Here is a 121,896-nt window from a genome sequence, read left to right on the forward strand (position 1 = left end):
ACATTGCAGAAAAAAGAGCTGCATTTTACAGTATCAGCAAAGTGAATGAGATTTTAGTTAATCTCATCCACACACTACGGAAAAAAAGAGCTGCAGAATAACATAGTATGTTTATTTTAGCTACAGAATCACAAGCATTTTCCCTGTAGATATAGGCTAAGGCGCCAAGTAAAGAATACGTTTTTTCCTTTCCCTATTATACCTATACCGAAAACGCCAGCGTTTCTGTAGGTATAATTGACAACAGATTTGCTGCAGAAATTTTTCTGCAATGTATGGATGGGATTCGCAAGAACCCCATTCACTTGCAGGTACTGTAAAATGCCTTATCAGTGAAGCGCACTCTCTGATGGCTGCAGGGCTATGAAGACTGGAGTGAAGCTAGTAGGACTAGCTTTACATTACTTTTTATAGATGTTCCCCAGTATTTTTGTTAGGCCTGTGGAATTGCTAGACCAAACCACCGACTCCTGTTTTTTTTCTAAATAAAGCTGCATATATTGTGTCCCTGTCGTAATTTTTTGAGTCCGCACCACTGCTTCTCCCAAGCTAGCTTTCCCACAATATGTATAAGAAAAAAAGGTATAGAAAATCCATGAATTGCATGTCCCTCACTCTATCTTAAAGGAATACAAACAAAACCTTTTTTTTTTTTTTTAAACTCGTTTTATTGAAGGTGATGTAACAAAATAAACAGAATAATCCAAAAAAACATGTGCAGAACAGCAAAATATAAAACACAGAAAAAACAATACAAATAAACAAACAAAGAACTGCCACACCACCACCCCACCCCCGCCCAACCTACTCCAAGCAGAGAAAAATACAAAAATGAAAAAAGCACTTCAGCGTCAGCAAATACACAATATACCCACACAAGGGGCAACAGATCCACCCGCCAGACGTCTCTCCTCAGGGTGTATAAGCGCCCAATGCTGTTCGCATGGAGGGAGCAGACTATTGGGTGGCAGGGGAAGCAAACCACGCTGCCCAGACCTTAGTAAATTTCTGAGGGCAACCCCTACCTTTGTATATAATTTGGTTAAAGGGGAGGATCGAATTAACCAATTTTAGCCACTGAGACACCGACGGGGGCCGAGGGGCCATCCAACGTAGGGCAATGGCCTTCCTGGCATAGAATAAACATTCCCGGAGAAATATCTGGACATGATGTTGCCAGACCTCATCCTCCAGAACACCAAATAAGCAAACTTCATGAGAAAATGGGACAGAACGGCCCAGGACTTCTGCCAGGAGATCCAAAACCGTATTTAAATTTGTAGAAAATGAAAAGTTTATTCTTTTTGCAAATTTGAAACAGTGTGTGCAGACCTTCCTAGCTGCATTGTTTAGCTTGCCACTGTTGGCTTTTTCATTTCCTTATATTTTCTGAGCATTTTCCATTTAATTATGTCTTGTCATCCTTTACTGTATAGGTTTGAAAAGAAACCACGTGATTACAGATACGATATTATTCACAGACAGCAATCAGCTTTCCTGACTGTGCTCATAGATTTTTTATTGTTCCTGTGTTTTAGTGGCATGGCTGCATATATTTACCTTGTATTTGCAGTTTACTGTTCCTACATCTCCTGTATCAGGGGTCAGTAAATGCCAGCACCTGTGTTAATTTTTGTAGATTTTCTTGAGAAGCAATACTGGGATCAGTGTTGGACTGAAAGGCCTAGGGTCCACCAGTGGAACTTGTTCTGGGGGCCCAACCAACAGCTTTATGCTAATAGCCTATACAACGGCTCCTTCACTGAAATCTTACATATGTGTTGACTAACCAGAGTTAATCAGTATTTTCCCAGTATAGTCATCCCCTATAGTGCTGTGCAGGTCTCAATAGGTCCATGGCCGGTTCATGCACAGTACTGTATGGGGAATAACATGGCCATGGAGCACTATATGTATGTGCAAGATTGTAGTGAGGGAGCTGTAATGTAGACATAACACACAAGGTTGCTAGCAGGAATATAATATGCCCCCCGCAGTATAAAATGCTCCACAGTGGCCCCACACCATATAAAATACTCCCCAGTGGGCCCCCTAGTATAATACTCCATAGTGGCCCCACACAATATAATATGCTTCCTAGAGCATCTCCCCCTCAGTATAATGCTCCACACAATATAATATTCTCTCTAGAGGGCCCCCAGTATAATTCTCTACAGTGGCTCCACATAGTATAATATACTCTCCAGAGCTTTGAACCACTTCAGGCGAAACCCTCGAAATTCGTTTTTAGTGGTTCATGAGGTTTGCTCGTTTATTCAGTGCTATTATTATGAAGAGACTCCAGACGTTGCTTTGCTGTCTCTGTCGTCTTCTTCTTCAAGCCTGCGGCTGATGTCATGCATTTTGGACGTCACCCTTGAGGCCTGTTATGATGCCAGCACACCCCATGTAACCACTGAGGTCCAATCACAAACTTCAGCGGTGGTGTCTGAAACGTGTGATGTCAGATACAGGCCAGAAGATGACACCGAATGGCCGACCACCCAGGAGAGTTGAGTAAAAATGTTTGTTATTTTTAAAGACCTTCCCAGGGCAGGCTTCTATTGGAAAAGGACCCTAGGAAACATGACACTGGGCCCATTTTCATGATCAATGTAGCTATGCCTGACTCCTGGATCCGGAGTTATCAGGCTCTGGAGTCCAGGGGAGCACCTTTGGAAAAGGGGGCCCTAGGCAATTGTCCAGTCTGCCCCCCCCCCCCCTCCCTCCCCTTCTTCCACAACATTGGACCCTGCTTAAAGGCGTGGGGCCAACCGGGGGATTCACCAGTACCCTGGTGGGTCAGTCTTAGCCTGACTGGGATATGTAGTCCATGTCTGTTTTTTCTAAAATGTTTTGGAAATTTGTTGGAGGGAAGATAAGAAGCATTGTCAGGAAATATTATCTCACTGAAGGGTATATGAGGTTTTGAACAAATTTCCAATAGATATGGCTGGGAAATTTGCAGTAATTGAATTTAAGTATGCCTGGGATAAACACATCCATCCTAAGTTAAAAGGAAATAATATAAGGGCATACTAGAATGGACCATGTGGTCTTTTTCTGCTTTCAGGCTGGAAAGGGACTCCTAGTTTTATAGTTATCTATGATGCTATGAGTCCTTGCCTCCCAGCATCATAAATAACTATAATGCTAGGAGTCCCTCTACCGGCATGATGTTCAAGCTGGTAAATCCACAAACAGAAGGACCGAGTTTCACGGGTGAGACTCTGTTATGTGAATTTCACCTTAGAGCTTAAACACATGACAGTGACTTTTTGACAGATCTAATATGAGTTAAAAAAAAGAAACATTAATGTCCGTATTGACATACATTTGCATAAATTTTTCACTGACGGTTTTCTAAAAGGAATGGATGAATGAAATTGTTTTTTTTTAAAGTTATAAACCAATAAAAACACCCAGAGGAGGAACAGAATATCCAACTATGTGATTTTTATTATCCTATATTATATTGCACTTGTTGCTGCCGTTCATCTGCTTTTGGATATATAACAATGACGAACATTTGTAATGCACATTTCTCACACAAGAGAAGGAGGTAGGGTTGTGGTGTACGGCTGAGTTCAGACGGAGTATTTTGGGCCAGAATTTAAGGTGGAGACCGCCTCAGATTCCGGACCAAAAAACCAGAATCCACAACTGGATCCAGTCACGGCTCTCCGCTCCAGATTAGGCCCAAACGAATGGAAGTCCGGCCGCAGCATCCACCTGAAGAATGAGCATGTCGCTTCTTTTTTCTGGGAGCCGGAACAAACCGGTTTGATCCGGCTCCCGGAAAAAGAAGCGAGATGCTCATTCTTCAGGCCACTCTTGCAGTTCCATACAGGAGCGTACTGCGGCCGGGCGGCAGCCATTTTTGCGAGGCCGCAGTGCGCTGCTGCATTGAACTACAAGAGCGGCCTCCCAAAAATGGGACGGAAACCTGGCAGTCAGTTTTCAAACCCATTCACCTTTTTTTTTTTAACCAGACACAAAGTCCTGCATGTCCGCCTTTGTGTTTGGCTAAAACAAACTTTCGCCGCGAACAGGCACAAAACGCTCACGGGCGGTCACTTTGCAAACCCATTCAAGTGAATGGTTTTGAAAACTGACTGCCGGGTTTCCGTCCCCTGTCCAGTTTCTCGGGGCAGAAGACGGAAACCAGCAGGATTGCCTAGAGCGGACAAGGGTGCAGGTGTGAACCCATCCTAAGTGTCAGATAGCATCAGTTAGTGTCTGTTTTTGTTTTTTTTTACACTGTCCTTTTTTGTTTTGTTTTGTTTCTGCTTTCTGAGCATGTGCAGAAAACAACGGACACAAAATAACAGACAGTAACTAATGGCTATCAGTTACTGTCCGTTATAAGTCCGTTGCCTATAGACTTCAATGTTAAAAAAATAACAGACACTTGCTGTCCTCAAGAATCAGTTTTTTTCAATCGGACACAAAAGTCCTGCATGTAGGATTTTTTGTCGACTGGAAAAAAACGTACGTGGACTTGTATAGGACTGTATGTTTGTATACAGGTATGTGTATGTATACACAATATGCTATAATAATGTGTGAGTGTATGTATATAGGTGAGTATATATAGTATTCATATATGTATATATATGGCTTATATATGAATGTATATAAATGTATATGTGCTATAATAATGTATATGAGTGAGTGTATGGCTATATATAGTATTCATATAAGTATATATTTGACTTATATATGGTATACTAGCATGTGCCCGCGACTTCGTCTGTGGGTTGGTTGCGGCGCTGAGCCGCTTATATGTAGCAAACTCATGGTGACTATGATCCGCCTCACTCCTTACGCCAACGGGCCCCCTCCCTATTTACGGCTTGCCCCCCCCCATTCCCCGTGCACCAGGGATCTTCCCCCCCGCACCAGGTCCCTTCCCCCATGCACGCGCTACAGCACCCATGCACCTTCCCCCCCCCCCCCCCGTACGTCTGCCTGCGCCCATGCCCCGCCTTCCCTCGCGGTGCGACTGCAGCTGCCCCTCCCTCTCACAGGTCCCCCACCCACCCGTGCTCCGCTTCCTCCCCCCCAAACATCCAAACCCACAGACTTTCACATTTATAATATTTTTAGTATAAATGTATATATGCTAATATATATATATATATATATATATATATATTTATATATATGAATGAGTGTCTAAGTAACTGTTGCAGTCTTTGGAAATCATAGCATGTCACTTATACCTATAGGGACATCGTCCAGGTAAGCCGCTGCGTAGTCACGATGTGGCCGCAAGATCTTATCCATCAACCTCTGAAAGGTAGCAGGAGCTCCATGCAAACCAAATGGCATAACCCTGTACTGGAACAGCCCTTCGGGAACAACAAAGGCTGTTTTCTCCTTGGCTCCCTTAGACAAAGGTATTTGCCAGTAACCTTTTGTAAGGTCCAGTGTGGTTATGTACCTGGCATTACCCAATTTCTCAATAAGCTCATCAACCTTGGGCATGGGATAAGCATTAGAGATGAGCGAACACTAAAATGTTCGAGGTTCGAAATTCGAATCGAACAGCCGCTCACTGTTCGTGTGTTCGAACGGGTTTCGAACCCCATTATAGTCTATGGGGAACATATACTCGTTAAGGGGGAAACCCAAATCCGTGTCTGGAGGGTCACCAAGTCCACTATGACACCACAGGAAATGATGCCAACACCTCTGGAATGACACTGGGACAGCAGGGGAAGCATGTCTGGGGGCATCTAACACACCAAAGACCCTCTATTACCCCAACATCACAGCCTAACAACTACACACTTTACACACTCAATACCACCTCTCTGACAGTAGGAAAACACCTTGAAACATGTGTATTTGGCACTTGCAGTGAGGAGAGCTTGTCACCAGCAGTGAATTTGGCCCTTGTAGTAAGTTGAGGTTGGCACCAACATTTGTTTTGAAAATCAGGGTGGATTGAGCCTCTAACCAGCAGAGTTTGGGCAAATTCATGGTGGAGGGAGCCTCTAAAAACCCCAATTTGGACCAATTCATGGTGGAGGGAGCCTCTAAACAGCCCAGTTTGGGCAAATTCATGGTGGAGGGAGCCTCTAAAAACCCCAGTTTGGACCAATTCATGGTGGAGGGAGCCTCTAAAAACCCCAGTTTGGACCAATTCATGGTGGAGGGAGCCTCTAAAAAACCCAGTTTGGACCAATTCATGGTGGAGGGAGCCTCTAAACAGCCCAGTTTGGGCAAATTCATGGTGGAGGGAGCCTCTAAAAACCCCAGTTTGGACCAATTCATGGTGGAGGGAGCCTCTAACCAGCCCAGTTTGGACCAATTCATGGTGGAGGGAGCCTCTAAAAACCCCAATTTGGACCAATTCATGGTGGAGGGAGCCTCTAAACAGCCCAGTTTGGGCAAATTCATGGTGGAGGGAGCCTCTAAAAACCCCAGTTTGGACCAATTCATGGTGGAGGGAGCCTCTAAAAACCCCAGTTTGGACCAATTCATGGTGGAGGGAGCCTCTAAAAACCCCAGTTTGGACCAATTCATGGTGGAGGGAGCCTCTAAACAGCCCAGTTTGGGCAAATTCATGGTGGAGGGAGCCTCTAAAAACCCCAGTTTGGACCAATTCATGGTGGAGGGAGCCTCTAAAAACCCCAGTTTGGACCAATTCATGGTGGAGGGAGCCTCTAAAAACCCCAGTTTGGACCAATTCATGGTGGAGGGAGCCTCTAACCAGCCCAGTTTGGGCAAATTCATGGTGGAGGGAGCCTCTAACCAGCAGAGTTGTGGGAAAGCAGGGTGGAGGGAGCCTCTAACCAGCAGAGTTGGTGGAAATCAGGGTGGAGGGAGCCTCTAACTAGCAGAGTTGGGGGAAATCATGTTGGAGGGAGCCTAGTATTAGCAGAATTGTGCAACGCTTATGGTGGATGAGTATGAGGATGCGGAGGAATTGGAGAGGTTGAGTACAGACATGGAGTTTCATGTTGGGGTGCTTTACACAGGTGGGCACAAAAATGAAGGCTCTATCCAGTGGTGGTTCATTTTTATCAAAGTGAGCCGGTCGGCACTCTCAGCTGACAGACGGGTGCGCTTGTCAGTGATGATGCCACCGGCTGCACTGAACACCCTCTCAGATAGGACGCTGGCGGCAGGACAGGACAGCACCTCCAAGGCATATAGGGCAAGTTCAAGCCACAGGTCCAACTTCGACACCCAATACGTGTAGGGCGCAGAGGGGTCGGAGAGGACAGGGCTGTGGTCGGAAAGGTATTCCCGCAACATGCGCCTATACTTCTCACGCCTGGTGACACTAGGACCCTCCGTGGCGGCACTTTGGCGAGGGGGTGCCATCAAGGTGTCCCAGACCTTAGACAGTGTGCCCCTCGTTTGTGTGGACCGGTGAGAACTTGGTTGCCTACTGGAGGAACTGCCCTCCCTGCCGCCAACGTCACATGCTGGAAACATCTCCATCATATTCTGCACCAATTGCCTGTGGCAAGCATTGATGCGATTGGCCCTCCCCTCTACCGGAATAAAAGACGAGATGTTGTTTTTATACCGGGGGTCAAGGATAGCAAAGATCCAGTACTGGTTGTCCTCCATGATTTTGACAATACGCTTGTCGGTTGTAAAGCACCCCAACATGAACTCAGCCATGTCTGCCACAGTGTTAGTTGGCATGACTCCTCTGGCCCCACCGGAAAGTTCAATCTCCATTTCCTCCTCATCCTCCATGTCTACCCATCCGCGCTGCAACAATGGGACGATTCGAAGTTGCCCGGAAGCCTCCTGTATCACCATCACATCATCGGACAACTCTTCTTCCTCCTCCTCCTCCTCCTCCTCCTCCTCCTCCTCCATTAAACGCGATGAAGCGGACAGATGTGTGGACCTACTCTCCAGCTGTGACGGATCGGATGCTATCCCTGACTCCTCTGTGTGATCTGAGTTATCCCTGATGTCAATCAGGGATTCTCTCAGAACACACAAGAGCGGGATTGTAAGGCTCACCATCGCATCCTCAGAGCTCACCCTCCTTGTGGACTCCTCAAACACCCGTAGGATGTCACAAAGGTCTCTCATCCATGGCCACTCATGGATGAGAAACTGAGGCAGCTGACTTTGTGGCACCCTAGGGTTTTGTAGCTGGTATTCCATCAAAGGTCTCTGCTGCTCAACCACTCTATTCAACATCTGAAACGTTGAGTTCCAGCGTGTGGGGACGTCGCACAAAAGCCGGTGTTGTGGCACATGCAGGCGTTGCTGGAGAGATTTTAAGCTAGCAGCGGCTACTGTCGACTTGCGAAAGTGGGCGCACATGCCGCACTTTCACCAGTAGCTCTGGAACATTGGGGTAGCTCTTTAGGAAACGTTGCACCACTAGGTTGAAGACGTGGGCCAGGCATGGAACATGTTGGAGTCCGGCAAGCTCCAGAGCTGCTACCAGGTTCCGGCCGTTATCACAAACGACCATGCCTGGGCCCAGGTGCAGCGGCTCAAACCATATTGCCGTCTCATCGAGGAGGGCATCCCTCACCTCGGAGGCAGTGTGCTGTCTGTCCCCCAAGCTGATCAGCTTCAGCACAGCCTGCTGACGTCTACCAACGCCAGTGCTGCAACATTTCCAACTCGTAGCTGGGGTCAATCTAACAGCGGAGGAGGAGGCGGTGGCGGAGGAGGAGGCGGTGGCGGAGGAGGAGGCGGTAGAGGAGGAGGGGGGTGTTCTTCTCGTGTCCCTGCCAGGAATGTTAGGCGGGGAGACGAGGTACACCGGGCCAGTTTGGGAAGCAGTCCCAGCCTCAACTACATTCACCCAGTGTGCCGTCAGTGAAATGTAGCGTCCCTGTCCGCATGCACTTGTCCACGCGTCGGTGGTCAAGTGGACCTTTGTGCAAAGCGCGGAACTAAGGGCCCGCCTGATGTTGAGTGACACGTGCTGGTGCAAGGCGGGGACGGCACACCGGGAGAAGTAGTGACGGCTAGGGACGGCATAGCGAGGTGCCGCAGTTGCCATCAGGTCCAGGAAGGCGGGAGTTTCAACAAGCCGGAACGCCAACATCTCCTGGGCCAGCAGTTTAGCGATGTTGGCGTTCAAGGCTTGCGCGTGTGGGTGGTTAGCAGTGTATTTCTGCCGCCGCTCCAATGTCTGAGAGATGGTGGGTTGTTGTAAAGAAGCGCCTGATGGTGCCTTTGATGGTGCAGGAGAAGGAGATAAGACAGGAACAGGGGAGGATGAGGGAGAAGTCAACAAAGTGGCGGAGGCAGATGAAGTGGTGTCCTGGCTCGTCCTCTGGAGTGCATCGCCAGCACAGTCAGCAGTGGCAGTGGCAGAGGCAGAGGCAGTGGCAGTGGCGTGAACGGCAGGCGGCCTTTGTCCTGCCGTTGCTGCCTGCCACTGATTCCAGTGCTTGGATTCCAAATGACGGCGCATTGAAGTGGTGGACAGGTTGCTCTTCTCAGAGCCCCTAATCAATTTCGAGAGGCAAATTGTGCAAACAACACTATATCTGTCCTCGGCGCATTCCTTGAAAAAACTCCACACCTTCGAGAAACGTGCCCTCGAGGTGGGAGTTTTTCGGGGCTGGGTACGAACTGGAACATCTTGGGAGATTCCGGGTGTGGCCTGGCTTCGCCTAAGCTGCTGACCTCTGCCTCTGCCTCTAGCTACCCTTTTTGGTGCTGCACTTGCCTCAACATCCACACTACTTTCCCCGCTTGACATCCCCCCTGTCCAGGTCGGGTCAGTGTCCTCATCATCCACCACTTCCTCTTCCAACTCCTGTCTCATCTCCTCCTCCCGCACAATGCGCCGGTCAACTGGATGCCCTGACGGCAACTGCGTCACATCATCGTCGATGAGGGTGGGTTGCTGGTCATCCACCACCAAATCGAACGGAGATGGAGGAGACTCTAGTGTTTGAGCATCTGGACACAGATGCTCCTCTGTTAGGTTCGTGGAATCGTGACGTGGAGAGGCAGGTTGAGGGACAATGAAAGGAGCGGAGAACAGCTCTGGGGAGCAGGAACAGTTGGGGTTATTGTTCTGTGAAGCTTGGGAATTTTGGGAGGAAGGAGGACAGGACTGTTGGGTAATAGGAGGAGAGGAGGCAGAGTCTGACTGGCTGCTGGACAATGTGCTGTAAGCGTTCTCTGACAGCCATTGCAAGACCTGTTCCTGGTTCTCGGGCCTACTAAGGTTTGTACCCTGCAGTTTAGTTAATGTGGCAAGCAACCCTGGCACTGTGGAGTGGCGCAATGCTTGCTGCCCGACAGGAGTAGGCACGGGACGCCCTGTGGCTTCACTGCTACCTTGCTCCCCAGAACCATTCCCCCGACCTCGCCAACGGCCTCGTCCACGTCCCTTTCCGGGAGCCTTGCGCATTTTGAATTCCCAGTTAGAAATTGGCACTATATACCAGTAGCAAAAATTGTGGGTGCACGTAACCCCAGTTACCAGTAGCATACCAGTAGCAAGAAATGAGGGTATTTATAACCCCAATATATTCTTTGAATTACCAGTCAGAAACTGGCACTATATGGCAGTAGCAAGAAATGAGGGTATTTGTAACCCCAATATATTCTTTGAATTCCCAGTCAGAAACTGGCACTGTATACCAGTAGTAAAAATTGTGGGTGCACGTAACCCCAATATATTCTTTGAATTACCAGTCAGAAACTGGCACTATATGGCAGTAGCAAGAAATGAGGGTATTTGTAACCCCAATATATTCTTTGAATTCCCAGTCAGAAACTGGCACTGTATACCAGTAGTAAAAATTGTGGGTGCACGTAACCCCAATATATTCTTTGAATTCCCAGTCAGACAATGGCACTATATACCAGTAGCAAGAAATGAGGGTATTTATAACCCCAATATATTCTTTGAATTCCCAGTCAGACAATGGCACTGTATACCAGTAGTAAAAATTGTGGGTGCACGTAACCCCAATATATTCTTTGAATTACCAGTCAGAAACTGGCACTATATGGCAGTAGCAAGAAATGAGGGTATTTATAACCCCAATATATTCTTTGAATTCCCAGTCAGAAACTGGCACTGTATACCAGTAGTAAAAATTGTGGGTGCACGTAACCCCAATATATTCTTTGAATTCCCAGTCAGACAATGGCACTATATACCAGTAGCAAGAAATGAGGGTATTTATAACCCCAATATATTCTTTGAATTACCAGTCAGAAACTGGCACTATATGGCAGTAGCAAGAAATGAGGGTATTTATAACCCCAATATATTCTTTGAATTCCCAGTCAGACAATGGCACTGTATACCAGTAGTAAAAATTGTGGGTGCACGTAACCCCAATATATTCTTTGAATTCCCAGTCAGACAATGGCACTATATGGCAGTAGCAAGAAATGAGGGTATTTGTAACCCCAATATATTCTTTGAATTCCCAGTCAGAAACTGGCACTGTATACCAGTAGTAAAAATTGTGGGTGCACGTAACCCCAATATATTCTTTGAATTCCCAGTCAGACAATGGCACTATATACCAGTAGCAAGAAATGAGGGTATTTATAACCCCAATATATTCTTTGAATTCCCAGTCAGAAACTGGCACTATATGGCAGTAGCAAGAAATGAGGGTATTTGTAACCCCAATATATTCTTTGAATTCCCAGTCAGAAACTGGCACTGTATACCAGTAGTAAAAATTGTGGGTGCACGTAACCCCAATATATTCTTTGAATTACCAGTCAGAAACTGGCACTATATGGCAGTAGCAAGAAATGAGGGTATTTGTAACCCCAATATATTCTTTGAATTCCCAGTCAGAAACTGGCACTGTATACCAGTAGTAAAAATTGTGGGTGCACGTAACCCCAATATATTCTTTGAATTCCCAGTCAGACAATGGCACTATATACCAGTAGCAAGAAATGAGGGTATTTATAACCCCAATATATTCTTTGAATTCCCAGTCAGACAATGGCACTGTATACCAGTAGTAAAAATTGTGGGTGCACGTAACCCCAATATATTCTTTGAATTCCCAGTCAGAAACTGGCACTATATGGCAGTAGCAAGAAATGAGGGTATTTATAACCCCAATATATTCTTTGAATTCCCAGTCAGACAATGGCACTGTATACCAGTAGTAAAAATTGTGGGTGCACGTAACCCCAATATATTCTTTGAATTACCAGTCAGAAACTGGCACTATATGGCAGTAGCAAGAAATGAGGGTATTTGTAACCCCAATATATTCTTTGAATTCCCAGTCAGAAACTGGCACTGTATACCAGTAGTAAAAATTGTGGGTGCACGTAACCCCAATATATTCTTTGAATTACCAGTCAGAAACTGGCACTATATGGCAGTAGCAAGAAATGAGGGTATTTGTAACCCCAATATATTCTTTGAATTCCCAGTCAGAAACTGGCACTGTATACCAGTAGTAAAAATTGTGGGTGCACGTAACCCCAATATATTCTTTGAATTCCCAGTCAGACAATGGCACTATATGGCAGTAGCAAAAATAGTGGGTGTATATAGCCCCAATTCTATTGCTAGGGGACTTGCAGGGTATTTCTGGGGTGAAGGTGGGGGGGCACACCGTTGGAACGGGTATCGGGGGTATATATCGGGTATACGGGAATACACTGACAGTGTATTCCATTCAGGATCCTGGGAAAGCTGGGTTGCGGCGATTGAGCCCGTCAGTGCCACGTTACACTGACAAGCTTCTCCCTGGAATTTAGCTCTTACAAGAGCTGTTGTGGTTGTCTTCTCCTTCCTATCCTAGCCTGTCCCTGCCTACCCAGAATCTAAGCCCTAGCTAGCTGGACGGAAACCTCCGTCTTCGGTGAATTGCAAGCTCAGAATGACGCGAACCTGGGCGGCGCTGTTCTTTTAAATTAGAGGTCACATGTTTTCGGCAGCCAATGGGTTTTGCCTACTTTTCTCAACGTCACCGGTGTCGTAGTTCCTGTCCCACCTACCCTGCGCTGTTATTGGAGCAAAAAAGGCGCCAGGGAAGGTGGGAGGGGAATCGAGTAATGGCGCACTTTACCACGCGGTGTTCGATTCGATTCGAACATGCCGAACAGCCTAATATCCGATCGAACATGAGTTCGATAGAACACTGTTCGCTCATCTCTAATAAGCATCAAACTTTGAAATCTCATTCAATTTTCTAAAATCATTGCAAAACCTCCAAGTACCATTGGGCTTTGGTATCAAGACAATTGGGTTAGACCACTCACTTTTGGACTCCTCAATCACTCCCAACTCTAGCATGTGTTTAACCTCAGCTGACACTACCTTTTTGAGTGAAAATAAAACTCTACCTTTGTTTTGGACTAAAACAACTGGACTTGTGTGTCTATGTCACCACACTTAGCAACCCCAGACCCTGACATTTGGTGGAGGATGAGGGCATGTACCTGACACGTAGGACAGGACACACAGTAGTCCTTCACTTTCCTGTACACGCCTGGCCAATGAAATCTTTGGTGAATCCTCTCCTGTGTTTTCTCCGCCCCTAGGTGTCCCCCAAGCACATGATTATGGGCCATATCAAGTACCACATGGCGGTATGGCTTTAGTACGAGAAGCTGCTCCACAATTTACCCATTACTTTTTGCAACCCGATACAAGAGGTCATTACTCATAGCAAAATGTGGGAATTAGAGGTCAGCATCAAGTTCCTGAGGCACATTGTTAACAACTGTCACATTATCACGAGCATTAGCAAGAGTGGGATCTCTCAATTGTGCAGTACCAAAATTATCTTCTAATTTACTTCTAATTCAGGTATATCAGGCTCAGGGGCTGGGGAAGAGACATCATCTTCCTCTCCAGCTAGGACCTGTAATGGAAAGGTGTTGCCCTCCTCATGTACTTTGGGTGTAGGCGGGGTTTCCACATTTGGCTGTGTGGTTGTACCTTTTCCCCACAAATCCCAGAACAAAGGGAAATCACGTCCCAAAATCACATTATGCATAAGGTTTTTTACAACACCCACTTCATAATGAACAGATCCTAATATAGTCTCTATTGTGACCTTGGATATGGGATAGTCTTTGACATCCACATGGATGCAACAAACACTCATACGTTTGTCCGGGGTAAAGTCCCCAGCTATCAAGCTGGCATGCACCAGAGTGACCAGGCTACCAGAGTCCAACAATGCCTGGACAGAATGGCCATTCACCACAACTTGGCAGACCTGAGGCCCAGTCTCTCGTCCCAGTGCTGCAGCACAGACAGGTCTGGCAAATCATGATTGACACCTACCAGCGTCACAGTCCATTGGCTCAGAGGTGAATGGACACTGGGCAGCAATATGTCCCCGCTCATGGCATCTCCAACACTGTACCAGCCCTGGTTTCTCCAGCAGAAAGTCCCTTCTTGGGCTGCTGGACTGCCTAGAAAGCCCATCACGAGCTATTATCCCTCTGCTCTCAAATATCGGAACAGTCAGACTGGGAGGTGCCCTCCACTGGTTGTTCCTGGGGGATGGTCGTGCTGTAAGGTCATCACGGAGTTCCTCCTCAGTTGCCAGGTATCTCTCCAGAAGGCTGACGAGCTGGTTGGCATCTTTGGGGTCTCCATGTCCAACCCAGTGCTACAAGGCAGGAGGAAGAGCTCTGGTGAACCGGTCTAGGACCACCTTCTCCACCATCTTTGTAGGGGTACAGATGTCTGGTTCCAGCCACTTTCTCACCAGGTGAATCAGGTCGTACATCTGGGATCTGGCAGGCTTGTCCATATGGTAGCTCCAGTTATGTACCCGCCGAGCACGGACAGCAGTGGTTACCCCCAGCCGAGCAAGAATTTCCGCCTTTAGTTTGTCATAGTCCTGGACATCTTGCTGGCAGAGGTCATAATAGGCTTTCTGGGGTTCGCCGGTCAAATATGGTGCAATGACGTCTGTCCAGTCAGCAGCTGGCAGTTTCTCCTGTTTGGCCACTCTCTCAAACACAGTCAGGAAGGCCTCCACGTCATCATCTGGGGTCATCTTTTGCAAAGCTCTTTGCACAGCCCATTTTTCATCTCTGTGTTCCACAGGTCTCTGCAGGCCAGTGACACCAGTCTCTTTAAGGAGCGCAATTTGCTCCATCAGCAAACGATTCGTTTCTTGTTGCTGCAGATTGGACTGCACGAGATGCTTCAGCAGCTCTTCCATTGTCCGGGTTTGTATAGCAGCAGCAGCCTTTATCCAGGACATGAAAAAAAAATTCTCTTTGCCCCTAACAACCGCTGTATGTCCACGTCCTCCACCAATTGTCAGGGTCTGGGGTTGCTAGGTGGGGTGGCATAGACACACAATTCCAGTTTCTTTAGTCTAAACCAAAGGTATAGTTTTATTTTCACTCAAAAATATAGTGCAGCAACAAAAGGAAGCAATACAAAAATAAATACCTGCCTGGCTAGGCTTTAACTAAACATAGGTTACCTCACCTATAATAGCAGACTCAACAGTAGGTTGCATCAACCAAGACAGCTCCAACAGTCTGACCTTCCTGCTGGCTCTCCAGCCAAGCTCTGTCCAAAGTCTTGCTGCTGGAGCTGACCTTTTAAACCTCACTGATGAGGACAATTCACAGCAGCTGACAGGCTACAGAAACATCCACAATGTGTGGACAGGTCCCACTACCAACCTACCTGCCATTCCTAAAAATCCAGCCAAATAGAGAGAAGTTGAAATAACGCTAAGCAGACAAAAGTTATCTGCTGAGAACCAGTCTTTCTGGAGTTTTTCATCTCACTCACCTGAGTAGTCTGGGTGAGATACCCCCTCCATTACCTGACCAGCCATCGGCTTACATTAGTTTTTCTGTTTTATTTTAATAAACTAGCTGGTACCCGCGACTTTGTCTGCAGTGATTGTAGAAGTGGATAAATACAGGCGTGGGTAAGGTTTTAGTAGTGTGTAAAAGGCATGGGATATGAAATGTACCTTTGTATCTTGTTTTTGCTGTAATTCTGACAATACATGATACGTTTGTTTTGAACGTAATTTCGTGAGGACGAAACAGCAGTGAGGTGAGAGTGCCGTCAGGGAGTGTGGCGGGCTGGAGAGAGTAGTTCGGGTGCTGCGGCCTATGGTGGAGGGGCAAAATGGTGGCGTGCTGGAAACACGTTCTGGAGGTGGCTAACATGCACATGCTCCTGGCAACACAGTGGAGTGGGTGGGCAGTGTCGCGGATCGTCAGAGCGGTGGGGTCGGCAAAGATGGCTGCTCCGGAGCGTTGCAGAGGTAGCCTCCTGGAGTATCGTTAAGGTGAGGGTGAAAGTGTTAAAGTATGTGTAAATGTGATTGTGTGGGGTTAGGGGCTAGGCTGTAGAGGGCAATATGAATTTTGTGGCTTGCTATGGTCCAAAGTGTGTGAGATTGCAGAGATGGTGATGTGAGTTTGGCTTTTGTGGGGGTCCTGGGAAAAACGTATGTGCACTATTGTGACGAAAAGTAGCCTATTGTGCAATCCTGTGTAGTTACTATGTTTGTGGAAAATTTCAGCCTAATCGGTGGAGCGGGTTTTGCGTGAGTGAGGAACAAACATCCAAACACATAAACCCACAAACATCCAAACACACACATTTATAATATTAATAGGATAATGCAATGGGAAGGTGTGGCAAAATTTCAAATGGGGTGAATTTGTTTGAAAAATGCATTTATGGGAGTTTCTTAGGGGCTTGTGTTTGATGCCGTTCACTGTGAAGGCGAAATTACATGTCCCCTGTGTTGTGTTTTTGGTGTGGATTGTGGGGATGGTAACGTCATATGGTTTTATGAACTTTTTCAGCCTTTTGCAAAAAAGCCAAAGTGTGTTGAACTTTTTTTGTGGTTAAAAGTTGTCCTAGTGTGACAGTAGTAAGTTTTACAAACGTGTGTTTTGGGGGATGTCTTTTGTTGCGGGGAGGGGGTTGGTTTGTAGTTGTAGGCTGTTTTGAGAAATGCTATTGGTTTGATCAGTTTGTATTGATATTTATCTGATAATGCAAATAGTGGGCAAACGTTGGTTTGTGGGTTTTGAGTATGTTTGGCACTACGGCGTTAAGCATCCAGGCAAAATATTTGTCTAGCTTTGTACAGCGGGCGATTTCGGACACAGGGATACCTAACATGTATTTTTTTCACAGTATGGAAGTACTTTAATATGTGTTCTGGGGAAAGGGATTTCTTTTTTTTTTTTTTTTTTTTGGTTTTCATGTATTAGATCACTTAGGGGTCTTGAACGCCAGGGGGTCTGATGAGCAATGCAATGCATGACAATACCAATGCATTGCAAAACAATCCTAATTTCTTTTGCAAGCTGCATATAGCAGGTTGCCAAAGAAAAGGGTTGTTGAAGAGCAGGGGGTGTGATGACTAATGCAATGCATAGCAATAGTAATGTATTGCAATGCATTGCATTATTGTGCCAGTGCTATTGCAGGCTACATAGCATAGCCTGCAGAAGCCTGGACAGAGTCAGATGAGTGGGAGGCGTGGGAGACCTGGCGGCTGCCATAGCAACCTGACGCCTGCAGCCTAGCTCAGTGTAGGTGGCGGAGAACAGCAGGAGGATGCCTACGCGCAGCGGGGGACAGATCGGAGGCACGGCACAGGTAAGGGGTAGGCGCCGGAGAAGGTAATGTCGCCGCTTCGTGTGGGCACGAAGCAGGGACTTTACTGTAAAGTGTGTGCAACATTGTGCAAGTGGAGGGCTATAGCGAGTGTCCGGCTCCCGGGCGCCTGCCATAGCGAAACCGCCGGCATGCGCCGTACTGCAACGGCGTATGTCAGCAAGGACTACAGTGACTGAAATGTACCTGAGCTCTAACAGTGAAATAGCCAGCGGCTATGGCGGGCGCTTGCCATAGCCACACCGGCAGCCTAGGCCATAGTCCTACGGCGTATGCAGGGAAGAGGTGCAGTAAGGTTGAAGTCACTGTGAGGTGCTTTTTGGCTAAATAGATGGAGAGGGCAGTAAGGGAGATTGGTCACATTATTATTATGGAGCGTAACGTGTCGGTGTTGTGTGGAAGGGTAGAGCGGAGTATACAGGCCAGAAGTAGAGGCAATGTAAGCATGCTATTGCAACTTACCAGTGTCGTTGGCGTGGAGAGGGAAGTTGGATGGATTGTGAAGACGGGAACAGCAGTGAGGTGAGAGTGCCGTTGGGGAGTGTGGCGGGCTGGAGACAGTATGTCGGGTGCTGCGGCCTACGGTGGAGGGGCAAAATGGTGGCGTGCTGGAAACACGTCCTGGAGGTGGCTAACATGCGCATGCTCCTGCCAGTGAAGTGGCTGGGTGGGCGGGGTCGTGGATCGTCAGAGCGGTGGGGGTCGGCAAACATGGCTGCGCCGGAGTGTTGAAGAGGTAGCCTCCTGGAATATCGTTAAAGTGAGGGTGAAAGTGGTAAAGTATGTGTAAATGTGATTGTGTGGGGTTAGGGGCTAGGCTGTAGAGGGTAATATGAATTTTGGGGCTTGCTATGGTCCAAAGTGTTTGAGATTGCAGAGATGGTGATGTGAGTTTGGGTTTTGTAGGGGTCCTGGGAAAAACGTATGCACACTATTGTGACGAAAAGTAGCATATTGCGCAATCGAGTGTAGTAACTATGTTTGTGGAAAATTTCAGCCAAATCGGTGGAGCGGGTTTTGCGTGATTGAGGAACAAACATCCAAACACACAAACTCACAATATAATATTAATAGGATACCTTTGAAACTAAAAGTTTTAAAAGTAATTGTTTGGTTATTTTATTATTACCTTTAATAAAGGTCATGGCTAAATTATTTTCACCACTAGTAAAGTGTTAAAGGGGCTCTATCAGCAAAATCATGCTGATAGAGCCTCACATATGCGTGAATAGCCTTTAAAAAGGCTATTCAGGCACCGCTAAAGTTATATTAAACTACCCCCCAGTTTTAAAATAAAACCCTAAAACAGAATATGATCAACTTACCCATCGTGCATGGTGGGCGAGCTTTCAGGGTCCGCCGTCTTCTTCAGCCACGCCTCCTCTTCCAGCGATGTCCTCGGGTCCCGTCTAACTAGCTAACTGCCATTGTTAAAAAATGGCGCGGGTGCATGCGCAGTAGCATGCTGCTTCTACTACTGCTACTGCGCATGCACCCGTGCCATTTTTTATTAATGTCAGTTCGTGAGTTAGAAGGGACTCGAGGACATCGCTGGAAGAGGAGGCGTGGCTGAAGAAGACGGCGGACCCTGAATGTCCGCCCACCGTGCACGATGGGTAAGTTGATCATATTCTGTTTTAGGGTTTTATTTTAAAACTGGGGGGTAGTTTAATATAACTTTAGCAGTGCCTAAATAGCCTTTTTAAAGGCTATTCACGCATATATGGGGCTCTATCAGCATGATTTTGCTGATAGAGCCCCTTTAACTCTTTATTTATTAAGTTAGAAACTTAGTTATATAAAAAAAATAACATATTAAGTATGTCATATAAACCCATGTTTGTGGTATGCACAGGGAGCAGCTGGTTGCAGACAGAGTGTTCATGGCAAAGAAGATGCACTCCAGATGCTCTTGTTTTTGGGTTGAATTCCAGATTAAACAATGGTATAACAATAACAAAAATAACATCTTAAAAACGGAATAGGTTGGGATTTGTAATGGCGATATAACTAAATGACAGCAGCCTATAAATATTCATGTTGTATTTGTTCAGATATGTATGTTATATTTGTTTAAAAAGGAGTAATTGACCCTTTTTTGCTTTAAAAAAAAAATAAAAATTGCAGTCTCTCCTTTTCAATACTTTCTAACCTGACAGGCTTTTTTTTTTTTTAACTCTGTCTACTGCACTTTTTTGCCTTTTTTTTTTTTTTAAAGCCATAATACAGAGTGAAATGGATCTCTATTTAGGTTGTACCCCCTTTTGTTGACAAGAAGCCAAAGTGGAAAGGGTAGCACAACGTCTTAAAGAAAAAAAGGTGGAAATACTTCATAAATGAACCACAGTGTAGAAAAAGACCACAAAAGGCCTTACTTATACCAAAAAAAGGAAAGTAGCTTAATAAATGTGTCCCTGTGAGACCCCATGGTGCCCATTTGGAACTTCTTTCTCCTGCTGGGAGTCCTCCGGCAGTCCGCCAGACTCAGCGCCTCTTTCCAGCAACCAAGCACTGCAAGAGTCAGCACTGACATAAACTCACCACAGACGTCCGACTGGCCTCTCCTTGCCTCCTGAAGTGCCAGAGGATCTCAACTCTGCCATGGATCTCCTGGTAAGTTCTCCCTGATCAGACATGCAGTTCTCTCGTTCTCTCCCGCTGCAGGTGGGAAACCGGCTGCCATCTTGTACTGACATATGTGCACCCAGAAATGGAGCTAGCCCTTGAGCCACCTGCTATCCCACCAATGTGAACTGCACCAGACACGGTCACCCTCCAATCCCCAGCTTTCTTGGCCACCCCACTGCACTCCAAGCCCTCTGGGGCCCACAGACCTTGCTATGCAGGACATTCTGAGTGGACATAAGCCCCCTCCCCCCCACACACAAAGAAGTCCCTCTTTCAGTCCCCAACAGTTAGGGAGCGATCTACAAGACATCCACTACCTTCCCCACATGCTGGACTTGTCCTCAGAAGATGCCATCCCCCTCTACCTCCTCCCGCTAACCTGCCACAGGCATAGACAGGGGGTATCCACTAGTGCCCTCCGCCTAACCACACACTCTTCCTCTGCTCCCTCCATGTCGGCCAGCACCAGATGAGGCTGCCCAAAACCCTAGAGGGCCACCCTGAACTTCAAGCTCTCCTTGCCCTCCTTCCCAGTAAACGGAATATGGATGATTTAGCTACTCACTTGAAAAAGCTCTGGCACCAAGAAAGATTTTAAAGGAGTTGTTTTTCCACAGTGCCTCCCAGCGCAGTTCAGTCTTTGTGTTTCATTGCTATCTTCAGGCAGTAGTCTCCACCACACGTGACCGCTAAGGCTAATCAGCAGCTTCAGCAGAAGGGATCCGTCACAGAATGTGAGTAGAGATGAGCGAACACTGTTCGGATCAGCCGATCCGAACAGCACGCACCCATAGAAATGAATGGAAGCACCTGTGACGCTGACTTTGCCGGCGGCCGGCGTCACAGGTGCTTCCATTCATTTCTATGGGTGCGTTCTGTTCGGATCGGCTGATCCAAACAGTGTTCGCTCATCTCTACACGTGAGCAGTTTCACTTTGAGAAGACAGCCTGCCTGAGATGTATTCTGTCAGGTGACCTCCACTTAATGGACTGTCCTTTTTTCTCATTTGCACTGTTTTATTAGTTTGATACTTTATGGCCCTTGGTAACTTTTTTTTTTTTTGCCTCCATCATATTCTCCCACTCACTCTAGATCTCTCACGCCTTCATTCATGGGCTTGGGTGGAAGGGGGTACATACTATTCTCAGTATTTCTCCTACACATCTGTGACCTCTTCTGTGCCTCCCACATCCCCACATAGCTTGGTAGTTAATATCTAAGGCCTACCTCAAGACTTGTGCTCACTAACTGTACCTCCGATTGACAACAGCTCTCCTGCCCCTTCTTTCACTCCTTTCTCTCCCACCTCAATTCTCAACCCTACCCACCCTCCACACTTCTTTCTTCTATGACCTCCCTGCCTTGCCTCTTCTCTCTCCATCTCCTCTAATGGCATATAACTCTGTGTCATCTTTCACTGTAAAAAGCCTAAACACTCCTGAAAAGTGTAAAAGAGTAGCCATCTTTTTCCACAAAAATCTCACTCTTATAATACTCGATTCACCCTCTGATCTGATATATCCTCCTAGTATGTGAGATCTCTGGGATTACCTATACTATCGCTAATATACACTCACCCATCTCTGGCCAGGTTCCTTTTCTTCTCTCTACCCTCACAGCTCTGCAGTTCTTCACCCCTGGACACCTAAGACTTTATGGAGTCCTTAACTTGACCATTAATCCACTCGAAGTTTCAGGTCCCCAACAACACTCTAAACAGATTCCATAAACCCCATGCTGTGACATCTGGCGCATTTTACACCTGGATGTGAAGGACTTTTCTTGTTACTCCCATGTCCATAATTCGTACAGCAGAATGGACTACATTTTTTTTTCATGCCCTCTAATTACAAGTGACCAGAGCTAACATAGGTTAGTCCTTCCTCTCTGATTTTACACCTGTCATTTGCACTTTAAGCATTCACCCCCTCCCCCTACTAAACACCATAACTCCTGGAGACTCAATGAGTCACTCTTGCATGATGCTCAATGTCTAACAGAGCATAAGCAATCCATTACTAATTTTGGGCAAGAACACTTACAGGAAACTACCTCTCCACTTATTCAATGGGAATCCCTAAAGCGTGTCCTGAGAGGGATTCTAATGAAATATGGAGCCAGGCTCAAACGAGAGTCAGGTTTGAAACTCAAATCTCTCCTCCAGACCTTGAAAACTTTGAAGGCACAGCATAAACAAATTCTACAATGTTTCACCCTCACTGCTCTGACAGTGATGTGCCATGAGATCTGGTCAGAGATCCTTTTATGAATGGGGCAACAAGGTTGGGCCGTCTCTTCGGGAATGTCAATCAACCTCACACATTATGTCCATCAAAAAGCTCCCTGGACAAGTCTCCCACCTTACCACAGACATAGCCATGACCCTCTATATATCACTCTATAATTTGCCCCCAACATGCCTCCAACCAGAAACTTGACCCCACCTCCCCATAACCCCTCCCTCACAGGCCTCTTTTCACAATGGCACCCACCAAAGCTGCCCCTCTGCCAATTCTATATGCCCTTGTAATGGAGCATCTCCTAATCACAACCTAGCGTAACCCAAACGTACAGGGACTGCTCTCCAGAAACCTATATTTTAAAATCTCACCATTTGCAGTTGATGACCTGATTTTCATCACCCAACCTTTGACAATGCTCCCCTCCCTCCTCCATGACAGTGCCACTTATAGCTTCAGCAACTAAAAAATTAATCTCTCCAAAAGCATGACGCTCAACATCTTTGTCCAACTGTGTAGTTCATTCTGCTCTGCCTTCCCCTGGACATCCAAGGCCAAATCCCTAGGGGTACACCTCACCAAATACATCGACACCTATGCCCAAAAGACTTTCTCTCCACTATTCAAAACAGAAAACAAACCCAAACAGAGAAGAGGTTTAGCTGTCTTGGATTGCACGTACTACTATTTAGCTGTAGCCACTGCACACATTCTAGGCTTACACCACTCTGTTCACTTCAAACTTTGGGTTGCCCTGAGAAATCTTTGTGCTTTCTCCTTCTTAGGGCCCGTGCACATGATGTAACGTGGCGCTGATTCTGACACGTAAACTCGTGTCAGAGTCAGCACTTCAAAACAGAATCCCATTGACTTCAATGGGTTCCGTCTTACGTGCGCTACACATTGAAATCAATGGGAGGCTTTTTAACCCATTGATTTCAATGTGTTACACTCGTTAAACGGAACCCATTGAAGTCAATGCGATTCTGTTTTGAAGTGCTGACTCTGACATGAGTTTACGTGTCAGAATCAGCTCCGCAATACATCGTGTGCACAGGCCCTAACATGTCTTTCATGTCTCCACAGATGCCATTGGTCAGATAAGGCCACCTCCAACCTCCTATATATTGCACAAGTCCTACAGTGTTGGCCAAAGGTATTGGCACCCCTGCAATTCTGTCAGATAATACTCATTTTCTTCCAAAAAGTGAGTGCAATCACAAATTCTTTGGTATTATTATCTTCATTTAATTTGTCTTCAATGGAAAACCACAAAAAGATTTGTCAAAAAGCCAAATTGCATATAATTCCAAAGCAAACATAAAAAAGGGGGTGGACAAAAGTATTGGCACTGTTTAAAAAATCATGTGATGCTTCTCTAATTTGTGTAATTAACATCACCTGTTACTTACCTGAGGCACCTAACAGGTGGTGGCAATAACTAAATCACACTTGCAGCCAGTTGAAATGGATTAAAGTTGACTCAACTTCTGTCCTGTGTCCTTGTGTGTACCACATTGAGCATGGAGAAAAGAAAGAAGACCAAAGAACTGTCTGTGGACTTGAGAAGCAAAATTGTGAGGAAGCATGAGCAATATCAAGGCTACAAGTCCATTTCCAAAGACCTGAATGTTCCTGTGTCTACCATGTGCAGTGTCATCAAGAAGTTTAAAGCCCATGTCACTGTGGCTAACCTCCCTAGATGTGGACGGAAAAGAAAAATTGAGAGATTTCAACGTAAGATTGTGCGGATGGAGGATAAAGAACCTCGACTAGCATCCAAACAAGTTCAAGCTGCCCTGCAGTCCGAGGGTACAACAGTGTCAACCCGTACTATCCGTCGGCATCTGAATGAAAAGGGACTATATGATAGGATACCCAGGAAGACCCCACTTCTTACCCAGAGACATAAAAAACCAGGCTGGAGTTTGCCAAAACTTACCTGAGAAAGCCAAAACCGTTTTGGAAGAATGTTCTCTGGTCAGATGAGAGAAAAGTAGAGCTTTTTGGGAAAAAGCATGAACATAGAGTTTACAGGGGAAAAAAAGAGTTCTTCAAAGAAAAGAACACGGTCCCTACAGTCAAACATGGAGGAGGTTCCCTGATGTTTTGGAGTTGCACTGGACTGCTTGACCCTGTGCATGGCATTATGAAGTTTGAAGACTACCGTGTTTCCTCGAAAATAAAACAGTGTCCTATATTAAATTGTCATCCTAAATATAGGACCTGTCTTATTTTCGGGGGATGTCTTATTACAACCGGCAGTCATGCCGGCACTTCCTTAGCAGAGCGTCAGCATGACTGCCGGTTGTAGGTAGTGTAGGGGAGGAGGGGAAGGTATCCTACTTCCCTTTCCCATCTTCCTAGCAGTGCTGGTGCTGCTGTTCATCCGGCAGTGTTGGGCGGGGCTTAATGGTGCTTCAGGGGCGGGCTTAGCTGAGCTTTTGTGGGCAGGGCTTAGTGATCCCCACTTCACTGACACAGCAGCCGTGCTGTGCTCCGTGTGCACAGCAAAGCCGGCTGCTGTCTCTTCTGTATGGCGGCTATTAATGAAGATATTAATACCAAAGAGTTTGTGCTTGCAATCCTTTTCTGGAAGAAAATGAGTATTATCTGACAGAATTGCAGGGGTGCCAATACTTCTGGCCAACACTGTAGGTGCGCATGTCTGCACTACAAGCGGGCATGCGCAGTCGGCTCTGCCCAGGCCCGATGCCTGGCAGAGTGAATTCAGAGCCGGAAGACGCCGCGGGGAAGCTGCACGGAGAAGACTTCTAAAGGTAGGAGAAGAACCAGTGTTGATTAGCCGACTGTATAGCATTCGGCCAATCAATGCTGGTTCTGCATAGACCTTTTCCATTCGAATAACGAGTGGTATTCGATCGAGTACGAGTATTTCGAATACCGTAGTATTCAATTGAATACCTACTCGATCGAATACTACTCGCTCATCTCTATGAGGCACCATTTTGGGGATCACCAAATTCATTAAGATAATTTTAGGCTTGTAATAAAAGCATTGATATTTCTTTTTTTTTTTTAACTGTAATTTTTTTTAAAAGGGTTTTTGTAAAATAAAATACAACAAAATAACTGGAAACATAAAACACAGGAACATATGGCTATGCACATACCATCAAATAAACTGGAAATGCATACTCATCATGAAAACAAAAAAAGTGGAAATGAGGGGATGGGGAGGGAAGGAAGGGGAGGGAGTCAGAGACCATTTAGAATATAGTACACGTCCCAAGATGACCATATAGCCTGGAACGCCTCAACAATGTGATTAAGCGAGGCCGTAAGGTTCTCCATACTACGCACATCCTTTACTCGGGCTACAAGGTCTGAGCCAGAAGGAGGAGAGGCTCTCTTCCAATGGAGAGCGATGAGCATCTTGGCAGCGGTACAGAGATAAAGGAACAATCTAGATGACTGCCTAAGTGTGCAGGGGGGAGAATGAGAAGATAGGTGAGAGGGTCTAAAATAAGATAATCCTTTAATAGTCCCATAGTGGGGAAATTTCAGAATGTTACAGCAGCATAGTAATACAGGTACAGGATAATACACAGTAATATATTACAAAAGTAGACACAAATAGGCTGAGAAGAGAAGATATGCTAGGAGTCTAAGGGGACACCTTGGATAAATAGAGCGTCCGTCCGTAAGGGACTTCACTTTCAGCCAGAAAGGACGGATACCTGGACAGTCCCAGAAGGTATGATACAGAGTACCCACCCCTGTCTGGCAACGCCAACACTGGAGAGAAATGCCAGGGAGGGAGTGGAGCAAGGCAGGGTATGGTACCAGTGCATAAGTAGCTTATACTGAGCATTCCTTATATCTTAATATCTCAGCATTCCTTAATATCTTAGCATAGACACCTAATGCATCCCCTTATAAATTTGTGGCTATACTTAGTCAAGGGGTAGGTAACCTTCAGCACGCCAGCTGTTGTAAAACCTGCAACTCTCAGCATGCATACTTGCTGTGCTGTTCTTGGAATTCCCATAGAAGTGAATGGAGCATGCTGGGAGTAGTAGTATCACAGCAGCTGGGGTGTGAAGGTTGCTGACATCTGCTTTATCAGCTCCTGTTTTATATAAATGATGGTTTAGATACACTTGACACGAGAGAGATTTCTTATTTTTTAACTTCGTTGTCATCTCCTCAGTCTCATGCTTTTCACCAAGGCACATGGAGACTTTTGGGCATGAGTTACTGTGATAGGTAGAATCTGTTACCATGCGATTCAGAGTCCTGAAACCCTTTTCTGAAAATTCCTCCTCTGCCTGTCCCATAATCCGCTCTATAGCCCATCTCTTACATATTGGCCATGGTTCTGTCAGGTCCCCACGACTACATTACCTTCCCTAGAGTCAGCAGCTGGACTTTGTGACATCTTCACAGTATAATGTTCAGTCAACAGGAGTTGAATGTGCAAAAATAGAAGACTCTTCACTTCTGTACAAAGACAATATTGAGCAAGACGAGAGGAAACCCACAAGTTACCGTTATGGTAGAAAGTTCTGCAAACCACTTTTTATATCTTTGGATAAATGGTTAAAAAAAAAAAAAAAGTCCCGGATCAGCGGATATCAGTATATTCCAGGCCTATAGTCAAAGCAGCATCCATTTTAGTCTGCAGGCATAGCATAAAACTGCTTATACAACATTGTCATAAATGTAGGCTTCCTAATTGTGAACTACCATATTTTCAGGTGTATAAGATGAGTTTATAACCCATGAAAATCTCAAGTGTCGGGCGTCATTTTATAGGGTGTATAATTAACCCATTCCCAACGCCCACCATACTAGTAGTGATAAGACCCGCTGGGGGTGAATCTAAAATGAAAAAAAAAAAAAAGGATTAAAAGTTCAAATCCCCTTCCCTAGAACACATGAAAGTACTTAAATAGTGTGAAACACATGCACATTAGGTGTCCCTGTGTCCGAAAACACCCAAATTTTAAGTATTTTATATAGGTATATTATTATAAGTATTTTATTAAGGTATATATATATTTATTTATTTTTCTAAAAGTCTCCATATTCTGACACCCATACCTTTTTTCTTTTTCTGTTTTTTAAATATACTTATGTACAGAGATGTATAGGGTGACTTTTCAGTTATACAATTTTGGGGTATTGCTTGTAATCACTTCAGTACCGGACCAATTTGTGGTCCAGGACCAGACACATTTTAGTTTATTTTGTAAGTTCAATAGAGATGAGCGAGTAGTATTCGATCGAATACCTCCCCGCCGGGGCTGGCGTCAGCACACGGCATAGTCGGGCAAGTGCCTGGGCCCACAGAGCCCCTGGGGGCCCCCCGACACTTGCCCGCCCCAGCACTTGCCTGTCCCGAATACATAGGCAATTAAAGCAGGAGCTGTCACAGCTCAGCTCCTTCTTTAATGCTGCGGCCCGGCTTCTGCATTTGTAGGCGCGATGTGATGACGTCACATTGGGCCTACAACTATGTGAGTGGAGTGAGAGCAGAGAGAACGGTGGGGGAGCGTTGGAAGGCGAGTGTGTTTGTTTGTTTTGTGTTAAACATTAAGGTGGAACATAATGAAGGGGGCCCATGAAACTGGGGGCAAATGAAGGGGGGGGGGAGAACGGCATGACACTGGGGCAAATGAAGGGGGGGAGAACGACATGACACTGGGGCAGATGAAGGAGGGGACCACATGACACTGGGGCAGATGAAGGGGGCGAGAACAGCATGACACTGGGGCAGATAAAGGGGGGGGAGAACGGAATGACACTGGGGCAGATGAAGGGGGGGATAACAGCATGACACTGGGGAAGATGAAGGGGGGGGAGAACGGCATGACACTGTGGCAGATGAAGGGAGGAGAACAGCATGAGACTGGGGCAGATGAAGGGGGGAGAACGGCATGAAACGGGACAGAGATGGGGGGGACATGAAACTGGGGGCAGAGGGTGTATATGAAACTGGGGGAGAGATGGAGGGGGGGCATATAATTTACGGGTGACTGTAGGAGGATTATACTGTGTGGGAGCACATGAAAAATGAATGAGAATGGGCGGAGTCAACATAAAGTGGGCGGAGCTAAATTTGTTGCGGTGCCTGCCACACATTTTGTCCCTCTTTCTACTCTTCAAACGTTGGACGGTATGGGGTAGGTGCCGCCGCTCTCCTGTGTGATGTCACTCACTTTGTCCGCCCGCAGTGGCGCGCAGTGTCCGGACTCCCGCCTCCTCCACAAGGGGGCCCACTGAGGCTCTGTCGCCCAAGGGCCCATAAAAACCTGGAGCCGGCCCTGCTCCCCGCCATAGCTATTCGTGTAAGTGGCCGAACACCAAGGGGTTAGGGGCAGCGAATATTCGTTGCATTTAACCCCTTGGTGTTCGGCCGCTTACACGAATACTTATGACGGCGAGGTATTTGATCGAATACTACTTGCTCATCTCTAATGTGCAGTTTTGAGGGCTATAACATTTTTCTCATGTCTCGTTCAACTAATTTTTGCGTCTTTTTTTCTGGGGACACAAAGGGCTTTATTTTTATGTTGTTTTCAGGTTTGAATGTGTTTTAATTTTTTATATATATATCTGGCAAAATAGACAAAAGAGGGAAATTGTGTCTGGTTTTCACCCCTTTTTTTTAAATTTAATAACACGAAGTGCTACTGAAAAACTAATAGTTTTTCCTCTCCGTTACGGTAATTTTTATTTTGTTTGGTGTTCCCGGGGGTGGGGCTATAACCTTTAATAATGGCATTTTATTGGAATATTATTTTTTATTTAAAATATATATATATATATTTTTAACTTTATTTTTTTTTTCAGATTGTGTCCCCCATTATGTCATAATTAAAGGATTTCACCGAGCAAACCACCAAGACTTCGATTTTTGGCTGGAAGGTAGGTTTTTACACGTAGGAGCTTTTGATCAGCAGCAGTAACAGCATCCGACACCTTCGGAAGGTGGAGTAGACACAAACAAACAGACCAATGGATGAGAAAAGAACTGCGCTTGCTCCAGATCCGTTAATTCAACACGCTCTTTTATTATGGTTTCTTAATACACGACGCAGCGGACTGCGTTTCGGGGCTTCCCCTTTATCAAGTGTATTACCACTGTACACACTTATCCTTGCAGATAGATGACTGACCGAATAAGCTGCAAGAGTTAACAGTAGCCAGACGTGAAGAAGATAGTGTGTATCCAATACTACGGGTACTTTAAACTGGCAGGAAGCGCGCGTAGATATTGCACATGCGCACTAGAAGCTATATGATAGCGTGGAAATCACTTATAGTTCACTTGCCCATGATTTCGGCAAAGGACGCCTGGTCACGTGGTCACATTCCCAAACCGGTCTCAGACCGCACTTTCCAGCTTAATATGCTAGTCTCGTATATTCACGGAACAAACACTGCCTACGGACAGAAGTGCTTTAGTCATCTTTCACGCTCTTATTGTGCAGTCACTCGATCCTTGCTGTGTCAGTTTAGTTCACGCAATATTTGCAGCTATTTGAAAAACATTCCTAATTTGGTTGTTCAGCAATGGATCGCTGGTTGAAGACTGGATCCTTCAGAAAAGCAGTTAATACCAATGACACAGACCCCGCCACTAGGAGCAGCAGCTTCAACAGCCAACATACCGTATATACTCGAGTATAAGCCAACCCCCTCTAATTTTCCCACAAAAAAACTGGGAAAACTTATTGACTCGAGTATAAGCCTAGGGGAGAAATGCAGCAGCTACTGGAAAATTTCAAAAATTAAAATGGGGAAGGAGTTGGAATTCAGCCTGGCTGAATATAGGGTATCTGCAGTGCTCCTATTAACCCCTTCCAGACGGAATAGAAGCACTACAAGTACCCTATATTCAGTAGACCGGGCACTTTCAGACACAGGGATATCTAATGTGTATGTATGTCACAGTCATTTTCTACTTTGAGGGCAGGTTCACACTAGCGCCCAATCTCCGTTATGCATAACAGTTTCGCCATGGGCAGCAGAAGACGCTCACTGACAGACACTGAATGTCTGTTTCTGTCCTCTGCCGACAGAAAACGGAAACCTGCATAACGGAGATCAGGTGCTGTGAACCCGCCTTAATATGTATTCTAGGGAAAGGAGTGATTTAGAACTTATTTGTTTTTTTTTTTAAACTTTTTTTTTTACAATTTTTTTTAGCCCCCCCCCCCCTGGGGGACTTGAGGTCATTTGTTTGCAAGTCCCATAGATGGCAATACAAGTGTATTGCCGTCTATGGGAGATTCTCTACATTACTATTACAGCTGGTCATAGACCAGCCGTAATAGTAATATAGCGATGACAGGCCTGGTAGCCTTCATTAGGCTCCCGGCTGTCGTCAGAACAGGTCTGCTCCTGCGAGCTCGCTGAGCAGGAGCCGGCCTGCAACTTTAAAGGTATGGGGCAGGCCGGAGGGGGGAGAACATCTCCGGAGGGGGGGGGGAGGACATCTCCGGAGGGGGGGGGGGAGGACATCTCCGGAGGGGGGGGGGGAGGACATCTCCGGAGGGGGGGGGGAGGACATCTCCGGAGGGGGGGGGGAGGACATCTCCGGAGGGGGGGGGAGGAGGACATCTCCGGAGGGCACCTCCGCTGTAATGCTTATAGCGGAGATGCCAAAGCTTATGCCTACAATCAGAGATCGCAGGCATAAGCTTCAGCATCTCTGCTGTAAGCAATACAGTGGAGGTGCCGGTTTCTATGGCGACCGCTCTGCAGAGCGGCGCCATTACATTTACAGACCCGGCATCCAGACACCGGGGCGGGTGCCGGGGCCCACAGCATCACCATGCTCCTGCCAGGAGCGCAGCGATGCTGTACATTAAAATCTGCATAAGTACTTACAGTACTTCTGCTATCAGGCCAGGAAGCAGCCACACGCCGGGTGCGGGGGCCTGAGCTTACGCGGCCACGTTACCCGACGTGTGATGGAGCGGTGTGTGTGTGTGTGTGTGGGGGGGGGGGGGGCGCGGGGTCTGCTAGCAGAAAATTACCATAATGACCCAAGGAGCACATTTTCAGCACAAAAACTGTGCTGAAAAACTCAGCTTATACTCGAGTATATACGGTATGTTCAAAAGTTAAAATATGGATGTTATGGCTATCCAGAACCAGATTTGGGTCATACAACTTTACAATTGCAGTGTTGGAGAGATTACTGATGCTGAAATAATTTCATTTAAAAAAAATAGGATGTGTTCTCGGGATTTTTGTTATATGTAGTCAAGTTCCTTATCCTTTGACTGAAAAAGAAAAAATTTGAATAAAGTTAATAGAAAATGTAATATCTAATATCAATTTGTTAGAAATCCCCCCCCCATCATTAATATCACTCGTTATCTTTGGCACCTACACAGGCTTTAGGTAAAATATGTTAAGTGCTCCCTACAGAATTTCTGTCCTGAATAGTGCTCCTCCACTCGAAGTTCAGGACATACTGATCTAGCAGACTCCAATCTTATTGTTACTTCTACACGAAAAAAAAAAAATTTCAAAAGGAAAACAAGCAAAAACTAGGATTTTGGAATGCAGTAACTTTAATGAAAGTGCAACACAAGCATGATTCAGTATGCTGGGAAAGACAACACTTCAGTCATGCATCAGATACCACCCCTCAAACGCAAGACAAGGTGCAGAGTAGATTCCTTCTGAATATTGTAGTCTGATAATGTGCGACCATCTTCCAGCTGCTTGCCAGCAAAGATCAATCTCTGCTGATCTGGAGGAATTCCTTCTTTGTCTTGAATTTTAGCTTTAACATTTTCAATGGTGTCACTAGGTTCTACTTCTAGAGTAATTGTTTTGCCAGTCAGGGTCTTCACAAAGATTTGCATTCCACCTCTAAGGCGGAGGACTAAGTGCAAGGTGGACTCTTTTTGAATATTGTAGTCTGATAATGTGCGACCATCTTCCAGCTGCTTGCCAGCAAAGATCAATCTCTGCTGATCTGGAGGGATTCCTTCTTTGTCTTGGATTTTGGCCTTCACATTCTCAATGGTGTCACTAGGTTCTACTTCCAGGGTAATTGTTTTGCCAGTCAGGGTCTTCACAAAGATTTGCATTCCACCTCTCAGACGCAAAACCAAGTGGAGAGTAGATTCTTTTTGGATATTATAGTCTGAGAGAGTGCGGCCATCTTCAAGCTGTTTACCAGCAAAAATCAGCCTTTGTTGGTCTGGAGGGATACCTTCTTTGTCTTGGATTTTGGCCTTCACGTTCTCGATTGTGTCACTAGGTTCTACTTCCAGGGTAATTGTTTTGCCAGTCAGGGTCTTCACAAAGATTTGCATGCCTCCTCTAAGGCGAAGAACCAAGTGCAAGGTGGATTCTTTTTGAATATTGTAGTCTGATAATGTACGACCATCTTCCAGCTGTTTTCCAGCAAAGATCAACCTCTGCTGATCTGGAGGGATTCCTTCTTTGTCTTGAATTTTAGCTTTAACATTTTCAATGGTGTCACTAGGTTCTACTTCCAGGGTAATTGTTTTGCCAGTCAGGGTCTTCACAAAGATTTGCATGCCACCTCTTAAACGGAGGACCAGATGCAAGGTAGATTCCTTTTGGATGTTATAGTCTGAGAGAGTACGACCATCTTCAAGCTGTTTACCAGCAAAAATCAACCTTTGTTGGTCTGGAGGAATCCCTTCTTTGTCTTGGATTTTGGCCTTCACATTTTCAATGGTGTCACTAGGTTCTACTTCTAGAGTAATTGTTTTGCCAGTCAGGGTCTTCACAAAGATTTGCATGCCTCCTCTAAGGCGCAGAACAAGATGGAGAGTAGACTCTTTTTGGATATTATAGTCTGAGAGCGTGCGGCCATCTTCAAGCTGTTTACCAGCAAAAATCAACCTTTGTTGATCTGGAGGGATTCCTTCTTTGTCTTGAATTTTAGCTTTAACATTTTCAATGGTGTCACTAGGTTCCACTTCCAAGGTAATTGTTTTGCCAGTCAGGGTCTTCACAAAGATTTGCATGCCACCTCTAAGGCGCAGAACCAAATGCAGAGTGGACTCTTTCTGAATGTTGTAATCTGAGAGTGTGCGGCCATCTTCCAGCTGTTTGCCAGCAAAGATCAATCTCTGCTGGTCAGGTGGTATGCCTTCTTTATCCTGAATTTTTGCTTTGACATTTTCAATGGTGTCACTTGGCTCAACTTCTAGTGTAATAGTCTTCCCAGTAAGAGTCTTCACAAAAATCTGCATGTTCTGAAACAAAAGTTTAGAAGTCATTAGACCAAGTCATTGTTTAAAGTGGAGGGTGGGAGATTTTAAATCGGTACTACACTAAGCCTACAAAAATTCTACATAATTGTAGCATTTCCTAAGCATATATAACAGTCACTGCCATTTTAGGCTAGAGCAACAAAGATACCTGTTATGTATACCACCCAAGTTATTTTTCTCGATTTTTAAGTCTTATGCAAATGAGGCAATTTGTGCACTAGGCAAAGGCCTTCTGGGGCAGTTTGTAGACTCCATTTCAAAGACCTTTCACCACCTCTGCCAAGCCCACCTTTTGTATCATTTAATAGCTGCATCTCCAAGAGACCAGCATATTTAGTATTCTCTTGCCACAACCAGAGCAATCAGTGCTGTTAGTACATAGCCCAATAAGCATACAAGGCACCACAACTAACTACTGATTGCTTGGGCATGGTGAAGTCCAGAGGAAAACACCAGCTGCGCTGGCATCAGAGCAATAAGTGCTAAAGTGGCAAATGGTCCTCTAAAACTAAGGATTTAATTAACTCATTTTGTTAGAGCACAATAATAGAACTATATGGTTATAATCTTTAGGCAGCAATCTGTTAAAAAATAACACTATTCTGCATATCCCTTATTCCCATTACTACACATTTTATACTCAATGCAAGGTGTATTCTTATACTAAGGTCACAATAGATTTCAGGTGTTCCTCCTTCATGAATGCTTAAAAAGTAGTTACATAGGGAAACCATAGACTATACTGGTCTGCTAGGTTATCGCCATTTTTACTGAAACTGGCAGAGAAGAGTCCTCCTTCCATAAGCCCAAGCATGCTAGTGTATACATGAGTCCCCCTTTGACAACAACAACAAAGGATTATGTCCCGCCCTTCCTATTTCCGGTCGAAGATCTCTTTCCGGTTTTGAGAGTTTGCCATGTCTAGCAGGGGTATAGGCATACTGTTTCGTGGTTACGACGAGCCTGCTGCAGAACCTCATTTGCTGAATGCTATACAGTATATATATTCATTTGCCGAATGCTATATATATGTATAGCATTCGGCAAATGAACACTGATTCTGCAGCAGGCACGTCCTTGCTACGGGCAGGCAAGAGTTTTTCTCATTGGAATGAATAGTCCGATGTTAGACTCCGCCTCCTCAGACGAGCCTCTGGCAGAACCAGCGTTGATTGGCCAAATCACTGGCCAATCAACGCTGGTCTATTCATTTCAATGAAAAAAAGTCAACTGGTAACAGTATACTTACCTGCTCGTAGCAAGGACGAGCCTGCTACACAATCAGCCTTCATTTGCCGAATGCTATACACTGTATAGCATTCAGAAAATGAGGTTCTGCAGCAGGCTCGTCGTAACCCGAGGACCATACCCTGAAGTACATACCCAGCCCTGGTTAATTCACTAAGGAACCGGAAGTTTTCTTGCCGCCCTTCCATTGAGCATGCGTCAACTGGAAGCTCGCAGGGGGACTCATGTATTACATGGATCCATGTGCAGACCAAGAGTCCATGCCACAAAACTCAGGGCAGGTGCTATTCTGTAGAATGGACTATCCTACAGAAGAGTGAAAAGCAAAGATTGATTGAATGATACTTGCAGAACACTTTACCACAGGGGGTTTCTTGGTTCCAGTGTCATCTGGAGGACACTGATACAATACCAAACTGTATCTGGCAGAGTACAATAGACACTGTTGTCTGAAAGACCTTGGCTTGAGAGTTGGGAGACTTTAGGCAGGTTCACAGACTATACCCTACAGGCTCATACAGAATGAGTCAGCGCTAAAGACACAGAAGAGCTGAGGAACATTTACTTGGGGGGGGGGGGGGGGGAATATATAACAAAAGGCCATTACTTTACACAAGAGAGCTCTAGCAGCCTGCCTTTACCTGAACAGGCCGGTATCAAGGTCACACGTCACTGCCAATATTACCCGCTCTCCACCGACTCCCGCCCCAGTCTAACGGCTGACTGTACAAGGCGCCAATCCTCCCCCCGGCCGCACGGCTCCTCTCCTAATGTCTACCCGCCTAACCGACTGCGTCACAGGTAACAGCAATGGCGGACGTTAGGACACGAGGCCTACATCACACAACGGCCATTCAGTAAAAAGCAAGTCACCCCATTACAAATGAGCGACGCTACACTCCTGACATGAAAAACTTCCTCATGAACTGCTTCAGTAGGCTAGCTAACACCATAGCGAAGTGACCGGCACCCCTCCAAACTACCCGAAAGAGACCAGCGCATACTTACTGCAATGTCTTGTAAAGTCCGAACACAAGAACCTTGGTCTTCCACAGGGTGCAAGCAATGAGGAGGGCACACAAAGAGCCTCGATTATATAGATGACTTTGGTAACCTTCCGCAGAAACCGCTAGAACGGAACTACTTACTGTAGTGTGTCGTTCCTCACAGTCTCACCCATAGGGCTATATAAGATGACTTCAGTCCACTGTATTATTATATAGGGTTCAATATAATGTACATGTATACGATTCTGAGGTCCTACTCGACGAAATGTAATAAAGAGAATGGTATTGGCGGAAGAACACACTGATAGCTGGATGTAGGAGAACAAAAGGCTTTCTGCCGGAACTTTATTGTAACTCCACCTCTCCTGATCCCCCTCAGAACTTGCTGGGCTGGCCGTGCGCACTAGTCACACACAGGCTGTATTGTGTGGTGAATAGGGAGCGGGCATGTCATTACAGATTAGAAAAAACATAGAAGGTTTTCTCAAAATAAATTGTGTAAAATCAACTTTATGAATAGTAAAAGACACATGGCAGTGTTTGTGGGTGGAAATAAATACATTTTTTTGTGGGTTAATATTATTATTTATTGTCATTCATATATACAGTTCATTCATTATTTATCAGTAATTCCATGGTGCTGCACATCTGAGGGTTTAGGGGGCGTTCACACTACCGTCAGTGTCCGACAGGTAGTGTCCGCTCCTAGTGTCCGTTCAAAATCTCGCACGGACATTAGGAGCTGACACTAGCTGTGTCCGTGACACTTGTCATTCACTTAAATGGGCATCGGGTGCGTTCTTTTGCACTCCGTGCCCTTCCTTCCCTGTCCGCATGTAAACCCTGACATGTTGGGTTTTTCTGTCCGCTTGAAAAATCGGACATCTTTAGTGAAGGAAGGGCACGGAGTGCAAAAGAACGCACCCGATGCCCATTTAAGTGAATGACAAGTGTCACGGACACAGCTAGTGTCCGCTCCTAATGTCCGTGCGAGATTTTGAACGGATACTAGGAGCGGACACTACCTGTCGGACACTGACGGTAGTGTGAACGCCCCCTTACATACAATACACAACATACATAAAATGGAACAGAATACCGAACACATTGACAAGCGATGAACAATGAAACCACACGGACCCCATAGACTATAATAGGAATCATGGGGAGAGAAAAGTAGTTCATGAAGTACTTTTCACTCCGTATGTTCCGTGGGGACACAGTGCGCACTGACCCTATTATAGTCTATGGGGTCCGTGTGCTTTCATAAGCTCACGACTTGTCAATGCGTTCAGTATTCTGTTTGAGCGTTCCCCTTGTGGACTCCCCAAATGGAATACAGACGCAGATGAGAACCAGGCCAAAGCTTATTTACTGTAGGGACTGACTAAAAGGGCATTCACACTTGCGCCGCTGTCCACCCACTGTGATTCTGTTGAAATTCCAGGAAAAACAGCTTGGGGACGGCTTGCCGGTGGTCAGTTTAAAATCCCATTCATTTCAATGGGTTTTTAAAGCAAACCGCCAGTGTCCATAAGCAGCCTCTCCATTGCAAAACCGTTTTTTTTTCCCATGCACACAAAGTCCTGCATGTTTAACTTTGTGTCCGTACAAAAAAACGGTTTCACGGAAGAGACACTGCATAAGAAAAAAGCATTAAAAACCCATTTAAATGACTGAGTTTTTAAACTAACCCAAGCTGTACCCAAGCTGTATTTCCTGGAATTTCAATGGAATCACAGTGGGCAGACAGGTGCGCCAGTGTGAACACCCCCTTATGTGTTGTGGTAGTGGGTTCCAGAGTATCGGGGATGCCTGGGAGACATCTTGGAGACGGTTGTATGAATAGTGGATAAAAGCAGGGTAGTAGGAGGTCTTGAGAGGATTGGAGGTTGTGTGTGGGTAAGTAGCCTCCCGCTACTAATCTCCCTAATCTAATCTCCCATTAGGTCAGAGAATTATGGAGGGGACAGGTTGTGAAAGGCCTTGTATGTCAGCGTTAGCATTTTAACTGTATTCACAGGTTAATGGCTAGTGGTGATTGGATTGGCAGAGGTGAGAGGCTGATGAAAAACGTGGGAGAGTGCCAGAGTGATATATCTGAGTGCTGTTGGCATAACAGTGATATTGTTGAAAACCATGAGATTCTATAAGTTGGTCAATGGTGTAGATGGAAAGCAAGAGAGATTCCAGAACAGAGCCTTGAGGGACACTTATAAAAAGTGGGCATGGTGGCATGTGAACTATATACAGTATATATATATATATATATATATATATATATATATATATATATATATATATATCCTTCAAGTCTGGAGTCAGTGACTCATCTCCAGCCGTAAATTCATGCCTAGCTGAACTACACGAATGGATGGAAGTCAGCTGGCTAATGCTGAACCTGGACAAAACTACAGTTCTCATGGTCAAAACTGCAGTTCTCAGAGGTCATCACTTAGTGGCAAAATGGCAAATTACATATCCACCATCTCTATCCCTAGTAAACACGACCCTTCAAAGCTCAGATTGTGTGTGTAACATGGGTGTAGTTATTGATGAGGAACTGTCTCTCAGGAATCAGGTATGCAAAAATTAAACACCTTAATCCAACAGAAGATCTCTCCACACAGTCCATATGTTCATAACTTTATGTCTAGTCTACTGTAATCCCCTATACATATGTTTTCCAGGTAAGGAAATACATCACCTTCAGCTAGTCCAAAATACTGCAGTAGGGTCAATAACCAACCACCCTGCCATTCCCCCTTAACTCCCATCCTCTATTAACTGCATTGGCTGTGTATAAAATGGAAAATAACTTTTAAAGTCTGCATGATGACTTCAAATCTATTAACAACTTAGGCCCCAACTACTTAAAAGAACTTTTGCAGCCCCTTGATCCTTGCCGACCCCTCAGCAGGTACAAATAAACTGTCCATTCCCAGGATCCACCTTAAATGATTTGGAGGCAGAGCCTTATTGCCATGCAGCCCCCTCTCTGGAACGTATTACCCGGACCGATTAGATAGGTCTCATCCTTGGACAATTTAAACCAAGATTCAAAACACATCTATTCAGTCTGGTATTTAGGGCAAATAATACGCTCACTATATATAGAATACTGCAAAATTGCATGTAGGTAGCCACTGGACTTTGCTTCGAGTCCACTTTGAGAAAAGTGTATTATAAATGGTTGCTGTTGTTGTTGTATGTGTGGTTGGTGAGGTATGAAGATATCCAGGAGAGGGCCAAGTCTGTGATGCCAAGGGATGAGAGTTTGAGGGAGTGGTCAAATGTTTCAAAGGCAGAGGAAAGTTCGAGAAGGAGGACAGAGTAGTGCCGGTTGGCTTTGGTAGTTTGTAGGTCATTTGTAACTTTGGTTAGGGCAGTGCCTGTACTTTGTCAAAGAATAAGTTGGATGAGAGATAGCAGGACATATCTAATTTTATGGCAATATCTGTATAGAAATGTATACTGCAACCCTTCCACTGGCTTTTGTGAAATAATCAAATGCAAAATGAATAACCTTTTTGGTATATGTTAGGAAAGTTTGTGTCTAGATGGCATTCTGTGTGGTACTGATACTGAATAGTATAGTCTAGGAGAGTATTTGATATTTGAACAAATGTATATGCTACTGTACTTGTTCTTGTTTAGACAGGTCCAAACGTATGTGAACACATTTATTTATACCATCAAAATTTTCACTGTCTTAAAGGGATCCTATCATTGTATACCTTTTTTTCTGACTAACACGTAGGAATAGCCTTAAGAAAAGCTATTCTTCTCCTACCTTTAGAGGTCTTCTCCGCACAGCCGTTCGGTAGAAATCCCGGTTTTCGTCTGTATGCAGATGAGTTATCTTGCAGCACTGAGGGCGGTCCCCAGCGCTTAAACAGCACTGGGGGCGTCCCCAATGCTGCAAGAGAAATCTCTACTGCCACCTCCATCTTCTTCTGGAACAGCCTCTCTCCGTGTCTGTGAATGCCCGCGGCCACATGAAAAATGGCCGCTTACTCAGTAAGCTGTGTAAGCAGCCACAAGAAAATGTTGCAATGTGACATTCACAGAAAATTGAACTTGTTGGATTTTAGTCGCAAGTCGCGTATAACTTCTTTAACATAGACTTTAATGGAAGTTAATATGCTGCCAATAATCAGTGCACCTGAATGGGGAAGGAACAATTGCAGTAGAACAAGTGGTCAGGGTGTGGGTGTGGCTGGGTGAGGAGGGGCAAATCATTTTTTATTAACGACAGAAATACCTTAAAGGGATATTCCCATGTACATAGTTTTTTTTTATAAATTTGTAGATAATTAAAAGTTAAACATTTTTGCAAATATAAGTAATTAAACATTTTGCAGAGTTTTAAAGATTTTCTCTAAATATCTTGTGGTGACAGTCTGTTGTCTTGATCGGTTGCCATGGATACGACCATGAATGCAGGAACTTTCTAGGGTCAGAAAATCAGTCATGATTTCTTTATTGTGGCCGGGATATCTTCAGATACATGTAGTATCCCTGCCTGATAACCTGGCTACAATAAGAAAATCATAGCTGGGTTCCTGGCAAGTCCCAGACCATAGAAAGTTTCTGCATTAGTGGTCGTATCCATGGCAACCGATCAAGATAACAGACTGTCACCACTAAGAAAGTTAGAGAAAGTCTTTAAAATTCTGCAGAATTTTTAATTACTTATATTTGCAAAAATGTTTAACTTTTAATTATCTACAAATATAGATATGATTATGTACATGGGAATACCTCTTTAAGGCTGGGGCCCCACAGGACAGAAACGCCATGGGAAAAATCGTGGCGTGTTACAGTACAGGCAAAGAGGATGGATTCTAGTGAATTCCATGCCCACAGTGTGGTAAAAACCGCCGCGTGGACACGGCACGGTTTTGGAAATCACAGCATGTCAATGATACCTATAGTATAATTGACATAAATATAATTGCAACAGAAAGTCCACGGAGCAAACCCCACAAACTTTCTGTTTAAAGCATCACAGGAATAACCATGATGCGTTACCAGCGCATATTTTCCCACAGCGCTTTATTCCCTAAATCTGTTTCAGTTTATTGCTAGCATTTCTTTTAAAAATGCAAAATGTCACTTTAAAGGGGTTTTCCCATCACAAGGATCCTATCTATAATGCTTGTTAATGTGGATGTAAGACTTTTCCTAAATACATTGCTTCAGCAAAACTGCTTTGTTTGTCCACTATCTTACTTTATTCAATTCTTTGTGGCCACAGCCCTGACTTATCTGCTCAAAAGTCAAGTGATGTGGGGGGCGTGGCTAGCCGGCTAGGAGAGCAGACGTGTTCGTCGGAGCTCCCGGCAATCCTGGCTGAATCTCTTCGGCATCCTCGTTTAGCTTACCTGCTTTGGGTCGGTGACGCTCTGCGGTCTCCCCTGGACCCCTGGAGACTGCTCTACTGAACTTTTTTCCTCCCTGCAAGACCCGGCGGACTCCCTGCTTATTGCGGCCTACTCACCGTTCCGTGGCGCGCCGCCATCTTGGTGTCCGGGCCTTCTCCATCCCTGCGCTGTGCAGCGGTCGGGTCCCGTCTTGCCTCCTCCGGATCCTCGCTGGTGGTGAGCGGAGTCCATCCAGCTTCTGGGCGCCGATATTGAAGTGCTCCTCCGGTCCTCCTGCTTCGGTGGAAGCCGACAAGAAGCCTGCGGCCTACCACCGGATGTGAGGCGGCAGCCATCTTAGACAGGCCCTGTGGTGCTGTTTCTTCCCTGGTCTGGCTTGGCTGTTATTCTGTCTGCTGAAACCTGCTGTGGATTTCCTGCTGCCTGTGTCAAGGTCTTATTGAGATCTCCTTCTGCTGCTCCCACCTCAGGCTGTTACTGCTTTTTCTGGTCCTGGAGGTGCATAAAAGTGACTGTTTACTGTTTTGGCTTGTGGAATTCCAGTGAGTGCTGAGCCCCTACACCACCATCAAGGGGGGCTCCTCACCTTTCTCCCGGTCTGGACTTTGCATATTACCTGGCTTGCACCCTGCCTTTTTGGTTGAGCCCTTTGTGGGTGCCGAGCCCCTACTCCAACACCAGGGGGGGGCTCCTCACACTGGGCTCCCATGGACTTGTAATTGCCTGTATGTCTCCATTGCAGGCCACTTCTTTCGTTATGCTTGATTAAATCGCCAACAGTGTCACCTCTGGCGGCTCTCAGCTGACTGTTAGGCTTCCTGCCGGATGGCCCCCATGGCCCTGACTGAATTTGCTGCTGTTTGACCTGCTGCGCTGCTCCGCAAATTTTGTACCTGTCGCATTGATCTGCTGTCCTGCCCTGTCCTCCTAAGTTGCGTCCCTGACCTTTCCTACCATTGCTATTATGCCTCGAAAGAAACCATCTTCCTCCAAAACCCCCTGGAAGCTTTCTGACTTTTTCTCGAGCAACATGTCGCATTCTCTACCTTCCTCACCGTCAGGTCCCCGCTCCCCAGCAAAGTCGCCTCCACGGTCTGAATTGGTGGATTCTTTGCCTGAAGAGGGCTCTCTCTCAGTTGATCGTCCTCCCCTGCTGGTCGATGGTGGTAAGAGAAGTTTTGTTGTGTCTCCTCAGGGTTCTCCATCTGGCAAGGAGCCGTTGTGTAAACGGGTCGCTGATGTCCTACCTGCCTCTGATACTCCCTCTGATTTTGTTCATTCGGACATTTCTGATTTCCCAGCCTCCTCAGACCCTGTAACGTGTGATACATTGAAAGGGATGCTTGTTCTTCTATAGGCGGGGATTAACAAGACTGTCTCCTCTGCGGTGGGCAAATTGCGACAGGATATCGATGCTTTGGGAGAGCGGACTGACCATCTTGAAAATAAAATGGAAGAATTTTCATCTGCTCATAATGACTTGGTTGACGCTCATAATACCCTGGAAGCGGAGGTCAGATGGCTCAAAATTAAAGCGGCTGACGCTGAGGATCGGTCTAGATGCAATAATATTAAGATCCGTGGTGTCCCCGAGGATGTGGCATCGGAGGACTTGGTGGCCTATGTTCAACGTCTCTTTAAGAAAATTCTCCCGCAACTTACTGAACTGGAGCTCACCCTGGATCGGACCCATCGTATTCCAAAAGCGAACTCTGCTCCTGTAGATGTCCCGAGAGATGTGTTAACGAGGGTCCATTTCTATCAAGTTAAGGACTCGATTCTTGCAGAAGCCAGGAAATGTGGCACCTTGCCAGCTCCGTTTGCATCCATTTCCCTGTTCCCCGATTTGTCCGCGGCTACTATGCAGGCTAGGCGTGAACTGGCTCCCATCACCAAGATCCTCAGAGACCGGGGCGTACGGTATCGCTGGGGCTTTCCTACCAAGCTGCTGATTCCCCGCAATGGGGTTTTCCATTCCGTTCCTGATGTGGAGGCGGGCATGTCCCTCCTCCGTAAATGGAAGCTTGCCCCTGCTGACTCTCACTCATCTGTTCCTGAATCCTCAGTGCGGCCTTCTCATCTTACTAAGGAATGGACTGTGGTGGGCGGTCGTAAGTGAATCCGTTAACCGCTTCGGCGGACTGACTTGCCTTGCCTAATGTTATGACTTTATTCTTTGTTTTAGGTGACCTGTGTGCCTTTCTAATACTCACTCTCGCTGAGTGTTACTGACCTGTTCCCCCCCCCAGCTGATTACTTTTGGTTATTCGGTGTTTTTTGACACTATGCTATTTTGTTTGCATTCTTTGCTTTTGTTTCATGCCTGGAATGTTGTATGGTTATTATGCCTGTTCATACATACTTTATGCATCCTTGTTTTTTTGTGTAGCCACCTGGGTCTTCCGCCATTTCTCTTTAGTTTGTTATTATGGTACTCCGTATATCTTCACTTAATGTTAGAGGTTTGAATAGTCCCTGTAAACGGAGTTCTGTCTGGAGGGAGGCCCGTCGCCTTCACTGTGATGTGCTCTTTCTCCAGGAGACTCATTTTTGTGCTGGCAAAAGTCCTAAGTTCTCTAATCCCTCTTTCCCTCATATATATCAGGCTTCTTGCAATGCTAAGCGTAAGGGTGTTCTTATTGCTGTGCGGGACTCCGTAGCCTTTTCTCTTGAATCCACTTTAGTTGATCCCGGGGGTCGGTTTTTGGGGCTTAATTGCCTTATTAACAATGTTAAATATACTTTGGTAACTGTTTATCTCCCGAATCGTTCCCAGGCGCAATATTGGAAATCTGTGCTTTCCAAGATTCGGACTTTTGCTACTGGTATGTTGATCATTGGGGGGGGATTTTAATTGCTTAGTAGATAATTCTCTAGACTCTTCCAACCCCAAGAGACGCTCCCCTATATTGTCTTCCTCGTTGATTGACCAGGGCCTTTATGACGTCTGGCGTTGTCAACATGGCGGGGAACGAGATTATAGTTATTTCTCCTCTTCGTCCTCCTCTTATTCCCGTATTGACTTTTTTCTCACTGATAAAATTGGGCTGATGCAGACAGAATCTACGGATATTGGGCTGATCACCTGGACTGATCATGCTCCGGTGTCCCTCTCTCTGCATGAGAAGTTCTCCACTGCTATGCCCACCCAGTGGCGCTTGAATGAGTATATCCTAGATCACCCCTCCTACGGTGAGCACCTCCGTGAGGCCTTGAGGGAATATTTTTCCCTCAACTCCCCCTCTGTGTCAGATCCCCATGTGCTCTGGAATGCTCATAAGGCATATATGCGAGGGATGCTTATTCAGGCGTGCGCGAGGGCTAAAAAGGAACGATCTAAAGATATAGATGCTGCACTTCGCTCCCTATCCTCCCTCTCCGCAATTAATAAGCTTAACCCCACCCCCACTGTCTCTGCGGAGATTAGGCAATGTCAACTCAGATTGCAGGGCCTTCTGGCTTGCCAACAAGACTTAGCTTTTAAGCGTTTTCAATGTCAGGCCTATGTGCATAATAGTAGGGCTAGTGCCTTTTTAGCCAAAAAAATCAAACAGTCGCGCCCCAAAACCCGTATTGCTCACCTTGTGGATGATTCGGGTACTAAAGTAATTGACCCCCGCCTTATTGCAGAGCAGTTTCGCTTATACTATAAGTCATTATACAATCTTAGGGATGATCCCCAGACATACCAACCGTCTAAGGAAGAAATTGATAGATTCTTAGATTCTGTGGCCCTGCCTCGCCTTTCCCCTGCGCAGTCTGCCTCCCTAGCTTCGCCTATCACCTTGTTGGAAGTTACGGAAGCTATAGCCTCACTGAAACCACTAAAATCCCCTGGCCCTGACGGCTTTTCAGGGATCTATTATAAGAAATACGCAGATATTTTATCCCCTCATCTTTTAGCTGTGTTCAGGAAGGCGGCGGAAGAGCAATGCTTCCCAGAAGAAATGTTGTCAGCCACTATAGTGACCATCCCTAAACCCGGCAAATCTCCCACTGTCCCGGCTAATTTTAGACCTATTTCCCTCCTGAACACGGATATTAAACTGTACGCTAAAATCCTTGCTGAGCGGTTGCTCCTCCTACTCCCCCAGTTAGTTAGTCCCGACCAGGTAGGTTTTGTATTCGGTAGGCAGGCGCCAGATGGCACACGGAGGTTCATAGACCTTGTTCAGAAAGCCGAAAGAGATGGTGCGCCTTCTTTGCTTCTGGCTTTGGATGCTGAGAAGGCTTTTGATAGGGTCCACTGGGATTACTTAGACAGCCTTTTGGATAAGTTTGGTATGGGGTCAGTCTTTAAATCTGCTATTCTGGCTCTGTACTCCCACCCGTCGGCTCAGGTGCTCTCATCGGGCTTCTTGTCTGAGCCCTTTCGGATCTCGAATGGTACCCGCCAGGGTTGTCCTCTTTCCCCTATTATCTTTGCGCTGGTGATGGAACCCCTGGCGGAGTCCATTCGGACGGCGGATAATATTGAGGGTATTACTGTGGGCCGCCAGCAACATAAAATTGGTTTATATGCTGATGATGTTATACTTGCCCTGACTTCCCCTGGTTCTTCCTTGAGTGCTGCTACGGAGGTTCTAAAGAGATTTGGTGAAGTTTCTTATTATAAGGTAAATTCCTCCAAATCACAGATATTGCCTGTTATCATCTCTCCCTCGTTGAGACGGGATCTCAGTTCTCAATTCCCTTACCAATGGAATGACTCCCGTATAGCTTATCTTGGTATCTCCCTGACGGCCCCTAGTTCTGATCTGTTCTCTGCTAATTATATCCCCCCTTCTGTCCAAAATCACTTCTCTCCTTGCCTCCTTCTCACAACCGATGTTGTCTTGGGCTAGCAGAATTGCCATTGTCAAAATGATGGTGTTACCCTTAATTTTGTATATGTTTCGTACAGTCGCCATCCCCCTCCCTGACTCATATTTTACTAAGCTTCAGTCTATTCTTTCTAACTACATTTGGGAGGGTAAGAGATCCAGGGTCCGACTTAAGGTGATGACGCGCCCTTGGTCCCATGGGGGTGCGGGTGTCCCGGATGTTAGAAAATATTATATGGCGTCTATCCTTGATCAACTTAAGGTTGGGTGGGATGAGACTTCTAAATGGCGTTGGGCCGAAATTGAGGAAAGCCTTCTAGATGCCCCGCTTATGAGTATTTTACGCCCTAAGGATTTGAGCCCACCCATCACTTCCCCCCCCTTACTGAGTATTAGGGCCTCAGTGTCTGCTTGGCGTTACTTTTTGTCATACACCTCCAGGGAAGATCTGGTCCCTTTGTCAAAGCTACCCATATTATATTTGACCTCTTTTCTCCCCCAGCTGCGACTCCGTGGATGGGTCTCTAGGGGCCTCTATAAAGTGGCTCATCTGTATACTGATGACGGGTTTAAGTCGTTCTCCATGTTATAGGAAGAGTTCCAGCTCCCTAAAACGGACTTCTTTAAATATTTGCAGTTGTGTCATTTCTTTCAATCCTGCGAGCCCTCTAGATTGACCTTTCCTAGGCTAGCCTTAAAACTGTGGAATAGGCCCTCGCCTGTTAGAGGTGGGTTATCTGTGTTTTATGGCTTTTTCTCTGTCCCCCCGGAGCGGGTCAAGCCTCTTCACCTGCTCCGTTGGGAAGCGGATCTTGCCAGAACCATCCCTCTGTCGGACTGGTATACGGCAGCTGGGTTTGTTAAGCGCGTATCTAAAGGGGCGGCACATTGGGAAACGGCTTTGAAAATTATGCTGAGGTGGTATAGGACTCCGACCCAAATGGCGCATATTGATTCTTCTTGTTCCAGACTCTGCTGGAGGGGGTGCGGCCAAGTAGGTTCATTCTTGCATTTGTGGTGGGACTGCCCACCGGTTCGAGCCTTCTGGATAGCGGTATTTCATTTCATGTCCACCATAGCTGGTTTTGATATTAGTCCTTCTCCTGGTCTCGCCCTTTGTTTCTTAGATGTTGGTAGTTTTCCCCCAGAGATGCAGGTCGTTCTGGGTCAGATCGTGCTCGCAGCTCGGGCCATGATTGCTCGTCAGTGGAAGTCCGCTCTTTGTTTGACCTTAGCTGAATTATTTCACCATGTGAACTTGGCATGCACTTTGGAACGTCTGTTGTCCAACAAAAACCATACTTACGCCAAGTTTCGATCCCAGTGGTCTCTTTGGATTTCGTATGTTGAGTCTAATAAGGGTGTTCTTTCTCCTCGGCCTCAGGCTGCTCCCATGGGGACCCCTTGATCACTATCTGCCTACTATGTTGTTATCCCAGGTGGCTTTATTTTATTTTATTTTATTATTTTATTTTTTGGATGTATTTTGTGTTTCTTTGGTATTGTATTCAGGTATGTGGCTATGTTGTTTATGTCATTGTTTGGTTTTCTCGTTCTTTTCTTTTCCTATTCCGTCTCCCCTATTTTTCTTTTTCCTTTTCTGTTCCTCTCTGGTTGTGTTCCCCTTTTCATTCCTTTCCTGCCTTCTCGTAGAATTGGTGTCTTTGTAGCGTTTGTATATCTGGTCCTTTGGTCTTTGTTTGTTTGGTCACGTTTGTGTCATCCATGTATTTGGGTTGCAGCCCGAAGTTCCAGTTTGCAATTCCTATTCTACTGATTGGACTTATGCCGATTCTTCTTATGTTTGTAATTGCTTTTTTATTGTATTGTAAAAGTTTTCTTCTTTTCAATAAAAATCATATTTAAAATAAAATAAAAGTCAAGTGATGTGTCTGCTGCTCTCAGGGGGGCGGAGGAGGGGCTAAATGCACGGGAGCCAGCCTGTGTATCTAGCTATTCCTGTGTCTACACCACGTGACCTAGGTCCTGCACTCAGATAGAGGAGCTGCTTTCATTTCTTCTGTTCTCCCAGTTATCAGGCTAGCTAATTCAATTGTGTTCATTATGGCAGAGACAGGCAGTCTCTGTATGTAACACAGAATGGAGTTGCTCCTGCCTGTACTTCATAGTCCAATGTGGGTGGGCGGAGCTACACGCGAATTTGGAGACGGAGCTAAACGGCAGGTTGCCTGTGAAACCCCGCCCACCAAATGATGCAAGAAACCAGGAAGAAAGAAGATTTTACAGCAGTAAAGACTGATGAGTATGTGAGGTGGGAATACCCTTTTAAAGCCTTCTACACACAGGCAAATAAGAGTCCACAAAATCCAGACCATATAATGCCTGTATTTCACATATTAAATCTGGTTCAGAGACCAGGACTCCTTGTATCATAGTAATCTGTGATAATAGGAGTCCCTGCTTCCCTGTGGCCAGTGGCATAACTACTGGGATAGCAGGGGGAGCAGCTGCCACAGGGACATTAAGGGGGAGTTCACACGGAGTTACGCGCAGCGTGATGTGGCACGTAGACACCGCGGGACCCTTTGCGGGTCGTACACGCTCCCATTGATTTCAATAATAAATGCACGGCCGCAAACTAGCGTGGCGCATACGATCCCCGCTCCCATTGAAATCAATGGGAGCGTGTATGGCCCGCAAAGAGTCCTGCGGCGTCTACGTGCCACATCACGCGGCACGTAACTCCGTGTGAACTCCCCCTAATACCGCTGCAGTTTTTTTCTTTTCTTAATAGACCGTTACTGGCTGGTGTTACTCCAGCCGGTAACAGGCCCTATTTACTTACTGATCCTGGCGCCACGGGCCCCACAAACATCATTATTAAACTCAGGGGGTCTTTTCAGAAAAGACCCCAGAGTATAATAATTGTTCATAGGTGTCCACAGTGGGACATAATATTGTTTGTAGGGGTCACTATAGGACATAATACTATGTGAAGGGGTCACTATGTAGCATAATACTGTGTATAGGGGTCACTATGGTACATAATACTATGTGAAGGGGACACTATGGGGCATAATACTGTGTGTAGGGGCCACTATGGCGCATAATACTGTTTGTAGGGGTCACTATGTGGCATATTAGTGTGTGCAGGGGCCACCATAGGGCATAATACTGTGTACAGGGGCCACTATGGGGCATATTACTGTGTACAGGGGCCACTATGGGGCATAATATTGTGTGCAGGGGCCACTATGGGGCATAAAAGAGAGTGCAGGAATGTGAGGGGGGGGTTGTTCGGGGTCATCGGCGGGCGTCAGTCGGGGGGGGGGGGTTGACACATGTCAAAAGTTTGCTACAGGGCCCTGCCGTTCCTAGTTACATCACTGCCTGCGGCTCTACTGTATCCTACTGTATGGGACTGTATAGCCATGGGGAGGCAGGGATCCCTACCATCATAGATTACGATGATACAAGAAGTCCTGGTCTCTGAACCAGATTTAATCTGTGAAATGCAGGCATTATATGGTCTGGATTTTGTAGTCTCTACTTGCCTGTGTGCAGGAAGTCAAAGTCTATAGTTAAATGAGTTGTCCAGTTTCAATGTTATTGTTTGTATACAATTTTCCAATATACTTTCTGTATCAGTTCTTCACAGTTTTCTAGATTTCTGCCTGCAGTCAGTCATTGTTTACGTCTAGTGGATAAAGATCAGTCCACAGTCATACAGAATGAATGAAAGCAAGCAAAGAGCTAGAAAAATGTGATAGTTTAGTACAGAAACTATACTAGAAAATCGTCAAACTTTTCATTCTACACACATTTATTTGCTGACAGTGGACAACCCATATTGTAAAGTCTTCATACACAGCATTTTGGTTTGTTTGTTTTTTGGTGTTTTGGTAACATTTGTGTCATCAGTTGTGTTTTTAGTAAAATGCATCATACGCATGTTTTTTTTTTATGCCGCTTTTCACCATTGCCACTTTATAGAATGTAAAAAATGTCATAAGTACAGTCATGGCCAAAAGTTTTGAGAATGACACAAATATTATATTTTCACATGATCTGCTGCTCTCTGGTTTTTATGTGTGTTTGTCAGATGTTTTTATCACATACAGAAATATAATTGCAAACATATTATGAGTAACAAAAGCTTATATTGACAGAATGAGTTAATGCAGCAAGTCATTATTTGCAGTGTTGACCCTTCTTCTTCAGGCAATTCTCCCTGGCATGCTCTCAATCAACTTCTGAACCAAATCCTGACTGATAGCAGTCCATTCTTGCACAATCAATGCTTGCATTTTGTCAGAATTTGTAGGTTTTTGTTTGTCCACCCATCTCTTGATGATTGACCACAAGTTCTCAATGGGATTAAGATCTGGGGAGTTTCCAGGCCATGGACCCAAAATCTCTATGTTTTGTTCCGTGAGCCATTTAGTTATCACCTTTGCTTTATGGCAAGGTGCTCCATCATGCTGGAAAAGGCATTGTTGATCGCCAAACTGCTCTTGGACGGTTGGGAGAAGTTGATCTTGGAGGACATTCTGGTACCATTCTTTATCCATGGCTGTGTTTTTAGGCAAGACTGTGGGAGAGCCGATTCCCTTGGCTGAGACGCAATCCCACACATGAATGGTTTCAGGATGCTTTACAGTTGGCATGAGACAAGACTGGTGGTAGCGCTCACCTCTTCTTCTCTGAATAAGCTGTTTTCCAGATGTCCCAACCAATTGAAACGGGGATTCATCAGAGAAAATGACTACCCCAGTCCTCAGCAGTCCACTCCCTGTACCTTTTGCAGAATATCAGTCTGTCCCTGATGTTTTTTTTCTGGAGAGAAGTGGCTTCTTTGCTGCCCTCCTTGAGACCAGGCCTTGCTCCAAGAGTCTCCGCCTCACAGTGCATGCAGATGCACTCACACCTGCCTGCTGCCATTCCTGAGCAAGCTCTGCACTGCTGGTAGCCTGATCCCGCAGCTGAAACACTTTTAAGAGACGGTCCTGGCGCTTGCTGGTCTTTCTTGGGCACCCTGGAGCCTTTTTGCCAACAATGGAACCTCTCTCCTTGAAGTTCTTGATGATGAGATTGTTGACTGAGGTGCAATCTTTCTAGCTGCGATACTCTTCCCTGTTAGGCCATTTTTGTGCAGTGCAATGATGACTGCATGTGTTTCTTTAGAGATAACCATGGTTAACAGAAGAGAAACAATGATGCCAAGCACCAGCCTCCTTTTAAAGTGTCCAGTGGTGTCGTTCTTACTTAATCATGACAGATTTATTTCTCCAGCCCTGTCTTCATCAACACCCACACCTGTGTTAATGGAGCAATCACTGAAACGATGTTAGCTGGTCCTTTTAAGGCAGGGCTGCAATGATGTTGAAATGTGTTTTGGGGGATAAAGTTCATTTTCTAGGCAAATATTGACTTTGCAAGTAATTGCTGTTAAGCTGATCACTCTTTATAACATTCTGGAGTATATGCAAATTGCCATTAGAAAAACTGAAGCAGTAGACTTTGTAAAAATGAATATTTGTATCATTCTCAAAACTTTTGGCCATGACTGTAATGCTTGTAAAAAGTAATTTATTAAAGGTATTCAAGAAATCAAGCAATAAACACAGATATGTGTGAATGTAGCCTTATAGTTCTCATTTGCATAAATTCCATTGTGTCACAAAGTAACCTCATTTGTGACATCTTTGTACTGATATGTTTGGATTTTCTGAATATACAACATTTTTTTAGTGACATCCGGGTAAATTTTGTGTGCGTCAGAGATACAAAAACTGCCTTCAAGGAACTGCAAGTTACATTTTTAATTAATATTTGACATATTCAGAATGGAAATATATTTTGGTCCTGAGATATGGGTTTAGAGTTCAGAAATCACTGTGCAACCTGGCTGCATTGAAGACTTTTTTTGCCAACTATTTTGCACATTATAGACCAGGGGTTGGCAACTCCCGCACTCATGCCAAAAGTGGCACGCAAGACATATTTCCCTGGCACATCAGCCCGAGTCCCTGAGATGACGGCACTTGGGTGAACTCACTCAGCGGTTTTGTTCGGACCAAACACATACAAAATGAAAATGTTATTATTGTACTCTGGGGTCTCTTAAGACCCTAGAGGAGGCGACTCCATGTTCTCTTCGGCCCTTCTGCCTAATGTAAGAGACTGCCAACAGGGCCTTGGGGTTACGTTGGTGTCATGACACATAATGAAGCCGATGTGACCCCTGAGAGAAAATTAGCGTTCGCTGACATCTGGCAGAAGCGCTGAAGAGAATAGGGAGTCCATGGAATGTGAGTAACATTATAATATTATATTTTTATGTCTGATCACCTCTCCTGGGACTTTACTTATTATACTCTGGAGTCTGAAGAGACTCCAGAGTATAGTAATAATTTGTGAGTGGTGAATCCCAAAAACTTCAGGTTTGGCTAAACAAACCTGCAATTTTTGTAAAGTTATTTGGGGTCACTGTGGGATACTACAGTGTTGGCCAAAAGTATTGGCACCCCTGCAATTCTGTCAGATAATACTCATGTTCTTCCAGAAAATGATTGCAAGCACAAACTCTTTGGTATTTATATCTTCATTTATTTTGCTTGCAATGAAAAAACACAAAAGAGAATGAAAAAAAAAGTCAAATCATTGATCATTTTACACAAACCTCCATAAATGGGCCGGACAAAAGTATTGGCACCCTCAGCCTAATACTTGCTAGCACAACCTTTAGACAAAATAACTGCGAACAACCGCTTCCGGTAACCATCAATGAGTTTCTTACAATGCTCTGCTGGAATTTTAGACCGTTCTTCTTTGGCAAACTGCTCCAGGTCCCTGAGATGTGAAGGGGGCCTTCTCCAACCTGCCATTTTGAGATCTCTCCACAGGTGTTCTATGGAATTCAGGTCTGGGCTCATTGCTGGCCACTTTAGAAGTCTCCAGTGCTTTCTCTCAAACCATTTTCTAGTGCTTTTTGAAGTGTGTTTTGGGTCATTGTCCTGCTGGAAGACCCATGACCTCTGAGGGAGACCCAGCTTTCTCACACTGGGCCCTACATTATGCTGCAAAATTTGTTGGTAGTCCAGACTTCATAATGCCATGCACACGGTCAAGCAGTCCAGTGCCAGAGGCAGCAAAGCAACCCCAAAACATCAGGGAACCTCCGCCATGTTTGACTGTAGGGACCGTGTTCTTTTCTTTGAAGGCCTCTCTTTTTTTTTCCCTGTAAACTCTATGTTGATGCCTTTTCCCAAAAAGCTCTACTTTTGTCTCATCTGACCAGAGAACATTCTTCCAAAACATTTTTGGCTTTCTAAGGTAAGTTTTGGCAAACTCCAGCCTGTTTTTTTTTTATGTCTCTGGGTAAGAAGTGGGGTCTTCCTGGGTATCCTACCATACAGTCCCTTTTCATTCCGACGCTGACGGATAGTACGGGGTGACACTGTTGTACCCTCGGACTGCAGGGCAGCTTGAACTTGTTTGGATGTTAGTCGAGGTTCTTTATCCACCATCCGCACAATCTTGCGTTGAAATCTCTCATCAATTTTTCTTTTCCATCCACATCTAGGGAGGTTAGCCACAGTGACATGGGCTTTAAACTTCTTGATGACACTGCGCATGGTAGACACAGGAACATTCAGGTCTTTGGAGATGGACTTGTAGCCTTGAGATTGCTCATGCTTCCTCACAATTTTGCTTCTCAAGTCCTCAGACAGTTCTTTCGTCTTCTTTCTTTTCTCCATGCTCAATGTGGTACACAAAAGGACACAAGACAGAGGTTGAGTCAACTTTAATCCATTTCAACTGGCTGCAAGTGTGATTTAGTTACTGCCACCACCTGTTAGGTGCCTCAGGTAATAACAGGTGCTGTTAATTACGCAAATTAGAGAACCATCACATGATTTTTCAAACAGTGCCAATACTTTTGTCCACCCCCTTTTTATGTTTGGTATGGAATTATATCCAATTTGGCTTTTTGACAATTCTTATTGTGGTTTTCCATTGAAGACAAATTAAATGAAGATAATAATACCAAGGAATTTGTGACTGCAATCATTTTCTGGAAGAAAATGAGTATTATCTGACAGAATTGCAGGGGTGCCAATACTTTTGGCCAACACCGTATACTCTGTAGAAGGGCCAATATAAGGATATTATACTGTGTGAAGGAGCCATTATGGGATATTATACTGTATGGAGAGGCTGCTATGGGACATTATACTGTGTGGAGGGGCCACTATGGGACATGATCAGGGGCGTAACTACTGCAGAGAGAGCGGAGGCAGCTGCCACAGGGCCCGGACATAATACTGTGTGCAGGGGCCACTAATGCATAATAATGTGTGCAGGGCTACTAAGGGACATAATACTGTGTGCAGGGGTCACTAATGGACATAATACTGTGTTCAGGGCCACTAATGGACATAATACTGTGTGCAGGGGCCACTATGGGGGATAATACTGTGTGCAGGGCCACTAATGGACATAATACTGTGTACAGGGCCACTAAGGGACATAATACTGTGTGCAGGGGCCACTAATGGACATAATACTGTGTGCAGGGGCCACTAATGAACATAATACTGTGTGCAGGGCCACTAATGGACATAATACTGTGTGCAGGGGCCACCAATGGACATAATACTGTGTGCAGGACCACTAAGGGATATAATACTGTGTGCAGGGGCCACTAATGGACATAATACTGTGTGCAGGAGCCACTAATGGACATAATACTGTGTGCAGGGGCCACTAATGGACATAATACTGTGTGCAGGGCCACTAAGGGACATAATACTGTGTGCAGGGGCCACTAATGGACATAATACTGTGTGCAGGGCTACTAAGGGACATAATACTGTGTGCAGGGCCACTAATGGACATAATACTGTGTGCAGGGGCCACTAATGGACATAATACTGTGTGCAGGGCCACTAATGGACATAATACTGTGTGCAGGGCTACTAAGGGACATAATACTGTGTGCAGATGCCACTAATGGACATAATACTGTGTGCAGATGCCACTAATGGACATAATACTGTGTGCAGGGCTACTAAGGGACATAATACTGTGTGCAGATGCCACTAATGGACATAATACTGTGTGCAGGGCCACTAAGGGACATAATACTGTGTGCAGATGCCACTAATGGACATAATACTGTGTGCAGGGCCACTAAGGGACATAATACTGTGTGCAGGGGCCACTAATGGACATAATACTGTGTGCAGGGCCACTAATGGACATAATACTGTGTGCAGGGCTACTAAGGGACATAATACTGTGTGCAGATGCCACTAATGGACATAATACTGTGTGCAGGGCTACTAAGGGACATAATACTGTGTGCAGGGGCCACTAATGGACATAATACTGTGTGCAGGGCCACTAATGGACATAATACTGTGTGCAGGGGCCACTAATGGACATAATACTGTGTGCAGGGCCACTAATGGACATAATGCTGTGTGCAGGGGCCACTAATGGACATAATACTGTGTGCAGGGCTACTAAGGGACATAATACTGTGTGCAGGGGCCACTAATGGACATAATTGTCAGGACACGGAGTCGCCGCGGCCTCCTTGCTGCGCGGCACCTCCCCTGGAGACGTGTTAAGAGTTCTGTTGGTTGCGCTTAGGTGATTAAGGGTTAAATCTTTTCCCTACTCTCAGTACTCTATGCCATTAGCCATCATAGGTTTTGGGTGTGTTTTTCTCTGCTGTTATTTAAACCCCACCCAGGCATGTATCCTTGCCAGCCATTCACTTTGTGTTTCCTGGTCTCCTGCTCGGTCAGATATCCTGTCTGTATCTCTTTCAGTCTGTGTATTAGTTGCTGTGTACCCAGCTCCTATTTGACTATTCTTTTGTCTTCTGATTTGGCACTACATTCTGATATCCTGGTTTAACCCTCTGCTTGTCCGACCTCGCCTTCTCTATTGTGTTCTCGCTGGGACTTGTTGTCCTCCCTGGTTCCATGCTATTTTGTCTTTCGTTTTGCATTGTATTTTACACTGTGCTTTCTGCTTAGGCGTGACTTTCGTTACTCCTGCCCCTAGCACTTTCAGGGCTTCCTCTTCCTTCACCCTAACCGCCTGGACAGTAGCGTAGGCGTCATGGCAGGCGCACTCCAAGTAGGGAGTGCATTGGTCTGCCTCACCTCAGAAATTACAGCATAGTTCTAGCCACATGGCATATGACCCCTTTTGTCATAAGTTGCACAGTTTTGCATCCCAGCTGTGTCATCTCGCACCGCCTGACCCTGACCCCAGGGGCCACTAATGGACATAATACTGTGTGCAGGGGCCACTAATGGACATAATACTGTGTGCAGGGCTTACTAAGGGACATAATAGAGTGCGGAGGAGGGGGTCAGTCGAGGTCTTCGGCGTCGGTGTCGGTTGGCTGGGGGGGGGGGGGGCATGTCAAATGTTCGCCACGGGGCCCCTAGTTACTCCACTGGACATGATATCATGTGGAGGGGCCACTATGGGATATTATACTGTGTGTAGGGGCCACTATGGGACATTTATTCTGTATAACAGTCTGTTTTTCAGGTAGTTTTCCAATAAAAATGCTTGCATTTTTGTACAAAAATGCACCAGTTGAGAGCAACTTTCATACAAATTTTCCATAGTTGATGAAAATGGAGGATTTCAACAAAACAAATGTCCTTTGGGTGAAATGTAACAGGTGTTTCTGGCCCCAAATGCATTTTTGATAATAATGATCTATCCACCAGCTAGTCATCAGTATCTCATCTGTGGAAGTCCAATGCTCAAAGCCCACACAGATCCAATGATCAGAAGCTGTAGCAGTGGACAGGAAGCGGAATCAACTTGGTATTCAAGTAAGGTGGCATTCACACTTGTGTCTGACCTGTGCCATTCTATCGGTTTCCATCTTCAGCTCCAAGAAACTGGACAGAGGACGGAAACCCAGCGGTCAGCTTTAAAACCCATTCATTTGAATAGGTTTTTAAAGGTGACCGCCGGTGATGGCCTGCGGCCTTTCCATGGGGAAACCATTTTTTTCATCTGGACACAAAGTCCTGCATGTTCGACTTTGTGTCCAGCCAAAAAAAAAACGGACATACGGACATCAGCGGTTTGCTTCTAAAATCCATTCAAATGAATGAGTTTTAAAGCTGACCGCCGGGTAGCTGTCCCCTGTCCAGTTTCACTGGCGCTGAGGACGGAAACCTGGCAGAATGACACAGAGTGCACAGGGGCGCAAGTATGAACGCCCCCCCCCAAGTATATGTAATTTAACGGAATGTAGCTGCTAAACCAAGAAACTTTCAGTGCTTTTATGACAGACATTGCACTGCTACATTTACTTGTATGATCTGTCTTCTGATATTAGGCTACGTAAGGATCAGCGGAACTCAGGGGTGAACCTACCCCTTTTGCCGCCCGAGGCGAACTACAGAAAGCCGCCCCCCCCCCCCCCGGGAGGAGGGGGCGGAGCGAAGGGGCGTGGCCGAGGGAAGGGACATGATGACGCAAAGGGGGCGGGGATTAGCGCCATTCGCAGGCAGAGAGCAGGCACGGAGATGACCTGCTGTCTGCCTGAGCGTGAGGGGAGGCTGCTGGAGCAGCGCTGCTTCAGTGGCCTCCCCAATCCAGCACTCGGTGCTAAGCCAGTCCAGAACAGCTTGTCCTGGACTGGCTTAGGTAATCAAAAATGCCGCCCTCCCTGGGGCCCTGGCATAGCGCCGCCTGAAGCGGTCGCTTCAGGTCGCCTCATGGGAGGTGCGGCGCTGGCGGAACTGTTATACTTGTTTCTGAATGTCTTTATTCTTTCTTCTGTATAATGTAAACTCAATAAAAACCGTTTGAATTTTAAAAAAAAGTATGAACACCCCCTAATAGAAGCGGAGCTGCAGCATTTCCCTGGTGTCACTGCTATAAAATGACAGCTGGCAACTACTATATGAGAACCATCCACCACGTAATAGCAGGTCCGCACTCCTTAGGCTTGGTAAAAATTAACTTTTAATCTGCCATTTTAAAACTTACATAACACAAACAAAACGTGAAAAAAGTTCAGAAAAAAGACATAGTGTTTTAAAAACGCTGGCAACTACTATATACCTGTGGCGCTGGGAAACTACAACTCCACTCCTATTGAATAAAAGCAGAGCTGCTTCCCTTCCCGATCCGCTGCTATAGCTTCCAAATGAATTGGTCCACACGTGAGTCCATGAAAATCATGGCGTCCATCTAAGCTCATTTATTAAGCAGGGTGGAGTGCTGGATATCATTTGTTTCATCATCAACCCCCATAAAATGGCCAGTAAAGGGCCCTATCAGCAAAATTATACCGTATGAGCCCCACATATGCCTGAATAGCCTTTAAAAGGGCTATTCATACACCATTAATCTTATTTTAAAAGCTCCCCCCGTTTTTAAATAATACCCTAAAAAAGATTTTTAAAATTATACTTACTGTGCACGGTGGGCGGTTTGTGCACTGGTGGACGTCATTTGCTGGCACGCTGTGTCTTCTTCCAGCGACGTCCTCTTGGGCTCGCTCTTACACGCTTTCATCTTCTTTTCTTCCGGAATGAAGGAGTTTTTGAACTATAATTTCTATACCCACTGTATTGGGCATAGTGGCGCAGATTTATTAAGACTGGTGTTTCATATGCCATTCTTAATAAGGGTCCCAACAGTGTCAAGAGAGGGAAAGCTGTGGCATACCTTTGACTCAAAAAACGTACCTTGTGCCAAAGATATCTACCACCAGGAAAAAAATGGCATATAAGGATTGATAAATTTCCCTCAATAAAAAAAAACAAAAACATCTTGCCTCCCCGTCGGGGAATCGAACCCCGGTCTCCCGCGTGACAGGCGGGGATACTTACCACTATACTAACGAGGATTAACTGTTCGAAAGGTTCACAGTTTGTCTTTTATGACTAATCAGGCGTACCAGTCATCGTTATGATTTATTACTGAGTGTTATAAAATAAGAAAGGTGTTTGTGTATTATTTGTTGCCTTGTTCAATCAAACTATTCTAAAAGTAGGAGACAGAAGTATACATTGACTGTAGTAAGAAATGTATTTTGTTTATAGTAAGAAGTAGTGTTAGTAATCGCTTTGTCAGTTTTCTAGAGTGCAAAAATATAAGAAAAAGGCAGAAAAAAAACTCAGCCTCCCCGTCGGGGAATCGAACCCCGGTCTCCCGCGTGACAGGCGGGGATACTTACCACTATACTAACGAGGACTAGCTGTAACGGATCTGAAAATCTAGCTCTATGGCAGTGTATAAAGAAGCACAGCTACAACAAATAGCTGAAGACTCAATAGATTTTCTTGCTATTTACATGCGTAGTATAGGCTGGAAAATTATAGTGCGGTATTAAAGCTCATTGTTTTACATAGTAGATTATTTATCATGTCACTAGACTGCCTATGTAACAAAACAAGCATATAAATTGTAAGCTCATATCTAACATCACTGGAGGTTGGCAACATTCACTAAAGCTTCCAGGATCATGGAACAAAAGGACTGCCGAAACCCGGGATCGAACCAGGGACCTTTAGATCTTCAGTCTAACGCTCTCCCAACTGAGCTATTTCGGCTGATACCTATAGCTTGGTTTATGCTGTGGTCTTGTGCCTTGGCCTGTATAGGTTTTAAGGTACAATGTATAAGGTACAACATATCTATAATAGACACATTGACCGTTATACTAATAAGGGCAGACCATAAACAATCCACTTCCTCATTGTGCACACACTCTGATTTAGTACAATTCTCAGTTGTAGAGCCCTCACTACAGCTAGGGGATGTAGCTCAGTGGTAGAGCGCATGCTTTGCATGTATGAGGCCCCGGGTTCAATCCCCGGCATCTCCAGGGAATGTTTATTTTCTTTTTTCCCCCACTTTTCCTTAATTTCATCTTTTTATGCAATGTCTAAGCAATGTCACTATACACTGGACTTAACAGTAGACATCACAGCTCCAGAGTTGAAGTTGCAATCTTTATGTAGCCCCATCCGCTACATGGATGAGACTGTGGTGTTGCTTGAATACTTCTATCATAAATCAGTTGTGCAGACGATGATAATATCCTGTATTAAAGTGTTTCTTTTATTTATTTATATACAGTGGCGTAACTAGGAATGGCAGGGCCCTGTGGCGAACTTTTGACATGGAGCCCCCCTCCCCCCGACCAACACCGAAGACCTCGACCAACCCCCTCTTACGCATTCCTGCGTGTTCTATTATTCCCCATAGTGGCCCCTGCACACAGTATTATCCCCCATAGTGGCCCCTGCACACAGTATTTTGTCCCTTACTGGTCCCTGCACACAGTATTATCCCCCATAGTGGCCCCTGCACACAGTATTATCCCCCATAGTGGCCCCTGCACACAGTATTATCCCCCATAGTGGCCCCTGCACACAGTATTATCCCCCATAGTGGCCCCTGCACACAGTATTATGCCCCACTGTGGACATCCATAAACAATTATTATACTCTGGGGTCTTTTCAGACCCCAGAGTATATTAGTCGGAGACCCGGGGGAATAAAAACATAAAAAAACTACTGTTTCTTACCTGTCCCCCGGCTCCTACGCTATCGGCCTCCACTGCCGTCCTTCTGCAATGACGTCGGACGTCACATGACCCGGGACGTAGGCTGGGTTCATGTGACGTCAGAGACATCAGACAACAAGGAAGGAGGCCTGGCAGGATCGTGGAGAGGTAAGTAATAGTGTTTTTTTTTTGTTTCTTACGTCCCGGTCCACCAATTATTATACTCGGGGGTTCGAAAAAACACCCCCCCCCCCCCCCTGCAAGTATAATGATAGCAGCGGTAGTGGCTGTCACCGGGCCCCCAATGTCCCGGGTCCTGTGGCAGCTGCCTCTGGTCCTTTGGCGGTAGTTACGCCACTGTTATATATATATATATATATATATATATATATCAGTTATGACCCTCAGATTGCGGATTCTGGCTATACGCAGACATATTAGTTTATAATGAACTCCATGGAGGGATGACGAGAAGGGAAACTGAGTGCAGACACTTGAGTCTACAGCATCTACTGAGTATTTTATCTCACAGAGCTGGATTATAACCAGCTTTGTTGTAAAGTAAAACGGTTGATGACAATTACAGGAGGAGTCTCTTGTTTATCTGTCTTGGGGAGTGGTACGCCTGTACGCTGTGCATCACCTGCACTACTCATTTACAAAGTCAAAAAAAAAAAGTTTAAAAAGTTTTAATTATATTTCTACTTGTAAAATATATAATGAAAATCATGTCCACGGTTCCTTATCTTAGAAGCACATAAGTTTTTCAGGTTTTAATGTCATTTAGGCCAGGGCCTCCACAGAGCGTCAACGCTGCAAGAAAAATCACGGTATTTTATACTCAGGGCAAAGTAGATGGGATTCTAGCGAATCCCATGCCCATTTTGCTGTAAAAAACACGGTGCAGACAAGCTGTGATTTCCAAAACCGGTGTGGTTTTCAAAATTGCAGTATGTCAATTATACCTATGTAAACACCAACAGTTTCCCCTTAAGTATAATGGAAACAGAAAGTCTGCAGAGGAAACCTCTGCAAACTATCTAAAGTGCTGAGGGAAGAACTGTGATGCGTTACAGCCATGGTTTATCTCACAGCGCTTTTTTGCTATGGTGTCTTAGCCTAACCTAAGGGCTCGTTCATACGGGGCAAGAGGGGGTGGATTCTGACGCTGAATCCACCTCAGAATCCATCCCCTGGAGGTCTATGTAGACCACTAGCTTCCTTTTTTCCCGTGTGCGGTACGTTCCCGCTCACAGAAAAAAGAAGCGAGCTGCCCTTTGTTCAGGTAGATTCCACGGCTGATTCAGCCCCAGCGTCCACCTCGCGGCAGAACCCTCTGGACTAGGCCCATTCATTTGGGCCTACTCCGGAGCGGGAAGCCCTGACAGTCGTGGCAGGCGCATTTTGGTCCTACTCTGACGCAGCTTCCCATGTCACAATCAGGACCAAAATACGCCATACCTTGCCCTGTGTGAACTAAAGGAGTTATGCCATGTAAAGTATCTACTTGTTCATAGGAGAGCAAGGGTGAGCAATCTTTTTGGTCTGGGGTGCCAATTTGAGGAGGGGAAGGGGGGAAGAGAGAAAAAAAATCAAAAGATGAAGTACTCATTGTGTCATGTAATAATTGTAAGGGTGTCAACCTCAGTGATTACAAAAAAAAAAAAAAAAGGGTTGCCCTGAAGACCTGTCAGGGGGCCACAACACTCTGGTTGGGAGGATGACCCCCCCCCCCATGTCTTCATGCAACGTTATCTACTATTTTCCAGTAGTGCCTAGTCTGAAAAGATTAGGAAACACTGTCCTACACAAAAGTCATATGACGCAAACTGCAACAAGTTAGTGGATTAAACTTGTCCCTGACTTTTATAGTCAAATTTTTAGCCATCATAAGCCTGGTCTTTGTAGAGGAAATGTAAGGAAATCTTTCAAGCCTTGAAATTAACAAAGGCGAGTTTATCCGCCATATTATACTTTGCAGCAGCCAAATGCTGTTCTCTGACTAGGCGACTGGTATATACAATTGGAAATTGTCTCTCACATCCCCCCACCCCCGTGCATTCTCCCCTCCAAATGTATTTAAATGGCTGCTTAGAGAGAGATTGCCAACCGGAGCACTGCCATTTACTTAAAACAGCCAAGAGAGTCCTGTGCCAATTAGATATGGCTAGGGTGCTGACTCCAGTGTCAGGGGTTGCTGACCCCTGAGATAGAGGATACATTTCTGAATAGTGGAGTCTGACCGCTGAGACCTCCACCAATCCTGAGCGTGGAGGGTCCTTTTCCCCCACTCTGCATTCAGACTGATCACAGGCAGCCTGAGTGTAAGAGTATCTGTTGGTGAATGGTGCTCCTAGTCACTTGGGAACGCTGAAGATAGTGCTTTACTCTGGCTATCTCCAGCAGTCTGATTCAGGTGAACCCACCATCCACCAAGTGATATGACCTACACTCAGCCTGGCAGCATGTAGAACTGGTGGGGGTTTTGGTGGTCAGGTTTTCATGGAATAACCCCTTTAATACACTGGGAATTAATACACTGAAAGAGGACCTTTCACCCACCTTCATTAACTTGTACCAGCTCTTTGCATCCTTTAAAAGGTGCAGCTCCAATGATACTGGCACAGTTAGAAATTTTCTCTAGCCCCTACCAAACCTGAGCAATCAGTTCTACTAGCAGTGACAGCTTAGGAACAGTAGGAGCTAGAGAGAAAGAGGGCTGGAATCAGAGGAGTGGGGCTGGAGGCAGCGAAAGGACCTCTTTAACATTCATTTGATGTGGGACCACAACCATCTTATGAACTAGTAGGGCAATTAGTAATTACTTTAATAACTAATTAGTTTAATAACAATTCCCATTAATTATTTACAGCAAAAAGGAAAAAAAAATATTTAGATTTTATTTTAATTTGTTATATACATATTTTACAATATGTAATACATGTAAAAACAATATCAGTCTCATGAAATATGTGACTTTAGTTACATTGTAACAATGTATTAAATGCCATGGGGGAGGCAAACTACAAAATGACTGAATTACAAAATATTAAAGAAGAGATCTTGAGTCAGTCGCCATCATTGTATACTTCAAGGCACTTCAGATGGTCAATGTTCCTTCAGATATAAATTATCTCTGTGTATGTATGTATACATACATATAGAAATATTTTCATATTCAAGATGAGATTGGTGGCCAGGCTTTAGTAACCTCCGCGTGTGCTGCTTCAGGAATCCATTGACAATATGCATGTAAGAGGTCTAGGGAAGAAAATATTCAGTTTAAAATGTAATAATCTCTATTTATACAGCACCAACATATTCTGTAGCACTTTACAAATAGATAAACCACAAAGTAAAAGCCTCAGATACTTAAAACTTTACTTACATCTGCTCAAATTACTGAACATGTGGCAACCCCCGAAACCAAAGCAATCTGATTTTGAGGCTTAGGCCCCACATAGTGAATTGCTGCGAAAAAACCAGCGGTGAAAACTCTGCAGACTTTCTGCCGCTACTATACCAATACGGAAACCGCCAGTATTTCCATATGTATAACTGACATGCTGTGACTTTCAAAACCGTAAGCATTTTTGAAATTGCATCTTTTCCACTGCAGAATTTTTTCTGCAGCGTGTGGTCAGGATTAACCAGAATCCCATCCACTTTAGAGGTAATGTAAAACACTATTTTTACAACATGGAGCCCTGGCCTGAAAGGGTTCTTCCAGATCCTTGTCGCATTTACTGCTTTTTGAAGCTTTTTGTTTTTTACCTGCCACTGAATCCCACTGAAATGATCGGGAGGCAGATTGAGGTGTTTTCAAATGAGATTTTGAGACAGAAAACCTTAATATCTTTTCCAAAAATCAGTGTGAATATACCTTAAGGCCGGGGCTCCACAGGACGTAAACGCCGCAATTTGCCCGTGGCGGAAATGCTGTGGGAAAAATCGTGACGTTTTACAGTGCAAGCAAAGGGGGATGGGATTCATGCGAATCCCATGCCCACTTTGCAGAAAAAAACGCAGTGTGGAGACACTGCGATTTGCAGCTTTGCAAATCGCAGCATGTCAATTATATCTATGGAAACGTCGGCGGCTTCCCCGTAGATATAATGTTAAGAGAAAGTCCACAGAAGAAAAGCGCTGCGGAAAGAACCGCAATGCGATCACGCAGCTGTTCTTCCCGCAGCGCTTTAGTGCTGCGTATATCGCTCGTGGGGCCTTAGCCTAAAGAGGTGTTCCCATGAACATAACCATATTTAAATTTGTAGACAATAAAAGTTAAAAAGTTTTGCAAATATAAATTAAATATTTTTCAGAATTTTAAAGATTTTCTCTATCCATCCTATTGATCTTACTAGTCTGTTCTCTTGATCGGTTGCTAGTACATACGGCCATGAATGAAGAAACTTTCAATACTCTGAAACCTAGCTAAGATTTAGATTATCTTCTCATGCATGTAGTTCCCCTGCCTGAAAACATGTCCAATATGAGGAAATCATGGCTGGGTTTTGTAGGAAAAAAACAAACTTGTAGCTGAGAAAAACTAATAATGCAGATAAACCCAAATACATATTGGAATAAAAGAAATATTAAAAAATAAATAAAAAAATAAAACCCTTACATTTAGGATCATTTTCCCACGCTGCAAGTAAAGAGGACAAATTGTCTGCATTTGAAGAAACCAAGGCTCGCAATAAAGTTTCTGTTCTAGGCTGAAGCCTGTAAGAAATAGAGGATTAAAAGTAAACATGGCAAACATAGAACAACTGTAGAACACATACACAATTGCCTGTTCTTATTCTAAGCCTTTGTCTACATGGCAAGTATGTTCAAGATTTTTCTGAACATAAATGCAGACACTGCTTGTACATGTGGCCAAATGCCAAAGGAAATAATGCAAATAATGTAACAATTATGGTAGTGGCCAGTTATTTGCAATATGTGGCCTGCTGATTCTGATGGTAAGGACTTTAAGATTTTGGGGAGAGGGGGGAGCTGCAGCCAATATAGCCACTGGAGACTAAATACTCAAGGCCACTAAACAGCTAACACCACAGAAGTAAAAGCAGTTCAGTCACTTACTTTGCCCACGTTTTAAGCATTGTTGCTGGACTAGATAGTAAAATACTGGTGTAGGAACCAAGTTTTTCGATCACCTGAAAAAACCAAAGAACAAGCAGATTTTAGAGAATGTGATGCAGCACTGACTAGAACAGTAAAGAACTAGGTCTTTATACCTTTCCTTCTAGCAAAAACTTTGCAAAATATTTGTAGCGGTCAAGACCTTCTGGGTAATCCACCTCTACAGCAGGCAGCTGCCATCCAACTCGATCTGAAGGAAAAAGATCACAAATGTTAATAGTCATAAAAAAACGACTATATAGTAAATGGTATAACAAAACCTATAACCCTGTCCACATGACAGAAGGATAAAGTATTTTATTTTATCAAATGTTTTAATCAAAATTATAGACAATGCATGACTTGTATGGCAGGGCGCGGTTTCACAGAAAGGGGATGTGGCCAACCAACAAGCACTCAGTTTTCAGTATGGCAACTCTGTTGGTCTGTATACAAGTTCCCTGGCTGACTTCACCAGTGACGTCCCATTTAGGTGAGGGGACCTCTGCAGTCAGTCACAGGCCTCAGCGGTTACCTTGACTGCTGTGATGTGCCATTTGTGAGTTTACTGCTGAGCCCTGCGATTGGCTAGAGTAGTCAGCTGGCACAAGGACAAATAGCGCAGGGACCTGTATACAGACGGATGGCGCTGCTGTAAAAGGCAAGAACTAGTTTGTTATGTCAATTGCCCCTGTACCAGCACTATTAAATAAAAATAGGAATTTGACACCTTTAAATGTAGTGTTCAGGCATAATGTGCATTCAGTCTTACTGGCAAAATTAGTCATTTTTATTGATAGAGATAAAAGAATAGAAAATGGATAAAACAGAAACAAAGGTTCACACAAACCTACAAACACAGGGAACTGCAAACAGCAATAAGTGGATGTGATGAGATGTTGCTGTTGTAGTGGCAATAGAATATAAAATCTGTATAGCCTAAACATTAGATGAATAACCTCACCAGACACCCAAACAATAAAAATATCAGGATTATCTTTCAACCTAGAACAAATAGAACATTTTCTATTATACATACAGAATGTGCTTTCCCTGTGACACTTCACCCTTCCTGATGTAAGACAATAGATGGGAGGAGGGTCTTCCAACGGATCTCCAAAATGACAATACTGGGGAAGCAAGACAGGAATCCATTCTGGCTCAATTGCGGAAACACCTACAAGCAAAACAGAGTCAAAAGGATCCCGAAAATTACAAGTTAGCCAATACCAAACAAAAATAGGCAGCGCAGGTGAAAAATGCAGTTTGTTTCCAATCTCCCTAACCAATACCAATCCTCATGACATTGTCATCCAGTCATGTTTACAGAAATCTGTTCCATGAATATATTCAGCAAAATTATATAGAGTACCTAACCTTTCAACAAGTGTTGCATAAATCAAGAGTACAATGTGTGTACATCTGAAGTAACACGAAGTCTGGCTGTTACATTTGGCAATTTTGGCAGATTTCCCCTCTGCAGGCGCTATCTGTAGTTTGTATTCCTTTCTGGGCTAGGGGAGCCAGCTGTCGTACAATGCATAGAGAGAGAAGAGAGAATAGGCAATATTCTGTCTCTCTCTCAGATACAGACCCAGATCCATGCAGCACATATATAGAGAAATACTGACCTGTACTGAAGTTACCAGAGTTCATTGGTTGTGAAAGAAATTCCTATTTAGCCCCACCTTGAAACCAAAAGCTACATTCACACAACCAAGGTAAAAATGTCCAATGTCACTGCTGTTTTGCACCCAAGGGGCAGCCATTTTCACTGATACACCATTACATTTGAGAGTATGGAGGGATCCGTGAAAACAGACATAGGACATAGAAATAGGACATGACCTTATTTTAATGGTCTGTTACAACAGACCATGAAAATAACAGTCATGTGAATAGCCCTCCATTTAGTGATAGGGAGAAGGAAGAATTCTACTTGACAATAACTACACAAATAGGACACAGGAGCATAACATGATTAACCAGATTCTCACCCTTCATGTACATCTTGGTTGTTTCCAAAATTTCTTGATAAACTACAAAATCAGGAAGTTGTCTGAACAGAGAAGAATTTGGATGGATAAAAACCGGATCTTCAAGAAGAGGAGTCTGAAAATAAGAAAACAAAAGGTCTGATTGAGTCAAGAACTGAAAACTAAAAACACATTAGATAACCTACACCTTATGAAACAAAGATGGTACTTCTAAAGTAGGGCAAAACTACCATGGTCGCTGCACAAAACTGATACATGATCAATGAACAAAGAGAAAGAAGAACAGAATAGGGGAAAAGACTAAATTGTCCTATTGTTTAAGTATAAGTAAACTTATTTTTTTCTGTAAATTAATTGTGCAGGCATGGCTTAAATTGTGGTACCATGCGCAAAAAAAAAAAAAAGAGCCAAAATTTTGGCACTTTTTTTGGTGTAATCTAAGCCAACTAATCAGACAATTTGATAGATCTGGAGCAGCTTTGGACTATTAAGTCTAATGTTTGCACAGTCTAACCTTTAAACAGTTTTAGCAACTTGATTCATAACATACACCTATTCTCAAACTAACATATGAAAGCTATACCAGGTGATAAGGGACAGACAAGGACAAACTGATGCATAGCTTTCTGCACAACTTCCAAAAGGACTAGATAATATATAGAAGGGTTATGTCTGCACACCTTATATGCATTCCTCCATTTGTCATCCAGAAGCTCTTCAGGACGAATACGTCTAGCTATGTGATCACCCAAACCAGACATTACAATTTGCCTCAGATAATTCACTTGGCTTTCTGTAGGCGGTTGCATCTTGCAGTCAACAAAAATGGAGATGTCCGGGCACAAGGAATTTACTGTAGAAAAAAACCCAGAAGACATTTAATTGTCTATAATCTATGACTTATTAATCTGGGGTTCTGGACTGTCCTTACCTGCTGTGGTTAGCTGTCCTCTTAAACGCCTTATCTCCATCATGGCTTTATACCTAAGGCCATTGCGCTCACAAAATGTTGGCGTTAGTCCAGAGTATTCACATGCACCCACAGCTCCTGCAAAGTGGAGATTTTCTAAATAATCATAATATACTGGACACAAAATTCACCAATGAAGTCATATCTACTATATCTACTTATAATCCATAATACAGTTTTGCATGTTTAGCTTGGCAAGTCTGTTACAATGACATCTTCAGGTAACGCAGTGGGACATGTATATCATAATTGTCCTTGTTGCTTATAGCAGCCATTCACAATGCAGATTTAAGTATTCAAGCGCTGAATACAAATTTAAGGATATCCCATGTTATGTTGTGTCGGGTAATAAAGACTGGGGTATTTTTGGACAGTGTCCTAATTGTATTTCATGATTACCTATGGCGATGTACTAGACGAGCATTGTGCTTAACTATACACTCTTTTTATTGAAGATCTATAACCTTTTGGACTGATCCAGCAATGTCTCATACAGAGAAGAGCCAGAAACATATCACAGATTTCTCAGTAAGTATGCCCTTATCTAATGGGCATTTGATATTTTACCCAAGAACAGGGACTGTCATGATCAGCTCAATGCACTGGATCTAAACGCTCTTCATTTCTGAAGGAAACAAGGCTACATGCATTTTTACAGTGTCAGAACACATTTTGGAAATAAACATGAAGCTACAGTACAAAGACTCTATACAAAACTCTTCATGCATACCTAGCATAACCATAAGGTCTCCAAGTTTTTGTCCAGGGCCCTGTCCTGCCCATATCTTCTGCATCTGCAATACTCGGGCCTGTTTGCCTTTTAATACTACTTTCTCTTCATCATTAAGCGCTGGCCTATTGAGGGAAAAAAAAAAATTCATACACCATTTACTTAAACTAGTTATATAAAAGGCTTTTCCGACTTAATAAAAATGTGAACACCCCCCCCCCAAAAAAAAAAAAGACTATCTATTGTGTGATGAATGAATGCTCACCAGTTCAAGCCACTGAAGTCTGCAAAATGTTATTTTTTAATATTTTATTATCATGTTCTTCTCTGTATAGTACATTTTGATGCTACCAGAGCTTGCTGTGGATAAGGATTACTATGTAAAAGACTACAGTTCCCATGACTCGTCTCCCATCACTTACAGATGGTCTCTACATGCTCCTCGATTACAAGGGGTACGGCAGGGTAGAAATTACTTACTTTGGCATAGCCACTAATGAAATTGTGGTAGAATTGCACCTCAACACTGGCATACATGCCTTACACCATTTAAGACACTTTGTAAAGCCTCGCACAACAAGGGGTGTGCATTAGTGTGGAAGGCTTCCTGGCTTAGTGGACCTGACTTATGACACTGGGGCAGATTTCTCAAGCAAAATGCCCCAGAATCCTGTAGTTAAAAAGGTCTAACATGCTGTGCCCCACATTTATAAGTTGTTTTACACACTATTATGACTACAAAATGAGGAGAGTTTCGCAGGAAGGGCATGTGCCCTAATACGACACTGTGGTGCAATAATGTGCCAAAATTTTGGTACATTTTTCATTAATAAACTAAGCCAACTAATGATAAATCTGGTGCAGTTCAAGTCTACTTAGTCTAAATTTCCACTGTTACACAATAATAGCAAATCCGACCCTCTGTTTTCACACATAAAGCACTCCAACTACCACAAACATCTGTGTAATTTTTCTTTCTTAACATGTTGCCCAGCAAGTGGCACATGAACCAATCAGAGGCAGAAAGAGAGAGGGGGGGATGGGAGATCCAGGGAACCAAGAACATATGAATCATGCGACCTCTGACATTGTGTTCTACAGGGAGAAGAGTGAAGATAACCAAGTTTAATCTATGGGATGCTGTGCAAGAGATATGCTAAACTGTCTTACATAGCAATCAGCTACAGACAGTACATTGGAAAGTGACTAATCCTACTGCATATAAGCCATTTACTGACACAGAGAGATGAGCGAGTATGACACATAATTATTGAGAGTCTGAAGACCCCTTTGTTGCTGGTTTACAAGTAGCTGCCTGCTAGTATCTGAAAAACCATGTAGACCCCTCTCTACTCAAGGTGCACAACAGTACTAACAATAAAAGCTCTTTGATATGAACACCCAAAATCGCTTTGAAAAGTTTTTCTGAAAGAAGATGAACTCTATGCATAATGCCTTGAGAAAAAAAAAAAAAAGTCACTGAGGGACTCCTCCACTAAAATATATATTAAGAGATACAGGAGGGTTGTGAGGGGTTGGTAAAAACATAACCTTTAATATATATTGCTAATAAAAACTGAAGTGCTTATAGACATGTCTTAATAAAGGTTTGTTCAGGTTCTCTCTGTTAACATCTTGATCAGTAGCCCCCTAACTTTGGGCCGGGGCCAGTCATTACGTGAATAGTGACACACACAATTGGTGTAACTCAAAACTAATCCTAGAGTATACTCCCATCCATGCAGGGATGAGCATTATCTAAGTAACAGCGTCCACCATTGGGGGACTGGGAAATGCAGTTTTTACTGCAATTTCATCCTTTTAGGCTAGATATACATCATTATCTAGTTTATCGTCCTGAGAAACCCCTATTTATGATAACTATGGGGTGGGACGCGTTGAGGAATAGTATATTGTGGCTATGCGGGAACAGATTCTTTAATCCCAATCTGCCTTAAGAGGATCATATCTACCAGCTCCTTTATCTAGTTGTAAGGATGTGCGACATGGATGGGAAGATACTCTAATGGGATTGCTTTTGAGTCATACCAATCCATTGTGAATGGCACTATTCACCTAATGACTGGCCCTTGTATGCTAATTTAACCCTATATTGACTCCATCTGGTATGTACTAACAAAGAATATTGTTCAGGTCACCTACCTGCCCAGCTCCTCAAACAGTTCTCTGACTGTCATGGCAGCCACTATAGTAATAACATATGGCAAGCAGTCATGCTGCTTCCCCAAAGCAAGCATTTTAGCATATCGAGGAGCCACTGGAAAAGATGCCATGGTCTTTCCTAGGGGTGTGATGGGACAACCGAGTTTAGCTTTCTGTATCACATTTAGTCTGTTAAAAAAATAAAAATAAAGAATATTTATTGTCAAAACATATCAACATGGCAATTCATACAGTATTTACAGACAACATAATGCCTAAAGAAAAATGGTTTGCTTTCATTTCAGAAATGTATCCAATATGGAAAAATAAAAAAAACATATGCAAATGAATAAGACTAAATGGCCATACCGAACACAGTAAATCGACAACTTCTGATTCCAGACAATGGGACAGATTTATTAATAATGTCCAAGTTTTAGACAGTGAACCTTTAGACTACATGATCTTAAACAGAGCAAAGTTTGTCAAAGTATCGTTATCAAATCTGGGGTGCATCTTATAGTCAAATACAATTGACAAATACGGTATACTATGGCACAGTAATTTGAGATTCAGCAATATCATGGTCTTACCTGCCAGTTTTTGGAGGCTCTTTTAATGCTCCAAGGGCAATTAATAACTCCTCTGCTGCTATCAAAGCATCAGTTGATGGTGGTGTGGGAAAAGGGAAATTTACCACCTAAAATCAAAGTAATAAGTTATTTACCAATGTATAATGTGTAATTTATCAACTACATCTAACAGGAGAAAATATAGTTTTCAGGAACATCACGAGAAAATGTATTTCAGCACATCAGGGAATCTACATAAAGCCAATCTTTAGTCAGTGCACTAAAGCATAATTAATAGGAGAAGTGGCATGCTACAAAAATCCTACTAGTTTTGGACTGTTTTTTATTATTATAGTCTTTTAGGTTATTTAGGAGAATATAGAGATGAATAATTATATTTCCCTCAGCGGGTAGATTGGGGTCAGCAACCTTCGGCACTCCAGCATGTTCAATTCACTTCTATGGGAGTTCCAAGAATAGCAGAGCAAGTATATATTCTGGAAGTATGTAAATTCTGACCCCTGAGGTAAATTAGTACTGTCTTTAGTGATCCATATGATAATGCACATTGGGATTGATAGAGTATAGATAAAGAGAAATATACAAGTCAAGATGGTTTCTGATCAGGGGCTGTAAAGAAGATGAATTGCAGGGATATTAAGTGCAGTATACATGAACAAAGCCTAAAGAGTGTCAGATAATCAAGTGAGGATCCAGGGATGGAAAAGAATGTTTTTTCTTGGAGTACGTCTTTAAGAGAAAACAATATCTGCATTTTGCTATTTCAAACACAATGATGTTCATACATTCCAATTATTTATTTCTCACCTTTTCAATGTTCAAATCTTTCATTTGAAGAACTAAATCTTCTACAGGACGCCTTGTTATTTCAGGCTGTGAAAATTGTTCAAAATCACTGAAGACGGCTGAAGAGTACAACCTGTATATTTAAGTATAGTGGATACTTGGGTTAAACAAACAGCGGGATTATTTGTCTTAAATTCTCAAAAATATTACCAGACATACATCACTAAACTCATTCAGCTGCTGGTTAAATTATGACCCAGAACACTACGAGCACTGTATATACCACACTGACACACACACAGCTGTCATGAATTTAACAACAGTGTTAGATCAGCAGACACGTCAATTCATGTACGTTGTTACAATAAGATCTACTGTGAACCACAAACACACCACCCTGCAAATAAAAGGGTAAGTCAGTAGCTGAGGAACGTCACCTGTAGCAGTGACCAGGCTCTGTTCGTCCTGCTCTTCCTGCTCTCTGATCAGCTGAAGCTTGGGAAGTCCAATCCACACGGAAGGAGGAGACACCAGTAACTTTATCGTAGAATCTTTTTTTCACTTTGCCACAATCCACAACATATTTTATGCCAGGAATAGTAAGGGATGTTTCTGCTACATTGGTGGCCACAACACATACCCTAGTACCACTCGGTGGAGGACGAAAAACCTGCATGAAAACAAGTCAAACCATAAGTCGTCACAAAGAGAAGTAGGACCTCTACACAGAAGAATTCTTATTTTAAGAAGCCTTACCTTGGCTTGCTTTTCAGGAGCTAGCAAGGAATACAATGGTAATACATAAAGTGGCAGACTGGAGTCTGACTCTCCATCTAGAAAATGAAGAAAAAAAAAAAAAGGCTATTGTGTTGTCCATGTATAATATATAAATTATAGGATGTTGTGTAATGTACAAGTTAGGATATCAAAACCAAACCAGTAAATGTGAAACAGTATGAAAACGTTTAGGGTCTCAGGAAATCCCTAAAATATACTTTTATCATACAAATAAGATAAGGAGGACTTACACCTCCGTTTAATAGCAGCCATCAAAAGTAGCCTTTCCCCAAAAAATATTTCTGTTAGTCTCAGCACAATTATGCTCTCAGCAGTCAGGTGGGTGGTCCCTGCCTCTCAGCTCCAGTCAAGGACTGCCCACTTGACACTCGAGAGTATGACTGTGCCGAAAGTAACAACATGGGAATGGTGAGGGTTAGACAAAAAAAAAGTCCAACGGTGCCAGAATCAATGGATAAGCACCTATTGAAACATGTGGTTAGCTGAAGCTGGTGAAGGTAGTGAAAGGTCCTCTTTAGTAATACATAAGGTATATATCAACTATGGCACAGACTAAACAGACATCCCTTTCCTACAGCAGACAAAAATTGTGTCTACACAATAGGCTGCAAAGAAACAGGAATCTTGACCTTCATCTGATCCAGCATCTCCTATATCCAGGTCCAAGTCTGACCCTGCTCCTCCTTCCTCATCATCTCCAGCAGCCTCGCGATCTTCATCCCCTTCATCCACTGGCAAAGCTGAATAACTGTCTAAGTTGATTTTCGGCAGGTTCTAAATTAATATACAAAAATATTATGAAATACAGGAAAATCTGCAGACAAGAAGAAAATAGTGACTTTTAACCCTTTCACTTCCAAGGACTGCCAAGTAGCTACTACGTCCTCCCTACTAATGTTGACATCTCTGGACTGCATCAACATATCTTGATCCTTTCTTTAAAATGCATTTTAAAGAGGAGAATCTAATCTTTAAAATGATACCAATAACTTGATGATAGAACTTACAGTTTTGGAGCGATTCACTGTTGAAAACGCTATTTGGTATTGAGATCCAACTGCAGATCTCAATTCCCGACAGTGATTCAACAGTGAATCGCTCCAAAACTATAAGTTGTATCATCAAGTTCTTGGTATCATTTTAAAATTGAGATTCTCCTCTTTAAAATGCATTTTAAAAGATATTTTGATGCAGTCCAAAGATATAGGGCTCTAAAGTGTCCCCCCTCCTGTCTAAGCAAGCAATTTGCGAACTGTAACAGGAAAGGGAGGGGGGCAGGAGCAGCCCAGCAGCGTGCACAAAGACAGAGAAACAATCTGACTCTGTACATAACTTGTATGTGACACCAGCAGGGGGGTGGCAGGGACTCTTCTGTCCCTATTAACCCTTCTCCATACTATACATTTGCTCTCTGATTGGCACCTACAGGTATAATGTAATTCCCCCCTGAGCCTTACTAGTGGGGTATTCTTATGTTATACCCTTTAAACATAACCAGGAAGTTTATTGGTGCTGTGACCCAGACATTTACCATTGTCCAGGTCGCAGCGCCAAAAAAAAGTCGCACCAAACACTTACACAACATATACTCCCCGCGTCACTCACAGTGCCAAAATCCGCCCCACCGCCCCCGGTGTGAACTAAGCCATACTGTGTTTCAGAGAAAAACACAGGGTTTTTTTGTAATGAGGGATTATGTTGGTATTTCATGTTGCCAAAAGTATAGGTAGCATGAAACTACTGACCAGATTTCCGTTAATAAACACTGTGAAACAAAGTGACAAGAATTGGATATTTTTTTTTCCACATAACAAATACCATATTCTTCTTTGGCTTGGGTTTTCTCTTCTTGAATTCTTTTAGTGCTTCTTCTTCCTGTGCATCTTCATCTTTGTCATCTACAATCGAAAAACAAGAAAAAAATATCAGTTTCTGTCTAAAGAGGACCTTTCTTCAAGTCTGTTAACAGGCGCTGTGCCACTAATTCCAGCACTGTTGGAATTTTCTCTCGAGTCTCCAGCTTTCCCCAGCAACAAGCACAGTTAGTTTTGGTGCCTGATGAGCTATTTAAGCTCTGTAATGTCAGAAGGGCGGTGTCCGGCAGGATGGGTGTGATTCAGAGCTCCAATCAGAGGCAGCCAATGTCAGAGCTCAGAATCACACACTTACCTACTGCTGCCTGACACCACCCCCTCCTGACAGTACAGAGCCTGTATAGCACATCATGTTTCACACCTAACAACATTGCTTGGTATTTAAAGAAAAAATTCCAAATGTGCTGGAATCAGTGGAGCAGCAGCTATTCATTGATGTAAACAGATGGACTTGATGGAGGTAGTAAAAAGAGGCAGCCTGAACTATTTTCGGAAATTCTGTGATTGGGGCCACCTTTTCCTTCACTGCGGCCACAAAAAAAAAAAAAAAAAAAAGAAAGAAAGAAAGATAAGAAAGAAGTCCACTGTTCTGAAGATAAATGTGGATTTCGCATCTGCCATTTATGACACACACTGTGGCTATAGTCAGGAATGCCCAGATGGTAAAGTGGCTTTGTAGTTCTAGGTGAATTAAGTGTTAATTACTGTTTAAATGAAATTTCAGACAGCTTTTTTACCTCCTTGCAGACGACCATATGAATAATCAGTGTCGTTTTTTTCCTCGAATAGCACACTGACCCATTACATAATGCTCACATACCAGTGCTCTGTGTATGCTGCTACCAGTCAGACTGGACAGAGAAACAAAAAAATCCATCCTTACCATGTTCTTCTCACAGCTGCTTTGATTTGTAACATTGTATACGTGTAAGCTAAAACACGACAAGTCTCTTCCTAGCCCTGAATTCTGGGTTGCTATTTCTTCCTTACACTGGTACATTGCAACAAATTGCCAGCAGTGGGACTGTTTTTCAGCCTCTAATTTAACACTAATAATTAAATGTACTGCCAACAAGCAAACCCACCTTTAGGTCTTTGTTTTCCTCGATAAGGAAACATTTTTCTCAACCTCCTACAAAGTGAATGTACTTCTGCTTGACCTGTGAGGAAGATTAAGATTCCCCCTAATAATAAAAGAGATATAAGCTATGAAAAAAACTGCAGAAAAAAAAATGTTATTTATATAACAGGGTTGCAGTCTACTATCATTAGACGTTTACTCTAAAGTCAAGCATGGAGAGGTTCACAGCTGTTTCTTTGTGTGACCAGCCTCTTTTATTATAAGAGATCAGCTATAAAATATGAAGTAGATATATAGTAAGGCTGGGTTCACGCTACTCTTGTTTTTGTCTTCCCTCAGAGGATGACAGCAACGGACATTAAACTGTTGTAAAGACCAGACACACACTGATTCTTTGTCTGTTCCCATTGACACTAATGTAAACAATATGACAGACACAATTATCCACAATGTTCGTTTATTTTAGTAACGGAAGAAAAAGTCCTGCATGCACAACCACAAAAGTAAAGAAACATAATGGAAGATAGAGTCTGTCATGTTGTTTACATTAGTGTCAATATGAACAGACACTTAATCGGTCAGTATCCATTCTCTACAACAGGTAATGTCCACTGCTGTCATCCTATTACTGAAGACAGTAACGGACATTAACAACAGTAGTGTGAACGCAGCCTAATGAGCTTGGAAGATCTACTCTGGTTGTAACAAGTCATCGCGCAACTAACTACATTATGCAATTGTAAGCTCAAACCGTTACCTGATGGGAGCATTCTGTGAATCTTGCAGACCTTTCTGAAACACTCTCCTACATAGTCATCTAATGGAGTACGTTTATTAAAGTGAACCGTGACTGGAAACTGCCTGGCATCCACCTAAAAAACATAAGCCTACAGTAACCACTAAATTCATAAACATTTCACGGCGTGACCAAAGATTTTGGAAAAATTGTAAAGAAATTTCACTTTGTCTTAAAATATTGTTAGCATTCTTGGCAAACTTAAGGGACTGTCTAGAAGGAAGTGAGCTGAGGTTTTTGTATGAATTACTTGTAAAAATATACAGTCGTATGCCACACATTAAGAAAGTATTATCTTTTCTGCATGAGCACATGAAGCAGATATTCTTCTTGGGTATTAAGGACCAAAAATTGTTTTTGTATAGTCATCCTCACCTTCAAGACATCATAATTATTTTTTTTTAATATTTATAGCAACATAGTTGTATTTTTCAACATCATTTTAGGGTACATATAATTTATTAACAATGGAATGGAAAACAATGAAGAAAAAAAAAATTGCAAATCCACCATTTATTCTGACATTAGAAACTTTGCCAGACTCACCATATAGTATAAATCACAAGTACATTTTATTGAGTGCGTCAGTTTGACTGTGGTGATAGAAAATTTTTTGAAATTTTTTTTTTAGAATTATTTACTATTATTACTTTTATCAAAAAAAAATAATTAGCTTAGGTCAATATTATTGCCATCTTACAACCCCTTCTACAACTCTCACCCTGGCACCCACTCAGCTTTCCCAGATTTATTTGATGACAAAGAAGAAACATTTCAACCCCCATCCCATATAGGAGATGTGTGTGAACTGACAGGGGGGTGGGGGGAAATAGGAATCATGAGCCAAAGAGGGTGCCTAACATTATAAAAGCTGTTGATACCAAGACAAACTTTGCCACATCTTTGAAGCCTATCCAAAAGTAGAGTTATTTTTCCCATACAGAGAATGACATGAAAATATAAATATACCATAATACGCAATTTAACGTATTTTAGTCACTTCGCTTTCCCCAAAAAATAGTAATGAAAAGCGATCAAAAAGTCAGATCTCTCTCACCTTGATAACAGGAGGAGTAATGGGAAAGAGTCTCTTGTTTTCAGTGAAGTCTTCAATACGCAGAGTAGCTGACATGATAATCAACTTTAATGGAAGTCCTTTCTGTTAAGGAATGTACATACATTTCAACAGTTTATATATATACACACATTATAAGGTAAATTATGAAACCGGATTTCTCTATATTACCTTTGTACGAAGAGGGACAATGCGGGATAAAAGTCCAATTAAAATATCAGTATAGACACTCCGCTCATGAGCTTCGTCAATAATTATTACTCTGTACTTTTTAAGCAAGAAATCCTAAAAAGATACAAAAATAATGGAATTGGTGGGTAGGATGGAATGTAACATATAGAATGGTCACATTTTATTTGACTCATTTTCTCTTCTATTCATAATGGCAGAATGATGTCTTTGCTGCTTGCATGATATCCATACAAACAAAATCAATAAAGAAAGTTGAAAAAAAAAAAGGGATATGATTTGGGGAATTTTTAAAATCAAAGTCAAGTGCCAAATAATCCCATAATGCAGATTTTCAGTTTGGATTCTGTAGGAATTTACATTATTTACGGGGTATCAAGAACTTCATCCACATGTAGCAGAGGAAATCCAAATGGAATCCAGTGCATATTGTGGATTTTTTATCAATGTAATTGCTGATTTTTAACATAGATTTCACTCTCTCAAGCTGTATAGCACCTAGAACTGAAATTCTGATGCCAATTTAAAACTTAAGAAAACAGCTCTAGGTTCTGTACAGTCAGAGATAGAGTCATTTGAAGCTCCTCCAAAAGTTCAGTCTCTTGCAAATATGAATTTTCAAGAGATTTTTGTTTATAACCACAAGATTAGATTTTGGTAGCATAGTAACTGTTGCATTGCTTCTACTTCAGCCTTTTTGAGAGAAAAAACTATTACTGACGATGGAAAGACTTTCTGCTTTCAAAAATATACGAGGTTTAGAGGTGTACTTAATTTTCAAGATATGTAATACCTGTATTTTAAACAAAGCTACGGCTTCAGAAATTCCATCTTAAAAACAGATTTATGTCTAAGGGCTAGTTCACACAGGGGCAATGAGGCAGATTTTGACAGATTTCGCCTCAAAATCGACCTCCATACAATAGTGGTTTATGGAGACCGCTAGCTTTTGTTTTTCTGCTAGCCGTTTTTTGCTGCTAGCAGAAAAAAGAAGCGACATGACCTTTCCTCAGGCGGATTACGCCTGAGGAAAGCAATAGAAGTGAATGGAAGGCGAAAAACTCGTTGTGTTTTTAGCGTTTTTTTTTTTTTTTGCAAAAATATGAGACCGAAAACACGCTTTTTTTTTACAGTCCATTCACTTTTAGGGGAGGGGAAAACCGCCTGACGTTTTCTGAAGCAGTTTTTAACAAAAACTGCTCCAGAAAACGCTCCAAAAAATGCCTCAAGGTCAAAAAAATGCTTCCTAATTAGGAAGCGTTTTTTTTTCCAGACCAAAATAAGCCAGGCGGTTTTTACATGTGAACTAGCCCTTACAGGTATAGTGATTTTATGAAGAGATGTGCTGGATCTTAGTAGTATATGTCAACTTTGCACATAGTGAGCTTTCATTAAAAGGAGACTAAAAATGAAATTTTAAGTATCACCTATGTGAAGGTGGCTGTATGTAGAAACTGCTGAATAGCATATTGACAATATGCTACTTGCAGAAAATATATTGGAATGAGGGTGTTGTAGTATGATTATTTCATTTTACAATTCAGGGTTTGATTTGTAAATATCGCAGATTTGGAAATCGCACAGGCTAACAGTGTTTCCGTAGGTATGATTGACATGCTAAAGCTTTCCACTGCGGAATATTGTTTTGCAATGTGTGGAATGATTAACCAGAATCCCATCCACTTTGCAGGTAATGAAAAATACAGTGTACCGTACTTTAGCCGTGGCGTTTTTGCCAGCATGGGGCCCCAGCCTAAGAGCTATATGACATGAACTCCCGCCTGATTCGGATAAATTTCTCAAGTATGTGCTTACAAATGTCAGCTTTGGCATCAGACCTTTCAGCCTCATGATCAACTTTAACTCTTTACTAATATTATTCAGGTGGATTTCACGTTCAGTCAAAGATAAAGAGACACTCACCTTTTGAATTTCTTTCAGCAGAACACCATCTGTCATAAACTTTATTTTAGTTTCAGGAGAAACATTTCCTTCATAACGTATTTGATAAGAAACAACACTTAAAAAAATAAATATAGAAATATTTAAAAAACAAACATACATTACTATTGGAGATTTAAAGTGTCTGTAAAATTCTTTTTTTTATTATTTAAATAAGACATCTGAAGGGTCCATAATCATTTAAAGTTTTTTTTTTTTTTTTTTTTATTTACACTTTCTCGCCTCTCTTTTGGCCTATGTTAACGGTCGCAGTCTCCTGTAAACAGGTCCTGTGCTGTTTGTGCTACGTGACCATTACAGCCAATTACAGGCCTCAGCAGGCCACTGTGATGTGCCATTTCTGATGTAGCCCCTGAAGCTAGAGACCTGTATACTGAAGACTGGAACTCCTGCTGTGAAAACGGTGGCCCTGGTTGAGGGGAATAAAGTTTTCATATGTTTATGGTCCCTTCAGCTGCCACGTTAAAGGGAGTCCGCTAGGTTCAAAATGCCTCTCAAACAAATAATAGTGCCATGTAGGGACCTTTAACAGGAACAGAAACATACTAGTGTTGAGCGAATAGTATTTGATCGAATACCTCGCCGGCATAGGAATGCATGTAATCGGCCGAACACCAAGGGGTTAAACGCTTCGAAGATTCGATGCGTTTAACCCCTTGGTGTTCGGCCGATTACACGCATTCCTATGCCGGCGAGGTATTTGATCGAATACTATACGCTCAACACTAAAACATACCAATGTGGCAACAAACCGATAAAGCAATGTAGAGATGGTCATCTTTTTATGGATATGCAAATAAGCCTGAAAGTGCAAAGGGGGCGGGTCCAGATTGCCAAAAATGTGTAAAGCATGAACGGCAATATTTTGGTGCAAATTATGTATTCTGGTTCATTTGTTTTAATTTAGCTCCCCTACTGTCTTATATAGATATGTGCTTATGTATACAAATTATAAATATTGGACATATACAGTTATAGTTCAAGCAAATAACATACTCAGTAGCAATAACTTACTTTTGCGATAAGTTCATTTCAAGAGCCACTCTCTGCGACATGGTGACTGCTGCTACACGACGTGGTTCTGTGATGCCAATTATGTCATTTTCACTACAGAAAATAAAAGGGGGAATTACAAAAGTTACTTTATTTATTAATTTAAAAATTACTTTACTACATAGACTTACATAAAATTGTATTACACAAAGAGCTATTTATAAAAGTGAAAATGTAGCTGCACACTATAAAAGTCACAAATAAAGAAAGCAATGAGAGAAACGTTTCTTTTTAGCAGAGCATTAATTCAATTTCCCATTTCAATTTAAGAAAAGATTCTCCCATAAAGATATTTAACCCCTCCCCTCCCCAGCCACTTTTTGATTTTTCTTTTTTACTACTTTTATGTCGCTCACTGTGCAGTTAAAATTAACTATCACCTGTAGTCTGTGGATTGGTATGGTTATGGCGATAAGTATTTTCTTTTTCTTTTTCTTTTTTTTTTTTTAATGTTTTAGCCTCTTAAAAAAAATTTCAAAACTTTGCAAAAAAAATATATATATATATATATAACAAATTGTTGTCATATTCTGACACTTTTATTTATACTATTTTGGGATATGTATTTTTTTTTTTCACTTTTTATCCAAATTTTAATGTGAGACAAAATAGTGAAAAACAAAGTGGGCCGGCTCTTCTTTAAGTTTGTATATGGGTGTTTTAGGACACAAGGATACTGAAGTTGTACTGAATTCCAGGGGATTTGATCACTAATACAATGCACTGTAATGCTAATGTTTTATTACACGTTGCCTGGAGCTCCAGAGCCAGCAATCAACCCCAAAACGGATACGCCCACGTGCTGCCGTGAAAATGGCACCTCAGTCAGCTCCCACCGAGACTTTAGCAGGGTTAATCCCTACGATCAGTGCTTATCTGGAGGCTGCTCGACTACTGAGTAACTGCCATATTCAAAAACCAAACATCTGACATAATAGTATGGCGGATGTCGGGAGAAAGTTAAATTTGCAGACAAAACTTTAACTTTTTTTTGCAAATTTAAAGAGGACCTTTCATCAGATCGGGCACATGCAGTTTTATATACTGCTGGAAAGCTGACAGTGCACTGAATTCAGCGCACTATCGGCTTTCCCGATCTGTGCCCAGTGTAAAGCGCTATCGGTCCCGGGACCGTAGCGCTTCAGTGTCAGAAGGGCGTTTCTGACAGTTAGCCAGGGACGCCCTTCTGCCCAGTAGCGCCTATCGCGCTGTGCTCTAAGACCGGGGAGGAACGCCCCCTCCCTCTGCTCACACAGCTCGTCCATAGACGAGTGTTATCAGGAGCGGGAGGGGGGGGGGGGGGGGGGAGTTCCTCCCCGCTCCACAGTACAGCGCGATAGGCGCTGCTAGGCAGAAGGGCGTCCCTGGCTAATGGTCAGAAACGCCCTTCTGACACTAAAGCGCTACGGTCCCGGGACCGATAGCGCTTTACACTGGGCACAGATCGGGAAAGCAGTATATAAAACTGCATGTGCCCAATCTGATGAAAGGTCCTCTTTAAAGGGGCTCTATCATTGGGAAAAGTCATTTTTAGCTAAACACATCCTTGCATAGGCTTTAGAAATGCTATTCCACACCTACCTTTAGTATGTAGATTGCCTCAGTGGTTTCTGAATAAGTCCGTTTTTATTCATATGCTAATTAGCTTCCAGCCAGCACAGGAAGTTCCCAGCAGCATCCTCTCTGCTATTATCTCCTATGCATGTGTGTGCAAACAGGAAGCTGAGTCATCATCATCCAGCAGCAGCCTGTTCTGTATACTCCCATAGGAAACAATACCAAAGAGGAGTGCATGATGCATTGTGCTCCAGTCTAATTAGCATATGAATAAAAACGGACTTATTCAGAAACCACTGAGGCAATTTACATAATAAAGGTAGGTGTGGAATAGCCTTTCTAAAGACTATGCAAGGATTTGATTAGTTAAAAATGACTTTTCCCAATGATAGAACTCCTTTAAGTAAATAAAAAATGTCAGCGTTTTGTAGATTCTGTTGCATTTTTTTTAGCTAAAGCTTGAAGTGGATTTAGCAAAAGGTAGAAGTATAACAACTTCCTATATATTTCCCATTCCTCTTGTAGCCACTCTTGGCTTTTGTCTCAAAAAACCGCAACAAAATCTGTTATTCTCATAGGTTGCAATGGATATAACTATAAATACAGGAACTTTCTGGTTTGAAACTCAGCTATGGTTTCCTTATCCTTATGTATGTAGTGTTCAGGAAATCACGACTGGGTTTCTGAAAAGTGTCAGATTGGGTATACTACAAACATCTAAAACATTTGCAGGCGAGCGGAAAAAACAATTTAATAAAAACCCATATAAGGCCAAGGCCCCATGTTGCGGAAACGCAGTTTTATTGTTGCAGTTTTTGTTGCCGTTTTTTTGAGCCAAAGCCAAGAATGATTACAAAAGGAACAGGAAATATAAAGGAAGTTCTTACACTTCTCCCTTCTCCTCAGTCCACTCCTGGCTTTGGCTCAAAAAAGCGCAACAAAAAAGCTGCATTTCCGCAAGGTGAGGCCTTAGCCTAAACCGGTTTTCTTATTTCAAATGTGTATGACATGCAAACATATGGTGTCAAATGTCAATTCCAGTCGAGACACGTTGCACATCCAAAAGGGTAACAAATAGACACAAGGCCACTTAATCATCTATTCACAAAATACAGATCCCCAGAATCCAACTACCACCAGGTGTAGTAGAAACAAATGTACTGTTTATATGAGCTATGAATATAAAGATTTTTTGCCATGGCCATGTTCAAGTAGGGCACCTTTTACCCTAACAACAACTAGAGTCACTTTAGGAAAATAATCATAATAAGCAGATTTTCTAATATTTAGCCTTAATCTGAGATTTGTTTTTAAAAATTACGTTCATAATCTACTGTAATTCTTAGAAGAATTTACAGCACTCCATGCAGGAACAAGTCATGCTTTGTTGTGCATAAGACTAGCACATGGTTATTGGCTACAAGCCATCCAGCTAACTTTGTAACAGTCTTGTGCCACATGATGTATAGTTAGGTCCAGCAATACTTGGACTGTGACACAGGTTTTGGCATTTTAGCTGTTTATATAACTATCTTGCATATGTTTTGCTAATCTATAAGTGAGGGAAGGTTTTAGGAAGAATAGTTTAGTAATTACAGATCTGTAATACATGGCAGCCTTTTTTTCAAAGGACCAAAAGTAATTGTACAATTATCTCAAAAGCTATCTAATGGGCTGCAGGGCTATTCGCTCATTAATCCATTAATTAAGTAAAAGGTCTGGAGTTGATTCCAGTATGGCATTTGCATTTGTAAACTGTTGCTGTGAACCCACTAAATATGGTCAAAGGAGTTCTCAATAGAGTGAAACAGACTATCATCATTAGGCTGAAAAAAAAAAAGAAATCCATCAGGGAGATAGCAGAAATGTTAGGAGTGGTTAAATCAACAGTTTGGTACATTCTGGAATAATAACAATAATAATAATAATAAAAAAGGAGGAGGAGCACACTACGATCAACCAGTACCAGAATGATGAAAGGAAGAAAGTATGAGGCGTGGAATGGATCCAAAGGACACCAAATCCTCTGTAAAATATGGTGGGGGAAGTGGGATGGCATGGGGATTCATGACTCCCAATGGCACTGGGTCACTAGAGTGTATTGATGGTGTGATAGAAAAGAGAAGCAGCCAGATGAATTCTGAAGTGTACAGGGATATACTTTCTACTCAAATTCAACCAAATACAGCAAAGTTGATTGAACGGCGCTTCACAGTACAGATGGACAATTACCCAAAACGTACTTCAAAACCAACTCAGGAAAAGATGTGGAGTATTCTGCAATAGCCGAGTCAATCACAAGATTGAGCATGCCTTTCACTTGCCAAAAGAGGACCTTTCATGTCCTCGGGCACATGTGGTTTTATATACCGCTAGAAAGCAGACAGCGTGACGCATTCATGAGGCTGAGCAGTGAGGAATGCTCCCCCTCCTTGACAGTACTCATCCATAGACCATTATTGGGGGGTGTTCCTTACCGCTCACTGTCATGGCTGGGTGATAAGGAATGCCCCCTCACAGTATAGCGCTGTGGACAGATTGTCAGGCGCGGCGGTCCCAGTTACACTGTCAGGAACGCCCTTCTGACGGTGAAGGGCTATCGGTAAATGCACCGATAGCTCTTCACCTGGGGCACATAATGGAAGAACCGACAGTGCACTTTCGGCTTTCTAGTGGTATATAAAGGCTATTCCAATGTGCCATTACTTCAAACCGTCATTTTCTAATGATAGAATCCCTTTAAGGATCTGCCTCTGAACAGAGAGAATCCTGAACTGAATACAGGAATCTTGCTATAATACTTTCATGCTGCATGTTCATACTTGCTATACTTTACTCGCAATGACAACAGTTAACTTACCTCCCATAGCCAGCTTCATAGAGGAATTGTGGCACCTGAGTGGTTTTCCCACTACCAGTCTCACCACATAAAATAACAATAGGGTTTTCTTTAATGGCCTCCATGATGACCTGTTCTTCAGCTAGGATTGGGAGCTTTAACCTAGCCTCCTAATAAGACAATAAGGAATAGAATGCATGTGTCACTTTTATCGGTTAGTTCTTACCATGAAATGTTTGTATAATGTCACCAGCAACACTGCACTTGTAAATAAAACAATGGCTGTATGTTGATATAGCATGGTTCTATACTGTATCTCCTTATGACATACCATATTACATCTGGTTTTCATACCCTGCCTGCAGTAATTGTGAATTAAAACACAAACCTGAATTTCAGGAGATCGATCCACAGGAATAAATACTGCTGGTTGTGAGGGTGGAGGAGCAGGTTTATATTTAGCTTGCTCCTCAGTACTAGCAGTCTTAGATTCTTCTGGTATACTCTGGGCAATATCTGTTTCTATAGGTTTTACAGGACAGTTGACATCATCCCCAGTTTCTTCTTCCTTCATTACAGCTGCATGATCCATCTCCTCTTCTTCTACAGAGCTGTCAGAAGAGGCACTGTCTGCCTGTGCAGCATCATCATCATCTTCTTCCTCTTCTAATGGTGCTTTCCGCCTGCGCTTCTTGTTCGCTCCACTGATGCTATTTATGCATCCAACAACTTGGCTATTCACATCATCTAACATCCTATAAAAGAAAAGTAGTGTGATTGTCAGAAAAGCTGAGGATGCACCCATATTTGAATCTGTGAACAGAAGTGGGACACTCAACAATAAGAAATAAAGCCTGTATATACACCAAACATGTGAAAAATCATCCAATTTCAAAATGTCATTTTGTATTCTCAAGTATCATTTTAATGGGATTTTCTGTGTTTCTCATAGTGATGACCTATCCTTAGAATAGGTCATCAATATTAGACTGGTGGGGATCCAACACCCAGAAACGACTGGCAGTACTAGGTTACCACTGTTCAGCTCCCACACATTTCTGGCTGACGCGGAACCAGACAACTCCATTCAATGTGTAGTAATAGTGCCAGGTTACTGTAGGTCAACTTTCATGTACTTGAATGGCATCTGAGCTGCAGTAATCATGAACAGCCACCACATAGTCTTCCAGCTCCATCCACTGTATAGGTTAAGCGTCGGCAGCAACCTATATCAGCTGATTAGTGTATCAGGTGTAGAACTCCCACCAATCTCATATTGTTGGCCTATTCTATGAATAGTTCAATAATATGAAAAGAAGGAAAACCTCTTAAATAAGTAATGTTTAAAAAAAACAAAACGTAAAAAATCTTACCGTTTAGTGCTGTATAATCGATCCCCTGTGCCCAGCTTGGAGGTTGTATACAACAGATTTAGCTCTTTCTCAGAGGCCTGCACCTCACTCAGCTTACTGAGGAGATCTGATCTCTGCCAAACAGAAAAAAAAATCATTTATCACTTTTTTTCCCCACTGAGATGACAAGACAAGTAGTGAGTCTGGCGTATTCACTTATTCATAGAAAACCAGTTTTCTGTATGAAGCTGTGAAGCCAAATCACAGCAAACATAAAGCTGGAAACATATTCTGAATTTCAGATAGCTGTTTGTGGTTTGTTTGTGAAAGATGCCATTTTGTCAGTAATGCAAGAGGTCCGCAACCTTCGGTACGCCAACTATTCACAAATCTCTGAACAAGGATGGGTCGATCTAACCGTCAAAACAATTCACTGAAATATTTCATACGTCTAAATAAACTGGTTTGAAACCTAACTTTTATTAAAAGCCGATAACAAAAATCATTTTTCTGTTATCTAGTAATTAAATTCCACACACCCTTGGCTGCACCATTACAAAATCAAACAGATGTGATCCTTTGTGGGACAGCCTTACTGGGATGGCCACTGTGGCAGAAACATTGATGACGAAGGGAAGGCTGTGTGCACTCTCATAATTCAGTTCAACTAAAACAGACTAACCTGGCTCTTTTTTACTTTCTGTTCCAAAACCCTCTGCAGAGCTTTCTTCTGTTTTCGACTTAGTGCTTTTTTGGGGGGAGCACTTTCCGAAATTTTCTTCTTTTTGGATTTTTTGGATGGTAAGACTAAAGCGTTGCTCTCGTCCACACCTTTCAGTTGATCCGCTCCTAAAATAAATCATTTGATAAGAAAGTAATCCAACTGCCCTATACATTATTTTCATGCTGTTACCTGGTATCAATCTCACCTTCTACTTCAACCTGAACATTTTGCAAGGGTTCGGACTTATCCTCTGTGGTCTGCACTTGTTGCCTTGCTTTCCAATTATGTCGCTTCTTCAGTTTACCCATGCTGGGATTTCTGCAAGCAGTGATAAAAAAAATCATTAAATTCCTATGCATGCCCTGGTCACTGGGGTATCACCATCTCCTGCCTAGGCTCAGTATGATTACTTTCTCAGCTTCTAAAACAGGCACTATAAAAGTTATTCCTGTACTGACTGGCAGGCTTTGTTCTTACAGAAAGGAATAGGTGATAAATGTCTGATCACTACGCCCTACAAATCACTAGCATTGGGATCCCAAGTCACCTGATCCTTCTTATTGCAAAACTGTAATTATCAGAAATTTCAATAGAGTAGCAGTGAAGCATGTACTCTGTCACTACATTTAAAGTCTATGGGACTGGCAAGTATAGTAGCAATGAATGGAGCAGAAGAGGGCATGTTTGATTGCCACCACAATGAAAATCCTCCATACTGCGTCCGAGACAGGGGTCTGGGGACCCCTTTTCCAGCAAATTTGGGGTCCAAACATTGAAGGGGGAGGTGTAAATATTTAATACCTGCTCCACAAGATGTCCATTGTAGGATGACCCCTTTAATATAAAGATTGACAAATTAAGGGTTATCCACTTTCTAATACTGATGGCCTATGATAGGTATGACCTTTGCAAATCTGAAGTTCGGTAATGCTTACATGTCTGCTTATAAACGGGGCAGCACTGCAGTACCATGTAATCATTGCTTGGAACCAAACCATCCTGGAACAACTGATCTGCCGAGGTACTGTATGTCAAACCTTGCAGATCTGATATATAAATATAGGTCATCAATATTATAAACTGGATAACAACTTTCGTGTAGATTGTAAAGCAAATATTAATAAGAAAGAAAATGTTATTTTACAAAAATTCACTTTCAAATATACTTTTACAGAATTTTGAGTTTATGGGGGGGTTTATAACTGCTTTTGCCTGGTCAAGGCAGTCAAGCATGTAGTATGGGGGTGCAAACTGGTATAAGGCTATCATGGAGGGGGCCTGGATTCCTACCATAAGCATAAAATTACAGGTTATGTATATGATATGCTGGAGATGAGACCTTGATCCCCAGAAGTATTATTACTACCAAATTTTCCATAAAATAAGAATGCCTGACCTCTGTCCAACCACTGAAGTGGACGACTTTATGTCACAAGCTGCGATAGAGATGATCACTGGGTGCCCCAGCAGCAGGATCCACCTTCATCAGCTTCTCATTGGCAGACCACTCTCACACACCACAAGAATGTCCAAAAAAACAGACAACCCCTTTACTGACTGCAGACGCAGCTGCACCACTGGTCAGACCTCAGTGTACTGTATCATATGGCAAACTGCACAGAGTAGAGCAATGCATTCTGCCTTCCTTCTAGACCAAACACTGCCTATACAGCAAACACAGCGGCGCCATCACAGCATGGTCACTGCTTATGGTGTAACCATAATACACAATACACAGAAGTGGTGAGCTCTGCAGAGACGTCACGTGTAACCCTTTACTGACCAGCACCCCAGCAGTAAACTAGTAATGTGTCAGACCCTAGTCTAATAGCCGCCACACAACTGCAGTGCACACAGCTACACTATAGCGGACACACACTGCACACAACTCATATCATACAAGTGAAGCTCACACTCACCAGCCAGGATCCAGATACAATTACTACGTGCATGGAACACACATGGGGGACTGGAACCGGAACAGGAAATGACGCGGCGGTCCCAAACAAACTGTGCTCTCCGGCAACCAAGGGGCGTTCATTGCGTTCCTGTACTCTGATGGAGAGGATTAGTAGCGCAGGATAGCTTCATGAGATGCTCTTCTCTGAGGAATGTATTAGCTCTAGGTATAGCTAGTATAAGATGTCCTTGTTGTCAGGGGGATATATCAGCTCTGTCTATAGTTAGTATGCAGTAGTGCAGGATGGCCTCATACCAGCTATGTTTATAGATAGTATTCAGTGGTGCAGGATAGCCTTATGAGATGCCCTTTGTCTATAGCTAATATTCAGTAGTGCCGGATAGCGTCATGAGATGCACTTGTTGTCAGAGGGGTATATCAGCTCTTTCTATAGCTAGTATTACACATTGGGGGCTATTATTTATGTGGGGACATCTGCCCTTATCTGCATATACATAGTGTAAATCCCTGGAGGAAAACTTAAATAAAAAGTTGTTAGACTGGAACTTGATGAAAAGGGGTCAGGATTTAGGCACAGATACCAGAGGATTGTGGTGCCACCCTGCTTAAATAACCTACGTAAATGTGGTCGCAGTAGGACTCACAAGTTGCTGCAACAATCCAATCAGTATGAATTTGTTACGTCAGCTACAATGCAGTCATGCCAACTTGTGAGTCACAATCCATCCATCATTAAAGAGGGCCTTTAATGGTTTGGGGCACAGGCAGTTCTATATACTGCTGGACAGCCAACAGTGCACTGAATTCAGATAATACTCGTCTATGGACGAGCACTGTGAGCAGAGGGAGGGGGCGTTCCTCCCCGTTCACACTGTACAGCGCGATAGGCGCTGTTGTGGAGAAGGATGTTCTTGACAGACAGGAACGCCCTTCTGACTGTAAAGAGCTACGGTACCGGGACCAAAAGCTCTTTACCCGGGGAACAGATCGGGAAAGCCAACAGTGCGCTGAATTCAGCGCACTGTCGGCTTTCCAGCAGTATATAGAACTGCCTGTGCCCCAAACCATGAAAGGTCCTCTTTAAATGTGACACAGGCAGGGCTGTGCTATCTTTTGCTAAGTAATGTGTATTGTGGCCAAAGTTGTAGCCTAAGGGTCGGTTTACATATGCGTATGTATTCTGTCCGGTTAGAGTCCGCATGGAGACCCCCCGAACGGAATACAAACGCAATTTCAAGCAATGTGCTGTCAAAGCACACGGACCCCATAGACTATAATGGCGTCCGTTTGCTTACTGTGCATAGCCTGCACGAATCATTCAAAGTTGTAGCACACTGCCCACATGAATCATTCGTGTCGGCAGTGCGTGGCAAGCACACGGACCCCATTATAGTCTATGGGGTCCGTGTGCTTTTACAGCACAGAACTTGCAATTGCGTTTGTATTCCGTTCAGGGGTCCCCATGAGGACTCTAAATGGACAGAATACATACGCAGAAGTGAACCAACCCTAAAGCTGGCCTTACATGTCAGATCTTGGACGGCCGTGATGCCACCATTCAGCTGATGAACGAACAATCCTAGCATAAATATTAACAATGAAATTACCCAATGAGAGGGAACAGTTTAGTTGTTAAAAATAAACTTGGCTCAGTGTGTCTACACAAGTTAATCAAAATCCAATTGAACCAAAAATAAACTATAATCCAAAGGCAAAAAACCTAAAACTTAACTTTTATTTTCTTTTTATAAAAGAACAATCCCGAGTATAAAATATCAAAAATAGGTTTCCTAACACCCAACCAAAAGGCAAAGGAATATTAGCGTATTTCCACTTCCATTCCTATTCATTGACTAGGACCTGCGTTTATTCCAAAATTATTGAAATGATCGCGCTTGGTCCTCAAAATAATTGGTATAGGTGTATAACTTTCTCAATCCAAGTTAAAAATTGTTTCACCTCAGATCAGTAATAAATGAGTGACTGCATTGATGAGACTCCATTAACTTATCCCATTTCACTCTTAAACTCCTGTAGCGATTGTCAATGCTTTTTTATATAAATAGCAGGAAACCTAATGGTGTCTTCTAGGTCCCTGTTCACATATAAATATTTCCATTCATTAATTTTGGACTCTGTCTCATTAAACTGCTGTAGCAATATTATCAGCACTTTATGTGAAGCAGGAGGTATTCTGACGCCCTCTAAGTCCCTGTTCACATGTGAGCACTCAAACTCAATTGCAGATTTAATTCTGTCTCACTCTGTCTTCTCTCTTGTCTCAACGCGTTTCCCTCTCTAAAAAAGAGTTCATCAGGAGACCCAATACTCAATCTGAATGTTATAGTCTGCCCCTTTAAGTCAATGCTATGGCAGCGCAGCCCTTCCAAGCCTAGTTTCATCTATCATTGGCCTGTGAGCTTGCCTCAATAGATCAAAGTGTGCTTCCTTAATAGTAACGATGGGCAGTAAAAACCGCTGTTCCCCGTGCCTTGATGGTAGGCACGGGTAGAGAGATGAAAGCCGAAGGCATGACGATACTACACGTCCCTTTATACCCGGGACTACAGGTGCGACTTACCCGATCTCCCGCGCGTCCCGCTCCGGAGTGAGGGCGCGTCCCTGGGAACGCCCCCTGGACACGCCCCCACCCACCCATTGGACAGCGCGCGCGAGAGTCGGTTACCATGATGACGGTGACGCTTATAGCGCACCGTACATAGCAGGAAGACATAAAAATGATCTGGAAAGCCGTGGTCATATCAGAATCCTTAAGATATACCATATTTTCTACCAGTTCAGTTATCTCCAACTAGCAGAAGGTAAGCTGCTTATGACACATGCAAAAATAGGGAACGCAGAATGTAAGTAAGAGTCAGCGTTCTCTAAAGTGAAAAAACGCAAGATGTGAATACGTGTCAAAGTTTTCTAAATGAAAAACGCAAGATGCAAATATGAGTCAATGTTTTTTAATGGTAACCCGATCCACCAGAAATGGATACCCACATCATATGAATAAAGGTCAGTTTTTCTTTGGAACAAAAAAAACGCAGAATGTAAAAAGATATCAGCGTTTTTAGAATAAAAATGCAAGATGTAAATATGAAACAGCGTTTAATGATGATAACCTGATCACATCAGAATATAATGAAACTTTATAGCTAAAAACCATTCAGACCCAAGCGTTTTATACCAATAATAAGCAGCCCAAGAATTATAGTTATCCCCAACCTAAACCCCCAGATCACTTGTAACACTCCCTCATTGTCCATTCAGACCACCATTTTTTATTTATCATGTCATCTCACAAGATCAATCAATCGGTCCAAGGAGAAACCGGAGATGATCACTTGACCAAAAATGGCGTAATATCGGTATACGATCAGATCACGCCTTATTATCCAAACCAAACCCTAGCCCTATTCCCAGCATACAGTAATTCTAGAAGAAAAATTTCCTCTTAGATAAATGCCGTGAAGGAGATGGTCTCATTGAGACCATCCGGTTTCAAACTCCTTAGTCTATAGGTCCATTTGGCCTCTTGTTGTAACAACCTCCTATCCAGATCACCCCTTCGTATGGAGTGGGTGATCTGATCGTATACCGATATTACGCCATTTTTGGTCAAGTGATCATCTCCGGTTTCTCCTTGGACTGATTGATTGATCTTGTGAGATGACATGATAAATAAAAAATGGTGGTCTGAATGGACAATGAGGGAGTGTTACAAGTGATCTGGGGGTTTAGGTTGGGGATAACTATAATTCTTGGGCTGCTTGTTATTGGTATAAAACGCTTGGGTCTGAATGGTTTTTAGCTATAAAGTTTCATTATATTCTGATGTGATCAGGTTATCATCATTAAACGCTGTTTCATATTTACATCTTGCGTTTTTATTCTAAAAACGCTGATATCTTTTTACATTCTGCGTTTTTTTTTGTTCCAAAGAAAAACTGACCTTTATTCATATGATGTGGGTATCCATTTCTGGTGGATCAGGTTACCATTAAAAAACATTGACTCATATTTGCATCTTGCGTTTTTCATTTAGAAAACTTTGACACGTATTCACATCTTGCGTTTTTTCACTTTAGAGAACGCTGACTCTTACTTACATTCTGCGTTCCCTATTTTTGCATGTGTTATAAGCAGCTTACCTTCTGCTAGTTGGAGATAACTGAACTGGTAGAAAATATGGTATATCTTAAGGATTCTGATATGACCACGGCTTTCCAGATCATTTTTATGTCTTCCTGCTATGTACGGTGCGCTATAAGCGTCACCGTCATCATGGTAACCGACTCTCGCGCGCGCTGTCCAATGGGAGGGTGGGGGCGTGTCCAGGGGGCGTTCCCAGGGACGCGCCCTCACTCCGGAGCGGGACGCGCGGGAGATCGGGTAAGTCGCACCTGTAGTCCTGGGTATAAAGGGACGTGTAGTATCGTCATGCCTTCGGCTTTCATCTCTCTACCCGTGCCTACCATCAAGGCACGGGGAACGGCGGTTTTTACTGCCCATCGTTACTATTAAGGAAGCACACTTTGATCTATTGAGGCAAGCTCACAGGCCAATGATAGATGAAACTAGGCTTGGAAGGGCTGCGCTGCCATAGCATTGACTTAAAGGGGCAGACTATAACATTCAGATTGAGTATTGGGTCTCCTGATGAACTCTTTTTTAGAGAGGGAAACGCGTTGAGACAAGAGAGAAGACAGAGTGAGACAGAATTAAATCTGCAATTGAGTTTGAGTGCTCACATGTGAACAGGGACTTAGAGGGCGTCAGAATACCTCCTGCTTCACATAAAGTGCTGATAATATTGCTACAGCAGTTTAATGAGACAGAGTCCAAAATTAATGAATGGAAATATTTATATGTGAACAGGGACCTAGAAGACACCATTAGGTTTCCTGCTATTTATATAAAAAAGCATTGACAATCGCTACAGGAGTTTAAGAGTGAAATGGGATAAGTTAATGGAGTCTCATCAATGCAGTCACTCATTTATTACTGATCTGAGGTGAAACAATTTTTAACTTGGATTGAGAAAGTTATACACCTATACCAATTATTTTGAGGACCAAGCGCGATCATTTCAATAATTTTGGAATAAACGCAGGTCCTAGTCAATGAATAGGAATGGAAGTGGAAATACGCTAATATTCCTTTGCCTTTTGGTTGGGTGTTAGGAAACCTACTTTTGATATTTTATACTCGGGATTGTTCTTTTATAAAAAGAAAATAAAAGTTAAGTTTTAGGTTTTTTGCCTTTGGATTATTGTCTACACAAGTTGTCTGATGATCAACAAAAAGTGAACAATCACATCACACAATTATATTTTTGGCCAACCACCAGCTGAAAACGTCCAGCACATCTGAACTAATCTTTGCTGGGCTTGCCTGTCGTGAATGAATGATCGCAACATTGTTGCAAAAATTGGACGGTGAGGATCTAATGTATAGCTTTAACCTGTTTGGCTAAGACTCCACTTTATGGAAAAGCTGCTTTTTTGTTGCATATTTTGCTGCAGAAGGGAGAAGTATAAGGCCTCGCTGCATATTTCCCTTTCTTTTTGTAGCCACTACTGGGTTTGACTTTCAAAACCACATAATAATCTGCAGTAAAAAAAAATAAAAAAAAAATTGGCTTTTCCACAATGTGGGGCTTTAGACATAAAAGGAATCTGTCACCAGGCTGAAGAATCCTACTTCCTACTATTATAAATGTCAAAGTTTGGATGTCTGTGTGTTTGTTAGTCAATCACGCAAAAACGGCTGAACAGATTTGGATAAATTTGACACATAGATAGCTTGTAACCTGGATTAACACATACGTCACATAGGGAGGAGAGGGGAAGACAAATCCACAAAGTGAACAGCAGATTGATGAAAGAATGAGATGGGAAAACCCCTTTAATCCAAATTGTCAGTGTCCCAATTTTAAACATGCCGGGAAAAAGAAAATCTAATTTGTCGCAAAATTCTCAAAAAACGAGAGCTATGAAGGTAGCCAGGAAGTCAACAGACATCTCCTCAAGCAGAGCTGAGGATGATTGAGCAAGTTAGGCGTCAAGCGGCTCTTAGAGCAACCGAAACGCCATAGCAGGCAGATCATTGACGCCAACAACACGCTTATTATATGGCATCTCAGCGAGCTGCTGAGATGCCGGAACAATCACAGGCATGGTGTGAGGAACAAGTGTAACAGCACGCCAGATTGAGAGCTGCCGAAATGCTGGAGCAGGCAAACCATCAACGGCAGCAATTTGCTGAATATAGGCGGATAATCGAAGCCAACAACACACAGACAAGGTCATGGGCAGAAGCTAGTATTAAATAAATTGATATCTCAGAAACTAAGACACAAATATTTGTTGGGAAAAAGGCGTTACACACAGGTGACACAAGGTTTACACTAGCATTTGCCTCTCTGTCATTTGGGTCTGAATGGGGCCCTGAAAGAGGAAGAGCCCGTCTGCTAAAAAAAAAGCAGTTATCTGCATACGCCATAAACCATAACAGGGTATGCTGGGTGTATTATACTGAAATTGGTGGAGAGAAACGTACTGTATGAAGGACTTTTCTTTCTGCCAATTTTACATGAAATCTGTGACTAACACAGATGTGAAGCTGTAATTTCTGTATCAATTCCTCACAGATTTTTAGATCTGGTTGCTGTCATTCATTCTGCTTACCACTATTGGATGAAATTCTGACCATTTGTCATGTTATATCCCGTACATGGGCATGTGATGAACCCTTGTAATAGTCATAGCACAGTGCACCTATGTGTACATCACATAACCATGGTCAGAAGTTCATCCACTAGAATTAAAAGAATGAATGACAGCATGCAGAGATCTAAAAAACCGTGAGGAATCGATACAAATATTATATTATGCACTGGGCATCATAAATGTTATATTCTGCCAGTTAGTATGATTACAGTCCTACCAAGTTTATATAGGTTTTTATGTTGTACTACTTTTGCACAAAAGAATCAAAATTTTTCTTTTACAAAATATAATATCAGGAAAGGGCTATATCTGTTATTTTTTTTATTCTATACCTTACAGTATTGTATCAGTTGTAGTTAGTCTCATACTGAAACTAGAACACGGGCGTAATTGCCTGTACACTCCACCAGAAAAAAAATTCTGAGGGAGGGGGGCACCCAGTCTCCATTAAGTCATTCTGTCCTGTATACCTAGAGTGGATCAGGGGGAGACTATATGCTTGCAGGACCCCAAGAAGAAGCATGTCCACATATATCTCCTCACTGCCACTTCATTCCTATCCTCCAGACTGAATGTTTTCATTCTCTTTGCATTCACTATTTATTCATTTATAGAGCCTTTTTTCAGGGACTACATACCAGCACCCTTCCAAATACAGACTGCTGTACGCTATGGACTCTCCTGTTCATAGTACTGGCTTTTTACTACTATTCTGCTGGCAATAGAATGCTGTAAAATGATATATGGGAGCTCACCATTACCCAACATTTTATTTGCTCATCTCGCCTCTATATGTACTTCTGACATATTTTACTATGTACTTTGGTCTTCAGTTTGGATATATGAAACTGTCACAGGTTTTCTACGATTGTATCTTTTTCTATTCCAGTGAAGGTGTTGTTATATCCCAAACCACTGCACAGGAAACTAAATAAAACTAAATATACACATGAGGTGCTTGATGGGACAATACATTTATGAAGCAATACTATCCTGGTGTGCTGTTCCACTATATTTACTTCTGAATTTATATTGGTAGGAAGGTAGTTCCACAGGAGACATCCACCCTAGCATCTATGTTACTTAAAGGGATTCTCTGGGCAAAACATATTTTTCTCTAACAGGACTGTTAGTGTTATTAATTAGTTACTCTGACTCAGTTGCACATGCGGGTGTCAAAGAAGGAAGAGGAGCCGTTCCCTGGAGAAGGAAGCCTAGAGAGTAGAGATGAGCGAGTACTGTTCGGATCAGCCGATCCGAACAGCACGCTCCATAGAAATGAATGGATGCACCTGGTACTTCCGCTTTGACGGCGGCCGGCTGCTTAACCCCCCGCGTGCCGGCTACGTCCATTCATTTCTATGCGAGCGTGCTGTTCAGATCGGCTGATCCGAACAGTACTCGCTCATCTCTACTAGAGAGGAAGAAGATAGGAAAGTATGATGGAGTGGATAGGGGGAGAGTAGTGTTGATGATTCACTTCCGGAAATGGGGAAATGGATCTAACATAGCCTTGTACCACCAGATAATCAGAAAATCTCCCTGGAGCAGTCACATGACCGCCCCTGGGATATGGGTAAATATACATTTTTGATTAACAATATAATTTATAAAGTAGGAGGGGGGAGGGTATTTAGATTACTGCAAGTTTTTTTTAGTTATCCCAGATGACCCTTTTAAGGCTTAGGCTAGGTTCATATCTGTGCTCAGGTCTCTGTTCGGGGGTCCACTTGGGGATTGCCTGAACGGAAACCTAATCCACATAAAAAAGCGGTTACCTTAGGAAACCCCTGGTGTTGGCTTTACCGGTAAGTGCCCCAGTGCTGGAGAGATCAGTGCTTTTAATATTGGTACCGATATCTCCACACTTTCAGAAGTCTGGGTGTCATAGCTAGCCTGAGACGACTCCCCCCAGACTGTACTCTAACATAGCCTTGTACTGTCAGAGGGGACATTCGTTACCACCCAGCAATGATGCTGATCTGTGAGGAAGGCCCCCTTCCTTCCAGTACAAGTCTATGGAGTACTGCACCTTCCCTTCTGACAGTGTGGAGATATTGGTACTGAAATTAACGGCACTAATATTTCCAGCACCGGTGCACACACCGAGAAAGCCCACGGTGCGCTTAATTCAGCACACTGTCAGCTTTCTAACAGTATATAAAACTGGACAACCACTTCCTGGTTGCAATGAGAAGCTGATGGGTAGACTTGCCCGTTGTGATGTACAGCTTAGGTTAGGATCGTGTTACTGATCAGAGACATTGTTCTAGCCCTTATTAGGGCCCAGCAGCTAAGCGTGTAAGTGAGCCAGGAACAATGATTGAGGTCACCAGCCTGGACAGTGCATGAGCACTGAAGAGGCATAATGACTAGAGATGAGCAAGTAGTATTCGAAACGGCAGTTTCGAATAGCACGCACCTATAGGAATGAATGGAGCCGGCTGCAACACAGATGGGGCCGGCGTCCTGCCGCTTAACCCCCTGTGTGCCGGCTGCGTCCATTCATTCCTGTGGATGTGTGCTATTCGAAACTGCCGTTTCGAATAGTACTCACTCATCTCTAATAATGACCACTATCTGGCAAATATAGCAAGATAGACAAGGCAAAGTATTGGGTAAAACATTTCAGGCCTAGCCTGGTTCACATCTACGTTCAGTATTCTGTTAGGGGAGTCCGCTTGGGAACCTCCACGAATGGAATACCGAACACATTAAAAAGTGGTGAGCTAAGGAACTACACGGACCCCATAGATTACAATTTGTGTGCGTTTTCCATGTGGTGTCTGCACAAATCATGCCAAGAGAAAAGTGCTGATCGCAGTCCCTTTGTCTCTCTGCATGATTCATGCAGACACCGCACGGAAAACACAGGGACCCCATTATAGTCTATGTACGTGTGATTTCTCACTGCTTTTTAATGCGTTCGGTATTTTGTTTGGGGGGCCCAAGTGGACTCCCCGAACGGAATACCGAAAGCAGATGTGCACCAGGCCTCAGCTAGCTTAAGCTACAAGTTTAAGGGCTTGTTCACACGTGAACAAAGCGGCGGATTTTGACAGTGGATTTTGCTTTAAAATCCGCCCCTTTACAATTGTGGTCTATGCAGACCGCCGGGCTTCTTTTTTCCACTAGTGGCGGGCTGCTGCTAGCGGAGAAAAGAAGCGACATGTCCTTTCATCAGGCAGAAGCCGCGGCGCGCTGGACCGCGATGGTCGTGGCTCGCCGCGTCTCTCTTTGTGCCAAAACCCGCTCAGGCGCCCCACGTGTGAACTAGCCCTAAAGGGATTTTCCAGGCAAATGATATTGATCACCCATGACTGGCTCTGCAGTTATACATTGGATACCAGTGACTGCCATGTGAGCACTCAGGCCAGAATGGAAGCTGGCCCTACCTCATACTGGATCTACTGGGGTGGGTCAATAGCACTTCTTTATTTCTGCCCATATCTGGCCCCCTTTGGGTTTCCTAGTAAGGTCTCTGTAATAACACAGCCATGGTTTTAGGTGCAGTTTTTGATCTTACAAGTGAAATAACTAAATGTGTCTCATCAGAAACATAAAAAAGCAAGGAACCTACAAGGCCTCTTCCAGGATCAGCTCTTTCTTATTGCATCTTTAGCCCCTAACCAAGCATGTCTTGGCTTTGTATACGTATGAGCTGTAGTAGACTTCATTGTGCGCCTGGTGTAAGGAGAAGCTCAGGCATCCTGCTCACTCCCCATCTCCGGCAGGTCAGCTCGCTTTTAGGAAGGGGCCGATCTTCCGGTGCGGGGAGGAGACGGAAGGCAGGACTCATACATTGCATTGTGGAAGACGTCTTCTGCCATCTGCTCGTGTCTGCTGGGACATGCATCTCCTGCGCGGCAAGCTGCCCTGGCTCCTCACCGTGCTGCTGCTGCTGGTGGCGGCGGTGCTGGCTGCACAGGCTACCAGGAATCGCGGCCATGATAAGCAGAACAACTCCTTCCGCAAGGCGGCCACCGGCTTCTACCAGACCATGAGCAGCACATTCGGCGAGGAGAACGTGAGAGCCGTGCAGAAGGTGGGACATGACTGGTGGTGGGGGAGGTGGGACATGGCTGGTGGTGGGGGAGGTGAGGGGCACCCGGGCTGGCGACATGTCCTCCATCATATGTACTCATTCACTTTACCTGTGACTAGGGCACATCTATGCCCATCCCTCTGCATTGGGCTGACCTAACACATATCATCACATTGATGCAATACATTGTAATAGTGGAGCTGGTGACTTGTGTGTTGTGTCATAGGAGGATACATTGTGTGCACTCTGCCAGATACAGCTCTTCTCAGAAAGATAATAAAATAGTCTACAAGTCTATGGATGAGTACAGTCAGGGGGGCGCAATGACACTCAACATTAAGGCCCACCCTTCTGACAGTCGGAAGATACCGGTGCCGAAATTAAAGGCACCAATATCTCCAGCATTGGGCTTATTCTGGGAAATCCGAAAGTGAGCTGGACTCCGCGCTGTTGGCTTGCTAGAGCTATAAAATACTGCACGTCTGTCAGGACGTGAAAAGTTCTCTTTAAATAGACACGTCAGGTTCTCTTTAGTGGACATTCACACGGAGTAATTTGGCGCTGATTCTGACACGATAACTCACGTCATAAAACCTCCCATTCACTTCAATGGGTTCTGTTTTCCACGTGGAACCCATTGAAATCAATGGAAGGCTTTTTTTTCCCCATTGAGCTCAAATTATCACGTCAGAATCAGTACCAAATTATTACATGTGAATGCCCCCTAAATGTTGTTGCCGATGTAAATAGAAAGTATCTGGCAATCTTTAGTTGTTCTTTGTTGGCACACACTTGGCATGGGGCATTTGCTAGTGCCCGAACCTTCATTCTGCGCCTCACAGTTTTCTGGCCTACATTATAATGGAAATTTATGCTAGTTTCCAGCCGGAGTCTCTTCATAAATTTAGTCTTGCTCTATACTGTGGAAAAGCGCTGCAGAAAAAACAGCAATGCGTTGCTGCTGTGGTTTTTCCTGCAGTGCTTATTGGTTGCGTCCGCTACATGAGGCCTTTTTATAACTGAAGTGCATCAGACAAACCCACCTTAACTATTTATTACAGCTGCAAGCCATTGGCCATTAAATGGAAAAACAGAGGTTTAGCTTATAGCTCAGGGGTAGGGAACGTACGGCTCTCCAGCTGTTGCAAAACTACAACTCACAGCATGCATACTGGCTCTGCTGTTCTGGGAACTCCCGTGGAAGTGAATGGAGCATGCTGGGAGTTGTAGTTTCACAGCAGCTGGAGAGCCAAAGGTTCCCTACCCCTGTTATAGCTGAAATTCATTCCATGCAGTTTTTAATTACACTAAGGTGGCATTCACACTTGCATTGTTAATGTCCATTGCTGTCTTCCTTCATAGGATGACAGCAACGAACATTAAACTGTTCAAAGAGAACGGCCAAAGACTGATTCGGTGTGCTCTCTCACTGACACTAATGTAAACAACATGATGGACGCCATCTTCTGTCATGTTTACTTTTGAAGCGGACAAAGTCCTGAAGATCGTCATGTTATTTACATTAGTGTCAATGGGAATAGACACAGAACCAGTCTGTGATAGTCTCTGCAACCGGCAATTTCTATTGCTGTCATCCTATGACGGTAGACTGCAACGGACATTAACAACATCTGAATGCCCCCTAAGAAACAACTGCATCGTGTAAACACAGCCTCAGTGCTTCTGCAGATTCATTGTTACACCTCTAAGCAGGTGCATGTTCATCACCTAGTTATGTAACTAACCACACGTCCTGCCAGTACATGTAAACCTATGAAAATACATGAAGATATAGTAGGGCATGTTCATTGCATAATGCTATGATTGGCATACACCTGCTTATAGTGGTGTTATGTTGTGTCTACGATCTTAGTGAGAAAAAGTTCTGAATGTCACAATGTGGCAACACAAAGCATTTTTTTTAAGGGAGTCTGCCATGGTGAATCATATTAAATCAGAAAAAAAATTTATATAGGTTGTGGCTCAACTGAATGTAAAGAATTTAAGACTTTTTCCATGAACATTTCTGCCTCCATTGTTGAGATATTTGTTTATTTCAGAATTTGTAAATGATCAGTCTACAACAGCGAGGGCAGTTACCTTGCTCCAAACTCCTACGCCCCACACTGCTTTATTAGTGGAACTTTAATTGCAGTACCTATGCTTATTGGCACAGTGTGTACAGCAGCAGCAGCGCACCTCGTGGTATGTAAACATTGTGCGCCACGCTGTACAGGTGAACTGCGGTGGTCCCGGGAGTCCGAATTACACAGATCTAATATTTATGGCCTTTTCTAAGGATATTTACACTCAGGATAAAAACATTACAGTGCATAATGTAGACATGTTTCAAGTGAACACAGTCTTAATTATAACATGACTAAGGCTTTATTCAGATCGCGCTTACGATAATTACATCCGCTTAGTAGATGTGTTTAACGGATGCAAATATAGATCTGATTTTGTTTTTTAAATGAAGGACGCAAAAACAGAGTAGACCTTATATTTGTGTCCGTCCAGATAAAAATGGACAAAATTGGATCAGTTTTTTCTTCTTGTCTTTAACATTGATGTCTATGTAAACAGATAGCCATCCATTAAATAGATGTAAAAAACGTGATCTGAATAGAGCCGAAGACTGTGTTCAGTATTAGGATCAATATATAGCCCAGTGATGCTTTTTATCCTGAACGTAAATAAAGTTGCATAGGATTTCTTAAAAGACCTACTGGAGTGCTGGACTTTATATGCAACGTGAGTCGGTGTGCCAGGACTGACCATGCACCCGAGGGTAATGTCCGCACACAAGGTGAGCTGATGATATACTATTACCTGCTGTTTAAAGATGGAAGAGGTTTCAAAAAGAGTGGGACTTGTAGATGAAGAGCTCCTTCCTACTTGAACCACTTGGGCTAAAAACAGTCATAGGTTGGGGCCCTGTGTGATGTCAATTTTGCGGGGGAAAAATGCGGCGTATTACAGTCATTGCAAGGTGGATGGGATTCTAGCAAATCCCAGCTACATTCGAAAAAGTGTATGCTGTGGACATGCTACGATTTCCAAAACCGATGAAATTTTGGAAATTGCAGCATGTCAGTTATACTTAAAGGGGCTTTATCACTAGGAAAAGTCATTTTTAACTAATCACATCTTTGCATAGCCTTTAGAAAGGCTATTCCACACCTACCTTTAGTAGTGGTTTCTGAATAAGTCTGTTTTTATTCATATGCTAATTAGACTTGTGCACGATACATCGTGCACTCCTCTCCTGTTGTTTCCTATGAGCACAGGCTGCTGATGACTCAGCTTCCTGTTTGCGCACACATAGGAGATAATAGCAGAGACGAGTGCTGCTGGGAACTTCCTGTGCTGGCTGGAAGCTCATTAGCATATGAATAAAAATGAACTTATTCAGAAACCACTGAGGCAATCTACATACTAAAGGTAGGTGTGGAATAGCCTTTCTAAAGCCTATGCAAGAATGTGATTAGTTAAAAATGACTTTTCCCAATGACAACAAAATTATGCTGTATGAGCCCCACATATGCGTGAATAGCCTTTAAAAAGGCTATTCAGGCACCGCTAATCTTATTTTAAACCCCGCTCCCGTTTTAAAATAAAACTATAAAAACATCATACCTTTGCATGCACCGGTCATGCACGATCCGACGTCATCTTCGGTGCCACCTTCCTTTTCTTAATTCTTCCAGCGACGTCCTCCTGTCCTGGCTCTTCTCCGCCTTCATCTTCTGTTCTTCCGGAGTGAAGACGTTCGCGAGCGTACTGCGCTTGCTCGCGTAGTTCTAAGTCATACTTAGAACTACAACAAAAATGGCGCGTGCGCAGTAGCGCTCCGGAGGGAGTGCTACTGCACACGCACGGGATTTGAATGCAACCCGCCGGAAGAACAGAAGATGAAGGTGGAGAAGAGCCAGAACAGAAGATGAAGGTGGAGAAGAGCCAGAACAGAAAGACGTCGCTGGAAGAAGGGACCGAAGATGACGTCGGATCGTGCACGACCGCCCATTGTGTGCATGCAAAGGTATGATTTACATCTATGTTTTTATAGTTTTATTTTAAAATGGGAGCGGGTTTTAAAATAAGATTAGCGGTGCCTGAATAGCCTTTTTAAAGGCTATTCACGCATATGTGGGGCTCATACAGCAAAATTTTGCTGATAGAGCCCCTTTAAGGAAATTCTGGCAGTTTCCCTACAGGTATAATTGAAACATAAATTTTTTCACTTTCTGTAAAAAGCATTGTGAGAAAAAACACGATGCATTGCTATCGCGGCTTTTCCTGCAGCACTTTTTTGCTGCAGCCCGCTATGTGGAGCCCCAGCCATAACATTTTTTTTTTCTTTCAAAAAATATAGTGTATGAGACCAATGCTACTTGTTAGTAGGAAATGAGAAACTACCTGTGGTTATTTCAGGTCTGATGGTGGTTTGCCAGGCTAAAGCAGAAGTATTTTTTTCTCTGCATCTATACTTCCCCCACAGAAATTCGAAACACACAAATCATTAAAATTATCAGTACATTCTTAATCATTTACATTTATATATTTATTGTATTTACAATATTTTAAAGACATAGAAACAAACAATACCTCAAAGTTAGACAGTATTACCTGGCATATATGTATAAATAACAGTAAGATGTTATAAATGGGATTCCTAATCCCATATAAAAATATGTAAAAACAGGCTAAATACGGAATGTCATGTTAATACATAACAAACATACAGCTGCACTGACATTCGTTTCGTACCCAAGCTGCATCTACGTCAATATTCTGGTCTCATGCATTGTCACAAATATTTCCTGTGAATGGGATTTGGTTTTTTTAAGCGATTCATACTTGCTTCTTAGAACAATGAGATTACCACGCCTTTAAACTGAATAGAAATTCTTATTCATAGCAAAAATACAAAGTATATTATGAGATATGTGTTAAAAAAAAAATCTTCCTTTATGTGTGGATGTATCCTACTAGTGCTGAAGGTCATTTCAGCCTCTGTAGTCACTGAATCACTTCTTATTACCCATGGTTGATAGAGCACCGTAAGTACAGTCATTTTCTGTCCATTTGTAGCAGAGTGAAATTTTATTCATCCAAATTTCTTGTCGTTTCTTTTTAGTTCTTTTCACGACTGACTGAGAGGTTTGTGTATGGAGTTGATGTGTTGGTGGACACTCTGTGGAGAATATGGACGGACCTGCTGGATGTGTTAGGGATTGATGGTGAGTAGGTTATTTAAAGCCTGTTGTCTTACAAGCACCGATAACATATTCCAGATAAGGTTGCGTAGCAAGGTAAGAAATATTTCCAAATGAAGATTTCAATGTGACATAGTGTTTGATAGAAGAAAAATCGCTTGTCTATGCTGAATATTCTCACTCCTCAGAGGGTCAAAAAATGAGGGGAGGCTGTCTGTTAAATAGCCCATTGATTTGGCCATTTAATGCACTATGAACTTAGCTTAAGTAGAGTAAAATTAAAAGTTTTCCATAAATTGTATGTTATGCAAAGTTTTTTTCCTCTTTATTGCTCCCATGTGTAAAATGATAAAAAGGAGAAAGTTTGCAAATTGTCTTTAATAAAAAAAAAAAAAAAAAAAGCCCTACTATTCTGTATATAGACCCTAGAACAGGCCTATGTTTCTATATGGTTAGGGTGCATTCACACTGAGTAAACGCTAGCTTATTCTGAACGTAAAACACGTTCAGAATAAGCGGCGTCTAAAGCAGCTCCATTCATTTCTATGGGAGCGGGGATACGAGCGCTCCCCATAGAAATGAATGGGCTGCTTCTTTCACTCCGTGCAGTCCCATTGAAGTGAATGGGGAGTGCCGGCGTATACGGCAAGCTCTGCTCATGCCGGAGCGTACACGCCGGCACTCCCCATTCACTTCAATGGGACTGCACGGAGTGAAAGAAGCAGCCCATTCATTTCTATGGGGAGCGCTCGTATCCCCGCTCCCATAGAAATGAATGGAGCTGCTTTAGACGCCGCTTATTCTGAACGTGTTTTACGTTCAGAATAAGCTAGCGTTTACTCAGTGTGAATGCACCCTTACATGTTAGAAACAAACCATGTAGATAATTTATTAGGACTAGTGTTTCCTACATTAGGGTGCATTCACACTGTGTAAACGCTAGCTTATTTTGTAGAGTAAAATTACACTTGTAAATTTTGCTATCCCATTGACTTCAATGACATTTTACAGGCGTATTTTTACAATTGTAAAAAAATATCATTGAAGTCAATGGGATAGCAAAATTTACAAGTGTAATTTTACTCTACAAAATAAGCTAGCGTTTACTCAGTGTGAATGCACCCTTAGTCTTGGTCAGTTTCCCTTCTGGTGCGAGATGCACTATAATTATTAAGAGGGTCCAGCCATTCTGGAACCTCTTTGCAGATTCTAAACAGCCAGGCACTGGTGTAGATTTCATTTGTAACTTGCCGTAGTTTTCTGGCATGAGTTATGGTAAATCTGTTGTGCCAAGATGTTCACGTCCTGGCCCACCTTGGTCCTTGCTCTGGCATATATTTTCCATTTACTTTTCTTTTTATTTAAAAAAAAAAAAGCCACAAAGAGGTGTGGTTTTTGCGGAGAGAATTTTTACTGACACTATTACCCCATTGTCAAGCAGCATAGATAGCATGTTAAATTGGAATAGTGTTTTGATCTGGTCATTAGATTGATGTTGGCGGTACCTCCTAAATTTCCTTTAACAGATATTGGGGGAAGATGTGGTGCAGTATTTTGGATTTCAACATACCTAATCCTTTTGTTCATGAGGCGATCAGCTGCTGCCAGAGGTATTTGGCAGGTGCTATCTCTCCTCTTCCTATTGGGTACACATGTATGTATGGCCCCTATGTTTTTTGATATGTATCAGAATGTCTTTTTACTAGACATGAGCGAACACTATTCGAAACATTCATTTCCAATAGCACGCTCCCATAGAAATGAATGGATGTAGCCGGCGCACAGGGTGTTAAGCGGCCGGCTGCCAGCAAAGTTTCTGTGTCGGCTGCTTCCATTCATTTCTATGGGAGCATGCTACTCGAAACAGCTGTTTCGAATAGTGTTTGCTCATCTCTACTTTTTTACCCCTTATGTGACCTTAATCTTAAAAGTTGAAGAACCTCTGTAATAGACATTTGGGCAATGAATTATTTTCTCAATAGACGTCACTAAACGTTGTGCTGCAACTTGTCATATTTCATGATTGAAATCAGTTAATTGAGCTTTCCTTATGCCTTTAACTAATGGTACATTTTTTTTTGTTTGTTTTTCAGCATCCAACCTCACTCACTACTTTAGCCCAGCTTCAGTCGCCAACAACCCCACTCGGGTCCTGATGCTAGTGGTGGCTCTACTCCTGGCATATTGGTTTTCCTCTCTTTTCCTGGGATTTTTCTTCTATATCTTACATGTTATCTTTGGACGTTTTTTCTGGTTGGTCAGAGTGTGCCTGTTTGCACTGTCCTGCGTATATATCCTCCAGAAGTATGAAGGGGAACCGGAGCACGCAATGCTGCCTCTTTGTTTTGTTGTAGCCATCTACTTTTTGACAGGGCCGGTTGGAGTTTACTGGAGGAGGAATAACAATAACAACCTGGAAGACAAGATCGATCACTTGGACAATCAGATCAGGCTATTAAATATCCGTCTTACAAGGGTGATAGAAAGTCTGGATAGAGCCAATGACCAGTAATCCTTATGTATTCGGTAGATCTCACCAGCTCCTTCTAGCACATAAAGCACTCTTGTTTATAAACTGGATGTGTATCTCTAATATATTCTGAATTCTATGTAGTAGAAAAAAAAAATTAATTGCAATAGGCCAAAAAAAAACATTTTGCCAACTTAAATGTTCAGGTTTTACAGGAAATACCTTAATTTTTTTTGTATCAATCCCACTATTATTGGAGACTTTAAATAGTTGTAACACTGAAGACTTTTCTACCTTGCTAAAATGTATTGCAGCCTTCTTAAAATATATCTTTCACTATTGTGGGTACTTTTGCTAAAATACAGCGGAATTGCAATTTCTTGGCCAAATATCTCCTCTGAAAATCAGGGCAACTGCAGGGAAATCAAAATCCTTGCATTTGGCCATCGGTAAATTGCAGACCCCATATACAACTTAAGAGTGGCGAACCTGAATTCCTGATCACTTCTCTGTTCTAGTGTTTAAAGGCATTTTCCCATGAACATAACGACATTTACATTGGTAGACCATTAAAAGTGAAAGTTTTTTCCAAGTATAAATGATATAAATTAGCAGAGTTTGAATGATTTTATCTAACCATCTTAAGAGATATCTTTTGTCTTAGGTTACCAAAGAATACGACCATGAATGATATGAACATGGCCTGGCACTTTTCAGAAACCCAGGCATCAGTTTTTGTGGTGTTATCTTCTGTAGGGACACAGAAGAAAGGAGAAACAATGCATGCACAAAAAGATAAAGTTGTTGCAATAAGATAATCTTAGCTGGTTTTCTGACTCAGTCTATAGTAAGTTCCTGTATTCATGTTCGTGCCCGTTGGTAGCCTATAAAGTCTAAAGATAGAATGATTAGAGAATATTTAAGATGTTGTCAAATTTTTCATTATTTCTGCTAGGTTCACACCCGCACTCAGGTTTCCATTCTTCTTGGGGACCCAAAAAATGGAAACCCCGGGTTTCTGCTTGGTTTGCGCCCGACAAAATGCGGAGTGAAAAATCCTGCTTGCAGTACTCTTCTCTGCATTTTTGAAGCAGTATTGGGGATGAAATCCCCAAACGGACAATGAACGCTAGTGTGAATCCAGCCTTATATTTACAAAAACTGTTTTAGCTTTTGTTTAAATATGGTTATGTTCATGAGAAAACCCCTTTAATAACCAATATGATTGATGATATATTAATGGCTTATCTGGCTTATTTCTTAGCATTTCTTATGTTTGAGTGCTGCTGGTAGGGCCAATAACATTAAAATTCTTGGCTGGCTGGTCAGATCCTCTGTCTGCTGGCTGACATCAGCAGTGACATCTTGTTTGTGTATTGACCGCTGCAGCTGGTCACAAGCCTCAGTAGTGACCTCTTCACAAACAGTATATGACACAGGTGCAAGCCTCTTAAGAATTGTGGCACATCTTGGGCCTTTCCATTCATCAGAACTAGCATTAGCTAGTCGCTGGTGTAGTTTTATGGTCTAATTTTACAGTAGATTCCTGGTGAAAATTATAATAAATTTGTCAGCCTGTGCCTGCAATGCCTCCCCCAATGATACCCTTATAGTTCCATGAGCTGCATAAGAAGGAGGAAGTCAGAATTTTTGGTGCAAAATGACATGTACCAAAAGTTGTGACTGTTTTATGCCAAAAAGCGGTAATACATTCCTCCTAGTCAGTTTATGGGAAGGGGAACAAAAGAGAAACATTACAGATCATTTTTATAGATCTTCATGGATCCAATAGAATTATTGGGTTTCCTATGGATTATTCAGTTCCTGGAATGGAGATTGGATCCCTGTAATGTAAGTGTGCCCTGAGCTGCACCTATTTCACTGGTTCCTTGAGTGAGACCCCAATTCCTCAATGACCATAATATTACTTTTTTTTTTCTCCTGATAAAACTGCAAGAAAAAAGTAGATACAAAATATGTATTAGAAGAAAGTGTTTATGTGCATCCTTTAAAGCAACTCACTGCCTAAAAGTCTTGCATCTGCTAAGAATATCAATGTGTATAATCTGTAATGGATTTGAAATGTGCTTTTTAGATCTTTAGAGTGGTCAAGATTAATATTTTTAAAATAGGAAGTAATTGCTGTTGTGTTTTTATACCTTTTTAATAGTTTTTTTTTCTGCTTGTGCGAAGTACACAGTTCTGTGGATTACATAGAATTGTCTGTATATTTACATTCTACCTATGTGCTATTACAGCTGTGATTTATGTTGTTACACTCTCTGAAATAGCAGGTTTTATTAGACAAGTTTATATCGTGTTATTGTTTTTAATATGTGTTGTCTTATGTTATAGGGGGTGGATTGAAAATGAATTCCCAAATTTTACTTGGTTGGAAATTTAGCAGCTGAATGTCACCATACCTGTTGCTGCTTAGATCTTTCTCAGGGGTTTGACAAGCAGCAATAAACTAGTTATGTTCAGTGTGATGCTTGTGTTCAATAGCGATACTGCTTTTTTTTTTTCTATCTTTTTCTTATTTGTGATGACTATCCAAGTTACAGGCTTCAATGATACAAGTAATCTTTCTATTATAAGAAATATCAGGGTTTTTTTCCTTTACATATAGAGAAATATGATTAATGTGGCTCTGACGTGAAAGCATAAAGTAACGTAAAGATTTTTTCATGCCTTGACTTTACAGATCTGCAATTTATTTGTACAGTCATTATTTGCATCATTATGTGGTCAGATTTTTTTGGTCAGATTTCTACATATGGTGTCTTGTCTGGATTTGTTTCTTGTCATTTTAGTTATATGGCAGTGTCCTTGTTTATACCTGGACCATTTTTCTTTGGCTAAAGGTTACCTATTTGAATAAGAAACCATAGAATCATACACATTTAGTAATATTCTGTTATTCTGCTATGTTAATGACTTGATAGTATTTTCTCATCTAAAAATGGCTAACTATGGCTAGTAGATTAGACCTTTCACGCAAGATTAAATGAGTGAAGGATACTGTTGACCCTATCCAAAAACTTGGTGGTCGTTCTTTGTTGATGGATGTGACATAGTCAGTCTGATTGTCAAACATCGCTGGAACTTTATTAGTTATTCAGAGTGTTACTTTGTTTACTGCTGGTGTTTTTCTCTTCTAGATGCAGGCTGCATAGGAAGAGGTGATTTGTTGATGTAATGCCCTTAGGACAGGAATCTTCATATTTGACTTTATATAGCAATGCACTCTATGAAACTGAATGGAGAAATGTATTAAGACTGGCATTTTGTACGCTAGTCTTTATAAGCCTGAGAGATTTATGAAGAGGCTGCAACTTCTTTATAAATCTGTCAGATGTCCCATAGCCAAAATGGAAATCTAGAAAGGAACTGGTATAGATTTCATTTTTGCTTGCAGAAGAAAAGTTGCATGACTTATAATAAATCAGTGGCTAAGATATTGCTGTTTCTGTCAGTAGGTAAATAAGGTTTTTGGTTTATTTTGAGAAACAAGGACATTGCTGCTTACCTCTTTGGAGCAATGTCATGCCAATGAGCTTATCTGAATATTGATAATATTATCCTCCTTATAATTCTTTTGCACTGTAGGAGATGCTAAGCACCAGAAGTGAAATCTATGCCAGTCAGGATAGTAGATCTGTCAGACCAAGGCAGACCAGCCTGACTTTACAAGTAGATCATGTGTTTCTGCAACATTCATCACAATGCAGTGGTGGTTCAGGTCAACCACCGGTAATACAAATTTATATAGTTTCTTTTCACAAATGGCACTTAACAGAGCCATTGGGTTGTATGGGGATATAGAATGGACATTATTGGTATTAAAACTAGGTGCAACTTGATATCCCTGTTTTAAAGTGCATTTTTCTTATAATGGGCAGCACGCTTTACATCTATGTAGTAAATGCACTGTATGCACGCTTTACATTTATGTAATAAATGCACTGTATGAGGTGTACCCTTCTCCTAAACACAGAGAAGGTAGCCATTTTGTAGACTAAGCTACTTCACCTGCCTTGTTCACTGATGCCTAGTGAAAGTACGGCACTAGAGGCTCAGAATGCTATTTCTTTCTCATAAAGACTCATTCTTACACTGTAACATGGCTGCCATTGCTGTCTGTTGGTGACTGGTACACATTCTGTTACTCAGGGAGATTAGATTTATTGCTGTTTGTATTTTTGTGTTTTTTTCCATGATTTCAGCATGTCTTGAGGTCTAACATAAGATAACATTAACTTCTGGAGTGAGATATGCGCACAAATAATAGACATGTATGAATTCTTTTGGATGTGCTACGTGACACTGCTGGATATAGCGTGCCGGAGAGGTTGTATTAATCCTTGTATATTATACCAGTGGTTAAAGGTGACTTGTAATAAATACCCTACTGTCATTGTTAGTATTTCAGGAGGAATAACTGAGGAACAGCACACAGAGAAAAATGTTCCAGAGTGTTCCTCCTCTGTGAAATACCAGATCAGCTATATAGGGTGCAAAACGTTAGTGAAGCACAATGCCCAAGATACTGAGCATTGGAAAGAAACTAGACCTCTTGAATTAATGTACTATACCAAGATAAGGCTGCTTTAGTTCTATATTGGTGTATAATGTATCTAATAATCTCGGTAGTGTGCACTGCTTCTGGTTTTGGTGGCCAATTGCTTCATGCAGTTCCTGTGTTTTGTTTGCTGCCACATATATAGTTTTATCTTTAGCGCTCATTCATACTACAGAAAATGAAAAGTAAGTTGAGGCAGACATCCCTCTAGGATTCCTCTTTATTTTCCGCCCAGCATTGGAATGCTGATGCAGAACATTGACTTACCACTGCTGGTCAGGCCCCGGTGAATGGACCTAATCGGTGGGCTGTCCCAAGCTGCAGCCTCTGCTGCTGAATCTGCACCAAGATCAAACAGGACGTTTGTTTTTTCATATCCTGCTCCAATCTCTATTTCCCATGGGTGGCAGAATCAGGGCAGATTCCACTATGTGAGTTGGGTCCTAACAGGACTTTGGTGATTTTGTCTGAAAGACCACCATCCACTGAATAGCAGTAGCTGTCTCGTTCACATCTGCGCCCGATCTACGTTTTCAGGTTTCTGTTTTCTGCCGACTGAAGACGGAAACCTGGCTGACCGTGTCTGGCCGTGAGCGCCAAGGAGCGTTTTGTGCTCTCTGCGGTGAAACAGTTTTTTTTTTTTGTTTTTTTTTTCCTTTAACCGGACACAAAGTGCTGCATGGCCAACTTTGTGTCTGGTTAATAAAAAAACTGTTTTAACGCAGAGAGCACAAAATGCTCCCCGGTGCTCACGGCCGGACACTTTGAAAAATGACTGCAGGTTTCCGTCCCCTGTCCAGTTTCGGGCAGGAAACGGAAACCTGCATAACGGAGGCCGGGGCACAGATGTGAACCCAGCCTCACATGATCACAGTGTGACCTTTTTTTTTTTTTTTTTTTTTTTGAAAGGAGTAAACAGGAGGTCCTCTCTCTGGTGCCTGTAGATTCCATTGAGAACTACCATGAGATCTGAGATACATTAGAGACCTGCCCTTGCTCTTCTGTCAAATTGCTTCCCTGTTCCTCTTCTGCCGTTCCCATATTTTGCTCTCTGTGGCTCCCCACAAACTACCCATAGTTTCCCCTTCTTTCACAGTGAGGTCTCTATGCCCCCATTACCTTGCCCAGTGTTATCAGCAGCAGTTGGTGCAGTTTCTAAGACCTCTTGACAGTGTAATATCCTAGCAGGTATATAGTATTATGAGTTCTGTGGTGTTTCATAGTAATAGGAAATAGACGTGCGTACAGGTGCTAACCATGGGTGACAGCATCAGCAATAGCAGATATTGAATCTACTTGACTTTCTGTAACCTTGCATAGCATAGAAAATGCTAGCATGCTACTTCAAAGGGGTTGCTGGCGGAGAAAAAAGTTTGAGAAATTGAGTTTAAATTTTACATTGTATTTTTTTTGTAAAGGAATACCGTACCTAACCAGTCTTTTGCTGTTTCCATTGCAATGCCTCCCAGATATTTTTCTTACTCACTCCCTGGCTTAGTGATCACTTCTTGTGTGTTTAGAAGGACCAGGAAGCAGGGTGATATAGGTGAAACCTATTCTGAACCCTTTTGTCAAAGATTTGTTCCTCACCATACAACCCTATTAACAAGTAACGCTCTATTGGTCTATATAAACAGATATAGTTATTAGGAGAAAGTATTTGTGTTATGAGAAATGTAATTATAATATAATCTATACAGGCATTAGACGATAGCGGACTTCAAGACTTGCTTACATATAGGATGTGTTCATATTAGGCCTTTTGCAGGCAATCGTGGCCGTGGTCTGTGTGCTAGCCTTGTATTTCATTGATAGCACACTGACCCGTTCATTTCAATGGGCCCATACACACAACCATGAAATTCAGTCAGAGCAGCAAAATATAGAAAGGTCCTCTTTACTGAAAGGAAGCACGGCTGCACACAGGGGACGACCCCTGTGCTTTTAATTCACGGCCAGCCTTAGGCCCCGTTCCCACAAAGTAAAGTGCCGCTCATTTAGACACTTATCAGAGCGAGGCGCTTCAAAACAGATCCCATTGACTTCAATGGGTGCCGGCTTACGTGCGCTACACATTGAAATCAATGGGTAATAAAGCCTCCCATTGATTTCAATATGTAGCGCGTGTAAGCCGGCACCCATTGAAGTCAATGGTATCTGTTTTGAAGCGCCTCGCTCTGACACGTGTTTACGTGTCTAAATGAGCGGCGCGTTACTCCGTGGGAATGGGGCCTTAGGCCGAGGTAGAGACTTCTGTTGTGTAACGGCTTCAGAAGCGACTGTCTCATTACTTGAAGCGCAACTTTTTATTTTAACACTTTTGGGGGAAAGTTTATGAAACGATCTGTCTACCAGCAGAATACGGCTTGCATAGAACTCTATACTAAAAAAAAAAAAAAAAGTGACCTGCGACTTAATTCTGACAGGAGGTTTTTTTTTTTGTTTTTTTTTCTGCCACTGTTGCTTCACAGTTGTATTTCATAATGTGATACAATAGAGATACGTTGACATTTTTGTCACAATGTGTAGCCCAAGAAGAATAACGATCACGTGCCTGACATTAGATAAATATTAGAACAATATCCACACTTTCAGCAGTTGTATGCTAGTTTTTGTTTCTGTGCAACCATCAGTTAAAATCTGCCATTGCGGACAATTCCTGTTTTGTGTGTATGGCTCTCATAATGTGCAGACTCCCCCTAGTGGCAGAGGTGGTGAGTTTTACAACAGTCTCTATGGAAACTGAATGAGTTGCGTTGAGTTAAAGTCTTTGTTTGAGAGCAGGAGAAATAATAAAAATTGAGCCAAGATGGATATCTTGTTATGGAAAATATTTTGAAGATCTAAGTCTTTGTGGAATTATATAACTGAAGATGTAAACCTTGTATTGGTCCATTTAGTAATATTCAGCTGCTTTAGGAATATACACGCCTTTATTATCAATAGTGACTATCTGTAGAGAAAATCCCACATGTACAAGCTCCATAGTGGTGGCTCCAGCTAGAGTACATTAACATGTCATATGTGATGGTATGTAAGGGTCTGTGAAAACTTGGCTGTATGACATTTATATACATATATTTTTTTCTGTAATGCTTTGGTCATTTTTGGCCTTATGCTGCTGAAACGTGAGACATCATGTGAATTGTACATAACATTTTGTGTGTATGTGAGTATGTGTGATAATAATGTAGATCGTATAGGAAGTACAAGCTCTGCACTATAGTATTTTGCACTAATAGCTATAGTATATATAAGGGCAAATATTGCATTAGGTTTTAAGGGGAGTCTGTCAGCAGACCCCAGCACATAAACCCAGTCCCACAGATAGCTGGGTTAGGGTCACCTGAATCACATTGTGTTTTCCCTTTGTCCCCTTTCCTGAGATATCGCAGTTTGTCAACATGCAAATCAGTTCTTTGAAATGAAGAGGGTGTTGTCCTTGCTCCAAAGAGGTAAGCAGCAATTACTCCAAAGAGCTCATTTGCATATTGATAAAATTAGCAATATGTCGTCAACTGATTCACAAGGGGAAAACATGGTTTCATTCAGATAACTCTGAGAGCCTTCACACGGAGTTTACGCTCTGCTCATTCTGAACGTAAACTTGTTCAGAGTGAGCGGCGTAAAAAACAGATTCCATTGACTTCAATGGGTGCCAGCATACGTGCGCTACCCATTGAAAGCAATAGGTAAAAAAGCCTCCCATTGATTTCAATGGGTAGCACGCGTATGCTGGCACCCATTGAAATCAATGGGATCTGTTTTTTACACCGCTCACTCTGTACAAGTTTACGTTCAGAATGAGCGGAGCGTAAACTCTGTGTGAAGGCAGCCTATCCATTTATGGGGCTGGATTGATGTGCTGGGTTCTGTTGGTAGGCTACCTTTAAGCTTTTGTTGTAACCCTCTCTGTACTTTTGTCTCAGGGTGGTTTCACACGGAGTTACGCTCTGCTCATTCAGACACATAAACACATGTCAAAGTGACCGCTGTAAAACAGAATCCCATAGACTTCAATGTGTGCCAGTCTTGCGCGCGCTACACATTGAAATCAATGGCTTTAAAAGCCTCCCATTGATTTCAATGTGTAGCGTGTGTAAGACCGGCACACATTGAAGTCTATGGGATTCTGTTTTACAGCGGTCACTTTGACACGTGTTTACATGTCTGAATGAGCGGAGCGTGACTCCGTGTGAAACTACCCTTAGAGTTTTGCACTACACCAGGTTGTCTTTGTGCATACAGTAATTATGAGACTATCCATATATCTATTGTCAGTATCTGTGTTATCCGTAGGCGTACTGTTTAGGAAACATAGGAACTATTATAGGATATGCCATATCTTAATAAACACAATTTGCGGTTTTCACTTGTACTGTTTTAATCTTCCTCACTATCCTGGTTGTGGGATTCTGTACCAGTTATCAGGAAACCCTGTATTGTCCCTATGGTTTCTTGCAAACTTTTAATAGTATTGGGGTAGCTATACAATCTTAGTGCTTTTTCAGACTATTGAGGAAGCATTCGGGATAACTGTTGGTGGTATATGATATAGCCAGGTTCTTTGTTTTCTACAGTGATGGTGGAATGATCTCGATACCTGCAGGATAGTCTGAGTAGAGCTTTCTTGAATCGGCCTTATTACTGCTGCGTTTCCATTCAGGATATATTTTCTCCTTTTGGCTTTTAGAAACAGTTATTTACTGTGGGATAGAAACATACATGCACATCTTGCCAAAAGTGTATATGGTTTTTAGTAGTAAAGTGTAACGTATAGTGTGCAAAGACCTTATGCTGATGGTAGCGGAGGGGTGTCTTTAAAAGTAGGTTTATTCTTATGAATATTAGACTAACCCACTGGTGGCAGCTCGTACCCTCTCCTATGAAGACAATATTTTAAACCAAATATGTAAACTTAATATAGAAATATTGTATCTTAACTGAAGCATTTCTAGAAGTTAGTCTGTATTTACCAACCAATCTTTAGCTCTATGTATAGTTACATTTGTATCGGAGAACTACTGAACAGACTCCACGCTCCATTTACTATAGTGGTGCCATGAGTTGGATTGATATGTGTATGACTATACGGGTCCAAACAATGCATGGATGCCATGCAGTTCTACCAGCAAAGCAAGCACTGGCGCAAGATTTACTGATGCTGTACAAATGTCCATAACCTTAGGACAGCGATAGACATTTATATTTAAGCTTAGCAATTTTTGAAGATGAAGACCTCTGGTTGAGCATATTGTAGAAAATAAGCAGAATGTTCTCTGGAGAAATGAAAAGGGTTGTTCAGAATTAGAATATTTTTTCCCTTTCCTAGGAAACACATCCAGTGTTTTCCTTTGGCATTTGTTTGCATGAGGATGAGCTGCAACACCAGACACAGCCCCTGGACAGGGGTGGCACTGTTTCAGGGAAGGAAAATAATATTTTAACTCTGTCAAATTTTTTTTTTTTTTTGTCAAAATGAAGGCTAGCTTTGTTACTTCTCTATGTTCACGTGGATAGAATCCTGTATGTTCAGCTGTAAAACCACTTCTTAAAGACTACCCATGGTAGTTTGGTACTCGTATTAATTGTTTATGGTTAATCGGACTGTATTGTACTAAATGGATACTGCAAGTTACAGCCATGACTGCAAAATACAATATTTGTGTGTGTACACTTATGGCTTTTCAGAGTATTTGACAAAGTATTTTCATTTTCCCGCATGCACATGATCTAAAACTGTGTTCTTTTTCTACATTTATTGACAGATATATATATGATGTTATCTTATGTGTTTCCTTGTAATCTTAGATTTATTGCTGTACTACGGAAATCTATTTTTAAATAGAATACTTCCTATTTGTTATGTTCTACCAATGAATTGAATCGCTGTAGTGGGATAATTTACAATAAAGAGATGGTATTAATAAATAACTTGTGTGGAAAGTAAAATGGAAGGCTTATTATTTGGTGATGGTTACAGACCCCACATGGTATGTGTAAATGGAGTTTTTTGCAGGCTGATTTTGAGGTGGAATCCACTTCAAAAAACGCCTCCCATTCACTTCAATGGGAGTCAAAAACGACAAGACCTACACTATGTCATCAAAAGTATCCGGACACCTGGCTGAAAATGACTTACAAGTTGGTGGCGCCCTCCATCGGTAATGTTGGAATTCATTATGGTGTTGGCCTACCCTTAGCCTTGATGACCGCTTCCACTCTCGCAGGCATACGTTCAATCAGGTGCTGGAAGGTTTCTTGGGGAATGGCAGCCCATTCTTCACGGAGTGCTGCACTGAGGAGAGGTATCGATGTAGGTCGGTGAGACCTGGCACGAAGTCGGTATTACAAAACATCCCAAAGGTGTTCTATAGGATTCAAGTCAGGACTCTGTGTAGGCCAGTCCATTACAAAGATGTTATTGTCGTGTAACCACTCCGCCACAGGCCGTGCAGTATGAACAGGTGCTCGATCGTGTTGAAAGATGCAATCGCCATCCCCGAATTGCTCTTCAACAGTGGGAAGCAAGAAGGTGTTTAAAACATCAATGTAGGCCTGTGCTGTGATAGTGCCACGCAAAACAACAAGGGGTGAAAGCCCCCTCCATGAAAAACATGACTCACACCATAACACCACCGCCTACGAATTTTACTGTTGGCACTACATGCTGGCAGATGATGTTCACCGGGCATTCGCCATACCCACACCCTGCCATCGGATCACCACATTGTGTACTGTGATTCGTCACTCCACACAACTTTTTTCCACTGTTCAAACGTCCAATGTTTACAATCCTTACACCAAGCGAGGCGTCGTTTGGCATTGACCTGCGTGATGTGTGGCACCCAATCACCTGACCACGTTCGTCCGTGATTTCCGCGGAGTGCCCCATTCTGCTCTCTCACGATATCTAATGTCTACTGAAGTCACTGATATGGAGTACTTGGCAGTAGGTGGCAGCACAATACACCTAATATGAAACCTATTGAAATCAATGGCTGGTGGAAAAAAAAAAACAATGTGATGCAAGCATTTTTTTTTTTAAAGGAAAGTTTCCAAGTTCATACAGTGTGCTGAAGTAAAACACTGCATCATGTAAAAAAACGCGTCAAAAAAAGTTTCCTCAATCCTAAAGCATAGTTTGTTTTTTTTTTCAGCCTGCAAAGAACTCAGTGTGACCATACCGTAAGAGATTGTATGCTCCAAAACTGTGAAATTGAACTTAAAGGGCTAGCTCACATGGGAGAAGTTGGAAGCGGAATCTGCCTCAAAATCTGCTGGCAAAAAAGGCTACCATTGACTTGAATGGGAGCTGCTCGCTTCTTTTTTCCGCTAGCTAGTAGCAGAAAACAGTAGCGAGCTGCCCTGTCTTGCCACGGATTCCGCAGCTGAAACAGCCGCGGCACGGGGATAAGGGCTCATTCATTTGGCCTAATGATGCAACAGGATGCCAGTGCACTGCATCGGAATCCCATCGCGGCAGCTGCGACGGAATGTGTACACACGAAACTCCATGTAAACTAGCCCAAAGGGTGATATCTTTCATAGTATGATCATCTGAGTAGTTTCTTTTAGAGCTTATTCAGGGTTTCACAGCCATGTGCTATCCATTATTATTTATTATTTTTTGTTTACATAACTAATAGCACAAAGCCCCATTTGAAATTTAATCTATTCACACAACTGGTTTTTGTTTGATAGTGGTCTGTGTATCTGATCTAGTTGAAAAATAAAGCATGTTACGTATCAGGCTATTTTAAGGATCCTTCAATACTCAAGTCCATGAGTGATCCATGAAAATGTATTGTCCTGAGATGTACACCTGCCTTATAAACCATACTGTGTCACGGTCGAGTACATGTCCCATTCATGTGAATAAGCTCTAAAGCAATGTAAAAAGGTTACAGTGGGATTGGGGGTTTACACAATAACTGAATAAAACTTTGAGATGAGATTTATAAATTCCCTACACCAGGAAAACTGGAGAAAAATGGACAAACCAAGGGCTTGTGATTTTTTATTTATTTATTTATTTATTTTTTAAATAAATGCTTTTTGTACAAAAAAAGGGTTTGTACAAATGGTGTTTTCCATACCAGTGATAACTGTTTAGCGTCTGAGAGATGCTAGGTGGTGATATTAAAACATATACAGGGAATATCAAGATGTAAGGGGAGCAATCGACTGGGCAGCAATTTCATATGTCTCATGCATACAAAGGACAGCCTGGGACAATAAACTACTAGATGCCAAGGCTTATCTAATATGCTTCATCCCACATAGCATTTACAATCTCTGCTTGCAGGAATAGAATAGGAACCTTCATGTTGTCTTGGTGATGTAATAATCATACAGGTACAACACTTGGTTCTGATAACTACTGTAACAATCCATGCACATATTCCATCATCACATGGTCAGGATGGCTTTTATCCTTCTACTGGTATTCTGTCACAAAAAATTACAATCTAAAAATATGTGAGGAATTGATACAAAAAGTCTACATAAAGTTTCAGAACGTTTCATTTATCCAGGGATTAACAAACCCATTAATTTCA

At 42.9% G+C, this 121,896-nt stretch overlaps 3 protein-coding genes and 4 non-coding genes across 9 annotated transcripts; 2 read left to right on the forward strand and 5 right to left on the reverse strand.

Annotated features, from left to right (window-relative positions):
• Positions 1–31,992: 31,992 nt before the first annotated feature.
• Positions 31,993–36,048, reverse strand: UBC (ubiquitin C). Of its 2 annotated transcripts, none has more exons than XM_075274397.1 (2): positions 35,953–36,048; positions 31,993–33,678 (listed from the first exon to the last, which is right to left on the reverse strand). In XM_075274397.1, exon 2 carries the CDS (start codon positions 33,673–33,675, stop codon positions 32,074–32,076), a length of 1,602 nt encoding a protein of 533 aa, XP_075130498.1. In that variant the 5' UTR covers positions 33,676–33,678; positions 35,953–36,048; the 3' UTR covers positions 31,993–32,073. The 2 variants fall into 2 exon arrangements, with proteins under 2 accessions (XP_075130498.1, XP_075130507.1); XM_075274406.1 differs by lacking the exon at positions 35,953–36,048 and adding an exon at positions 35,586–35,737.
• Positions 36,049–58,957: 22,909 nt separating this feature from the next.
• Positions 58,958–59,029, reverse strand: TRNAD-GUC (transfer RNA aspartic acid (anticodon GUC)). Its single transcript has one exon. It is a non-coding gene; the product is annotated as a tRNA-Asp (tRNA).
• Positions 59,030–59,304: 275 nt separating this feature from the next.
• Positions 59,305–59,376, reverse strand: TRNAD-GUC (transfer RNA aspartic acid (anticodon GUC)). Its single transcript has one exon. It is a non-coding gene; the product is annotated as a tRNA-Asp (tRNA).
• Positions 59,377–59,662: 286 nt separating this feature from the next.
• Positions 59,663–59,735, reverse strand: TRNAF-GAA (transfer RNA phenylalanine (anticodon GAA)). Its single transcript has one exon. It is a non-coding gene; the product is annotated as a tRNA-Phe (tRNA).
• Positions 59,736–59,938: 203 nt separating this feature from the next.
• Positions 59,939–60,010, forward strand: TRNAA-UGC (transfer RNA alanine (anticodon UGC)). The gene has a single exon. It is a non-coding gene; the product is annotated as a tRNA-Ala (tRNA).
• Positions 60,011–63,657: 3,647 nt separating this feature from the next.
• Positions 63,658–90,332, reverse strand: DHX37 (DEAH-box helicase 37). 2 transcript variants are annotated; one of them, XM_075274420.1, is made up of 28 exons: positions 90,281–90,332; positions 88,567–88,679; positions 88,320–88,486; positions 87,659–87,771; positions 86,674–87,040; positions 86,307–86,455; positions 81,851–81,943; positions 80,798–80,894; positions 78,857–78,970; positions 78,668–78,769; positions 77,572–77,686; positions 76,819–76,917; positions 75,678–75,757; positions 74,489–74,633; positions 73,818–73,894; positions 73,499–73,731; positions 73,083–73,194; positions 72,276–72,382; positions 71,683–71,871; positions 69,520–69,644; positions 68,751–68,867; positions 68,500–68,672; positions 67,820–67,934; positions 66,862–66,999; positions 65,939–66,033; positions 65,784–65,857; positions 65,323–65,420; positions 63,658–63,956 (listed from the first exon to the last, which is right to left on the reverse strand). In XM_075274420.1, the coding sequence occupies exons 2-28, from the start codon at positions 88,667–88,669 to the stop codon at positions 63,874–63,876; spliced, it is 3,480 nt and encodes a 1,159-aa protein (XP_075130521.1). In that variant the 5' UTR covers positions 88,670–88,679; positions 90,281–90,332; the 3' UTR covers positions 63,658–63,873. The 2 variants fall into 2 exon arrangements, with proteins under 2 accessions (XP_075130521.1, XP_075130530.1); XM_075274429.1 differs by lacking the exon at positions 76,819–76,917.
• Positions 90,333–100,757: 10,425 nt separating this feature from the next.
• BRI3BP (BRI3 binding protein) lies at positions 100,758–108,901 on the forward strand. The gene is made up of 3 exons (XM_075262478.1): positions 100,758–101,064; positions 106,205–106,307; positions 108,377–108,901. Exons 1-3 carry the CDS (start codon positions 100,870–100,872, stop codon positions 108,793–108,795), a joined length of 717 nt encoding a protein of 238 aa, XP_075118579.1. The 5' UTR covers positions 100,758–100,869; the 3' UTR covers positions 108,796–108,901.
• Positions 108,902–121,896: the final 12,995 nt, after the last annotated feature.

This window comes from Leptodactylus fuscus, chromosome 1 (genome assembly GCF_031893055.1).
Source record: "Leptodactylus fuscus isolate aLepFus1 chromosome 1, aLepFus1.hap2, whole genome shotgun sequence".
Classification (NCBI taxonomy): domain Eukaryota; kingdom Metazoa; phylum Chordata; class Amphibia; order Anura; family Leptodactylidae; genus Leptodactylus; species Leptodactylus fuscus.

Coding starts and splice junctions, on each gene's coding strand:
- UBC (XM_075274397.1), bottom strand. CDS start 33,675: ATGCAGATTTTTGTGAAGACTCTTACTGGGAAGACTATTACACTAGAA.
- DHX37 (XM_075274420.1), bottom strand. CDS start 88,669: ATGGGTAAACTGAAGAAGCGACATAATTGGAAAGCAAGGCAACAAGTG. Junction 78,971..80,797: donor TGCTGAAAGAAATTCAAAAG/GTGAGTGTCTCT, acceptor GTATCTTTTTAG/GATTTCTTGCTTAAAAAGTA. Junction 71,872..72,275: donor GAGCCTCCAAAAACTGGCAG/GTAAGACCATGA, acceptor TTTTTTTAACAG/ACTAAATGTGATACAGAAAG.
- BRI3BP (XM_075262478.1), top strand. CDS start 100,870: ATGCATCTCCTGCGCGGCAAGCTGCCCTGGCTCCTCACCGTGCTGCTG. Junction 101,065..106,204: donor ACGTGAGAGCCGTGCAGAAG/GTGGGACATGAC, acceptor GTTTCTTTTTAG/TTCTTTTCACGACTGACTGA. Junction 106,308..108,376: donor GGATGTGTTAGGGATTGATG/GTGAGTAGGTTA, acceptor TTTGTTTTTCAG/CATCCAACCTCACTCACTAC.